This window comes from Zingiber officinale, chromosome 1B, assembly GCF_018446385.1.
Source record: "Zingiber officinale cultivar Zhangliang chromosome 1B, Zo_v1.1, whole genome shotgun sequence".
Lineage (NCBI taxonomy): Eukaryota > Viridiplantae > Streptophyta > Magnoliopsida > Zingiberales > Zingiberaceae > Zingiber > Zingiber officinale.
In genome coordinates this window covers 170,198,687-170,330,581 of record NC_055986.1, presented here as the reverse complement: position 1 = coordinate 170,330,581, position 131,895 = coordinate 170,198,687, and the positions used below count along the sequence as shown (strand labels likewise).

The 131,895-nt window shown below is 37.5% G+C and overlaps 13 protein-coding genes across 14 annotated transcripts; 5 read left to right on the top strand and 8 right to left on the bottom strand.

Moving 5' to 3' along the window:
• Nucleotides 1-19,488: 19,488 nt before the first annotated feature.
• Nucleotides 19,489-29,077, top strand: LOC121991857 (nicotinate phosphoribosyltransferase 2-like). Its single transcript, XM_042545918.1, has 15 exons — nt 19,489-19,749; nt 20,835-20,979; nt 21,878-21,997; nt 22,162-22,296; nt 22,379-22,440; nt 23,679-23,754; nt 24,020-24,121; nt 24,804-24,920; nt 26,146-26,204; nt 27,136-27,310; nt 27,522-27,656; nt 27,721-27,819; nt 28,039-28,147; nt 28,488-28,600; nt 28,722-29,077. The coding sequence occupies exons 1-15, from the start codon at nt 19,595-19,597 to the stop codon at nt 28,797-28,799; spliced, it is 1,680 nt and encodes a 559-aa protein (XP_042401852.1). The 5' UTR covers nt 19,489-19,594; the 3' UTR covers nt 28,800-29,077.
• Nucleotides 29,078-29,666: 589 nt separating this feature from the next.
• LOC121991849 lies at nt 29,667-31,549 on the top strand. The gene is made up of 3 exons (XM_042545911.1): nt 29,667-30,529; nt 30,785-30,970; nt 31,080-31,549. The coding sequence occupies exons 1-3, from the start codon at nt 30,014-30,016 to the stop codon at nt 31,368-31,370; spliced, it is 993 nt and encodes a 330-aa protein (XP_042401845.1). The 5' UTR covers nt 29,667-30,013; the 3' UTR covers nt 31,371-31,549.
• A 511-nt stretch (nt 31,550-32,060) lies between these two features.
• Nucleotides 32,061-34,891, top strand: LOC121991837 (pathogenesis-related thaumatin-like protein 3.5). 2 transcript variants are annotated; one of them, XR_006114743.1, is made up of 4 exons: nt 32,061-32,411; nt 32,814-33,480; nt 34,502-34,709; nt 34,794-34,891. XR_006114743.1 is itself a non-coding variant. In XM_042545897.1 (3 exons), exons 1-3 carry the CDS (start codon nt 32,354-32,356, stop codon nt 34,647-34,649), a joined length of 873 nt encoding a protein of 290 aa, XP_042401831.1. In that variant the 5' UTR covers nt 32,061-32,353; the 3' UTR covers nt 34,650-34,891. The 2 variants fall into 2 exon arrangements, 1 of the variants encoding a protein (XP_042401831.1); XM_042545897.1 differs by having other exon boundaries at nt 34,502-34,891.
• On the top strand, nt 34,796-41,958 carry LOC121991827. The gene is made up of 11 exons (XM_042545886.1): nt 34,796-34,933; nt 35,340-35,765; nt 35,862-35,982; nt 36,916-37,001; nt 37,992-38,403; nt 38,478-38,578; nt 38,925-38,991; nt 39,513-39,740; nt 40,273-40,722; nt 41,215-41,287; nt 41,571-41,958. The coding sequence occupies exons 2-11, from the start codon at nt 35,371-35,373 to the stop codon at nt 41,792-41,794; spliced, it is 2,157 nt and encodes a 718-aa protein (XP_042401820.1). The 5' UTR covers nt 34,796-34,933; nt 35,340-35,370; the 3' UTR covers nt 41,795-41,958.
• A 288-nt stretch (nt 41,959-42,246) lies between these two features.
• Nucleotides 42,247-44,090, bottom strand: LOC121991821 (V-type proton ATPase 16 kDa proteolipid subunit). Its single transcript, XM_042545872.1, has 3 exons — nt 43,928-44,090; nt 43,547-43,832; nt 42,247-42,543 (listed from the first exon to the last, which is right to left on the bottom strand). The coding sequence occupies exons 1-3, from the start codon at nt 44,001-44,003 to the stop codon at nt 42,411-42,413; spliced, it is 495 nt and encodes a 164-aa protein (XP_042401806.1). The 5' UTR covers nt 44,004-44,090; the 3' UTR covers nt 42,247-42,410.
• Nucleotides 44,091-44,796: 706 nt separating this feature from the next.
• Nucleotides 44,797-50,011, bottom strand: LOC121991815 (filament-like plant protein). Its single transcript, XM_042545860.1, has 4 exons — nt 49,729-50,011; nt 48,754-48,946; nt 45,444-47,242; nt 44,797-45,271 (listed from the first exon to the last, which is right to left on the bottom strand). The coding sequence occupies exons 1-3, from the start codon at nt 49,789-49,791 to the stop codon at nt 45,462-45,464; spliced, it is 2,037 nt and encodes a 678-aa protein (XP_042401794.1). The 5' UTR covers nt 49,792-50,011; the 3' UTR covers nt 44,797-45,271; nt 45,444-45,461.
• Nucleotides 50,012-50,688: 677 nt separating this feature from the next.
• Nucleotides 50,689-56,352, bottom strand: LOC122045137 (DDB1- and CUL4-associated factor homolog 1-like). The gene is made up of 11 exons (XM_042605220.1): nt 55,966-56,352; nt 55,093-55,174; nt 54,879-54,995; nt 54,609-54,784; nt 53,605-54,520; nt 53,441-53,538; nt 52,897-53,314; nt 52,194-52,787; nt 51,925-52,104; nt 51,755-51,781; nt 50,689-51,557 (listed from the first exon to the last, which is right to left on the bottom strand). Exons 1-11 carry the CDS (start codon nt 56,175-56,177, stop codon nt 50,865-50,867), a joined length of 3,513 nt encoding a protein of 1,170 aa, XP_042461154.1. The 5' UTR covers nt 56,178-56,352; the 3' UTR covers nt 50,689-50,864.
• A 6,006-nt stretch (nt 56,353-62,358) lies between these two features.
• LOC121991806 (beta-galactosidase 3-like) lies at nt 62,359-69,233 on the bottom strand. The gene is made up of 19 exons (XM_042545848.1): nt 68,883-69,233; nt 68,696-68,791; nt 68,491-68,603; nt 68,327-68,393; nt 68,160-68,252; nt 67,843-67,986; nt 67,293-67,381; nt 66,753-66,858; nt 66,586-66,673; nt 66,368-66,486; nt 65,682-65,846; nt 65,065-65,264; nt 64,721-64,830; nt 64,299-64,408; nt 64,036-64,143; nt 63,700-63,807; nt 63,234-63,445; nt 62,727-63,063; nt 62,359-62,636 (listed from the first exon to the last, which is right to left on the bottom strand). Exons 1-19 carry the CDS (start codon nt 69,045-69,047, stop codon nt 62,523-62,525), a joined length of 2,544 nt encoding a protein of 847 aa, XP_042401782.1. The 5' UTR covers nt 69,048-69,233; the 3' UTR covers nt 62,359-62,522.
• Nucleotides 69,234-69,535: 302 nt separating this feature from the next.
• On the bottom strand, nt 69,536-74,635 carry LOC121991796 (beta-galactosidase 3-like). Its single transcript, XM_042545836.1, has 19 exons — nt 74,457-74,635; nt 74,281-74,376; nt 74,074-74,186; nt 73,904-73,970; nt 73,737-73,829; nt 73,429-73,572; nt 73,105-73,193; nt 72,925-73,030; nt 72,747-72,834; nt 72,537-72,655; nt 72,112-72,276; nt 71,578-71,777; nt 71,300-71,409; nt 71,035-71,144; nt 70,775-70,882; nt 70,583-70,693; nt 70,251-70,462; nt 69,853-70,186; nt 69,536-69,774 (listed from the first exon to the last, which is right to left on the bottom strand). The coding sequence occupies exons 1-19, from the start codon at nt 74,619-74,621 to the stop codon at nt 69,664-69,666; spliced, it is 2,541 nt and encodes an 846-aa protein (XP_042401770.1). The 5' UTR covers nt 74,622-74,635; the 3' UTR covers nt 69,536-69,663.
• A 31,503-nt stretch (nt 74,636-106,138) lies between these two features.
• LOC121991787 (alpha-humulene 10-hydroxylase-like) lies at nt 106,139-108,047 on the top strand. Its single transcript, XM_042545826.1, has 2 exons — nt 106,139-107,122; nt 107,235-108,047. The coding sequence occupies exons 1-2, from the start codon at nt 106,229-106,231 to the stop codon at nt 107,847-107,849; spliced, it is 1,509 nt and encodes a 502-aa protein (XP_042401760.1). The 5' UTR covers nt 106,139-106,228; the 3' UTR covers nt 107,850-108,047.
• Nucleotides 108,048-116,906: 8,859 nt separating this feature from the next.
• Nucleotides 116,907-118,818, bottom strand: LOC122021096 (putative clathrin assembly protein At1g03050). The gene is made up of 2 exons (XM_042579216.1): nt 118,141-118,818; nt 116,907-118,043 (listed from the first exon to the last, which is right to left on the bottom strand). The coding sequence occupies exons 1-2, from the start codon at nt 118,802-118,804 to the stop codon at nt 116,926-116,928; spliced, it is 1,782 nt and encodes a 593-aa protein (XP_042435150.1). The 5' UTR covers nt 118,805-118,818; the 3' UTR covers nt 116,907-116,925.
• Nucleotides 118,819-119,340: 522 nt separating this feature from the next.
• Nucleotides 119,341-119,859, bottom strand: LOC122045129 (dirigent protein 22-like). The gene has a single exon (XM_042605207.1). The coding sequence runs from the start codon at nt 119,857-119,859 to the stop codon at nt 119,341-119,343; it is 519 nt and encodes a 172-aa protein (XP_042461141.1).
• Nucleotides 119,860-123,193: 3,334 nt separating this feature from the next.
• On the bottom strand, nt 123,194-123,724 carry LOC122045120 (dirigent protein 22-like). Its single transcript, XM_042605195.1, has one exon. The coding sequence runs from the start codon at nt 123,722-123,724 to the stop codon at nt 123,194-123,196; it is 531 nt and encodes a 176-aa protein (XP_042461129.1).
• Between the last annotated feature and the right edge of the window lie 8,171 nt (nt 123,725-131,895).

Below are 131,895 nucleotides of genomic sequence, written 5' to 3'. Positions count from 1 at the left end.
ACGAAGTAAGTCCCATTTCACGAGTTTCTCCTCCGAGGTTCCTTCGTGAAGTTCCAATAATTTTTCCCAGAGCTCCTTAGCAGACCTGTAAGCTCCGATCCGGTTGACTTCTTGTGGCGGGAGGACACTCAGCAAATGAAACTCTACTTTATCGTTTGCCACGAAGTCTGCTTGTTCTTTCTTTATCCATTGATACTTTTGCTTGCCTTCGAGCGCTTCAAAACCGAATTCCATTATTAATAATAAATCAAAGTCTATTTTGAAAAATACCTCATTCTCTTTTTCCAGCTCGCGAACTCCCCCTCAAACTTTGGTGGGTAAATGTTTGGTCCGGCCATCTCGTATGATTCGTTCGGTGGTTAGTCCTCCTGAAGTGAACCTTGCTCTGATACCACTTGTTAAGACCATTGGCAGCCGACTAGAAGGGAGGGTTTAAATAGCCGCTGCACAAAATCAAACAAAAGAAACTTTCTCAACTTATAACTTAAAATAAAATACTTGCATATAAAAATGATAAGGAAACTAAAAAGACAGAGGCACGAAAGTTTTTACTTGATTACAACCGGGGAGGTTGATAATCCAATAAAGTGGAGCACACTAATATCTCCTTCAGGCGAAAAAGCCTCTTTACAGCAATGATTGCACAAAAACAGAAAGCTAAATGGAAAACTAGAAGTGTACAAGTGTTGTTGCAAGAATGTTTGTTGTATCTAGCTTCTTGGACCAAGGTTGTATTTATAGTCTTGGTTAAGCTGCCTGAAAGGGTTCTAAGCACCTGGAGGGGGATAAAACTTTATTTCTTTCGCAACGGATCGCGGTTAAACACGATTCAGATAGAATTCAACTCCGGGTGCCTGGACTCAGTCGGGGCGCTTGGACCATGAAAGTCAACCTTGTTGACTTTTTCCAGTCCGGGCCTTCCACTTCAGCTCCGCTAGCTTAGGTGATTTCAATCATCCAGAATATGGCTCACCCAAACCCAACTTCCAGCTTTCTCCTCAAGCAAGCTTCCGTTCCTGCTTCTCGTCCCCCGGAAACGCCGCGTGCCTCCTTCTCGTCTGCCCACGTACTCTTCCGCAGCACCTTGTCCCCCAGACGCACCGAGCCCGTCGGCTCTCTCCCGTGTCGTCCTTCTCGCTAGCTGCATCTTTTGCTCGACTTTCTATGCTCCTAAGTTCCTGCACACTTAGACACAGGGTTAAATATAACAGGACCTAGCTTAACTTGTTTGATCACATCAAAATAACTTTGGGGTACCAATAAGCCCAAGTTCTAACCTATTACATCATGGGGTCTCAGAGATTGTAAATCAAAGAGCTGATTCAGTTTTCTAGAGAGGAGGAGCTTGAGCCAATGAAAAAAAATTCATCAAGATTATCAAAGATAAATGCACATCAATATATGGAGATTATAGGTGCAATTGTCCGTTATGGGAAGATTGGTCAAGGTTTGACCAATTTGATGTGAAGAAGAGTCAAGTAGGTCAAGGTTGACTGGATACTTGATTGGGAAGTCCTAATTGGAAGTTAGGCAAAGTCAAGTCTAACGAAAAGGTTGGTAGAAGATGAAAATCTAAGTGGATCAATGTTGACCAGACACTTAGTGTAGAAAGTCCTGGTGAGTGAAGCCAGGTGAAAAGTCCTAGTGAGTGAAATTAGACAGATGAAAAGCCCTACTGAGTAAAGCTAAGCAGATGAGTAGTCCTTGCGAGTAAAGTCAGGTAGTTGGAAAATCCTAGTGGGTGATTGGGTGAAGCCAGGTGAAAAGTCTTAGTAAGTGAAGCTAGGCAGAAGGAAAATCCTGTCGAGTGAAGCCAAGTGAAAGTCCTAGTGAGTAAAGCTAAGCAGTGAGAAAGTTCTAGTGAGTAAAGTCAGACATGTAAAAATGCAGGTGGATCAATGGTTGATCAAACACCTTGTGATTAGTAAATCCAAGTGGGTTAAGACTGATCGTACTCTTGGCATAATACGGTAAGTCCAATTAAGTCAAGGTTGACTGGACACTTGGTAATTAGAAGTCCAGATAAGTTAAAAGATTGATTGGATACTTGGCACGAAGAAAAAAGTCCAAGTGAATCAAAGGACTAACCGACCACTTGGTGACGAAATTCTAGTAGGTCAGGTTGACCAAATGCTAGGCATTGAGGAGTTTCAATAGGTCATCGTTGACCGGATATTGGACGTGAAACCTAGACTTGGATGGAAAAAGTTAGGGTTGGTAATCGATTACCAAGACTCCAATCGATTAAAGTGATAGCTTAAGAGCCATTTAACACAACGAACCAGAAGCTAGTTGAATCACTTAACCTAAGGGATTCATCATAGCTTAATCACTTAGGCTAAGAAATTAAGGTTTTCTGCGAGGAAACAGTAACTACGGTAGGCGATTAAGTAGGGAAGCTTAATTGCCTACGACTGATTCTCGCTCAAACAGAAAGGTTCTTAATCGACTCGACTAATCAATTAAGAACACTTAAGTGATTACTCTAATCACTTAAGGTTGAAAATATAGCCGTTGTGTGCCCGTTAAAAGGGTTTCTGTGACACTGTTCAACACAACTCTCCTGATTCCTCTCAAGTTGACTACATGCAATTCTTGAAGGCTCTTGGAGCAAAAGTATTGTTGTATTTTCCAAGTATCAAGAGATGTCTCCAAATAAGAAGAGAGCAAGCTAGGGTTTCATTATTGTAAATCTTGTAAAATTTTATTTGTATTTGCTTCTCTTTTCTTATTAAGTTATTATTGTATTGAGAGCTTGTACGAGACTTTTCCGCCTTCGGATTGTTTCCAAGAAGGAGTGTTTACATACTGGAGAGCATGCTCAAGTATGAATTTTTGGATTAGTCACCTCTTCTTGAGGTGGATACTAAGTAATTCCTATTGTTAGCATTGGAGGAGCTTACTTTGAGTTTATTCCGCTACACATCATCATCGAAGCAAAGCGACGAGCTATTCACCCCTCCTCCTCTAGCTCCGAAGTGTCCCAACACACCAGATAGAAGACTGGGCGAGTTGTGGATCATACGTCCAGTAGAAAAGTCCTAAAGTCTCGGAAGTTGAGCAAAAGTCCAGACGATTTAGAGGACCGGTCTGACAAAAGGTAAATTCTCCAGAGAGAAGTAGTTGAGGATGTGTTCCCCGTTGAGGGAACAGTAGACATCAGTTCGATCTAGGATTTCCCAGAAATCTAAAAGTCAGAATCAGTTAGTCTGGAGATTGTCAAACACTTCTATTATTCATAGTTTATTGTGTTAACTTTGTTTTGTAGGGTATACTTTGTATGTGAACTAATATATCTTGCAAAAAGTGAGATGCATAAAGAAAAGTAGGATAAACAGTGTCTGAGACGACTACAGGGTTGTTGAAGGTGCCTTGGCTGCTTTGGTCGAAGTCTTGCATAGAGAGGAGCCAAGGCGCCTTAGAGCAAGGATGGAAGGCGCCTTCCATGTGCTTGAAGGTGCCTTTGAAGGGATAACTTTCACAGATTATGGAATTTATCATCTCCGACGATGCGGGGATAAGCTGCACCACTTGAGGCACCTTCAAGGGGGTTGAAGGCGCCTTCAATAGCTTATAAAATGCTAGTTCAAGAAGAAAGTTGAAGTCAACTCATTCTCGCAATCCTTCACTTGTGCACTACTTCAAGGATGATCCTACAACTCTGGGACACAACTCCGACGACCAAAAGTGCGACTTTCCAGATCCTTAGTTATCGGTATATTTTATTTAATGTAAAGTTGTAATTCAATATGTTGTAATATTTAAACTAATAGTGGATTACCTAATAAAAGCGATTGACGATCGCGGGCCTTGGAGTAGGAGTTGTCAAAGACTCCGAACCAAGTAAATCAAAAGTGTCAACATTTGTTTGCTTTTTTCCTTTATTTCATTTCCCCTATGTTATTCTTTGTTTTTCGAAAAGTGTAAAAAAACAGCGAGCACTATTCACCCCTCCCTCCTCTAGCGCATCTCGATCAAACAAACACAAGTCTAGGCGAGAAATACCAAAATTACAGTGATCAAGTTAAGGAATCCATTTTAGTCAAACATTAACTGGATACATTTACTTAACTTGATTAATTAAGTGAACATTATTATCTTCTAATAGTTAGTTAGTAACTAACGGTTAGACATTTAAGGATAATTTCTAGATGAATATTTTTAAAAATAATATCAAGTTCAGGAGAGGATATTTGAAGAATAATTTCAAAAATATATTTTTGAATTTGAAAATTATGTTTGAAAAATGTTTTGAAACTTGTTTCAATTTTTTTTTTACTTTGAAATTTCTTTTACTCAAAATAACTTAAGAATATTTTTATTTGAAGTATTTTGAAAATATTTCTAAGAGTTTTTACTTAAGAATATTTTTATTTGAAGTATTTTGAAAATATTTCTAAGTTAAAAACTCTTGTTTAAAGTATTTTAAAAATATTTCTAAGTTAAAAACTCTTGTTTAAAATATTTTAAAAATATTTCTAAATTATTGGTTAAAATATTTTTTTAAAATCTTTCAAATTCTTAGGTTTTTTTAAAATATTTTTTGAAATTGTTGAAAAAACTTATTTTAAAAATTATTTTGAAAAGTACTTTGCAAACCAATCTTAAAATATTTTAAAAAGTTAGTCTATTTGAAAACTACTTTGAAAATATCTCGAGGCTACTTTAAAACTTTAAACCACTATAAATTTTGCAAAAGTTAAAACCTGTTATATTTTTTTTCCAAAATTTAGTGACATTTTTTAAACTCTAAACTCCTCCCTGCAATAAATCTGCAAGTTTTTATGCTTATTTTGAAAAATTAATATTCGCTCGTGTGTTTCAATACTTTGATATACTTACTTGCATTTTTTTACGAATGTCAAAAGAGGAGGGTAAGGGTTAAGTAATAAAAAATAAAACAAAACTAAAAATTTAAAAACCTTAACCCTAAAATGCTCAAGAGAATAGAACAGAACTTGCTTAATTTTTATTACTTTTTCTTCTACATTATTTTTCTAACTTTCACCCAGGTTGTCATTGTATCAAAAAGGAGGAGATTGTCGGTTAACCTAAGTTTTGATGAATGACAAATAGGTTAAAGTTAGATGTGTTACGATCTAACCCTGTTGCCGAGTGCGTAGGGTTGACTAATCCTAATCAGGATGTTCGATTCTTGATTAGTTGAAGACTAGATGTGATTCCGACAAGTTGGGATATTCGATTCCTAATAGGTTGAAGTCTGTATGTGGGATTCTGACAAGGGTTGGGATGTGCGATTCCCGATTGGAGAAGATCAGATGTACGATTCTGGTAGGCTAGGATGTGCAATTCTTGATTGGAAAAGACCGAATGTACGATTCCGGTAGGTCAGGATGTTTGATTCCTAAAGTTTGGATGTGTGATTCCGAAGGTAACTCTACACCTGGTAAGTAGAGGCAAGTCACTGAAGGAGAGTGACTAAGCGAGATATGTCCCCGTTCGAAGGGACAATAACGTTGGTCCAATTTAGGTTTATTTCAGAAACCTAAATTGAGACTCTGACTAGATCTTAGTCTCGAGGAGATAGGGTCTAATTGCTACTTATTATTACTATACTAACATTGTCTTGTAGGTTATTAGACTAACACTTTTTGTAAGATAAATGCAACACAAAAGACCTCAGGTGAACAGTGCCCGAGACGCCTTTCATACTATGGAAGACGTCTTCCGCACTGTTCATAAAAGGTGCCTTCAGTGTCATAGAAGGTGTCTTCTGCAAAATAAAATTCAGACTTCATCACAGATAAGGAGCAATGAGTTTGGGATTAAACTTTACAGGTTGGAGGCGCCTTCCACACCCTTTATAAGGGTGTCTCGACCAAGCTTCAAGAACCAATTGATATACAAACTTCTACGCATTAGATTGACATTCTAATTGCTCCGACTTCCTACATTTTATTAAAAAAGTCTATCTGCTACCGAGTTGCTCTTCCGAGTCATTCAATCATCTCCGGCAGATTGATAACAACACACCAAGTTCTCTATCTTGTTGGTAACATTTTATTAGTGTTGTATTCTTTATACTACTGCTCTAAAAGGAAAATGTAGGTTGTTACACTGTCCTTATTTTTTGTACTGGATTACCTCTTTCGACGATTCTGGAAGAGTCATTTAGTGGATTACCCATCGATAGGTCCGGGAGACCTAGGTCTTATAGTAGGAGTCGTCGAAGACTCCGAACCAAGTAAAACTGACCGTGTCTATTTCTATTTTTCGTGTTTAATTTTTCGCTGCACACTTTGTTTTTCAAAACTAAAAGTCAAAAAAATTTAAACTATGTGATTCACCACCCTCTCACGTGCATCTCGATCCAACACGAAGGACGAGATGTTGTGGAAGACTATGCTGGGGAACGAGAAAGAAACACATAGTATCTCTGAGGGACGAGAAGCCGGAGTGAAAGATTGCTCGAGGAGAAGGCCAGAAGATGAGCTCGGGTGAGCTCAATTCCAGATGGCCAAGATCACCTAAGCAACCGGAGAAGGCACCTGACTGTCAATAAAAAGCTAACTGATTTAGGGGCTCAGACCAGTTGGTTTGAGCGCTCAGACAAGATGGTTCAGGTGCTCAGATCATTTTGGTATCGAAAGGGCGCCTCGATGCAGTGGATCAACTTTGGGTCCACGTCAGTGTTAGGTCACTTCGGAGCTAGAGGAGGGGGTGAATAGCTTCTTGCGCTTTGATGATGATGATTTGCAGCAGATAAAACTCAGCGCAAAAACTCCTAATGCTAACAAGTAGATTACTTGGTATCTACCTCAATAAGAAGTGACTAATCCAAGGATTCACGCCACACACACACATTCCACTATAAAATACCCCTTCTCAATAATTACCAGAGGTGGAGGAACCTCATACAAGTTCTCTAAATACAACAAAAAGACAATATAAGTTAGACAAAAGAAATCTTACAAGATTTATACCATGAAACCCTAGCTTTCTTCTTTTTCTTATGTGTAATGCCTCTTGATCTTGGAAGTGCAACAACACTTTGCTCCAAAAGGCTTCAAGAGCTGGCTAGATCACCTAAGAGAATCGTGAGAAAGGAAGAGGAGAGGTGTGTATGGAATAACACACACGATACCTTTTTATCGCATGCACAACGACTAGTTTTCCCGGCTTAATCGACTAGCCTAATTGATTAAGCCTTCCTAATCTATTAGCCCAATCGATTAGGAAGCTCTCTGTTCACACCATCATAGCCTGTAAGCGATTAAGCTTCGGTAATCGATTAACCCAATCGATTATGGACCTCTCTGTGCACTCGCGAACATTGCTTAATCGATTACTTTAATCAATCAAGATATGGTAATCGACTAACCTAGTCGATTACCAAACTCTAACTTTCCAACTAAAGTCTAGGGTTCCCTTACTCAACACCCAGTTAACCTTGACTTGTTGGGACTCCTCATTGCCTAGCACCTAGTCAGTCTTGACCTGTTGAGACTTCTTCACCAAGTGTTCGGTCAATCCTTTGACCCATTTGGACTTTCTCCTCTTGCCAAGTGTCTGGTCAACCTTGACCCACTTGGACTTACCAATCACTAGGTGTCCGATCACCCTGGATCCATCTGGATTTCTACATGCATGACTTCACTCAACATGACTTTTCTTTTGCCTAGCTTCACTAACTAGGGTTTTCACTTGCCTTCGCTCACCAGGATTTTTCATCTGCCTAGCTTTACTCATTAGGACTTACATCATCAAATGTCTGGTCAACACTGGCCCACTTAGATTTTCCAACACAAGTGTCTGACCAACCTTGACCCACCTAGATCTCCACATGTCTGGCTTCACTCACCAGGATTTCCGACTGCCTGGCTCCACTCACCAGGACTTCCGACTGCTCGGCTTTACTCACCAGGACTTTCGACTGCCCGACTTCACTCACCAGGACTTTCACCTGATTTCACTCAGCAAAATTTTCCTTCTTCTTCCAACCTTCTCGTTGTACTTTCTAGTCAAGTATTCGATTAATCTTGACCTACTTGACTCTCCTTTACATTAAACTGGTCAAACCTTGATTAAAAGGGAATTGCACCAAAATCTCCCTAGATGGACGATTGCACTTGCAATCTCTATACATTGCTAAACATCAAACCTAAACCATCAAGACTTAAGCTTGAGCCAACTCAAGCTTAGTCAAACTGGTCAACCTTGACATAGGAAAATTGTACTAACAATCTTTCCCTTTTTGATGTTTGATAATATATTTAAGTTAGGTTAATCACATAGCCTAAACTTCTTCTTCATGCCAAAACATGAATGGGGGTTTTCCTTCCTTCTCTCCCTTTCCTAGATGGCAACCTTTCCCTTTGGGTAATGAAGGCATAACTTAAACCCTACATTCTCCCCTTTTGACACACATAAAAAACTATCCCCCATAAAGAGTTATTCATACGTTGTTCATAACCTCACTTATTGTTCACAACACTATAATGAAGGTCTCATATTTTTTATTGCGCACAAATGCTCATCCTAGAGCATGCATAAACACGAAGGTTTAAAAACCTTCCATTTGGTTGTAGAGAAAAATCATATCTTTAAGGAGTAACTCCCCCTCAAAACATGCTTCAAACTTCTGTCATTGCACCAACAATGACTTGGAGTTTCTAAACCTTTAGAAAACACAAAATATGAGGTTATGAGATTTAAAATTCAACATTGAAGGTAAACCTCAACCTTAACTCCAATTTAGTCTTTTTTAACCAAACCTTTATTGGTTCAACAAGAAAACTATCCATGAATGCTTATCTAAGTATTTTCTAGGGGTTAGGAATGGTTAACCCGACTAAATACTGCTTATTCAACTTAAATAAATTTATTTAAGCTAAACTCAAGGTCTTTAAGTGCTTAAGAAAAGCCCTTAATCACTTAAGACCAACCGTAATCGACTAAAGTTGGGATTCAATCGATTCCCGACTATTAATCGATTGTTGTAATCGATTAAGATTTTTAATCGATCACAATGATCTATTCAGTGAGCCTCTGTGCTCGCGGAATTGCACCCTAATTGATTGTGATAATCGACTAAGATAGGTAATCAACTAACCTAGTTGACTACCATTTCTGATTTTTGAAATTGGTTTTAACCGAATTTTAGAAATGCCCCAAAAATTCTATAAAATTCTAAAAATCATGAAAATTCTTGTAGTCATTATTTAAGATATATACTATCATAGAAAATTAGTTTTCTAATAAAATACATCTTAGTTTCAAAGATTGATACAAACTCAAAAATTCTTGAAAACTTCAATGTTTTGCTCTAGTTTGTGTTTAACTATCCAATGGTGATTACTATCAAAAGATAGTCTTCACCAAGTTTTTCCAAAAGCATTTTGAAATCATTTTTAAAACCAATTTCCAACCATGTTCCTTGGGCTAAGTGCACATGACTTGTACATTAACTTTCCCAATGATTGGATAACACATAATTATGTGTTTTGATGAAACCAAAACTCAAAAGATGCACTAAATCAACATATTGAGTTTTGTTCATCATTCTAATATCTCACTTGTACCTAATGTGTATTAAAATACATACAAGTCAGCTTATAGTCTTTGTGAGATGTAGATATCAGTTTTACCATAAACTAAGAATCATCTATCTAGACATACTAAATTGATCATCCACATATGATGTAAGCTTGTTTATAAATTTCTTTACCATTTCTTGTTAGTAAATGTTATTGTCCTTAATTACAAGGAATTTAAAATAATGCATGAGATTTATGACATATATCAAAAATGAATATTTTTCAAAAGAAAAATACTTTTATCTACATGTTGTATGTATAACATGACATGGTATTTTTGTGCATTTTCATAATAAAAATGAATACAAAATATGATGTTATTGGCATATGAAGGTCAAACAATCATGACAATTTAGCATAAATAAATATATCTAGATTATCTATCTAAGTATCCCTAATTATTTGTTAAATTAAAAATTACTCCTAGTTTGCCCTTATCTTCTTAAGAAAATGTCAAAATCCTAACTTGACATTTCTTTAGTTTTTCTTATTTGTGCCAATTCAAATAAATTCAATTATTTAAATTTTGACACATTTTACTCTTTCAAAGAGTAAGCATTTAAACTTTCTCATTTTTAAGGAGTACAAGTACCTTGGAAATTCCCTTCAAATGTTAACTTCACCAAGGTTGGGTTAACTGCCCTTCCAATTGGAGTTGACACTCTTTAAACTCATCTAAAATGCAGAGAACACACTCCTAGAAACTCAAAACTGATTGGTGCTCCTTGGATATTCTAGGTATTCATTAGGGATGACTTGCTTAGATAACTTTCTAACGACCTTTCTAAGCTTCTTAGAAACCTTGGTCACAGTTGACTCACTTAGGTCAACTCCAAGGATAACTTCCCTTGTGACTTTCTTGGTGACTTTCTTTAACTTTTTAAAAGTCTTAGTCACATTGATCTTCTCAAGGTTAATTCTAGGGATAACCTCCCTTGTAATCTTGGTTTGACCCCTAGACCTAAAGTTAGTTCTATAAATATATGGAACCCTATAATAAGAAGGGGCATCCTTCTTGACTTTGGGTTTGTACCCCAAACCTTTATGGTCATTCGATGTCTCTCGCATTCCTAAACCTAGGTTTTTGTTCTTGAACCTTCGTTCTTCATGTGCGATTTTTCTAAGGGTCATTTCTAATTTATCAAGTCTTGACCTCAAGACTTGATTTTTCTTCCATAACTCCTCAACCTTAGATTTTTTATTAAAACCTTGATTTTTCTTTCTATTAGGCATGCACCTAAAATTCTTAGAGTTATTGCCTAAGTTGTTATCTACCTTCCTAACCTTAGGTTGAGTTGTCTTAGCATGATATGCTACATATTTCTCCTTAATCCTATCATGTTTTCTATTCTCGTGATAAATAACATTGAAATGATATAAATTATTTTTAGCAAGCTTTTTACCGTGACTTAAAGGATTGGCTCAATAAATGATACATTGAGTTTGCTATTGAGAGCTCCCCCTTGACTTGTGCTTTCTCCTTTAAGCTTGGTCGATTTTTTCCTTTTAAACATTGACTCTTATAATGTTCTCTTTGATTGCAAAAGAAACACATAATGTGCTCCTTGCCTTTTTTTCCCATGGGATTGACCTCCTTGTACTTCTCCTTGCTCTTTGGTGCCACTTAGCCCTTCTTCTTGGTCAATTTAGGGCATTTGCTCTTATAATGCCCACTTTCCCTACACTCAAAGCAAATAATGTGACTTTTATTTTTATAAATTAAAATAGTTATACCTTCTTTACTTGTAGGGGTGACACATGATCCTTCATTTGATTTTTCTTAATTTTTAGAGGTGACACCATCTTCTTCTTCATTTAACCTAGATGTGGAAGCTTCTTCTTGCTCCGATGTCAATGAATGATGCTCTCCCTCAATCCTAGAGGTGGAGGCCTCTTCATCTTCATCCTCTTGCACATGAAACAAAGAGTATGCTCCCTCTTTGCCTTTTCGTTGCACTACATTGAGGATGAGGCTCCTTGATCTTCTTCTTTCGACGTTGAGCATCTCTCAACTTCGGACTCCTCTTCTTCTTGATCCAATGAGTTGTCCTCTTTGGATTTGTCTTGATTTGATGTAGTGGAGGGTTCTTCATGAACCTTTATTAATTTGCTATAAAGCTCCTTGACATCCTTGTATTCTCCAATTTTGCACATAATAGTGCTAGTCAATAAGCTCACCAATAATTTGGTTATTTTATCATTTGCCTCACACCTTTGGATTAACTCTTGACTCTATTTGCTTCTCTTGATGCTTTTGCCTTTGCTATTTTTTGAAGCTTCAAAGCCTTTTCATGAGAGCAAACCATTACTCTATCTCTATCATAAGAAAATTTTTTATCCTTGATTTCCAATAATCGAATCTCGTTGATGTGAATGGTAGAGACATCCTTGTGTCATATCCGAGTCCATCTCGGAAATCCATTTGAAGTTGAGCTTTTGAAATCTTTGACTCGTTGACTTTAGTGCTTTAACTTCTTCAACCTCTAGTTCATTGCCCTTCCGGTGATGAGTCCGGTGAAGAGCGACCTCGCTCTGATACCACTTGTTGGGTCACTTCGGAGCTAGAGGGGGGGGGGAGTGAATAGCTTCTTGTGCTTCGATGATGATAATTTGCAACGGATAAAACTCGACGCAAAAACTCCCAATGCTAACAAGTAGATTTACTTGGTATCCACTTCAAGAAGAGGTGACTAACCTAAGGATCCACGCCACACACATACACACTCCGCTATAAAATACTCATTTTCGATAACTACCGAAGGTGGAGAAACCTCGTACAAGTTCTCTTAATACAATACAAAGACAACACAAGCTAGACAAAAGAAATCTTACAAGATTTACACCATGAAACCCTAACTTTCTTTTTCTTCTTATGTGTAACGTCTCTTAACCTTGGAAGTGCAATAACACCTTGCTCCAAGAAGCTTCAAGAGTCGGCGAGATCACATGAGAGAATCGTGAGAAAGGAAGAGATGAGGTGTGTATGGAATAGTGCACGCGATACCTTTTTATCGCATGTACAATGGCTAATTTTCTAGGCTTAATCTGTTGGTTGCTACTCGGAAAACCTAATGGTTCCACTGTACAAAATTTTTGTACAAAGGTCTGAACCTTTTCTTAGCTACCATGTATTCTTTTAAATTAAACTTGGATCGCTTGCGGAACTTAACACGTTTGATCCAAAGTTTAATCTATTTGTTCTTTTAGGTTTAGACTTGGATCTCCTGCGGAACTTAACACGTTCGATCCAAATCACCTAGGTTATTAATTCCATTAAATATTAATTTCTAAAATTGGCTTCCAAGACTGCATGGCGAGACACATGACCTTCTTGGATATGAGAACAACCACCACCGCCTAGACAAAGCCTTTTAAGGAAAGCTAATATTTAATTTCCTTAAATAACTTTAGGTCAACCGAAAAGAACAATCAAATCACAAGGAAAAGAAAAACAAAAGAACACAACATCAAAAACAAATTCGAAATACTAGAATCGCATGTCTCTTATATTTGATTTTTTTACAAAGAAATAAAACTAGTATGATGCAAAAATTAAATACTAGTATACCTTTTCTTTTGCAAGCAAAAACCTCTAGGTCTTCTACCGTATTCCTCTTCTAACCTCGGACGTTGTGTGGGCAACGATCTTCCGAGATGAGAAACCACCCAAGCACCTTCTTCTCCTTTCTTCAAGTTTCAGCCAAGCACAATGCTTCCAAAAGATGAAGATCTTTTTCCACCAACCAAGCTCCAAGGGATGTAAGCTTTCTCTCCTTCTTCTCCAAGCTAAAATCTGACCACCACTTGATCTCCAAGGAGGAAGAGAGGTTCGGCCACAAGGATGGAGAGAAGAGAAAGGGAAGAGGCCGGCCACACCAAGGAAGAAAAGAGGGAGAAAATAATAGAGGTTGTTCAGTTTGAAGGCTCCCAAAACCCCCTCTTTTATAATCCTTAGCTTTGACAAATAAGGAAATTTAATTACAATAAAATTTCCTTAACTTTTATTAACATGAATTAATTAAGAAAAATTAAATAAAATTTCCTAATCAACCATGTTATGGCCGACCACCTCATGGAGAGCAAACAATTCAATTTTCAATCAACAATTAAAATTCCTTATTTGTCTTCGAAAATTTAAAAAAATAAAATTTCCCTTTAAAATCCCTTCATGGTAGATAAAAATAAATTTCTATAATTTTAATTTTTCAACATGTGAATAATTTACAAAGAAGAAAAATAAAATATCCTTCCAATCTACAAATAAGGAAAGAGATTTAATCTCTTTCTTTAATCTTTTGTAGAACCTTATAAAAGAGATATTTAAATTTTTAATCTCTCTAATAAATTATATCTTTCACATAAGAAAATTTTAAAATTAAAATTCTTTTTTAATTAAATAGGGCCGGCCACCTAAGCTTGGGTTCAAGCTAGGGCCGGCCACCCATGAACCAATGGTTTGACCGACCCTAACTTGATCCACAAGCTAGCTTGGTCGGCCCCTACACCATGGGTATGAAGGTGGGTATAGGTGAGTATAGTACTCTATAAATAAGAGGCTACGATAGGAACCGAGAGGAGAAATTGGTTTTGGTCTCCCGATAAAATTATGTTAGTTAGAGCCCTAGAGCCAATCATTTGATGATTGTATGGACTCATGTATATCATATTCTTGTATATATATTAAGGCATTTGGTTTTTTGGTTATTATGCTTATTTGTATTAGTGCCAGATAAAATAAGTATAGTAACGTCCTTGAGTAGAAGGTTCTTACCTATATCAATCGATTGGTTTAATCGATAGTGAGATGATATAGGGAACACTACTCTAAATCATTCCTAGTCGAGTATTAACATTCAGGGACAATGTTAATACAATAAGACTAACATGTAGGTCAGCTCGATGACTTGATCTCACAAGTCATGGATATAGAGATATCAAGCTGACACATGGGTATGCATTAGAGAATGTATACTGAATGACCCGCCATGAGAAAGTATCATGGATCGTTATATGAGTGTCATATACTTTCTCATGTGGCTATTAGTATGACTATTAGTCCTTTGACCTGAAGTCACCATGGATCCCTACATAAGGAGTTATGTACTTTGGTTTCGTCAAACGTCACCCGTAACAGGGTGGACTATAAAGGCGATTACTGGGTATGTAACAAATTATGTAGAGGGATGTGAGTGATGTAGATGAGATCTATCCCTCCCATATGACGGGAGCGACATCAATATTCTTGATAGAGTTAGACCACGAAGTGCATGGCCATGCCCAAGTGAGTCAACATGAGATGTTGAGCTCATTTGATTGAGTGAGTCTACTTGGAGTTCAAGATTTAGATTGATTAGAGGATGACACGGTCTATGCCTCACATTGATCAATCTAGATGTCTAGGATAGAAGGACAATGTCACATATTGTGAGGAGTCACAATTAGTAGTCACAAGGTGATGTTGGATCTCAACATTCTTGTAACTTGGGTAGTAATGATGTGTTGCTAGATACCGCTCATTACTTATGCTCCTAAATGAGTTTAGGGGCATTGCCAACGTTACAAGAACCTATAGGGTCACACACTAAGGACAATTAGATGGAGATTTGGTTCATACGATGAACCAAGAGGATTAGATTCATTTGATGAATCAAATTGGATTAAGAGTAATCTAAATTGGGCTAATTGAGTTAGACTCAAGTTGATTCATGTATTTAATGAGTCTAATTTAGATTATGACTCATTAGATCAATTTAATTTAATGAATTAGTTTCATTAAGTTAGCTTGAATCAAATGGTTAGATTAGATCAACCATGAGAGAGATTGAGTCAAGTTTGACTTGACTAGAGAGGAAGAGGAAGAGTCAAGTTTGCCTTGACTCTTTACCACATCATGAGTGAGGTGGCAAGATGTGGACCAATGGTGTTGTTCCACATCATCTTGCTTTGCCACCTCATGGAGGTTACAAGCCTCCATTGCATTTAATGTGGGTTGGCCACATTAAATGAGTGGAGGTTACTCATTTGCCACATCATTGTGAGGTGGCAAGATGTGGACCAATGGTAATGGTCCACATCTTCATGATGTGCCACATCATAGGAGTTACACAACACCTCTTAATGGCTTCACATTAATTGTGATTAATGTGGAATGGGAGTTACACTCCATGGAGTGGCCGGCCACACAAAAGTGGTGAATGAAATTTGATTTTCATTCAAGGCATTACTTCTTCTTCTTCTTCCTCAAGAGAGCTCTCTCCCTCTCCTCCTCTTGCCGTGACCACACAAGGTGCTAGCACACCTTTGTGTGAGGTCTTCTCCACCTACGTGTCCATGTGGATACTTCTAGAGGACTGACGCTTGACGGTCTAGAGATCCGGCAACTCCTTGGATGAGCGGGAACGCGAAAGGGCACGCAACAAGGGTAAAGCTCTCAACACATAGATCTAGGAGTAGATCTAAAGGTTTTTTTTTTTTTGAAACTCGTACTTGTATTTCGTTCGGTTTTCCTTGCACAGATCTACGACTTTGGGTGATTCGGGGTTTCCGCGACGCGAAAAGCGGTTTTCGCGGCCCGAAAAACCCAACAAATTAAACATCCCGTGTTCGCCCCGAACACACAACTTAATTTTATCAATAATAATTCATTCCACTAGAAAACTATTATTGAACTACCGCACCAATCCCAGATTAAATTTTTGGGCTCCTTCTTATTATGAGTGTGTTAGTCTCCCTGTGTTTAAGATGTCAAATGTCCACTAATTAAGTGAGTTACTGACAACTCATTTAATTAATATCTTAGTCCAAGAATAGTACCACTCAACTTTATCGTCATGTCAGACTAAATCCACCTGCAGGGTTTAACATGACAATCCTTATGAGCTCTTCTTGGGGACATTATCAACCTAGATCACTAGGACACAGTTTCCTTCTATAATCAACAACACACACTATAAGTGATATCATTTCCCAACTTATCGGGCTTATTGATTCATCAAACTAAATCTCACCTATTGATAAATTAAAGAAATAAATATCAAATATATGTGCTTGTTATTATATTAGGATTAAGAGCACACACTTCCATAATAACTGAGGTCTTTGTTCCTTTATAAAGTCAGTATAAAAGAAACGACCTCTGATGGTTCTACTCAATACACTCTAAGTGTACTAGTGTAATTATATAGTTAAGATAAACTAATACCTAATTACACTACGACCTTCCAATTGTTTGTTCCTTTCCATTTTGGTCGTGAGCTACTGTTTATAATTTATAAGGTACTGATAACATTATCTTCTGTATGTGACACCACATATTATGTTATCTACAATATAAATTAATTGAACAACTACAAACAAATGTAGATAATTTGACCAAATGTGATTCTTTATTCAAAATAAATGTTTACAAAAGCTTAGGCTTTCAGTATACACTTTAACATAATTGACTAGCCTAATCGATTGGTCCAATCGATTAGGAAGCTCTTTGTTCGCATGAGCATATCCTATAAGTAATTAAGTTTCCCTGCTTAATCGTTTACCGAACTCTATGTGCATTCGTGATATCCGAGCTTAATTGATTGCCGTAATCGATTAAGCTTGGTAATTGATTATCGCCCTCTCTGGGCACTCGCGAATGTTGCTTAATCAATTACTTTAATCGATCAAGATATAGTAATTGACTAACCTAGTCTATTACCAAACTCTAACTTTCCAACCAAAGTCTAGGGTTCCTTTACCCAATATCCGGCCAACCTTGACCCGTTGGGACTCCTCATTGCTTAGCATATAGTCAGTCTTGACCTGCTAGAACTTCTTCACCAAGTGTCCAGTCAATCCTTTGACCCACTTGGACTTTTTACTCTTGTCCAGTATTTAATCAACCTTGACCCACTTGAACTTACCAATCACCAGGTGTCCGGTCACTCTGGACCCACCTGAATTTCTACGCGTCTGGCTTCACTCACCAGAACTTTCCTTTTGCTTAGTTTCACACACTAGGACTTTCACCTGACTTCATTCACCAGGATTTTCCATTTGCCTAACTTTTCTCACTAGGACTTTCATCACCAAGTGTCCAGTCAACACTGACTTACTTAGATTTTTTAACACAGGTGTCCAGTCAACCTTGATCCACCTAGATCTCCACATGTATGACTTCACTCACCAGGACTTCCGACTGTCCGACTCCACTCACCAGGACTTTCACCTAGCTTCACTCACCATAATTTTCCTTCTTCTTCCAACCTTCCCGTTGTACATCCCAGTCAAATATCCGGTCACCTTGACCTACTTGGCTCTCTTTCATATCAAACTGGTCAAACCTTGACTGAAAGGGAATTGCACCAACAGTCATAGTGGTCCGGGCACCTGGAGAGGGTCTGGACGCCCGGGAGTGGATAAAAAGTTATTTTCGCACCATTGCAAAGGTCGTTGTGTGGAGATATACTTTGCCATGCTAAGGGTGCTTGGATCGTGCCACGTTAGTAAATGGTCAGATTCAACCAGCTGGATATAAATAAAACCTTGATCTCAAAAGTTTAGAACAACACATTTCTGTACTTTAAATGTCATTCTGCTTTTCATTTATAAGTTTGTTTTCATGTATGAGGTTTCTTCGCCTTCAATATTTTGTTTGAGAAGGAGATCTTCATAGTAAGCCTACTTTTCTTGGAGTAACAATCTTCTGATTATAAACCAAATAAATTTGTTTGTCTCGTACTCTTCTTATTTCTATTATTTTTTATTAAGTATATAATTGTTTAAGCCCAATAGTTTGAGAAAGGTGTGAGTTTTTTTTTGTAAAACAATTCGCCCCCTCTTGTTGGCCGTATGAGACCTACAACTATATGTTGAGGCTGCCTTTGAAGGATGAGTTGTCTGGTGTACTTGACTGACACATTAAGATTGACCGGGTTTATCCTGTATATCTTAAGCAATGAGCTGAATGACAAATCTCTTAAATTCAACCATTGTTTGTGCCGTCAGACCATATACTGATACTTATGTTTGACAAATGGAAAGCTGGGCCCCTTGAATCTGATTGGCCTTAAGGACAACTGACTTTAAACATTGTAAGGCTAATTATACATTGAGTTTCGTATCTTTGCAAGTCCGCTCAGCATTTACATTAAGCAACTATTCATAAATGGAACATCAGATCCTTCCATAAGTGGAACACTAGATCTTTTAAATTTATGCAGACTTGGGGTGACCACTTTCATACCGAAGACCTTGGCGCTAAGTGAGGAGCTAATCCTTTATGAGGGTGATGCTCTAATTATCATTTCATTTTGATTTTGACTTCTATATTATTTCTAGGTCCGCTGGTAATATTCTATATCAAAAAATATATATATATATATATATATATATAAAAAGAAAATAGATTTGTTTAGAGAAGAAATGAGTGAAGCTTAACATGTTGACAGATAAGTACCTAGTATTTGAATCTATGGGTCCAATTCGTCCTAAACAGCTCAACTTTATCGATAAATTGAAAAGCACGAATGATTCTTACCGTAAGTCAATTAAGATTTGAATATGTAGCCTTTTTTTAAGCTATGAATATATTAAGTCAGTTAAATTTTATAATGTTAAAATTTATTAATAAAATAATTGAAGTGAGCATAAATAAATTAAACTGTGAAAATGATTCTTTAGATATTATTAAGTTGTCAATTTAAATTTATTTAATTATTTATTATTTTTATATTTTAAAATTATTTAATTAGTTATTGAGTTTGATAATATAAATTTATGTATTTATTTATCTAATGAGTTGATAAAAATTTTATTAATAATTTAATTCATGAATATTATTTATAAATATTATCATGAGCATTATCTATTTTCTGATTCTATTATTATTATTTTTATTTATTTTATTTTCACAACTTTCTGTGTATGCACAATGCGTTTATACCAAGGCAACCGCCGATATTCTCCACTTCACTCAGCCACAAAATCACGGGTGCCTTCTCTCATTCCTCGGCAAATCCCATCCCCAATCCCCTTCCTTCCGAGCCAGAGAAGAGGCGATGATAAACGCGAACGGATCCAACGCCGGCGAAGCGGAGCGATCGTTGCCTCCGCGACCGACAAATCCGATGGTCACTCCTCTCCTCACCGACCTCTACCAGTTCACCATGGCCTACGCCTATTGGAAGGCCGGCAAGCATCGAGATCAGGCCGTGTAAGATTTGTGTACTCGCCCCATCTCACACGAGGTTATCGTAGTTGAATTTCATTCTTCACACCTATCGATTTCAAGATGATGTGCCTGGCTAGCAAGCAGTAGGAACGGTATAATGGTCCTGAAAAGGTAGGGTTGGCTAGTCTTTTGCAAGCTCTAGTAATGTGAAGGGACTATGTTAGGAAAGGATGGATCTTTCTTCACATCGATAACCTCGTGTTTGGAAAGTAAATATTTATTATGCAAAGAAAATATATGATTTTCTGGTCTTGTTTGTTCTACGATCAACCAAATCAAGCATGAACGTAAACCTTACTGTACCTCTCAACCCGTGGTCAAAAAATCAAACCAAACTGAATTTCGATTTGGTTCAGTTTGAACTAAATAATAGTGTGTTTGTCTGCTGGTTTGAACTATTAGTTCGTCTGGTCAGATGAGGATTTGAAGAGACATGAAACAAAGCATGAGCCTTAATCCTGAAATTTTAAATGGGTTTTCCATTTGACAATTGTCGAACAAGGGAAAGTTCACACTATGGTTAGCCATTTGGGAGGCACAAGGGGAACACCCCTTCACATAAGCACTGAAATTGGCAATCACTTATAATGGACCCTACACTATCCAATTTTGCAGGACTATGGGCACGGAGCACCCATTCTTCAACTAAAAGCTACAGTTTTCATCATTTTATAGTACATGAAAGCTAGCAGTGGATTTTGGAATGTGAAATAAAGCTGTGGCAATGCTAAGAATCCTATAAGTTGATTATGGGATTACTCCCCCTTCCATGCTATCAATGACTTATAAATAGGGGGCATTATTGTATCATACTATAGTGTGATTTATAAATACGAGTCGCTGTCATATCATACTATCGAGTGATTATTTTGAAGAGAAATAGTGAATCTGTTTACATTGATAAGCCCCTTTAATTTCTCCCAAATGTTCAAGTTGATGATACTTTCATTGATCAATTCATTTTCCAGTCAATTTGTTCTGTCATGGACAAGGGAAATCATAGTCTGTTTTTATTATGTCTTTTGTTTTCCATTGAATTCTACCTTCCTGTTCTGTACACTTTACAGGTTTGATCTTTACTTCCGCAAAAACCCTTTTGGTGGTGAATACACAGTTTTTGCTGGTCTTGAAGAGTGCATAAGGTTGCTTGCTAACTTCAAATTAGAGGATTATGAAATTGCTTTTCTACGCTCTGCGATGCCTACATGCGAGGTGATCTCATATGCATGCCAAGTTCCTCATAAACTATACAACTGGTTCCTTTGCAATAATCATTTTTCAGTTTCACAAGTTCTCTCCATAGACATTCTATACTTCATTTCTTCAAAAGATACATAAAATCAAGATAAATTTATGACTCTTTAGTGGGTTAAAAATGCATGCTAGTTAGTAGGAAGCATATTGGAAGTAGTTTTATTTTACTAGTCCATGTGATTGCCTAGTTAAAGTTAGTTGTTTTGTGTGTTTGTGTATATTAGTATTTTGTAGTTGTTCTTGTTCTGTGCTTTCCTATCTTTTATTTTGCAATCTAGTTAATTCTTTCCTGAAAGAAATTTGTATGGTAATAAGTTGGAAATATAGCCAATGTAAAGGTCATCATGTTGAAATTAAGTGGGGGTATTTTGTCTCAGTTTCTATTATAACATTTTGAATTAAATTGAATCCGTTGGCTAACTTACTTTTTTGGAATTTGTTTGTTCATGGCCAAAATCTATTATTCTAGCTTGACTTCTTAACCTATTGATCTCATGCAGCTTAAAACAGCTGCATTTTACGTGCTGAACAGACTTCCATACTTGGTAGGTACAAGTTGTCTAGAATTATAGAAAGAAACGGTATAGTGAGTAAATTCTCTATTCCTTTTGTGAGGTTCATTTGATTGAACATTTTTTTAGTCTTCGAACCACTCCTTTTGGATTCTTATCCTCTCCCCAAAGAAGTGTATTTGGCTATGTAAAATGTGTTTATAACTTCACTTTGTTTCCTCTGGTTGCTATGGTGGAAGCATGGAAAAAACGTTTTTATGTTTAACTGGCTCTAAATTACAAAGCTTTTTATTCCTTTTAATATTTTTTTTGCACTAGCGTTCAATTTACACTTTTCTTTTCAGGATGGGTTCTTTGATTATCTAAAGGAAATTGACTGTGCAGAAGTAGAGGTTTATGCAATCCCGGAAGGTTCTGTTGTTTTTCCTAAGATTCCCTTGATGAGGATTGAGGGACCAGTTGCAGTAAGTAAAATTTAAATAATTACACATCACACTTTTTCATTGGCAATGACTTGCTTAATGAGTTGCCTATCCAATCTAACTAAACTTCTTTATGCTGTCCCAATTGTGACTTTTGAAATGCTCATCTCACAGTTTCATATTATATCTATTATTCTATTTCACAGGTGGTTCAGCTTCTTGAAACTCCATTTATGAATCTTGTTAATTATTCCTCTTTAGTTGCCACCAACGCTGCAAGACATAGATTTGTTTCCGGGAAGTCAAAAACATTACTTGAATTTGGACTTCGACGAGCACAAGTAATTGTTGTTGCCTTGTTAAGGTTCTTCCCTACTATGGAACTTTCATCTTTGTATTTTTTGCTATTGACGTGATTGTTAGGGACCCGATGGAGGAATAAGTGCTTCAAGATACTGCTATATGGGAGGATTTGATGCAACAAGGTTTATTTCTTAATCTTTGATAGTGTTTGACATATGGTGAAATAATGTCATTTGGACTTTGAACTTTGAAGCTCTATGCAAGTACCATAGCTCTCTTTGTATGATATAAATTTTTTTCCATGTTAGCTTAGATCAATGCCCTTTGTTGCATCATTATATCAATGTCCTTTGTTGCATCATAATATTGCAGAGTGAGCTCGAAGATACAAGTATGCCGCAATTTGACAATGGAACTTCATAAAGCTTAATTCTTATATGATGTACTCTTGACATGATGAAAAATGCTTACTAAAGATCAATAATATTATATGTAAGAAGTTTGTGATATATGAGATTAATCTAAACTTTGAGATTTAAGTATAATCTTATATCTTACTCTTCTTTTCTCATCCTATAATGCTAAAATGACCTTCCCTGTCAACTATGATTGTCTTAGGCCCATGTTCTAGTTTGCTGTTAGGTACAAGGTTTGAAAAACTTGGTTAGTGTTGATCTGCACAAGTGAAACATATCTTTCCACCCACCTACTGACAGACAAAATCTCCATTCTGTGAGCAACGACTACCTCCGTGAGCAATTACAAACACGAGGATTAGGGTGTCGTCAATGAGGTATGTTGATTCCTTCCTCTTCCTCCCTTTATCCCTCTAGGTCTCCTCTCTCTTCTGTTGCTCCTCCTTCCCAATTCCTTCCTTTGCTTGGTGCCTTTGGCACCAGTTGTTTGCACACTAATGTGACTTTGACACTGTATCGTTTCAATTAGGGATTAAAACCTTGACATGGAACAATATTTTAAACCATAGTTTGGTATAAAGAAATTGGTGTTAGGAAATTGGATATGGAATTTTCAGAACTTTTTTGTTTAAAAAATCTCAGAATCTTCTTATCATGATGTTAGGTTCTAAAATGTGGCACAATTGTATCTAGATGAAGCTGTTTTTGCTTGATGGACTAGCTTTTGTTTTACCTCTACTTGCCTGTTTATTTCTTGATCCCTATGGGTTCACGGACTATTTCTCCTATTGGTTTTCAGAAAATTGCCTTGCTTCCTCTTGTTTCACATTTTAAGTTGGATACATGTAAGTAGCATTCACTTTGTACAGATGCCATTGAAACTTTATGATCAATTTGGAATTTTACCTGCATTAAAATAAATTCAGATATGCCAAGTCACTTTTAAGAATAATCTTATATTTATTTTATGATGTTTATGTTGAAGTTAATTTAGCTCATTACAGCAATGTTGAGGCTGGAAGGCTGTTTGGCATACCGCTTCGTGGGACTCATTCACATGCCTTTGTTAGCTCGTACATTGTTAGTGAGTTCATTCAGTTTCTACATTATTCCTTTGCAAGAAAAGGCTTTGCCATATAATTTTCACTTCTTCATTTCATTGATAACTTATAGCGGTGCCACCTTCACTGATAGTTTAAGTTGAACGACTATCATGACTGATTTGTCGAATTCAGTATCTTAATCATTTTTTAGTAATTGTTAAGACATACATCCGTGTCATGTTCAGTTCTTTTGAAACAATATGTTTGTTGTGGCATCAATTACACTATTGATGGTCTTTCAGGGCCTTGATGAAATCATTGACAAGTCACTCGTCACTCATGATGGTTCGAGAACCTGTCATGACTTTGTTTCATTGGTTAGGAGCTGGCTTAGCAAAATTCAGGTGGTTCATATTTATTATGTTTTTATTTCTATGATAGATTTCTTCAAAATATGTTAACCAGAATAATATTCTTTGCTGAACTTTGGCATGTTAATTAGGTTAACTTAGTTGACACATGGTTTTTAGGCTGAGATTAACTAGTGTTAAAAGTTGTGCATGAAACATGATTTATCGTACCATGTTGGTACTTTAGTTCTATAAAGCTCAGCTGAATGGAGCATTCTTAATATTTTATTTTAGTATCATCTCTATTTGGTAATCATCCCTTCCATAGGAGATGAATTCCATAGAAGCTTGTAACATTTTAATGGCTGATGTTCAAATAGGTGCTCATAATCAGACAATGGATTTGCAAACTTGAAGAACCAGTATCTTACAGAAATTGGTCAAGGCTGATATAATGATGTTAACCTGAGTTACAAGTTCCGAGAAATGATTACTCTTTCAAATCATTTAATTTGAAAAGTAGAAATAAAATATGCCATAATCTCTCTATTATACATTTAACTGTTTTGTTTGTAATAATATTCACTACAACTCAGTTTAGTTTGCAAGAAATTCATAGGATTATTTCCCATCAGTCCGTCATGGTTCTGATATTCACTAAGAATAATGTATGATAGATAAATCTCTTGTATAATTATACAATTGTTGCTAATATATCCAACTTAATTTTTTTTAGCTGGCAAATTCACTGCATGGTGCTTTTGGTGAAACGAATCAAAGTGAGCTGGCAGCTTTCACATCATACGCTTTGGCTTTTCCAAATAGTTTCCTTGCCCTAGTAGACACATATGATGTAAGCAGTATTTTTTAGTCCATGCATTGCTATCCGTCTGTCAATGCACAAGATAGGTAGCAATGTTTACATGATATATCATTATAACAATTGTTTACTTAACAAAAGGAATTAGGAAGCATTTTGTTAAGCATCGATATTGAAGCATTATCACAATCGTGTTGAACTTCTATATGAACATTTCTGACATTATTTTTGTGTATGTAGCTGGACTCATTTAAGAATTTTTTTTATTTTACTTTTGGAGATGGTTAATGTATCATCACTCAGTTGTAGCTAGGATACAAATTAAATGTTAAAGAAATCCACATGAAGTTAAGAGTTTAACTATAGTAGCATTGTTAAGAATCATTTGGTCGATTATAAAAGTCAGCAACCATGAAGGTCCTTGTTTTATGATTTTGAATTTCCAGTTGCATATTGTGGCATTTAATTTGATCCGTTTGATTTCTTTTGACACACCTTTACCAATTCATGACTTGACTGCTAACTGAGGTTAAGAATGAAGGAATGGGTAAACCTAACAAAAAGTCACATAGTTTTTGATGCCATAAACACATACTGTGGACAGAAGCAATGAAGGTTAATTTTAAGTCGTTGATATAGTAAGTGCACTTAAAAATTATGGCTTCAAGGACGTCCAGAATAAGTAGGTATTATTAAAGAGTTCACCAATTGTCATAGGATGCTGTAATTAGATATCTAAATAAATAACACTTAACCTTTGTGACTTATTGTCTAATACAAAATTTTGTTATTTTAAAAAACTCATTTAGATTTATTTGGGGTGATTGTAAGTGTTTTTTTTGGGGATGGGTAAGTCATATTTTTACAATGAACCACCACTCTCATTGTTGGTATACCAATGGTTAGGAACCCTTATATTCAATTATCTCTGGTGCATTGAGTTATTGTCATTGCTATATCACTTTGTTTCTACTTTGTGGTTCACTGGGTAACATAAATTGGCAATAAGACTTTAAAATCAAATACCCTGTAGCAACAATTTTTGTATACTAGGTAGTTGTATACTTGATTATGATCAGAATAAATCTTCACTTTAAATTTGTTGTTGAATAACTCAAGATTCCATATTAAAATTGTGCACAAGCTATATTTAATGATGTAAAAGAACTGAACATGCTACCTGTGAAAGGTTAATTAAATTTGCTGAGTTTATATAACTATGATCATCCAATGGAATATCTGCATGTTTTATCATCAGGTTATGAAGAGTGGACTGCCAAACTTCTGTGCAGTAGCTTTAGCACTTGGGGATCTTGGGTAAGTCTCGGGAGTTGGGACATTTTGAAAATTGATAACTTTGTTTAATCATTCATATTTATCCATGTATCCTTGTATGGTGTGTTATCAGAAATACTTCTCATAGTATATTTAAAGCTTGTTGGCAATTGGGTCGTGTCTTCATCAATTGTTTCTAGAAAATGGATTGTGCAAATTAGGAAAGAAATTGAAGAATCACTTAAGATTGACATATGTATATAAAAAATTAATTTTGATTTTATTGTTTGGTAAATTAGAGTCAATTAGCATTTTTGGTAATAATTAGAGAATAATTATAATCTCAATCAGAGTCTATTGTAAATATGTATTTCAATGTTTATTTTGAGTGGAGTTTGCAAAAGTTGTTCTGAATAAAATTTTCAGCTTGTCTTTCTTTATGTGAATATTTATTCTCTTTTTGTGGGATCTTTATCCCTTCCCTCCATCAATTTCATCTAGTTTAGTGATTTTATGGTTAGATTTGGGTGCTGTGACAGATTGTTAAAGCAGAAAAAAATTGGTCGTATAGATGCAAAATATTTCTTAATTGTTATTTAGTTGGATTTAACAAAATTTACTTTGACCACTTAAAATCAGATGCAATCTTGGATAACAGGGTAAGGAAGTGGACAGCAACCTTTTTCTTAAGCAGAATTTTGTTTTTTTGTTTGTTTATTTAACTACTGGTGTTTTCCAAACAAGTCATATTCTTTTGTTGACCATTCTTTTCATGGTTAATTCAACGATGTTCACAAAAAGTTGCTACAAATCTCTTTGGAATTTTAATCGAGTTGTTCAGTACAATAAATATTTAAAATATTGGTCTGCTATGTATTTGTTTTAATTAAGTTGTTAAGTACAATCACAATTACCTTTATTGCAATTAATACTATAATCATCTGTCCTGACAGTACTTTAGCCTATGATTTAGGTACAAAGCAATTGGAATTAGGTTGGACTCTGGAGACCTTGCATATTTGTCAATTGAAGCTCGGAAACTTTTTTGTGCAATAGAGATGGAATTTGGTCTGCCTGGCTTTGGGAAAATGAATATCGCTGCTAGCAATGATCTGAATGAGGAAACTATTGATGCCTTGAACAAGCAGGTGTTATTCAGTAATACTACTTTTCTGTTAAATCAGAGAATCAGAGGCCTTCTTTAAGCCAACTTACTTTAACTTGATTTAAAGACTCAAGTTTCCTTATTTTTTCTCATAGTGGACATAACATGGTTGTATTTCTTTACTTTTTAAATTTAGTTTCCATACCAACTAGTGTGCCGTCATTAGTGAAGAGATATTGCCATTTCGTTTACAGGGTCATGAGATAGATGCATTTGGAATTGGCACATATCTTGTCACATGTTATGCTCAAGCTGCTCTTGGTTGTGTATTCAAGCTAGTTGAGATAAATAATCAGCCTCGCATCAAACTCTCCGAAGATGTAACAAAGGTATGCCTATGCAAAAAATCTAGGCACTGTAATTATATTTTACTGAAACATATTCTGGTTACAGGTTTCGATACCATGTAAAAAACGATGTTACAGGCTCTATGGAAGAGAAGGTTACCCTTTGGTTGATATAATGACTAGAGATGATGAACCACCTCCAAAGGTAGTTTCTCTTCACTGACCCAAGTGATGAGCCTTGAGAATTTATTTTATTTAGAGTAAATGATGTTCTCAGGTTGAAATAGAGAATCTGATTGCAAACTGTAGTTACTTTTGTTTTTCAAAGAAATAATAGCAATAATATTTCCCAGAGAGATTGTGAAACTATCTATAGATACCTCCTAATGATAAAAAAGCTGTGTTGTTTTCTCCTACATGCTAGGTTGGGGAGAGGATATTGTGCCGCCATCCGTTCAATGAATCTAAGAGGGCATATGTTGTGCCGCAGTGTGTCGAGGAGCTATTGAAGTGCTATTGGCCCGGAAATTCAGGTTAACCCTTATTTGTCCAGACTCATCATGCACTAGCCTTTCCATTTTGCTTTTTGAAGACCATGCTGGCTAATGTGTTCATTTATTCCTTTCATGTGTATGGCTTCTTAACATTGAAAAAGACCTGGAAAACTAATAACGTAACTAGATAACGTTGGGCGAAACTAATCCTATCTCGATAAAATCTAGTGATATAAAAAATCAACTATTACTGCAGTCGAGATGTCCTTGCCAGAGTTTGCATGTTTTTAAAAATAGGTTTCACTCTAACCTTGAACTCAATGCATACTCAAACATCAAACATGATCAAAGAATTGATTTGGGTTTTCTTCTCTTGAAGTTAAACCAAGAGCAGAGTTGCTTTCTTTGGAGCAAAACCGAGAACGCTGCTTGCTACATTTGGAGCAGATGCGGCCGGATCATATGAGACGGCTGAACCCAACACCCTACAAGGTTATTTCCCTTCTACATTTAAACCATCTGTAGTATAGTTTTTCCAGTTGAACTGGTCAATCTGGTTTTGTTGTTGCTGTTGTCTGGACACTTAATACCGTTTCTACTTCATGACGAGCAGGTAAGTGTGAGTGCAAATTTGTACGATTTCATTCATTTCCTGTGGCTGAACGAAGCACCTGTCGGTGAGCTCCAATGAAGGAAAGAAACTTGAGAGCTTGCCGGTGAGAATTCTGGATTATCTTCCGAATGCATCTTTATATGTTCTTGGCCTGACTTTTGGATTATCTTCCAAATGCATCTTTATATGTTCTTGGCCTGACTTTTGCTTCGATTGCTATAATGAAGTGACGATATAAACTGACCACTAAATATGGGAAAGAATCCATTTTTCTCTTCAAAAACTAAGCGGCGTGTATTTATTTATTAAATCTCATCATAATGTACCAATTATAATTTTAATCCCTTTTCCACTAATCATTTATTTTCAAATTGTGATTTTTTTTATTTCCTTATCAAGCAAAACTATATTACTACTAATAATCATATGAATAAATATTTTTTATTATCTTAGTTGGAGTTTTTATTTGTCTTTTAATTGTTTTTAGCTATAGTTTTTACAATTCTTACAACCATCATCTTACATGGCCAATTTTTAATGTGCTCAAGTCAGTTTTACTTTTTTTTATGTTCTCCTAATTTATTAAAATTACAGCTAATTGCTCTTCATTATATATATAAACTATTAAACTACTCTTTGCATGTGTTAACTATCAGCGTCATAACTCATTAATTTATAATTTTAAATTAAAATCTCAAATTATATTTTAAGAACCTATTAGAAAGTCAATTATTCTAGAGGATTCCGATAATTTCTTAACACACTCGGAACTCTTTGGATGATCTTTGAGTCAAGAAATCGTGAACATTCATAATTCATTTAATAGAATAATGACATCTGGACATAAATTACTAAAAATTAAAATTTTTTAGAAGATCATCATTGACCTCGTAATTGATTTTTTTTTTCATCTTTCATAGCAAACTAAACATCCGTGAATGATGCCAACTCTATCTGAATCTGGCTAGGTAAAGGTAAAGGGCTTTTCATGGAAGAACATAGGAAAGGGCCACCGTTCAAATCCATAGTTTAGTTTAGTTTAGTTGGTGGAGACTGGAGAGGCTCCTCCTTTCTGATCTCGACTAATTTCACGGAAGCATCGCCATCCCAAATTAACGCAGCAAACGGCGTGATTGACCTGTCACATCACAGCGAATCGCTTCAGTCTTCACATGGCCACCGCGCTGTACTCAACATGCATTTCATAAACAATTCCATCCGCCCACAATTCACTGCTTCCGCTTCCATAAGACTTCTCCGATTCAGATCCCAGCGAGCATTCTATCGCCGAGATGCACGCCAAGACGGACTCCGAGGTCACGAGCAGCCTCGCCCTTTCGTCGCCGCCGCGCTCGCCGCGGAGGCCGGTATACTACGTGCAGAGCCCCTCGCGGGACTCCCACGACGGCGAGAAGACCGCCACCTCCTTCCACTCCACCCCGGCGCTCAGCCCCACCGCCTCGCCGCCTCGGCACTCTCACTCCTCCATCGGCCCCCACTCGCGCGACTCCTCCTCCAGCCGCTTCTCCGGATCCATCAAGCCCGGCGCCCGCGGGCGGAAGATCGCCGCGGCGGGCTCGGACGTAGCGGACGAGAAGGGGGCGACGCGCGGGGGCCGGATCGGCAAGCGCAAGGAGTGCGCGACCATCGAGGAGGAGGGGCTGCTGGAGGATGAGGAGGAGCAGCGGGGGCTGCCGCGGAGGTGCTACTACTTGGCCTTCGTCCTCGGATTCGCGGTGCTCTTCTCCTTCTTCGCTCTCATTCTTTGGGGCGCCAGCAGATCGCAGAAGCCTCGAGTCACCATGAAGGTTCGCTTTCCCTTTCTATCGTTCATCGGAGTCAATTTTTTGTTTTTGTTTTTGTTTTTGTTTTTTAAAACACTATCATATAAATATATAATTTACTTTTCTAGCAAAATTTGAATTGGTAGTCACGAATTACGATATCGATTTACAATTGTTGTAGATAATTAGTTGTTTTCTCGCTAATGATCTAAATCAAAACGCCATTGGGTTGTATTGTGATTACAGCTAATTAATTAATGGTTTGCATCAATGTCGCAGAGCATCACGTTTCACAATTTCATAATCCAAGCCGGTACAGACGCGTCGCTGGTCCCCACCGACATGTCCACCCTCAACTCCACCGTCAGCTTCTCCTTCCGCAACACCGGCTCCTTCTTCGGCGTCCACGTCAGCTCCACTTCCCTCCAGCTAGACTACACCCAGCTCACCCTCGCCACCGGAGACGTAAATCTTCCCGATTCCATTTCCCTCTGTTTTTTTTTTTTTTTGCAAAATTAGAAAACACCTTTAATACATTATAAATCCTCAAACAAAAAAAAAAAAACCATTACAGATGAAGAACTTTTACCAGTCGAGGAAGAGCCAGAGAAACGTGGTGGCGGTGGTGGAAGGGAGAAAGGTGCCTTTGTACGGTGGCGGGCCGATTCTCACCGGCACATCAGGACGGCCCAACGGGCCTAACCCAATCCCTTTGAGCCTCAGCTTCGTGATCAAAGCCAGGGCTTACGTGCTAGGCCAGCTGGTAAAGCCCAGGTTCCACGTGGGCGTTTACTGCCAGGTCACGATGGACCCCGCAAAGCTCGGCTCCCCTATTTCCTTAAAGAACTCTTGCCAGTACGACTGATAATGAAGAAGCTATACATATATATAATTTTTTTCCCCTTAAATTAGTAGCAACTTGATTTTGATAATTTCTCTGTTTTATATTTCTTTTTCTAAGCCAAAACAAGTCGAACGCTCTGAATGTTGGAGTATAATAATTTTTGCTTTGATTTATAAAAGTTTTTCTATTTTTGACTTTCACTTTTAATAAATGCATTCCTTCTTGCATTTTAGAAGGATTATTACTTAAAAAGTAAATACACACATTTATTAACCTATATTTGTGCATATGGACAATTATTTAATGATCAATAAATAAATATTATCGTAAATCTAAGTGTTGATGTCAGAACTTAAAGTTTTTTTAAAATTTTCTGTCATTTTTCTCTCACTAGCCGTCTGAGTCGATTTCAATTTTTAATGGGTAGCGTAGGTGAGTAGAAATAGTTGTCCAATAGATATATTCATCACGAAATGTCACTTAAAAGAATACGTACACGAATTCAAATCCACAAACTTTTTTTCTGAATAATTTCGTATTTTAAATTCCGTAAAAAATTGAAATGATTTTAAAAATGAATTTATTTTTTAAAATTACTAATCCAATATATGAACAAAATCGACACAAGTTTTTAACCAAAAATGGAATTTCCTCATTTTGATTAAACGAAAAAAACCAAAAAAAAAAAGAGAAATCGGAGAAACAAACAGAAGGGAAAGTCAAAGCTTGCGAAGCAAAAACACACAGCGAGACGAGAAGTTTAACTTGCTCCGCTCCACTCCACTCTTCGATCGAGCGAGCGAGAGAGCGAGCCCTGCGTCTCTCTGCCTCGTCACTGTGATTCGCTCCGAAGCTTTGCGTTCCTTCCCTTTCTCCCTTCTCTTCTCCTCACTATAATCATCCGTCACCATAATCGATCCTTTTGTTTTGCTGCGATTTCTACTTCCTTGTAGTTAATCACGGCCATCGGAGGAGGAGAAGAAGAAGAAGAAGAAGACGGCGACATGGATCACAACCATGTCAAGCTCCTCCTCAAGCTTCTTACCCTCCTCTTCTTATCAGGTTTCGGATTCGATCGATATAGATTAGGGATTACTTTTTCCAACCTTTTTGTGATCTATTTTCATTCTTGACAGGCATTATTTATGCTCTCTAATGATGTTTTCAGATTGATTTCGATAACCTAATATATCCACCAAGTTTTAAAGTTCTTCCCCTAAGATGTATTGCGAGGAACTACCTTCTCCAGGCAATAAAATTTTCAAAAACCGGTTTTGTATACTTTCTTTGTTCAAAAGGGAAAAAAGATTCTGTGTCCACCATCCTTCTTATCTAGTATTCTTCTTGGTTTCTGTAATGATCTAGGAGGGATTCAGTCGCTTCAATCAATAGATTGGAATTTGAAGCTAATTTTGCTTTTTTTAATAAGAATATGGGGACGATTATTTTGTGTTTGGGGCACAGGGGTAAGGAGAACAGAAGAGGCGCGAGTTTTCACCATCGTTAACTACTGCAAGACCACGATTTGGCCGGGAATCACTCCGGGAGAAGACTTCGACGGCGGCGGGTTCGTCCTCAATCCCGGCCAGTCGGTGGTGTTCACCGCCTCCGTCGGGTGGAACGGCCGCATCTGGGGCAGGACCGGCTGCAACTTCGACAGCGGCGGCACCGGTTCGTGCCAGACCGGCTCCTGCGGCAACACCTTAAAGTGCGGCGCCTCCGGCGAGACTCCGGCTACGCTCGCCGAGTTCAACCTCGCCTCCCCCGACTTCTACGACGTCAGCCTCGTCGACGGCTTCAACCTGCCCATGACGGTGACGCCGCTGAACGCGCAGGGTGGAGGCAACTGTGTTTCCGTCGGATGCGATGGCGACCTCCGTGACAGCTGCCCGGCGGAGCTTGCGGTGAAGGCCGATGGTCAAACGATAGCCTGCCGGAGCGCGTGCGACGTGTTTAATACCGATCAGTACTGCTGCCGAGGCACCTTCGGATCGGCTACGTGCCTACCCACTAACTACTCCAAACCCTTCAAGAAGGAGTGCCCCTCCGCCTACAGCTACGCATACGACGACAGGACGAGCCTCTTTACATGCAACGACGCCGATTACATTGTCTCCTTCTGCTCCCAAAGGTACTCTTGAATCAATGAATCAATCTTTCACTTGCAATTTGACGTTCATCTTCCGACAGATTAGAGAAAAAGAAGTTCCTAAGTCCATCGTAGAAAATAATTTAGAAGAATCACCCACTTTTTGTTTGTTAAAGTGAGAATTCAAACTCCATTTCATTTTTTTTTTAAATTATAGGGGTTGTATAATCGATTTTTGTTTAGGGGCCTATTGTCCATGGTTGTTCAAGGGGTGTATAATTAATGGTTGTTTGGAAAAAATATTTGTCCTTTTGTGATTTTGGGATCACAATATCAACCCATTTGGTCATCATTCCAAATCCCTATTTTTTCTCGGATGATAAAATTTCAAACATAGAGATGTAGTAAAACTATATGGTTAGAACTCCAAGTCAATAGAATCCTTGTCAGCCACTTGTAAGGCTCGTTATACTATCGGCCTACAGACACATGGATCTTTGCTGAGTTGATGTTCAATTATCTCATAACTCTTATTTACACAATTGCTACATTGAAGTTTCATAAAAGATTTGTACAGCTATAGATTGAACCGTTAACTTATAACTCAAGTTTTGATGTCATGTATTGGTTTCATACAGATAGACATCTCATAGCTTTCAATTGGTTCTTCCATCTCATACCGACATGGTATATTAAACCATGAATTAAGTACTTAGTCGAGTGATTATTTCTGTAAGATGTATTGGTTTCAGATATCTTGCGTCATTATATGCCACTTACAAGTATGATCTAATCTTCTCTTAGTTTGCTTTCATAGAAGAGTATTTCATGGATTTTAAACTTTAGCATGTGTCATATTTCTCCAAGTTTGATACTTGATCTTATGGTTTCTGAGATAACTATGCTTCTTATTGGCATTGAAATTGCAAGATTCATGTTTTAGTCCAGTTGCATAGCTGAACAAATGGTCGTGATAAATCCACACCTTGTTTGCTATTGTTTCGTTTGATTGTAAAGAAAAGGTTTTCTCTGGAATATTTATCTCATGACTTGCTTATCGCAGAATCCAGAAGAAGAGCCAGAGGGTATGCACCTACCACATCAACAAGCTAATTTGCAGTGGATCGCCCAGAAGAGCATCATCAGGGAAATGGCCGTTTTTATTGCTCTTATTCTTTGCGGGCTTGTTGTGGCCATCATTGAAGCTGTGACAACCGATTCTTTTCTTTGTATCTGGTTTGGAAAATAAAGCTGCTGAGGATGCCTCGAAGGTACAGGATCCTCTACTCAAAGTTGAGAACTAGTAGTTAATTGGGAAGGACATGATGGAATGATAATGTATCTTCTTTTCACAGCTCAAGAATCATGCTTTTACTTGTGGGAATGTGACATGCCTTCTTTTTTGCTTTGCAAAGAGCACTATGAAATGATGTTAAGAGCAACAGACTTGAATGTCCATAAGTGTATTTCTATGAACATCTCCTCCTTCCAAATGGTTGGTAGTCCCTTTCATCAAAGTTTTATTTTTTCAAGATGATTAGTTACCATTGATCTTAAATTTCTTCCCAGACACAAATTAGAAGTGGTGAATTCAAGTGGATTATATATATATTTTGGAGAAAATTTTCTATGAATATGATATAGTTATGAATGTGTTATAGTTAGTTATCGAACTGTACTGTGGGTGTCAGGGAAATTGAGCTTGGTTAATGGTTCACAAAGCGCCACGTATACGATGCTTCTAGCGTAACGAGTGGCTCTAAAGGCCTTATTCCCAGCCCAATCCATCTCAGCCACACAAAATATTAGGAACATGAATAAAAACAAAAAAATATATTAAATTAAAAGAGATTAAAAAAATAGGAAAATATTATTTTAAAAAACTTTATTTCACTCCGCAGTCCGCACCGGCGCAGAGATCACTCCCATGAGATGAGACCCTCCGCGTCACTGCACCGACACACCGCCTTCTGCGGCCTCCCCTCCCCCTCGCTTTCCTCCAGGATAAGCCCAGGCATTGTCTTCGTTCATCCTCCGGCCTCCCTCCCCGATCGCAGGGCCTTCTTCTCCCGATCGCTCGCCGGAGCCGATCCCAGCCCCCAAAACCACCCACACAGGGGGAAGAAAACAGAGCCAGGAGCTCAAAAAGGGGAGAGATCCGGCGGAGTGGGAGGCACCGAGGAAGTGAACTGTGAAGTCGACGTCGTCTCTTGGCGGGAGAGGCGTGTTAGGGCGTGGATCCTCGTCAATGCAGACGTCGAGTCTGTGTGGAGCGTCCTCACGGATTACGAGCGGCTCGCTGATTTCATCCCTAATCTCATCTATAGGTAATTGTTTTTGTTTTCTCTTTAGATGGTTCAAAAAATAAATCTTTGCTTGCTATTTTGTTGCTTTGTTTGTATTCTAATATATATGTGGTATAGTGAGAGAATCCCTTGTCCGCATAAGGGGCGAATATGGTTGGAGCAGAGAGGGTTGCAGCGTGCGCTATACTGGAACATCGAGGCTCGCGTGGTCTTGGACCTTCAGGAATTTCCGAACTCTGTATGTTCCTTTATCTATAAAAGTAACAACTTTAAAGCCGGTTCTTTCTCCCTATTTTGAGTTTAAATTGGACAGTGCCCCCATGATGTAATAACATAAGCTAAGACTACACGAAATTGTTTACAACTTGCAAGTGATGAGTGATGACCGAGTTTGTTTCACAGTTTGAAAACAAAGAGAAGAAGATAGATTAGTACAGGAAGTTCCAGCATAATACAATGATTTGCCGAAGAGTAATTTTACTTAATTATATTAATCGATAAGTGAAGATACTACTCAAAGTTGTATATTACTAGTTTAGCCAGCACCTGATGGTTGTGTAAGTTGAGAAGAGTTTCCTTGCTGAGTAATTTCAAGGTTTGTTAGGTACCTTACTGAACACAAGTTTTTTGTTTGGCCAAACAGCCAAAAAAGAAGGTATGTTTGATGCAGCTCCATGCTCAAGGATTCATAATATTGATGTGTAGACATTGCTTGTAAGTTCAATATTAACAGTCATAACAAATTAATTTTTGCACATAAGAGTTGGCAATAACCTTTTGTTTGAGCAAAAAAAAAGTTATCGGGAACTTAATAAAGATATCAACACTGGACTGTATATCCAGAAAGTTATTTATTTCTTTTCAATGAGTGTTTGATGCATTCTGCATCATTAAAAAGATAAACGAATAATAAAAATGTGTTATGTAATCTTGAAGTATCCCTTTCTTGCACATTATCCATTTTATTCAAAAAATGTAAGACTCATCAATTTACAAATATTTATGGTGTTTCCTGGCCTATGGCTATTGCGTCACACATTTTGCAATGCAAGTAGAAATATTCTTTTTGCATCATGGCATGTTTCCTCCTCTTGTCTACTAAGGATTTATTAATTTGGCTTGTCATTTTGATAGCTGATCCCCCAACATACGTACCTGGATTTTTGCATAGGCTAATGGGAGTGAGCTTCACTTCTCAATGGTTGATGGAGATTTTGATAAGTTTGAAGGGAAATGGAATGTGAAAGCAGGCCCAAGGTATGCTTGACTAGAAGTCTAGCACCAATTTTCTTGTAAGTTGATGCTACTAATGCACAATGATTAATCATTTTGTTTCCCCTTCTCACTATTTATGAATTGTTTATCTATGAACTTGCTGATGAAAGTTGCAACCATTTTTGAATTTGTAATGAATTCACTATGATTATAAGTTTTAAACAATTAAATGTAGTTCATTGAACCGTCGACACTCACATTCAATAGTATGACTTTGCTTGGTTTGGAATTGCTTCTTAGGTTCTTTTGTTCAATGGCAATTAATTATGCTCTAATATTAACTTTGGATATTCTTATAGACTCATGAATTTTCAGGTTAATTTGGTAGCAACTTCCTGTCTCTGTTAGTAGCACTTGTGAACCATCAGCTATACATTTGATTTTTCAGCTGTAACTGATTGTTGAGTCAAATATCTTGGAGCGAGCCCTTTCCTCTGCTGAAAGTTAGCCTTGCTTGGATCTTGGCAACATTCCACAAGATTTAGAATTGTTAATTAAATCATCAAACTATCCCATAGTTAAGTCATGTTGCAGTTCATGTCATGCCTCCCATGTGTCATTTTTTTTCTTTGCTTAAGTCCATCTGGTTGGTACCTGCCACTGATCATTTACAAGTTGATCTCAAAGCCTGTATGAAGGGCTTAAACAAGGGACATGAAACACAAGGTTTGAAGATAATATTTGAAGCTAGGTTGATTGATTGAATACAAAATGTTTTTATCAATGGGGATAGATGAACTATTGCTATGACGTCGTTTGCTTTGTGAATTTTTTGACAAATGTTCTTTTGATATTATATATTTCAATATTCATATAATTTTTTAAAAAAGATTAGCAATGTTCCTTTCCTCTTCTACTTTATTTAAGTGTTTATGTATTTTTTTTTTAAAACTTGCTATGTTTCTTTCTTTTGCTGCTAAAATACATTGTTAAAATAATTTATATCCTATCATCTAATTCATTGGCTTGCAGGTCTTCAATGGCAACTTTATCATATGAAGTGACTGTTGTGCCTAGATTTAACTTCCCAACAATTTTTCTTGAGAGAATTATCAGATCTGATCTTCCAGTAAATCTAAGAGCAATTGCTTGGAGAGCTGAGAGAATATTTGAAGAAATTCAAAAGGAAATTATGTCTATAAATGGAATGGGTACAACTTTAAGAGCCTTATATTTATCATCCTTGGGTAGGTTTGGTTCTACATCCAGTACTGAGACACTTTCCAATACCTTAAAGGAAGATCCCGTGGAGCCTTTAGGTTTTGTTCTTTCTTCACCATCAACTGAGAGGAGTGCAAAATGGGGTGTTTATGGAAATGCATGCAGACTTGATAGGCGTTGCATGGTCGATGAAATTCATCTTCGTAGGATTGATGGCCTGTTGGTAATCATTTTTCTTAATAGGTTTGATTTTATTATGTATTGATATCTTAATTTGTTTAATGATTATGGATGAAGGAAAATGGAGGGACTCATCGGTGTGTTATGGCTAGTGTTACAATCAAGGCACCAGTTCGAGAAGTTTGGAATGTCTTAACTGCATATGAGACACTACCTGAGTAAGGGTTTTTATCTGTACTTGCATGGGCATCTAAAGTAAACTATCCAAGATGAAATGTTCTCCATAGTGTTTTCCCCTTAAAAGTAGCAAAATTCGTTTGTATTTTCCTTTTTTCAATTTGCATTCCGAAATGTTAGATCAGAATTTCTATGCTACCATGATTTTTATCAATGTCAAGTGACAAATTTAAGTTCCACTGTGATGCTTGATTTATTTATTTTTGAGCTATGATCATCCACTGTATTTTTCTCTTCTTTCCACCAACCTCTATTGACACAGTCTCTTATTAGTTCATTCCTTCTGCTTTTGTTTCTTTATCCTCTAATCAAACATTTTTATTACAGGATTGTTCCAAATTTAGCAATTAGCAAAATTCTCTATAGGGAAAAGAACAAGGTTCGCATTCTACAGGTAGGAACAAACCTTTAACTCTTGCTTCATTTGGTTGCTAATATCATTATTAAGGTAAAATCTTATTTATTGCAATCTTACATGTCGACTTTCTTAGTTACACTGATGATGACTTTCTTAGATACAGTGATGATGCTAAATCTAATTACTTGTTCATTGGCCTTCCTAGTAGTTGACACTAGAACCTTTCAGAGGAAGGTTATGAATGCCAATTATCTCTTTTGCATTTCTTTATGGTGTTTGAGCTGGAGGGAAGTTGCAAGAGATTATATGAACTGACTATGGTGTTGTAGCTTCTTTGTTGACAATCTATTTTTAAAAGTTAAATGTATTGTTAATAAGACATGACCAGGATAATCAGAGTATTCTGATGTATGATCTGCTATAGTTATTCTTTGATTGCTAATCAGAGTATTCTGGTTAAACTGTCATCTTTTGTCTTCATGGAATAAATTTTCTTGAGATATGTTTGTAGCTTTATGGCCTTTAGAATCTTAAATTTCAGTAAATTATGTTTGCAGGAGGGCTGCAAAGGCCTGTTGTATATGGTGTTTCATGCACGCGTGGTGTTAGATTTGTGTGAAGACTTTGAGCACAGAATCAAATTTGAGCAAGTTGAAGGGGACTTTGACTCCTTTCAGGGGAATTGGATTCTGGAGCAGCTGGGAGATCAGCACACTTTGTTAAAGTATATTGTAGAATCAAGAATGCACAAAGATAGCTTCCTCTCAGAAGCTATCTTGGAAGAGGTATCTGCATTTTTGATACTTTCACTGCCCTATCCACAAAATCATGGATGGAAGATGATGTCTAAACACTCCATTTAGATATCTCAGGGCTATATCATTTCTCTTCAAGAAATGGCAACACATTTGATACTCATAGTGATAGTGCAGGTTTGAGGGCCAGTTTAAATAGTTTCAGATTAGACTATATTTGAAGTTTAAATTTCATTTCCTCTTCTAATTTCTTACTAAACTCGTGTGATTATGAGCTTTGATGATGCTATATTTATTCCTTCATGATCATAATCCTAGATAGCTAAACTCTGTTCTTTTCTTCCACTAAGGAGGTCTATTTATGAGCAGAATAACAATATCATTCATATTAGACAATTTAAGTGTTACTAGATTTCAAATACTTGAAGTACTCACTGTCAAATGGCTGTATATATTATGACCTGGAAATCTGGTCTCACAAATTGCAGTAATTTAGCTGGTCTTCCGTGTGTGTTTATTTTGTTCTCTCAGAGTGACAAATAATAAAATTCTCTATTTTCAGGTTATTTATGAAGATCTACCATCAAATTTATGTTCGATCCGTGATTTTATTGAAAACAAAGTATCTGTGAATAGTGACCAAGAGAATCATTCCAACGACCATATCAGTCCTGATGGTAGTTCTTTAAATGACACTAAGGATGAATTGGATCAGCCTGCCCTTGATGGTAACTCTTTGCATAGTCTTCGGCAAAGACCAAAAGTTCCCGGTTTACAAAGAGATATTGAAGTTCTTAAAACGGAGCTCACATCATTTATTTCAAAATACGGCCAAGATGGGTTTATGCCAATGAGAAAGCAGCTTCGCTTGCACGGAAGAGTGGATATCGAGAAGGCAATAACTCGCATGGGTGGATTTAGGAGGATTGCAAACTTGATGAACTTGTCCCTTGCCTACAAACATCGAAAGCCCAGAGGTTACTGGGATAACCTAGAAAATCTACAGGAGGAGGTAAAATAGTAGTATCACTGTCAATATTTTCACCTTGTGTATAAGTTATCTGAATCATCGTCAAGGAATCTGGCCGAGTCTTTCTGCTAGAATTTATCGTATTTTGTGTTTATTCATCTTTAGCAAATCATGTTAGGGCATCCGCAGTCGTAAACCTCTTAAAGAGATTTATGCTCTGCCACATCATTATCACATCAAAAGTTAAAAACCTTACTTCTTTTAAAAACCACTCTCTATTATCATAAAACCTCTCCCTTTTAAAAACTCCACTTCTTTTAAAATTTTCTCTCTATCCTCTCTTCATTATTTTTTTTTATAAACCTGGTCTCAAGATTTTGATATAGGTTTATAAAAAAAATTATAAACCCCACCTATGTAATGGGGGAGGGGTTTATATTGAGAGATTTATAGCATAAATTGCATGTTATAAACCTCCAATTACAGATGCCTTATACTGATTAATTTGTGAAACTATTTGCTTCCACTATTCAGATTAGTCAGTTTCAGAAAAACTGGGGAATGGATCCTGCATACATGCCCACTAGGAAGTCTTTGGAACGTGCAGGTTAGTGACAGACAAAATTCTTACTTTTTCATGGATGCTAATGTTACTTGCCTGAGTATGTAAATGTGGTCAGACTTTCACTTTGATTCGTCTAGAAGCAAACGAACATAAACAAGTTCATAATCAATGTTTTTTAACGAATATTCTATTCATGTACATCCCAACAGCAACTCATTGGAGGTGCTATTGGGGTGGCAAAGGAGTTAAATTTCCATCATCCATGGGATCACTCACCTCTTTTGGATTGGTTGCATCTCATTTTTCTACATCTGCTCATTGCTAGGACGCTATGACATAGCTCGAGCTCTGGAAAAATGGGGAGGGCTTCAGGAGGTGTCCCGCCTCCTATCGCTTGAACTGAGATACCCTAGGAAAAGATCAGCCATCCAACAAGATGAGCAGAGCGATGTTGCAGCAACAAAGAGGCCAAGCAAGCCAATGATTGCTCAAGACACACAGAAATGGGTTTTGAAACTGAAGGACCTGGACATTAACTGGGTGGAGTAGCACTATCAGACGTGCTGTTGCCTTCAGCATCTCGCAGATTCCACACGATACATTTGTACATTGTCCTGTACAGTAGAGAAATTGTATTTCTTGGGTTTACAACATAAACAGAGTCACTTTGTTCCTCTTGTTGAGAAGGCAAAAGTAAAAGTGGAATTTTCAAATCTGAGTTTATCAGTTTTTTGAAAATGTTAACGAAATGTTTTTAAAATTTTAATTATAATGTTACTTAATAAAATTATAATAAGGAAAAAAGCTGATATCATTTGACTATAATGAAAAAATTTACTGCATATTATTAGTTCCAATACTATCAAGCAAATTCCCACAAACTATATATATATATATATATATATATAGGAGCAACTAATTATTCAACATCAATCAACTTTGCACGTTTGCAGCAAAGGCATTCATAATCAACAAAAAGCGACACAGGAAAAATACCAAGATTAAAAAGTTCACAACACCAGATTAATTATTATAGAGCAAAGTGATGCGAGTCCACAGAAACGCGCGACTCTTATCCGTAAAGTAGCAACACAGTCTCGACAGAATAAATTTACATACGATAAGTGTGATTGAAATAATGCTGACGGTCATAAATGTGGCGGTGTTAGTCTGCTCGAGATTGGCCAGCCCGAGAAGAAAGGATGATGCCGACAATGAGGCCGTAAAGGGCGAGAGCTTCTGCGAAGATGAGTATGAGAATCATACCTACGAACAACTTCGGCTGCTGGGCGTTGGCTCTGCAGTTAAACGCAACAATATGATCAGTAGATTGTACCCCATGTGCCGTCCCTTTGCAACAAGAACTAAAGGAAGAAATGTTAGATTCATGAGGGGCAGTCCTAGAAGGGCCCTCAAAGTGAGGGTTATCACCTTTTGCTGCAATATTATCCTAACTTCGCCCCTACGGGTGTGTAGTGATAAAACACTCAGAGGATAAATAAGAGGAGAAGAGTTTGAATTGTAGTGGGGATGATTATGAAAGTCAACCTCTAAGTGTGCATAAATTGTGCTTTGGATTTATCCAGTAGACGAATCAGAGGAAAAACTATCTACCTCCAAGATTAGTCAAGCAAAGCCCAGACAGCTAGATTACCCAAAAAAAAAAATTATCCTAACTTCAATCACTATAACCTACTGAATGTAAAGGTATGAAATTTGTACATTTGTTGGCTTTATGAGAGGGCAAGTGTAACGTTGGGTTAAATTATTACAGAACTATTATTTGTTTCAACTACGTAAACATAACCCTAACCAGTTTCACGAGACAACAATGACCCTCTATTCTCTTGAGTTTGAAATCCCTAAATGCATTCCCTTTTTGGTCTATATGCTATTTGAACTCCTTGCACTCCTACTTTCTAATTATACACGGTCACTTTGTTCGTGAATCGTGATGAGCACACCTAGTAGAATTTTGTACACTTTACCTCTCTTTTTCAATATCAGAGAAGAACTTCAAGGTCTTTGTAATTTAACTATAACAATTAATGATGTGAAAAATACACCCTTGATCACGTTGACTGCAACAACATATAAGATAGAAAGCAATTGACCAATTCTACACACATGACCTAGAAAAATAAATTGCTCTTTTATGAAAGGACTATCAGAGGATAAATGGACAAATATGTGATAACAGAAGACAAGGTTAGAGAGCTCGTAGTCAATAATTAGACCAAAAAAAAAAAAGAGGAATAGAGAGCACTATCGAATCTAGAAAGGATCTCAAACAACAACTACCTGACTCCAGCATCTCCCACGATGCCAATGGCCATACCAGCTGAAAGTCCTGCAAGACCACAAGCCAAGCCAGAAGAGAGATGGGCATACCCATCAAAAAGGTAGTACGACTTGGCCTTGGGGTTGATCCCGGTGCTTATGATCACCGCAATGATGAGACCGTAAATCCCCAGAACTCCGGCCATGACAACGGGAACTATCGACTTCATCACGAGCTCCGGCCGCATCACACCCATGGACGCCACCCCGACGCCGCTCTTCGCCGTGCCGTACGCCGCCCCCATGCCTGCAGAAGAATGAAAAACATTTCAAGAAACGAACCTTTTGATTCGAACGGAATAGGAGTCCGAGATAAAGGTCGCAGAAATTGGGGAAAATTACAGGAGAAGACGAGGGCTGCGGCCGCGCCGAGGAATCCGAAGAAAGGGGCAGTTTCGTCGCCGCTGAAGCTAGACATCGTGGCGGAGGAGTCTCGACGAAACCCTAGTTCCTGCGGAGGAGGAAGAAGAGGCAGGCGTGCAAAGGTCAGATCCGAAGAAAAAATGTGATCGAGATTTATTCCGTTGCCACAAACAAAGATAATAGTCCTAAAATATCCCCCATTTCTGTTATATATAACGGATGTACCACAGAAATAGCTCGACTTTGTGATGGGCTGTTACGTCATTTAATATAATTTCTTCTTATTTAATAATGAAATCCGAACAACTGTTGTCGCTGTGTTTACGTGGGCACACAAATTAGATAGAAATGAAAAAGAATTTTAGAATTATTTTAATGCATTTAAACATAGATATAGAGAAGAGAAAAGCGACACAAATAGAATTATCATTTTTTATTATTTTGAAAAATATATGGTTAAATAAAAAGAAACGGAATACGATAGAAAAAATAATGAAATAGAATGATGTTTTTTTTTTTGTATTTAGAAATATATAGAAGAGTAAGAACTTTACTGTTTAAAAAAATGAAAAATATTATCTCATGCTAACAATTCATTCCTAATTATAAGAACCAGATGGACCTAATTAGCACAAGGAATTAAATAGGAGATGAGAAAAGAATCTCATTGATCACCTCTAGCATATGTAATCTAAAAATTATTAATAATTTTAAAAATATATCAGCTTCATCTATATATTTAAGTCATATTGCATTTTCAGATGTTTGTTAAGTAGTATTTAATATTGTCAACTCTACTAACAAAATCTTAGCTTGCGGAAGTCACAGGATCAACAAGCAAAACAGTATGACAACTCAAAATTTTAAACCATGTAATTAATTCAATTATGCATGTTAAATATACAATGCAAGAGCTCAGCTTCTAATATTATTTCCTCAGTAAGGTCAATTAAGCTGGATTTTGCATTGGGTAACTAACACCTGTTGACATCTGTTAAACAAACTACAAAAGCTACTTAAAAAATTGTTTCATGTTTCCATCTCTCACCTTGGAATATACAGAAGTTGCTTTTCTGTGAGATTATCTAACTGTGTGCTACTGCAAAGAACGGAGGGGTCATCTATTTTTTCCAGGGAACTGGTAAAATCCAATATGTTGGGCTCCCCTTCAAGTTGTCCCATTACCTCTCCACTTGATTCTGGTGTCTTTGCTTCAGACAAGAAGTCCCCCAAAGTAGCTAATGATTTGAGCTGCAAGTTAAGTGCAGCCATGGTCTTCTGGCACTCCGCAAGGCTTCCAGATGCCGGAACAATCTTATTTTCCTGTAGAGCCATTAAGTAGTTAATAAGATCGCATTTGAAATATTAGGAATCTTTTGAAGAAACTGAAAAATTATATCAAGAAGATATTGAGATATGATGGCTCTAAGAAAGAGCCAGAATTTTAAGCGCAACTATCAGGCATGAAATGCATGATAAAACAAATGTACATTACTTGTCTGCTCTTCAGTGGTTAATTTGAGTTTGCAAACAGCTGCAAATCATCTTGCCTTTTCCTAGATAATTCATCTTCCAGTGTATAACACCTTGATTCAAATTCACCAGCCAATTCCTTCTCACCCTCCATTTGTTTATCCAGAATATGCACCTTCTCTTGCAGGGTCTGTACTTCCATCTGTTCTAACTCCAGTTGCACAACTAGTTCTATTTTCTTAGCCTCTGGAAGATCTGCATCAAACTCACAATCTCCAGACAATGAGGTATCCTCTCTAACTTCTCCATATGGTAAATCTGCCATTGCATTAATGACTTTGGTAATTGGATGATTTGCTGCAAGCTGTGCACCAAACACCTCAGATTTCCTTTCAGTTGGATCAAACCTCTCATGTAGTTTTGAAGGTTCAAAGGTTTTTGATTCAACCTGCCAATTCAATTCCTTTTTCTTTGAGTCAAAGGTATCCATGTTCAGATATATACATGCACTCCCATTAGGTATTCTCTTCTCTTCATCTTCTTCTAACAAATTAATCTTCTCTGACTTGGTACTTTCCCAGTATGCATATTTATTCTCAAGTTCATTTTCCTTCTGTTCCAAGTCCACTGGTTCAGCATTCTGACATCTGCTGGCGAGTTTTGCAATTAATGGCTCTTCTACCTCAACTTCTCCTTCTAATAATTCTACTCTATGTTTTAAATTCATGATTTCCTTGTATGCAGCTTCATGCTCAAGTTCCATCCTCTTTCGATTCGCCTCTAATATTTCTAGTTTTATCTCTAGAGTGTTCTTCTCACCACTAACTAAACTGAGTTGCCCGTGTAATTCAGCCAATTCATTCTCGACTACTACACACTGATTGCAAGAAATTTCTAGCTGGCTGTTGGCTTCAGCTAAAGTCGTCTTTAGTACTTCTTTTTCATCTGTCATTTTCTCAATCTTCTCTTCCAGCATGGCTATCTTACTAGAAGATATCTGTCTTAGATTCCCAAGATCTATATCAGCTTCATGCTCCAAACTAGAACTTCCATAGTCAGCTTCAGTTAATGCAGCAAACCTCTCCATCTCAAGGAAGTCATCCATCAGGTCAATTTCCACTGGGCTATTAATATTTTTGATAGTTTGATTTTCATTTCTGAACTGATCGAGCTCAGAAATTAAAGCGGACGCCCATGAATCTGGAATGCTTAGCTCATTGTCCAGACTAAACAATTTTTCAGCACTATCAGACTGGCTATCTGTAAGAGACTCTCCATACAAGGAATTACAGATGAGCCTGGAATCATTAAGCAATGATGATTTAGGTGTCCTAGCACGCAAGCTTCTGCATTCAGCTTCAAGCTTTCTCACCTTTTTAATGCTCTCCAAATGCTGTTTACTAGACGTTTCTGCAGCTCTGATACTGAGTTCCATATCTAGTGTTCGGGTATCGAAATCCTCATTTAAAGAAACCAATTCACATTTCAATGAAGCATTTTCTTTCTCAAGAATCTCAATTTTTAAGCAAAGCTCATGAATGAGCAGGGAGTCAGTCTTTGTTTTAGCTTCCAGCTGAGATTGGAGCTCAGTTAGACAGGTTTCAAGTCGAGATTTCTGTGACTTCCATTCAGAGGCTTTCTTGATGATGGCCTCCTGGATTCTTTCCTCTTGTTCTTCCCTTGATTGCCGAAGTTGCCTGACACATTCTTTGAGGGCATCATCAACATGGCCAAGTCTTTCCTCAAGGGAAGTGTTCATCTGTATTGCATCTTTGAGCTGCTGCTTTATAGATATTACTTCCTTTTTGGACGTCTCCCACCCTAGCAAGGTAATTGAAATTTCATAAATGTTTTGATTAGCTCATGCACTGGTAAACATTACTAGTCATCTTACTATATATAGCTTGAACAACAACATGAATGGAACTTCTGGTCTTAAATATTTACCTGTTATTTTCCTGAAAAACAAGTTCCATCTATTTAACTGAGGTTTTATTTAACAGTCTACTAATTATTGCATCAATATCAAAGATTGTTGAAATTGTTAAGAAATGACTAAAAAGCAAAAGAACTATTACAACACAGAAATTTATCACACAATTGTCAAGTACATGCCAATTGCATACTATATGTCAAGCACACATCAAAGACATGACTTGAAATTGACACATTTGAACACCAACCTCAATTAGTTTCCTTTGTGCCAAACACAATGGTATTATTCTCTTTCTATATTAAATGTGCTAAAAGTTAATTGACTAACCATTTATCCTTGAAACATCAAGATATTAGGTAATAAATCAATTTTTATATTTATATGCTTAATATTGTCCCTTCGAATACTTCATTTGACAGGCCAAAAACCCAACACATGCATTGATGAGATAATATTTTTTGAAGGGTGATTATTTAAAATACCCTAAACCTCCAAAAAAAAATTTCAAAACTATCCAAAAGTTTCACTGATTTCTAATCAATATCTAAACATTTTAAGTTGTTTCAAGCCATCCAATTATTCATATAACATTTTTAATTTTAATAGTTATTTTCCGTTCATTTGAACAACAATTCCAATTTTTTTTCTATACAAATAAGCATATCATCATTAGATGGCAATTTATTTTTTGAATGAAGAAACTATTTCAAGTAAAAATAAATAAATAATATTTTCCAATTATAAATATTATTTTAATGAGAAAAGAGGTTTAACAAATAAAAAATTTACAAGATTGCCGCATAAATTTAAAATTGTTTAAGAAGTTGGGGCATTGACTGAACGCAACTGAAACGCTTTGAAGGTTTGAAAAACAAAGATTAAAAGTTTAGGATATGAATATTAATCAACCATTTTTTAATGAATGAAGTTTGGAATATTTATATTAATTAACCATTTTTCATACAAGCAGGATTTGAGCACTGTTAAGAAAGATATCAACCTATTGTACAAAAGGCTTATATTCCGTAGGAAATAAATGCAACTACATAGGAGTATCAGAAACCTATAGTCTGTAGCTTCATCTTATATGTGGGAATATAAGAAATTAGGCAAAGCTACAACATACAACCTGCAGTAGTAAAAAGGAATTTATATAAAGATCATCTTTTAGTGGATTGAACAACTTTCACACAACATTGCCTACCATGATTTTTTTCCATGTTAAGAAGCATGAGCACTATATTTGGGCTGGGCAGTCAGTAGTGGTGCAAGGAGTGAGGTGAGATGATTATTCACACTAGTTCCTGATTATCCATCTAAAAAGAGTTCACTAGTTTCAGCTGAAATGCTTCAAATGATTGCACATTAAGGTACTTGGATAAGGAGGGAAAATTACCTAAAAGGGCTTCTTCAGCAACTTTTGCATGCTGCTTGACCAATTCCTCTTTAGCACATATACTTTCAAGAGAAGCAGATAGTTTCTCGGCGAGGTGCTTTGCAATTCCATCTACTTGTAAATTATTGTTTGGATCATTTGACAATTGGGCAAGGTTTGTTGAAGAACCAACTAGAGATTCCCTTGCTACCTCCTGCAATTCGTTTTCCAGATATTTATTCAACTTCCATATAATTTGAATAATTAAAGTGTCTACACATCCTGAGATGTAAGGATCAGGATCATAAGACACTGCTTGAATGCAGATAAGACTATAGCAACAATTGAGTACATTTAGACATAACTCGCACCACCAAGACAATATCTGCTTTATGACATGGGTGATGAGCTAGACACAAAATAAACTTTCTAATTGTAAGCGAGAAGCCACATATCCCTCGATGTGGTAATGCACTAGGCACCTCTTCACATTTAGTTACCAAGTCCCAAGTATGCAAAGATTAGCCACAAAGACTCATTAAAAGCTGTATAGTAATTTCCCCTTTCTCTATTTGCTCAGGAATAGTTACAGAGAGATCCATTTTATGAAATAATTCGCTAACTTGTGACCCATCTTAGCAAACCAAAGCATCATTTACATCGACTTTCAAACACTCCATAATTGCATTCTACAGAAGCCAAAACAAAAAAAACAAAGGAAACAATCCTTAACCACATGCTCCACTGAACTTGACAAGTGAGCCATATGCATGAAGAAGACACGCGAAAAAAGGTCATTTCTTGTCTGCATACCGCAGGAGTGAGAGACGAAAGTTTGAGCAGAGAATTAGGAAATGGTAAAAACGGCACCAAAGATGGGCCATAATGAATGAATGCCATTTACTATGAGCATATAAATACAATTCTAAAATTGTTGTAGTGCTTCAAGAAGAATACTCGAACGAAAAAAAAAAAAAAAAAAAAAAACAATTTGACCTGTTTATCCAAGTACTCAGTGGAAAACAACGATCCGGAGCTCTCCGTCTCGCCAGGGTTCATCTTCAACACTATTTCAGTGAGTCCTCACATAAACTCGAAGCCGGAACAACGTGCCCCCAAACCCATCAAATCTCGCCTCCCACACTTCGCCGAGAATGCAATCTCTCATCGACAGAGAGCGGGAGTCTAAAGAGAAAAAATAAGGAAAAAGAGGAGGAAAGCAACTCAAGTTGCGAAGCCTCGATAAGGTTTTAGAAGGCGAAAGCGAGGAAGGAGGAAGGAGACAACGAAGGGAGGACATAGCAGCGGAGATGCTGGGCGAGGGCGATCCGCTCCTTGATACAGAGACATCATACAGCGAAATCAGGTCACAGCCCTATGGGATTCTCCCACGTGGAAGTAAAGTAACGAAACAGACGACTGGTTTTTCCTGTGATCTGATTGAGTTTGACAGCGGATGCAGCAGACTAAGGGAGTCGAAGTTAATTTTGAATTCGAGTTGGGCTTTCCTTTTTTAACCAAAAGGCTGTTGCTGTGTGGTAACGGACCACGGTTCACCGAGCAGTGATGGTTCGATTGTCTGCAAGTTGAATTTCAGAAGAAAATATAAAATTCGATCTCACCCTGCCGTCCGAGAAGCTTGCTTGCTTAAACAATAGAGCAGGCTAGTTCTTTAATAAAGTGCTGATTCGCCGATTCCAATAAGCAATATTGAAGTTTAGCATGCGGATGCTCAAAAAAGATGATATCCACTCTATAATTCGATATTTACCATTCGATAAGCCTGGTAGAACGGTACCGAAAAAATAATGAAATTTTCTTTTTTAAAAATGATGATGATAATAAGGCATTCGAAAAGGTTACTTGTGGCAACAATAAGTCCTCTAAATTCCTAATCGAAGCTGAATCAACTTCAAGGTAACGAATGAAACAAAAAAGATAAAACATATAAAAGAATTGAATAAAGTTTTTTTTTTTCCTTACCAAGGAGTCAAGATGTTAGTTCCCCATTGAACTCACTCTCCCACTAATCTATTTTACTTACAATTATGAGTTCCTCATAGATTCTACTTCCAGAAATATTGTGGTAATTACATTGATGAAACCACTATTGTTCAATGGCCCATATGGATCTAGAAAGCAAAATCTCCTTCATCTCCACTGCTTAAAGATCCACCTGCCTCACCATAATCTTCATCGCCATCCTCGTCGCCCTCGGCAATCAACTCCAACAGCCCCTGTTCCTCTTCATTCTCAAGATTGAAATCTGCATCTTCATCTAGTTCATCTGCACTGTCAACATCCTCATCTTCCTCGTCGTTGCTCGTGCCTTCTGAGTCACTATCTTCACCTGCATCGAACTCGGCTTCTAATATAGCGTCCACGTCTGCATCAGATTCATCATTTTCTTCATCCTCATCATCAGTTTCACCTCCATCGTCAGGGTCAGAATCATCATCAGTTGGTTTCCTCCTCCCAATTTCAAAGAGCCTTGCAGAGGAGACCACCTCATCATGATCATCCATTGCGACAACCCCAACAAAGGTGTCAGTGTTGTCAGTGGCAAAGTCGAGTATGCAACGGTCAACTTGGACAGTTGCAATGTCAGTATAGTTCATTGCGTCAATGGTGCGGAAGGCTGGAAACAGTGGGTGTCGGACACGACGAGTATTAATAGCTGATGTAACATCTTCAAGGTTGCGCCTAAGAGTTGCATATATGACATCTCCACCACCATTGAATGTAATTACCGTCTGGTCCAGAGAGGGCACTGTTCTCAAAAGCTTGAATTTCCGAAGATCCCACACCTCAGAATTTATAATAATCTACATATCATCAGAGCATATGTCAATAAAAAAGGAAGTGTGAAGAAATACATGTGCATAAATTCTACAATGCGCAATAACTAATTGTTTGATACTTTGATCCACATTCATAAAGTATAGAAGGTCATATCAATCTCAAATTTTTTTCTTTTCGCCAATGCTATTTTCAATCTACATATCGCAAGGACGCAATTTACCAAGACATTCAATGCTGGATGGATTACCTAACACAAAAGTACAGAAAAATAACACGGAAAATAAGAAAGTTATTTATACATATACTGAAATTTGTGTGTGAACAATTGTGTGTGCAAGGTAAAAGTAATGTTTGATTGCAATCATAATCTCAACAAATTGCAAATTATACCTCAGGATTAACATAACCGGCACCATTAGCTGAGTCTAAAATAACTGCCATACCAAAACGGTTGTTGCTCAAAGTAGCAGAAATAATTGATTTCCGGCTATAGGGTATGAAAGTGACAATATGAAGAACACCTAATGCATACTGGGCCAAATCATGCAGATAGCGCTCAACAGGTGGCGCCTGCATATAGAAAAGAAGCCATAATCAGATAAATACAACCAAGGAAATAAAATTTCACTGACCAGACAAAGGAAAGGAGCTGCTTGGACCTGACACAACTCCAACATGGTTATATGACCATTATTTGCCAAAAATTTATCAACTGGAGGCCAACGAACTTTTACAAAAGCATGTCCTAGCTTCCTATCACGTTGTATCTGAAGAAACACTGCATCCATAGACTCATTGCTGATGTCAAGTGGTTTATATGCAGCCCTTGCACTTGGAGCATTTCGTGCCATAGTTTTATTACTTTTATTTGGACGAAGAGAATCTACAAGCAAGAGAAGATGGGCTCTAAAATATTGCCGTAATGCAACACAGGTATGATAAGCAATCTGCTTTTCCAATGCACTAAGTACTTCTGCTCGATCATTTCTGAGAACTGTGTCAGATATCACTGGCGTGCTAGAATTCCCACCCATTCGAACTGTGGCAGCACTGTGCAAGAGATTTAACATTTTCTGCAAGCCATCCTGTGCGCCAAAGGCATCCAGAACTGCTCTGAACACAAAAGCAGCAGCAAAAAAGATAGCTGCATTTTTTCTAGCTTGGTCTTGGGGACATAACAGAAGCTGAAGAGCTAACTCAACCACCTTACCCACCACATCAGATGGAAGCGCACAGACACGTTCCATAATACCCTGCAAAAATATATCATTAAATGACTTGATAAAGCAAACATGGATGGTGCACTTAGTAAGAATTGAAAAAGGAGAGAATTGTTCTCCACTTAATGTGCTTCACTAGTACCTGGAGAGAACCAATGGTAAATAAGCATGATGAAAGACCAAAGTAAGTCTGCAAAACTCTAGGGACAGAAAGAAGTTTTTGCATTCCACCACGATCAACAAATAATGCAGCAAATTTGCGATGGGCAGCTAAGGCACATATAAGTTTGAGCACTTCTGGCAGTAAAGCTAAACGACTCGGTTTTTCTTCGAAGCTCTTTTGCAACAAGGCAAGGCAGACATCAACACCCTTTTCATGTAGAATAGGACCAAAAGCTTCAACATATTCTCCCAGAGTTTCAAGGCACTGAATGCAATATTTTTGTCTAAGTCTTGCCAGAATCACTTTATCCAAGATGATTATATCTAAGGGCTGTTCATCCTCTTCCACTTCTGTAGCCTTGGATGCCATTAAATTATCATCAATTTGACATTCACTCCTAAACCAGAAAAAAATTGTAATTAGCCAACAAAAAAAAGAATTACATGTGCACAGCAAACCAAAAAATAATAATAAAAAATAAGTGTTTAGATGTGCTGAATAGATTAAGAGGCTACTTAATTACCTTGAGACCTCTGTAGCAATAGCAGCATCAACCACAGTAGATGCAGCTGCAGTAGCAGCTGAAATGGCAGCTTCTTCATCGTTTGTATTTTCCCATGACTAGATAACAAATGAGTAACATTAGTGTATGAAAATGATAAAGCAAGATGATCATGTGAAAGTTACCTCTACTGCAGCAGTCTTCACAAGTTCAGCTGCAGCATCTCCTGCTGCTTTTATTGCTTCTGGAGGAGCATTAGCAGCTCTTGCTTCAGCTTCAGCAGCTCCAATTGCTTTCTTTACTATTTCAGATATATCTTTTGAGCCAATATTACAGTCCATCAAACGGTCATCTTCCTCCTCTCCAGAAACCAAACCTTCGCAGTCAAGCCTACTTGGCATGTTCTTAAGATCAACAGATTTTTTGGCCTCTTCATGGATTAGGAAATTTCTGTCCCTGCCAATTCTACCACTCCCACCAACTCGTAGTCCAGAATCAGGTGATGCCAATATCCTGTCAGTATCTGAATTACCTTCAGTAACCTTTGTTTTTGTTCTACTCCTTTGTAGACCCTTGATGATCCTTCGCTTGGACAAGTCATCCCTCATACTTTCAGGATCATCATCTCTAACTGATCTTGCAGCAATAAGCCTTTCAGCATATTTTGACCTCCCATCAAGCAAGTTCTTATCCTGCCATTCGGTGAGATCATCATTTTCCTCAGCCACCTCATATGCACCACCAACCATTGTTGATGAATCAGTTAGCTCAGAATTCAGTGAATCTCCACTCCAGTATTTGCCTGAATCCACTTGCCTGGTTCCTCTTTCACAATCCTGATTAACATATAAATCATCTGACATCCCTTGATCTGAAACTCTTGGTACTTCCAAACAAGGATCTGAGCACTCCCGTGATCTGAGTCTATTTTCTTCTCGACCTCTAACATGGGTAGAAACTGAACCATGCCTAGTAGATTCAGCTGGATATGTGACATTTTTTTGACCAGGATAGGCATCTCCAAGTACCTGTGTACGTAAATAGCGCATGAACTTTGCTGACAAACCTGATGTTAAGATGTCTTCAACAATTGGACCACCACTGTTACAATCAGCACTCTCATAAAACAGTGCACAACAAAGTAAAACATAGAAGATGAATCAAACAAGATAAAATAATTTCGCTATACCTGACCAATGCTATAGCGAGAAGTCCTGTAGCATAAGTTGTCAACAATTCTGATTCTGTTGGCGTATCATCTCCAAATCCACCCTTTTGTCTACATCCGTCACTTGAGACCAAATTGTCATCCGTCAACCAGGTTTTAATGTTATCCAAGACAACATCATCAAAAACATGTGGGTACTTCAAATGGTTTTATTGGTGCAGCATAACAAAAAAAGTGGTGTCAGCAGAAAAAACACACTTATTAACAAGTATAATATATATGTTAGCTTACGATCCAACTTGAAGATAAACTAAGAATCAGCCTTGCAGCAGCTGCACGAACAGCAACAGAGTATCTGTTTTCTGATAAAAATTTGGATGATATGGCATCATAAAAATCTTCATTGTCCTGAAAATGGCATGGCATGGCATGGCATTAGTGGAATGGCCTCCAGATAATAAGATTCATGTTCAACTAACTTGAAAGTGCATCTGTTCTGGAATACCTGCACTAAGTTAACCAACCTCGCAATAGTGTGAGAAGAGCGGCCATTGCTCAAGGATGAAGTTGTAGATTCCTCAAGGTATCTGTAAAATATAGCAAAAAAGGAAAACAACCAAACTGAGGGGAAGATGATAGGCTAAAATATGCATGTCAGAGACCATAGGAAAAGAGTGGGAAAAAAAATCAACTTATCATACTACATGCAGCAACTTAAATATTCTGGAAAAAAAAACTACTAATCGTGATAACCAGTAAACCAAAGGGAAATGGCAGAACAGGCAGATGAAATACTGGATTAAACCAAAGGGAAATGGTAGAACAGGCAGATGAAATACTGGATTAAACCAAAGGGAAATGGTAGAACAGGCAGATGAAATACTGGATTTACCCTAACGCTAGTTAATTCCTGGTGCGCAATACAAGGTATCCAACAAAGGAAAGAAACACAAAAAGAGTCTTCGTCATTACCAATAAATATATTCCATTGTTCCCAAATTGTTTTTCCGTAGGTTCAGTTCATGTCATTGACACTCCATAAACTTAAGAAGCGTAGTTTATTTACTTCGATAATGTCAAATGGTTGGAATTACATTTAACAAACTCAATAATGAAAAAATCTCAGAAATTTGTTGGTTGACGTCAACGTGTGGAGAGAAAGAAATCAAATTTCTCTTACACAGCAAAATACGGTTATTCAATTAAAGAACGTAAAAAGGTCATAAAAATCACGGAACTTTCACGACAACAATCCCTTTTTAATCCCCCAAACCAGCCCAGTCCCATTACCGGCGCATTCCAAACAAGGACTCGCTTTCATTCCATGATCTATTAGAATCCTCGGTTACGAGAAAGCAGGGAACGAGAGACAGCAAACCTCGATTCTTGAGCCTCCAGCATCGAAGCGAGGGCATAGAGTAGCTTAGGGTTAGGATTCTCAAGAGTGTCGAGGAGCTTATCCATCAGCTTCTGCGCCCTGGCGACCAGCGCCTCCTCGTCCTCTTCGCTTTCCACCTTCCTCTCCTCCGATTCCGCCGGCGCGTCCGCCATCGCCATGTCCTCCGCTGACGCCGATCGCGCCGCCTCCATCAGGGGCACCTAACTCCTCTTTAGGCGGCCCACCTTCCCTAGTCGATGACGTCGTCAATCGTACTGCGATCGGGATCGCCAGAGGCGAGGCCGGCGAACGAAATGGAGGATCGCAATTATTGATCTCGGAGAAAGAGAGAGAGAAACGGAGAGGGCGAAGGAAACACAATGGCTCTGTGAATGTTTGTATCTTAAACCTACCGGCCAGAGTTGTGGTAATCCGTCGGAACCGATTAAGCGCCATCGACGATGCTGCGGTAGCTTTTTGCCTATGCGATGGCCCAGTAAGACATCGACGCGAGTGTAATCAATGACCAGAACACTGCCTCGTGATTGATCCAAAATGTAGACCCCACTGCGGGTCCCACACAAAACCATGCCCGTGGCGCATAGGTCAGCGCCATAGCCGTCTGGTAAAGGATGTACAACTCTGAACCCCGAATTTGAAGGAGACGCGACCCTGAAGCATCTAAAGAATTGGACCAAGTGAGCCTAAAGTTAGGGCCCAAACCCGGCCAACCTTCACGCAACGTCATTATTATTATTTAAAAAATTAAAATTAAAAAAAAAATCGCGAGCAATTGAAATTTGTCGTAGCACAAGTGATCTGCCATTCTACATGATCATTTCCTTTGGATTCTAATCATGATAAGTAAGCCCTTTGTAATAGTGATTATGTTACGGGACTAAAGAAATAGGATTTGATTAAAAAATAGACAAACTTAGAGAAACAATCCAAAATAAAAAAATAGAAATTTTATTTAATAACAAAAGATAGTCTTTAACATCAATTAAACAGAGTTTCATATTGATCCAAAATCATAATTTGTAAAAGATAAAAATTATATAAAACAACCTAAATAGAAAAAAAAAAATAAAAAAATAATTAAAAATAATAATTTACTAAAAATATTAAAAAAGATTCAATAAATTATCTTATATAATTTGCTTCGGATTGAAAAAAAAACTAGTCCTCGAGTTAAAATAGTTTCATGTATTAGTTCAGAAAGAAAACCATTTTGCATTAACTTTGTAAAATTTTGTGGTAGCTGATCCTGGGAAAGGCTAACCCCACTAAATAAAGTTTCATATCGGTCATCAAAATAAATTGAGATTTCACATCTGCTATAATTCTTGATAAGGATATTCTTCACCCCCGGGGCTACGGTGCACCCACCAAGTCTTCCTGCCCCTCGGTCCACCCGTCCTATTAGGATTTCCTTACCTAGGTCTTCTGGTAGTCCGAACTTTGATACCAATTGTAGGATCGAAAAGAATTTAGATATCTCCACAATGATATAATATTGTCCACTTTAAGCCTAAACCCTCATGATTTTATTAATGCTGTCCGCTGCGAGCGCTTCCCAATTTAGTCTGGTGGCCAGTGGGAAACTTCCGTGGGGTTGGGCCAGTTACCCCAGGCTCAACGTTACCCAGTCTGGTTAATCAATTTTTTTTTATAAGGATGTTCTCCTCCTTCAAATGGGCATGCAACCAAGGGATGTTAGATGTTTGGGCTACTCGGCGCAAGTACTTTCTGATTTATCCTGGTAGCCGATGGAAAACTTCTATGGGACCAGTTCGATCACTTCAAGCTTAATGTTACACCGTCTGATTTTTTTTTTTTTTTTATAAGGATGTTCTTCAACTTCATAGCACAATGAATTATCCTCATGTGGTGGAAGAATTCTAATGCCTCTAGACCTTGTCGAGCTATAACCTATATTCTGGGTAGTGGGTAGTATTCCACGCAACTAGATTTGTGATTGTACTTTTGAAATTCATACAAGTTGGATAAGGTGGACTGACTAGAGGAGGGTGAATAATCTGTAATTTGAAATTCAATTTCTCTTGCTACTTATTTAGCAAGGACACACTTAATTAATTAGAAACAAATAATAAAAATATAAAATAAGAGGTAGAGGATTATTTGATTATAACTTAAGTGGTTGTTAATCCAGATAAGTAGAAGTACTAAGAAACTCCTTCAATAGTGTTGGGGGAGGAGAAGTTTCTTACAACAGTTAAAAGCTCATAAATGAAGTACAGAAATAAGTACAAGATGTATTGTCGAACTCTTATGTAACGCCCAAAACCAATAATCATATTTTATAATGTGAATATTAACTAAAATTATTATATTAGTTACTTGATTAATATTTTAAAATAGAAGTACACCATATTCAATTAATATAATTAATTAGTGATAAATATTATTAGCAATAATATTTCTAATATATTTCGATGATCATAAAAGAAAAGAAAATTGATATATGATATAATTACATAAATATGTATAAAAATTATATAATCTATGTATATAAATTTTATATAAAATTTATATGACTTAGTAAATAACAGCCCATGCTAATAATATATAAAAATTTATATGACTCATGCGAATAGATTTTTATATAAAGTTATAAGATTTAGTATGTAGATAAAAATTTATATAACATATGAAAATAAATTTTTATGACTTAGTATAATAAAATTTATAAATATTTAGTGTATAAATTTTTATCGGTTATTCATCTAATTAATGTAGAAATAAAATATAAGATTAATATAGTTTATATATACATAACGTAACATGTATATCATAACTAGGAAACTATAAATGTGAATTATATATTATTTTGTGTATGTGATGGAAATATATAGGAAATTTGATGCATATAAATAATATAAATAATATTGGAAATATAAAGTATATACATAAATAATGAAAATAGGAAAATTATAAGATATATAGGAGATTTTAATATGTGACCTCGAAGATATGAATGTATCTTCAAACGTGAAATTATATATGATATACATGGATATATATAGAAGATTTGATTCAATATCAAATTAATGACTAATATAAATAATATATTATATAAAAATAAATTTAATGGAACGTGCATGTTTAGAAAACTATAATATGTTAATTATTATGTATACATGATATATATATGGAAATATATAATTTGATTATATATATATATATATATATATATATATATATATATAAAATTAGTATATGGATATAAATGTATATGAAATTAATGTAATTAATAACTTAATATATAAAAAGAAAAACAATGTCTAAGCTCCCTCTTCTATTTAAGTAATTAAGTCTTATCCTCAAAACCTTACTTTGGATGTTGCCGTCAGTCCTAAGAAAGTTCCCCATCCCTTTTTATTTCTCCACCGGTACTAGAGCTTCAAGGAAAAATAAGGAGTTAGGAGTTAAATACTTAAGGCATGTTTCCTAACTCGTAATGCTTTAGTTAGTTTCTATGGTTTGTAACTTCGGATACTATGGGTTGAGATATGATACTCTAGTTTAAGTTCTTTCTTAAGTTTTTAAAGGTTTACGTAAATAGAGTACTTCAGATTTCTTGAGGAGGATAGTTCTCTTACTAAATTGTAATGGTGGCTGGCCTATCATATTCACACTTTAGGAAGGTTGTGCATGTTTTTCTCATCTTATGAATTTATTGATTCTTATAAACTATGGATATTAGATTTCCTTGGTAGAAGTGTTAAGCTCAGGTTGGTTAGTTAGAATAATATTTCTCCTCCTTCCTTATCATGATAATATTAGATTAAAAAAAAAAAAAATCTAAAAATATTAGATTAAACGTACTAAGCTTCCGTTTAAGATGCTATGATCATAACCATGTTTAGCATACACGTGTATGCTAGATTCGGTTCTTAGTTTAGGATGTGTGAATTAAAAAAAAAATGTCTAGATAACTTCATGATTTATATAGGATACGGTTTATAGGGTTTAAAATGCTACGGGATCAATTATGTTTGACACACCAAGTATACGGACAACGATGCTTATAACCATGCATGTTATGGATTTAAAAACAGATACCATGATTTCCTCTTGCTAGAAAATGTTAACACGAATCAAAAAAAAAGGTTTGCAGAAATAGGACAATCTTGAAGGTGTGAGGTATAATTATAGCCTCTAAAACATCGATTATAAGAATATGGACAATCTTGATTAATAGCCATGTATGTTATGAAATTTGTATGAAACCATTGCATGCACGTAGAAATAGGATGTAAATATCAAACTCCAACACAGTGATTATATGAATATGGATAATCATGCTTTAATGATTATACATGTTATGAATTTTATAATATTTAATGATTATATATATTGTGGATTTCATGATAATTAATGATTATCTATGTTATGGATTTTATGATAATATAGTATTTATGTTTTCTACTTGTTTTCCAATCAAAATAATCTTATATGCCTTAAAAGCAATTCAGATTCTAGTTTTGGTTTAGTTTTCACGATGTTACATTACACGTTGTTTCATGTTTTACTAATTGTTTACCCTTACATGTTAGAGAAATTTACATGTTCAATTTATAAAGTAGAACTTCCAAGTTTCAGATTCTTATAGGCTTGGTTAAAATTCTGTTTTAGAGAGGTTTAGTTGTCATGATGATGCACTACAAGTCACTTCATATTTTATTATTGGTTTACTCTTAGAAACTAGAGAACTATGCATGCCTCAAATTATGTTATTGGCCTTGCAAGTTTCGGACATGATAAGAATAGTTTTGTGGGGGCCACATTCATCATAATGTTACTCTACTATTTCTTCATGTCTTTCTCATATCATGTTTTAATTAAGTTCCTCATGTTCAAGCATGTTTAAGTATCCTAAATGAGTTTTGGTTTTGGTTGTATGTATGCATTGAGGAAATGATACCATGTTAGTTTTTTTAGATTTGTAAGGTTCGGATTTTATAGATTCCTATGCTCTTTTGTTATTTGGAAGTCAATACCATGCTAGCTCCTAGAACTTGTAACCTTCAGAATTTAGTATGAATGTTTGAGTTACTCTTGCTCCTCACATCATGGTAATTTAGTGGACTTTAATGACTACATTTAGATTTCGGATCTCTAGGTTAGGTAAGTTCATGTTGTTATTCTTTGCTTCTTATTTTGATGACCTTGAATGCTCATGAAATGAACCTACTTACGATGATGCACTTGTTAACAATTGTATTTCATGCTTATATAGTAATCATGCTTATATATGCGTGTTTGATCACATGTCTATGTAAGGGTTATGTTTAGGTTGATGTACATGTTTATATTCATGTCTATATAGTGATCGTGATTATGATTGTGCTTATGCTCTTATATATGTTTATGGAATGAAGTAGATGGTTGTAACTGGGGACCTAAGCCCAGGAATCGTACCAAATCTTATTATGGGTTAAGTTATGAATCGGGGACCTAAGCTTGGGGAGTTTGCCAAATCTTATTATGGGTTAAGTTATGAACAAGGGATCTAAGCCTGGGGAGTTTGTCAAATCTTATTATGAGTTAAGTTATGAACCGGGAACTTGAGCCCGGGGAGCTTGCCAAAAAACCCTCATGAATTGGGACGGCGGGATGAACCGGAGACCTAACTTTGGGGAGCGCGCTAAAATCATGCATAGGTAGGGAATTCGTTCTAAGAAGCGGTCCCCACCAACTTAGCTAGGGTAGTTGTCTGATACTCGACCCTTGAGTAGAATGACAATTAATTTCACCTTCATTTGATTTGAAACTTCCTTATATTCAAAAATCCGCTCTATTTTGTTGATTTAATTAACAAATCCATTTACTTGTAACGTACTATAAAATTTGAATCCATCTGCTTGTAATCTACTATAAAATTTGACCAGATCAACCCAAAAATCAAGGTCTTTATAATGCTCCTCTCAACTATGACATTCCCGATATGTAATCCGATGATGATATGAGTTCTCGAAAATAAACTCAGATTCACAATTTGAGATCTCACGGTCTTTGAAATTTCACATGACTAGACACTGGGTTAAATATGTGACTTGCTTTTATAAATCCTTAATCATTATCACATCTTGAATGCTACAACCATGATGCTCAACTTTCTTAATCGTAATCTGCATGTTGTTCCGACCGCAACCACTAAGAACTTCCATTGAAGAGAAAGTCAATTTGTGGAGAAAACAAGACAAGAAATCTACAAACGAAGAGAAAACATCGTCTCTAAATTTTACCGAAAATAGAAGTTTTAATTAATAATAAAAAATAATCCCTAATATCAATTAAACAACCCTTATATAGACCCAAAAATCTTAATTTGTAAAAGATAAAAATTACCAAAAAAAACCCTAAACGTCAAAAAAAAACCAAAAAATTATTAAAAAAATAATAAAACAGATTCAATCCTCCTGCATCAAAAACAAACCACATCTTCCCTAACAATCTTATTCCAGTCCACAAGAAGGAAGAAGCAGAGCTCCTCTTCATCATCCAGAGTGTTTACTTAACACATTATCTACCTAGCTACATGCAGCTTCAACAGCCAGAGCTTTGGTTATGCCAGGGCACAAGTCCTCCTCAGTGAAGCTCTCATTCACAAATGAGATAGAACAATCATTTCTGTGAAGACACGCCTGCAGACATTCGAGCACAAGAGTTACCTAACCAAGCAGAACATGTGAGAGGTCCTTATTCATCAATGAGCTTCAGAGTCTGAAATTCACCTTTTCAATGACAGAAATGGAGTTCGAGTAGTGGCAGCTGCCTTGGCTATAGGAGCTACATGTTCCACTTGGGTTACCGAAACTTGCAAAGATTATGGAGGAGATGGAGGTTCCCTCAGGACACTTCAAGTTCATCAAAGCACTACCCACTGCGTTATCTTTGCCGTTCGCGTCCCAGTTCTCCAAATCTAGTTGAGGATGGTCCTCAGATATGAAACTACAGATCATGGTCTCATGCCTCTTTGCGAAAGTGATCTTCGTCGGATCGCCACCTCTCTCTTCGAAAATGATGAGGGTGTTCCCTGATGACTTAAAAAAGGATCTTGGAATATGGTACCTGTGTTCGGAGATAAAAGCATGAGGAAGTGAATGCTTAAAGGAAAGTACTCCCGGAGAGTAGATCTACACTTGCAACATCAGCAAATTGGATTCCTTTACGAGGTAGGACCAACGAATGAGCTAATTTAAGAGAACATATCGAATGAAATTTAAAGAGAGATTACTTACCATCTTTGAGTGGGTTCTCCACATCTTGTCAAACATTTGTCTGGTTTAAATTTGCCTGTGTAATTACAATGTGGAGTGCATTTGGCATATATAGAACTTGTTACCAGCCAGTATCTTCCGATAGACTTTCCATTCACCCAAACATGGCCTTTCCCCATCGATAGCATATCGAGTGCAACAGGTTCATTCCCTTCGGGAGGATCCACTGCCACCTGAAGTGTGAGATAGTGCCAACATCACTCTGAAAATGTGTTTCAACATAAAGCAATGGAAATTGAGCTAGCATATGCAGTTTAGATGTTGAACTAAATGAAGAGTTAAAGATAGAATGAAGAACAATGATTCAAGAATAAATGGCATTTGAGCGCAGTTCATATTAATATATCATAGAAGATCAATGCGCATGAGCATATATGGATGCTGCTATAATCCTATTCTGTGGGAAAAATATGTTGAAAAAGTATACCTTGTACCAAATGAGGGCTTGATTTTTCGGTGGTTCTGATACTGGTATCCACTTGATATCAGTGATGTCTGTGTTGAAGATATTGTAGCGCTCTCCTTGCAACCCAATCTGCAAAAGTACATCAATTAGTAATGCAAATCTTGTATGAATACTTCTCAACTATTCATGCATATAAATGCAAGTGAATGTTAGATTTAGATCGCATAAGCCACAGTAGACGCAAGAAGAGACCATCAAAGTCGGTAACAATTTTTCATTGACTTTTTTTTAATAAAGTTTGAGCCAGACAACATCAGTTAAATAATCGATGATAGAATGCAAGGGATGATATGTTACCTTGTACTTCCACAAATTTGTCGACAAATCTAAACTTCCAATTCTGTTGCCAGATATTTTGACACTGGTTAATCCTGCACCTTGCCATTCATATAGCGGGCCTGCGTTCTTCAAACAGAGGAACAATATTTGGTTGGATTAGAAAGATAAAATCAATGTACATTTTCTCAGAAAAACTCATGCCTTGTTCCTGTATTTTGGAAAATAAGATACACGATCCAAGACTCCAATTAGAGCTCAGAGAAGCCAAAATAACTACTTACATACATTCCAATTGTCATACTAAGGATAGCAATTTCATTTTGCCCTGTCTTTAAGATTACAGGAGCCTGAAACCTCAAATGTAAATTTCCAGAGTTACCATAAGAACTACCTGCAAAATAGAAGAAATAGACCTTATTTAAAAGTTCATTTGAATGAAGCAATCTAAAGTGATTCATAACTACCAACAATAACTAGAATACACATGGTATAAAGAGATGAGGTATAAAGTGTATGACAAGTAAAAGAATCTGAAATTTGTATTGCCTACGTAATCACTGTACTTAATAAGTCATAATAACAAAAAGACAATATGGTCAAGGTGACCCTATTGTCAGGTTAAGTTTCACATAGAAGAAAAAGGATCATGCATTCACAAATATTTTATACTTAATCAAGTTAATATGATGAGAAAGAACAGCACCTTGAAGTTCACCGTTTATAAAAACAAGAAAAGCATGGCCCTTGGATTCAACTGAGAGAATAGGACTACTCCCATTGCCAATAATTTCTTCACTTTCACCAACATAAAAACTGCACGCCAATTATTTGTAAAGGTTAGCATTTGAAACTGCAGTTATGCACCAACAATCATGACACATAGGAGGTACTTCTGTAATTTACTGGCTATTTATATAGATGCCAAAGACTACATTGGAACAACTAGAATATTCTTCGATCATGCAAAGTGGACTACCTTGTGCAAACTTAGTTGCACTTATCCAAAATAGAAGGACAGTAGAATAAGAAATTGAAAGTAATGCTGACCTTGTTGTATACCAAAGATAGTCAGTTGTATCTTTTGTCACATTAAGATGATCTTTAAGTCCAAACTGTGCAAAGTCAGGTTTGTCCCATAACCCAACTTTCTCAGTGTAGATTTGCCAAGCCCCTAAACCAAGTGATGAAGTACTTGACGCCTGCAAGTTTTCTGGAACCATTTCGACTACAGAGGCTTGGGATCGCACCTAGAAACATAATGCCATTTCAGTAGATAGCAAACAGAATAACATGGTTCTAATGTGCTATAATTTTCATGGATGTATGAGTAAGAACCAATCTTGAAGCGAAGGTATGTCTCAAACCTCTCACCTGAATTGTAAGTCCTAATTTAGTTTCACATGGTGAGTTGTTGGTGTTATTATGATTTAAGCATTGTAAGTTGATGGTCGAGTCTCACAAGTTAAGCGACCTAACAATTGTTATCATTCTTAGCAGGATCTGTAGACTTTCCATTTTTTTCATTGACAATGGGATTACAGTTTCTGGTTCATGAACAATTACAGGATATATGATACACTTTTGCCTTACTTATAGAGAATAATTATATAGTGAATGGAAAGTATCATTTTCAAAAAAAAAAAAAAAGGAAATGGAAAATGTACCTTTGCGGTGTTAAACACAACATTCTTGCAATCTGGAAGGATGCTAACTGACCAGGGAGGAACACTATACCTAACATTCCTAAATGTGATAAATTTATATTCCTGCTCATCAATATTAGCAAGGAAGGCAACACACCCGCCGAATTTGTCTTTATAGACATTTACCTGTTTAAGAAAAAAAAGAATAAAGGTACTAACAAGTTATGGACTTTTAGCAATAGGATCATGTAAAAAAGAGTCAAACCTTGTAAATAGTATCCATCAGGGAAGTTCAAGTAGGAAGAGATAAACAATATACAACTATTACATTACCATCACAGATTAAGAGCACTAAATGGAACTTATGTAAAAAGTACTAATAGTTGGAGATTTCTTACATCACTAGATTGTTAGCATTTAAATGATAAAATATTATATGCCGAAGATAGTATAAGTACAAAAAAAAAAATAGATTTTTTCACACGGGCATTCGCCAAAAGGTCACAATTTCTAGGCTATTAGGTTTTTTTTTAAAAAAATTTACAATTATCAGAAATGATGTTCAGGAATGTACTATTGCATATTTCTGCACTTTGTAATTATTACTGCATACATTTCAATCTCTACCTAAGCAGTAGAAGTATTTTTGGATTGAAATCTAACACAAAGAAAACATGACATTGTGAAAAACTGAAAATTACTGTTACCTCTTGGAGAGGGCCAACTGAAAAAAACTCTGACTCCCCATACAGTAAAGTATGTTCGCATAACTTTATAGATCCATGTAGCTCCCTTAGATGTCCCCATTTTGGAAGTCTCGGTAATCCTGAATTTAAGTTTATAGTCATTAGACAGTAGAAAAAGAAAAGAAGAAACATTCAAGTTTTCATTCTCAGCTAACTACAAAACAGCATCAGCAGCATACCATACTCATCTATTGGAGCATTATAATCGTAGCTTGTAGTGATGAATGGTCCACCTGTAGTGCGACCATAATGCGTCCCTCCGTGATACTAAGTCAAAGAAGAATTTTTTTTTATCAATTTTTATAGTAGTTTGCTAAAAATACATATTAATATATGTTGAGCATGCCATGTAATAGTTTTGCAGACTACCGCCCTTCTGAAAAAAGCGAGCAACAGCAAATGCAATGTCCTCAGGTGGTCTGTGAGGATCTGGCTCCCCAAATGTGTGGAACCTAGAAAATGATAGGAGAAATGAGAATCAACAGCACAAAAGTTCATCTTGAAAGCAATATAATATATGGTGCCTTGGGCTTGCATGGACATTGATATTGAAGTAATTAGTGTTATATATAAATGAAACATTTTGACATGTGAGAAGCAAGTTAAAGTTACTAGTTTTGAGTAATTACTACGTAGTCACCAATTCAATCATAGATTTTATCTGCCAAGCAGTATAACCTCAAAACCTGGACCAATCCATGTCTCTTCATATTCAAAAGAAGATGAAAATAACAGACCAGTTTAGTCTTAACAAACTTCTCATTGAACAAGATGACTGTATCAAACTAAAGTTAAAGTAATTATTTCAATGCCAAGTCAGTTCTATGAGCAGATCTTCATGTTGGGTGTTTAAACTTGGAAGTGCTAATTCAATTATAGAAATTACCATCCAGGCCAATTTTCTGTCCAAAACTTCGGTTTGCTTGGAGAATTTGGCGTGAATTGATCACAATAAAATGAGTTGCAAGAATTGATCTGCAAATTTGCAGAAAGACAACCAAAAATTAGACTTTACTTGATGGTGAGCTTAAACTTGGAAATGTAAGAAATTGACCATACAAAGTAGACAAGCACAATCAAAACTCAGAGTGAGTGTGCACATTAGGAACCACATTTTCATTTTTTTAACAAAAATGTTTAAAATAATAAACACCAATATTAAGAAAGTTAAAACAAGAACAGAAACTCATATGATTTTGCTTCATATGAACTATACAACCATTCTTGGAAAGTCACTGTTAGAAGCCATGATTAGATGGCATTCTTACTAACATAGAGTTCAAAAATGCCACTGACTATTGCTAACAACTACAATAGTTTTCTGGGAGCATCCAGTTGTTATCGATAAGAAATTGTATGCAATCGATAATGATGCTATCCAATGATTAATTTGATTCCTTGAAGTATTCAAGATATAATCTAGAATTGAGTCTTACAACAGGATCAGGGGCATCATCTTGCTGACACATAACCCAAGGTACACCGGTTCTTTGATTGAGTGCCATATGGGCAGCCCACATCGCATATTGTTTCCCTGCATCTCCATAGTAGCCTTCGTAAAAGCCATATTCATTTTCAACCTGCCAACAAAAGATTAAGAAAAAGAATAAACATCCAACAAATAGGAGTCCAATTCTAACTGCTAGATCTGTCTTTCTGCAAGTGGTAGCTATAAAACTTATCAATGTTAGCCCTAGAAGCCGAACAAAGAAAACATAATTGGAGAAGCAAATGGATGATAACGAGAACTTGCCTGGGCCAAAATGATGTGGCCTCCTTGTGATGCAAACAATTGTTCTCGCTTCATCAGATTCACTATATAAGTGATGAAGTTCTCCATGTGTCTCTGCAAAGCAAGAATCAAACAACCATCTCCATTCCAGAACACAATAAAGATTGGATTTTTATTCTTGGGCACACCTTGAATGGCTCATTGTTTGTGCGGAAAACAGTCCCCGGAACATAGTGCAACCAAACCGGGATTCCCCTGTATTCCCAAAGAACAAAAGCCCCATCAAGGTTCAATGTTTTAGAAGACAACACGGTAAAGGTGCAATCTTTGAGCAGAAATAGCGAAGGCGAACCCGTAAGTCCACTCTGCTCCTACAAACGGGCCGATACGGAGGATCATGTACAAGCCGGCGTCTCGGACGATCTTCGCAAATTTTACCAAATCAAAACGCTCCTGGAAATAATACTGGAAGAAGAAGACAAGAAGGGAATGCGTCAATCAAGCCGAAGTATGAATGAATCGAAAAGGCGAGGGCTTTAGGATTCCAGTGAGCCTACATTGCCAGGGGAGGGCTCGTGGCCGTTCCAGAAGACGTAGGTCTCGATGGTGTTCAAGCCGCCCTCCTTCGCCGCCGCGACGAGGCCAGGCCACATCTGAGACGACGCATAACCAGTACCGAAATGTAACCTTTGAGCTCAAGTGAGACACAAAATAGAAACATGAGCGGAGAAAGAGTAGTAGTACAGAAGGGACGCTGCGAGGGTAGTGAATGGAGCCGGAGATGATGAGCTTGCGCTCGCCGTCGATGACGAGGGATCGGGCGTCGTAACTGACACTGTGCACCGCTATAGCAACAGGTGCGAAGAGGAAGAAGAAGAGAAGAAAGAAAAGGCGAGAACCTCTAGCCATGGCTAGCTACGGAAGCAGGAGAAGACAAGGAAAAGGGCCAGATATTGAGAGCTTGTGCCGTGAGCAACAGCTGCGAACAGCTATTCCTCGCCACTCCACTACAGTCGACTCGAAATCGCGAATGCCGGATGCCCACAAGAATTATTACTTGATAATTGCTGCTGGATTGCTGATTCCAGTTCACGAAACAGGGAAATCAGCAATTCTGATTCAAATATCTTTTCATCGTGCGTGAACCAAATGGGACAGGGGATCCTGCCGAATCCAGGACAGGAATTCCTGTCGCATTGAACTGGTGTCGGCGTCCTGGTCTCCAATAAAATCCTAAATTGCTTACTGTCTGCAGTCACTAAATCATTTAAAAATCAGGGAAAACTTTTACAAATCTAAATGAATTTGAAATAAATAAGGTGGTCCAAAGTGCAGTAGTTATCGTCGCGTACGTGCAGTTTTAATAATGGAGATGATAAAGTTATCATTATAAATTATTATCCAATGAACAAATTCGGTGGGATTCATTTTAAAAGGACAATTCACTTTACACGTCCAAAGTTTTGTTATTTTTATTTTTGCTTCTCTTGGTCACCTCAGAAGTCTGAACCAACAACTAATCTACTCAGTTGCATGCAGCTTCAACAGCCATGGCTTTGGCTGTGCCAGGGCACAAGTCTTCAGTGAAGCTCTCGCCCTTGAATGCGATAGAACACTTATCTTTGTGAAGGCATGCCTGCATGCGAAGATTAGAGCAAAGAGTCGTCACTAGGAGAAGCAGAACAAGTGAGCTTTTCACGGTCTAAAAATTAACCTTTTCAGTGACAGAAACAGAGTTGGGGTAATGGCAGCTCCCTCGGCGGTACGAGCTGCATGTTCCAGTAGGGTTACCGAAACTCGCAAACGTTATGGAGGATACAGAGCTTCCCTCAGGGCACTTCAAATGCATCGCAGCTCCTGCTGCATTCCGTTTGCTGTGAACTTCCCAGTTTTCCAAGTCTACTTGGGGATGGTCATCCGACACAAACCCACAGATCTTGGTCTCTTGCCTTCTCGCAAAAGTGATCCTCGTAGGATCCCCACCTTTCTCTTCAAAAATGACCAACGTGTTACCTGATGGCTTAAAGAACGATCTCGGGATATGGTACCTGCATGCGCGCGCAATGAAAGCACGAGGAATTGAAAAGCTAAATCCATTTGATTTGATGATACCATCTTTGAGTGGGCTGTCCACATCCTGTCAGGCATCTGTCAGGTTCAAATGTGCCTGTGTAATTGCAATGAGGAGTGCAATTGTCAGATATAGAACTTGCAACGAGCCAGTATCGTCCGATAGATTTTCCATTCACCCAAACGTGGCCTTTTCCCATGGATACCATATCGAGCGCGACGGGTTCCTTCCCTTCAGGCGGATCCACGGCCACCTGAAGTATAGAATGATCAAAATCTCTCCGAATACATGTTTGGATACGAAGCAATATGGAAAATGGAGATGAATGAATGGAAGAATCATAGACAACATCAAGAAAAATGGTTCAGAATACCTTGTACCAAATCAGAGATTGATTTGTCGGTGGTTCTGATTTCGGTATCCACTTGATATCAGTGTTGCTGTTCGTGTTAAAGATACTATAGTGTTCTCCTTCCAACCCGATCTGCCAGAATACACAAAAACACATGTCGATTGCTTCTTTATTATTATTTGATAAAATTGAGCTGATAACTTGATCTGGTACCTTGTACTCCCATGAATATGGCGACAAGTTTAAGCTTCCATTGCCGGTTCCAGAAATATTGACACTGGTTAATCCTGCACCTTCCCATTCGTAAAGAGGTCCTGCGTTCTTCAAGTAGAGAACAATATTTAAAATGATATCAAATGCCTTCTTCTCGTATTTCAAAAAATAATTAATGTTATTTAAGTTAGAAACAGTATTCCTTACTCCCTGCATGATGTTAAGTTTAATGAAAAGAGAGAGCGGAGCGAACTACTTACATACATTCCAATAGTCATACTGAGAATAGCAATTTCATTTTTCCCTGGCTTTATGGTAACAGGAGCCTCAAAGTTCAATGGTAGATATCCGTATTTACCATAAGAGCTACCTGCAAAACAGAAGAAATAGCTTTTTTTTTTTAAAAAAAAAAAAGTTAATTTGAATAGAAATATCCGTATTTACTATAAGAGCATCATCTTATCTACACAATCACAGCAAAATTTCATGTGGTGGGCAGTTAGATACGATGAGAAAGAACAGCACCTTGAAGTTCACCATTTATGAAAACAATAAAAGCATGACCCAGAGATGCGACTGAGAGAATTGGACTACTCCCATCTCCAAGGTTATCTTCACTTTTATCAACATAAAAACTGCAGACCAGTGACTTGAAAAGATAAGCATTGATGCAAAGCGAACTTCCTTGTGCAAAGTTAGCTACATGATCACAAATTTTTCTTCTAATTATAACTTTAACGTCTAAAAGAAGAATTGACAATAAAAGAAGAATGAAGAATATGACGATCGCAAGAAATTTTGACCTTGTTGTATACCAAAGATAATCAGTTGTATCTTTTGTTATGTTAATATGATCTTCAAGTCCAAACAGCACAAAGTCAGGTTTGTCCCAAAGCCCAACTTTCTCCATGTAAACTTGCCAAGCCCCTGAACCAAATGATGAATTGCTATACACTTTCAAGTTTTCCGGGACCATTTCCACTACAGAGGTTTGGGACTTGACCTACAAAAAAAAGTGACAGCTAGGTTATAATAGCAAACAGAATAAAATGGTTTTAATATGTTAGTGCATTTTTTAAGGACGTAAGAACCAATCTTGAAGCCAATGCATTTCAAACCTCTTAACCTTGTATATGATACATCTTAAAGTTTAGCATGATTCTGTTAAATATTTAACAGCATTCTTAACAACATGTTTAGCAATGATATCATAAGCTTTTGTCTCTAAAGTTAGACAAACCTTCAAAACTCCCAAATTGGAACTCAACTACACTCGAGTTTGTGAATCTTTAACAATTATGTATACAACATAAAGGACAACAAGATGGAAAACATACCATGGCAGTGTTAAACACAACATTCTTGCAATCTGGAAGGATGCTAACTGACCAGGGTGGAACACTATATGTAACGTTCCTAAATGTGATCGATTTATCTTCTTGTTCATCCACGTTAGCAAGGAAGGCAACGCACCCGCCCGATTGGTCTTCATAGACATCAATCTGCAAAAACAAACAAACAAAAATGGAGATATTTACAAGATCTGGACTATTTAGCAATGAGATCATGTAAAAAGAGTAGAATTTTTATGCAAATAGTTTCAATAAGTAGTATTAATTTCTTCACTTTGTAGTTTCTTAACGCACAATTTCATGTCGAGGAACCTACCTAACCGCAATCCCTCTCAAAGTAGTAGACACAAATAAGTTTGGGATTGAAATATAATGCAAAGAAAACATAACACCATGACAAGTATTGTCACCTCTTGAAGAGGCCCGGCTGAAATAAATGTTGACTTGCCATAAAGTAAAGTATGTTCACATAATTTTACAGATTTGTGGAGCTCCCTTAGATGACCCCATTTTGGAAGCCTTGGTAACCCTGAGTTTCAATTTATCATCAGTAGATATAAAAAAATGAAAATTTCAAATTTCCATTCTCAGCTAATCATAAAACATTTGAAATAGCATACCATACTCGTCTATTGGAGCATTATAATCATAGCTTGTAGTGATGAATGGTCCGCCCGTAGTGCGACCATAATGTGTTCCTCCATGATACTAATTCAAAGACGAAAATTTTCATCAGTCTTTGGTAGCATCAATCTTTATAGTAGCTTGCTAAAATATTTGTTAACATATTGAACATACCACGTAATAGTTTTGCAGGCAACCACCCTTCTCGAAGAAGCGAGCAACAGCAAATGCAATATCCTCAGGTGGTCTATGAGGATCTGGATCCCCAAATGAATGGAACCTAGAAAAGTTGGGAGTTAACAGCACAAAAAGTCAGTGCATAGTAGGCAATGCTAATTCCATTATAGAAGTTACCATCCTGGCCAATTTTCGGTCCACAATTTTGGCTTGCTAGGAGAATTTGGTGTGAATTGATCACAATAAAATGAGTTGCAAGTATTGATCTGCAAGTTTGTATGAAGACAAATAAGATACGATATTAAGATAGTTAAAACAAGAACACAAACTCGTTGGTTTTGCTCTCTTTTGAGGGTAGCTAAAAGCATTCGGTTCGATTTCAGTACTTATGATCGATTACAATAGTTATCTGCTACAACCAGTCGCTATCAAATATGGAATTATATGCAGTCGATGATTATTTGATTATATGCAGTCAATGAATATCAAATTGAATCTTACCACCGGATCAGGGGCATCATCTTGCTGACCCATAACCCAAGGCACACCAGTTCCTTGATTGAGTGCCATATGGGCAGCCCACATCGCATATAGCTTCCCCTCGTCTCCAAAGTAGCTTTCAGAATAGCCATATTCATTTTCAATCTACTGTCAAAAAAACAGGGAAAAGAATAAACACCCAATAAATAGCAGTTCACTTTTTTTTTTCTATTGGAAGGAATAAAACGTATCGATATTAAGCCCAACTTTCAAAAGCTGATCAAAGAAGACATAATTGGAGAGACAAATGGGTAATAGAAAGAACTTGCTTGGGCCAAAATGATGTGGCCTCCTTGTGATGCAAACAGTCGCTCTCGCTTCATCAGATTGACTATATAAGTGACGAACCTCTCCATATACCACTGCAAAACAAGAATCAAACAACCATCTCCATCCAAGAACACAAGAAAGATTGGATTTTTATTCTTGCGCGCACCTTGAAAGGCTCATTGTTTGTGCGGAAAACAGTCCCCGGAACATAGTGCAACCAAACAGGAATTCCCCTGTATAGTATTTCAAAAAGAACAAATCCCCCATCAAGATTGAATCGTTCAGAAGACCAACAAGTAAAGGTGCAAACTTTGAGCAGAAATGGAGAAGGCGAACCCGTAAGTCCACTCTGCTGCTACAAAAGGCCCGATACGGAGGATCATATACAAGCCAGCGTCTCGGACGATCTTCGCAAACTTTACCAAATCAAAACGATCCTCGAAATAATACTGAAAGAAGAAGACAGAAAGGGAGCGCGTTAATTAAGCCGCAAGTACGAGGGCATCGAAGAAGGTGAGGGTTTTAAGATTCTAGAGAACCAACATTGCCGGGGGAGGGCTCGTGACCGTTCCAGAAGACGTAGGTATCGATGGCATTCAAGCCGCCCTCTTTTGCCTCCGCTACGAGACCGGGCCACATCTGAGAAAACACAGAAGGACCAAGGAAATGTGACGCTGGAGCTCAAATGGGACCCCAAAGCGAAAGAGGAGGAAAAGTACGGAAGGGACGCTGCGAGGGTAGTGAATGGAGCCGGAGATGATGAGCCTGCGCTCGCCGTCGATGATGAGGGAGCGGGCGTCGTAGGTGACATTTTGCGCCGCTGTGACAACAGTGGCAAAGAGGAAGAGGAATAGGAAGAGGAAAAGGCGAGGACTCGTCGCCATTGCCAGCGACTGAAGCAGGCAGGAGAAGAGAAACGAAGAGCGCGATATATCTATAACCATCCGTTGCGAACGAGCACCTGTATCTTCCGATTCACGATACAGGCTGACTAAACCATCCGTTGATCAAAAAGGTCGAAAAAGTAGAGGGAGGGGCCCAAATCCGAATACATTTCGATCAATTTAGCGGGTTTCTCTTCGGTGCGTGAATTGAGTGGAACAGGCGATCCTGACGTGCTCCGCCCGGTCGAAGACAAACTCACCTGTCGCATTGAACTCGAATCGGCACCGAATCATGGAACAGAATCTGTTGATTCATTTGATTTAATTTTTATAATTATCGTAATAATGCTGAAATTTTCAACCAGCAATTCACTAGGGTTGAGCAGTCAACCTACCGATCAATCTATTTATATCAATTCGAATAGAATCGAAAAAAATTTTTGTCTGATATAGGGCCGGATATAGGATCCTGATATTATATTATCCGATTTAGTAGGGCTAGATAGTTTTTATCCCAATAACTGAACCAACTCGATCCGTGATCACCCATACTTGTAGCAACTACGGTCGATAAGTTACTATATGTTGTAGTAGTTACCACCGATAAGCTACTACACATTGTAGCAACTACTGATAATGGATAATGTCTATTATTATTTTAAAATATTTTTTTTATTATTTCATATTTCATTCGATATAGGATCAAATGTCCAAATAACTGACAATCTATCGGATATCTGATACATAATAATTACCGGATATAAGATATGATATAGATCTTGATATTATATTATTTGATCTAGTAGGATGGAATAATTTTTTATCCTAAATAATCAATCCATTTCGATCCATGATCACCTATACAATTCACACCGCGCATAGATCGAATTGATTAGTTACAGATAATAACGATGAAATTGTTTAACGATTAATGGCCCCTGTCTCATCCAATGTAAGGGAGCCGTTCTGGACGTGACGGATAATCCATAAGTCCACTCTGTTGCCACATATGGCCTGATGCGCAGGATCATGCGCAAGCCGGCGTCTCCGACGATCTTCGCAAACTCGACCAGATCCAAGCGTTCCTCCAAATAATGCTGCAAGGAGAAGACAGAAAGGGTATGAGGGTGGTGAATGGAGCCGGAGACGATGAGCTTGCCATGGCCCTCGCCATCGGCGATGAGGAATCGAGCGTCGCAGGTGACATTTTGCGCCTCTGTGACAGCAGCGGCGAGGAGGAAGAAGAAGAGGAGGAGGAGGAGGAGGAAAAGGCGAGGACTTGTAGCCATTAGCTAGCGTATGGAGCAGGAGCAGGAGCAGAGGAAGGTCAATATATGTAGAGTGTAGATCAGTTGGTTGAATGAGCGGTAGCGACGACCAAGTTAGTCCTGCAACTCCAATATTCCACACGTAAAATTAATGGTATTGGAAAATATCCTGCCGTGAACCATGGGGTCATACGAAAGTCAACCGTGTTCTGTTTGAGCTAGCTGTTCAAGACTTGCTCTAAAGATAGAGAATTTGCAGTCGTCGCACTAGATGGATGATCCAAGAAACTGACAATTTTGTGCCTCATTATGTGTATCTTTGATCCGTTATTGGAAAAATTGGCACAGCTTGAATGGATTCTCGATCTGCTCATCTAGTTTACTTATACTTTTAGCTATAAAAACAAAATGATGAGAAAAGCTAGACTCCGTCAAAGAATTAATTAATACCCACAGATAGGGCATGCATTTCGTAGAAATGAGAAATGAGAAAGGGCGCCAAGCGACTGTGCGTGTAAGAAACTCTAATGATTAGAATAAATCCATCCTTTATTAATCTGTTGACCGAGTTTTATTAATTTGCCAAGGTTCAATACCAGTGGTATGTGGTTCTTGCATCAGACTTTCGTCGACGGATCAATGGAGGAATAACAGCTTAAATATTTTATTTTCTCAAAAGAGTGCCTGATCAATGCCCACAGTTTTAATTTGCTTGGCTTTTATCACCGCTGCAATTCGCATGCAGCTGATCATTCTGAACAACAAAAGAAAAATGATTAAGCAGCTGAGTAACGTCTGAATATTGGATGATCGATCCAGCTCCATAAAAATTTTTATTGATTATTAGAGTAAATCGGGAAATGCTCACAGTGGACAGTCTAGGAACCTAACATCCGTTACTTGCATGCCCTATTTGAAGAAAAAATTCATACAAATTCATTATAGTTGGGGTCTGAATCATAAGTATCTGGGTGACAACCTAAATATCCTGTCGTTACACCATAAGTATTTTGAACAACAAAAGAGAAGAGAGAGAGGTTATTGTAAAAGGAGATTAGCAAATTATACGAAATTGTAGGATTTTAAAAATGGAAGGATATAAATAGATAATAATAAAATAATAACAAAAAGATTAGTATACCTTTTTATAATAATAATAATAATAATAATAAGTTATACTAGTATCCCCTCAGACTCAAGATGCATTAGCAGACAACATCAAGAGTTTGGTAATTAAAAATTGAAAACGTGTGATGGAATGCACATTAATAAGTAAGTCTTCAATTTGCATAAAAAAATGAGACAAATCATAAGGTGATGGTGTCATTCTGATAATGATATCGAGTGAGATGATAGTGTCACGATATGCTTGGCGCACTCGTAAAAGATAGAATTGTGAGTAATTTGAATTTCATTGAAGTTGTTACAATGCATAAGAGTAGGATCCGAGAGAAAAACATTCATATCAGCAAGTACAATGCAACCAAACAATATCAGTAGTAGTAGAGGTCATAGCACGATATTATGCTTCGGTAGAAAAACGAGAGAGAACAGTTTACGTTTTATTCTTCTAAGAGATAAGAGAGTCACCCAAGAAAATATAAAATTCAGTGGTAAACTTATGATCCGTGGAATCACCACTCTAATCTGCATCCGAGCAGGCGTCTAACTCTAAGGTAGAAGTGGAAGGATAAATAAAATTGCAAAACTAAATACCTCAAAAATATCGAAGGATGAAAAACACAGCTCCCTAATGTACTAAAGTGGAAGAAACAATAAATTGGTTGACAATGTGGACAATATAAGTAATGTCAGGTCTAGTGATGGTGAAATACACTAGACTGCTAACTAGAGTGCAATATAAAGAAGGATCTTGCAAGAGAACACTATCAGTAGAAGAATACCAAATATTAACCTCAAGCGAAGTATCAACAGTGCGAGTGTTAGATAATAAGCTTGTTCCATAATGTCACAAATATATTTGGATTGCGAGAGAAGATAATCACGAGGAGAATAAGCTACTTTAATTCTCAAAAAATAACGTAAATGATCCAAATATTTTATCTTAAACTCATGAGGCAAATATAGTTTCAACTCTGCTATTCCATTTATATCGTCCCTTGTGATAATCATGTTATCAACATAAAGAGAGAGTAATGTGAGACCTAATGAAGGACAATGAATAAAAAGAGCAGAGTCATGCTAGCTAGGAAGAAAGCCAAGAGATGCAATCACAATGAAGAACTTGTCAAACCAAGCTTGAGGAGTTTGTTTAAGGCCATAAAGAACCTTCTCCAATCTGCAAACTTCACCAGGGTTGTGAGTGACACCTAGTGGAGGCACCATGTAAATTTCTTCTAAAGCATTTTAAACATCCATCTTGAAAATAGACCACTGACAAACTGATGCAACTGCAATGAAAGCATGGATAGTAATAAGCTTGGAAATCAGAGCAAAAGTTTTCTCATAATTTGTCATATTGTTGGAAAAATCCTTTAACAACCAAACGAGTTTTATGCCGCTCAACTAACCCATCAGATTTAATTTTGATCTTATACATCCATCGAAAACTGATCACACGCTTCCCCAAAGAAAGAGGAACAAGATCCTAAGTACCTGCTTGATACAAAGTAGAAAGTTCTTCTGTCATAGCCTGCTACCAAAGAGGATCAAGAGCAACCTCTTTATAAGAGGAAGGCTCAGATAATCAGTGAATAGAAATCCAAAAAATAAGAGAAAGAACCAAAATAAGCAGAATACACAAAATTAGGTAATTGAGTGAAATTACGAGATTGTTGAGGGTAACAAAGAGGATCCGCTAGAGCAGGAGCATCATAGGGTTCAGTAAGAGTAGGGATTATCGGTAAGCTGATGGCTAAAATCTATATGAGTGGCAATTCTATAAGTAGCATTATTAGAAGAAGAGGAGCTAGGTGTTAGAAAAAGACAAATGCAAATAAGCATTAAACATGTAATGCAAAATTAAGTTTAAATTTGAATAAAGTGAGTTAATTTTTCTAACCTAATCTACTATCCCCCCCTTTGAAATACATTAAAATAATGTAATGCATTAGACACACATAAAGCATTAAATATGTAAATAAGTCACACCAAAAGGACAAGTGAAACTAAGTAGTAAGTATAATATTCTACAGGTTTATGTTTAGGGAGAGTAAAAATTTTCAAAGTAAAGTTTTAAGTACTTTTTAAAAGGTTACTGAGCGGAAAAAAAAACTTGCAAAGTAAATTTTCAAGTATTTTTCTAAAAGTTTACAAATCGATTTTCCAAGTAAGTCAAAGATTTTCAAAGAACTATCAAGGAAAGAAATTCAACTACTTTTTAAGACATTTTGAAATATTTTCAAGGAAATTTTCAAAAAGTATTTGTCTTGGAAAAACATGTTTGAATGCATAATTTTTAAAACAATAAAGGTTTTCAAAGGATTATTTAAAGCACTTTCAAAATTTAAAGAATTTTCCAAAAACACTTTCTAAGTTATCCATTTACAAAGTAATTTTGTAAACATTTTCAAAAGTTTAATATATAGGATCGAGATGCACTAGAGGGGAAGGGGGATGAATAGCGCTTGTTATAAAACTAAACTCGGAGACAGGCGGCAAAATAATGACACAACAAAATAATCGCAAACACCAGGAGTTATTTGGTTTGGAGCCTGTGGCAACTCCTACTCCAAGGCCTGCACGTGAGAGTGCTTTCAATGGGCAATTACTAATCACTCGAAAGAAGTATAAGTACAATGATTGATTACAAGTAATTATAAGACTTAAGGAATACCAACGACTCAGAAATAAAGACCTTCAGCACGTTGGTCGTCGGGATAGCTTTTGAGCATCAAGGAAGCATTTTCATAGCAGCACGAAGAAGGGAAAGTTGTTGTTGGATCGTGAAAGTCGATAGAGGAGGGGTGAATATCGATCCAAAAATTCGTAGCGAGTACGCAGCATAAAAGAAAGAGAACAATGCTAACAAGAACCGATTTACTTGGTTCAGAGCCTTGTTTGACTCCTACTCCAAGGCCCACACTCATCGAGTGTTTTCGTTGGACAATCACTAATAGTTCACAAAAATATTACAAATGAAAGTACAAGAACTTTTAAAGAGGAAATACCGACAACAATAAAGGAAAGAAAAATCAGCACGTTGTCGGAGAAGTTTTGCAGTGTCGCAGGGGCATAGTGCAGTAGAGCAAGCGTTGGAAGACGTTATTGTCAATTGTTGTTCTTTGCTTCAGGACTCACCCTCCTTATAAGAGGCTCCAGCCGCTCGGATCCCTTCTGAGCGCCTAGACTGTGACGTAGTCCAGCCAACCAGCGAGCTCCACATTGCGACGACTTGCGGGAATAAAATTTGCCTTCCGAGTGCTCGGACCAGTTCCAGGCGCTCGAACCAATTCCGGGCGACTTGATCCCTTCTGAGCGCTCGAACCACCTTTCTCCAGAAAGTCCTTCTCCTGAAAGAAAGAGTTAGTCCGAGACAAAATAATAGCTAAACTACCCTGCAAAACAGAAGTTAGCACAATTATAGTAGAATAGAGTAGTAATTAGATTATGTCTCTCCGAGACCAGAATCTAGTCACAATCTCAACTTAGATTTCTAAAATAGATCTAAGTTGGATTGACGCCTAAGTTCCCTACCTGGGAACGCGTCCTCACAGTCACTCTCCTCCAGTGACTTACCTTAGCTTACCTGCCAGACGTCCGGTCAGCCCGTCGACCCGTCTGGACTTCGTGCCAGCTATCATGTCATCCCGTCGACCTAGCTAGACTTCGTGCCAGACATCCGGTCAGTCCGTCGACCAGTTTGGGCTTCGTGTCAGCTATCAGGTCAACCCGTTGACTTAGCTGGACTTCGTGCCAAATATCCGGTCAGCCCGTCAACCATTCTGAGCTTCTCCTGCACACTTAGTTAAAGTGTTAGATCACAATGAAACTAACTTAACCTACTTTGTCATTCATCAAAACCTGAGTTAGACCGTTAGTGCTAACCGCACCAATAATCTCCCCCTTTTTGATACAATGACAACCTAGGTTAAATTAGTGAAAATATATAAAAAGTAAGCAATCAATTAAGATAGTTTTTAGGTTAGGGTTTAGGGTTGTATTTTGTTTGTTAACTAACTTAAACCACTTAACCCTCCTCTTTTGACATTCAGAGTCGTAACTTTCATGAGGCCAGAAAGGCAACCGTCTCAGGGCCCAGCCCAATGAAGGGCCCATTTTTTTTTAAATTATACTAGAAAAAAATGAGAGACATGAATCCTAAATGGCCGTTAAACCTATTCTCACGGCTCCGAGGCACACAACGACGCATGACTCTTCTTTGCACGCAATTTCTTCTTCGGTGTTGTTCTTCTTTTCATGCGATTTCTTCTCTAGCGTTCTTTCTACCAAGGCACAGATCCACAGAATAAGAGGTAATCATATTCTTCATCTTCTTGCAAAACGTGGTACTAATTGTAACCTAATCGTGCAACAAGAATCGTTTGTGCGACCTAATTGCGTCGATTCTCGCAATGGCTATCTCACTCAACGCGGGCTAGCGGTTGGCCTTTGCTTGCGTGACCTAATTGCGTAGCATAGGGCTGTTGCACGCTACCTCAGTCGCTTGTGCGAACTGCGACCTAATTGCATGATGGTTACTACTTGATGTCTTGCTACTGTCTGCGACCACCGCATTGGTCTCAGTCTTACAGAATATACTAAATGTGCTATCAATGTTATCGATTGAGAAAGAAAGAGTTCGACGAGTAGTATTTATATAATTATTTTAAATATTTATTAACTTTTTATTGATATAATATATTTATTTTTAGTTTATTTATATTTTTATTATATATGCTATTTGTAAATTGAGCTTTATTATTATTTATCGTAGCAAAAGAGTTATTTTTTAGTATGCGCTTCAGGCCCTGTTGAACGCAGGTAGCCAGGTACGACTCTGTTGACATTCATCAAAAAAGAATATAGAATATATAAAAATAAATGGTTAAAAAGAAAAAAAAATCGCAATTGAGAATCCGAACTAAAGTCTAATTAACTTGGAGGACTTTAAAGTAGAAAACATAGAAAATTTACTTTAAACTTTATCTTTTAGCTTTTTCAAAAATAGCTAAGTTTGAAAAAAATAGCTAACATAAGTTTGTAAAATTTAAACTTAATCTACTAGCTTTTTGAAAAAGAAATTAAAAATAATTTTCAAACTTAAGTTTTATAAAGGCTAATTTTTTTTAAATATGCCTACTTTACAAAAGTAAGATTAACAAAGCCAAGTTTATAAAATCCAAGTTTCAAATCTAATTTTCAAAACTAGGTTTGTATATAAGTTTTATAAAAGTCAACTTTTTAAGAAAATATAAGATTATAAAATCTAATTTTCAAGGACTTAGTTTTATAAAAACTAGTTTTCAAAAATAGATTTATCAAATTAGATTTACAAAAATAAGTTTATAAGATCAGATTTTCAAAAATAGAATATTTTTAAGGAAATATTTTTTAAAAATATTTTCAAAGCGGAGAAAATAATTTTGGTACTAAGTATGAAAATAAGTTGAATTAATCCTCCCCCTGAACCTGACATCAAAAAATAACTGTCTAACCGATTAGTTACTTGCTAACTGTCAGAGGATAACAACTTTCAATTGGTTAGTCAGATTAAGTTAATTGTAATCAGTTAGTGTTTGATTAAGCTGAATAACTTAACATGATTGATGTGTGATTTGTATTTAACGCTCAGACTTATGCCGATGCACTGAAATAAGCATCTTAAGTCTAGGCAATCTGCCATACATCTCACCCCTTTCTAAGTTCAGAAATACACAACCAAGTTAGCCCTAATATGTCGGTGAGATGCTCAAATCTTAGATCTATAGGAACATGTTTTCTAAGGGATTGATCTATTCTAAGTCTAAAGCTGATTTTCGAAATTCTAAAAATGGAAAATTTTAAAAACATGAAAGTTTTATCCTAGAATTTAAAAACATTTTTGAAAACAATTTCTGTAATTTAAAAATCCTAGTCTATTAATCAGAATAAGACAAGTCAATATCTGAGATGAAATATAAATGAGTCAAAATATAATAGTCAAGATAAAGTACACATAGACAGTAGCGATCTAGTCTATCGGGATGATGAGGAGGGTGGTTCGGACCCCAAGGAGAGTAACATCTCTATCAGCTCAATATGACAGGTCCGGTCATCCTCTCGAGAGTTGGATAGGTCACGTCGACGGTCGGAGATCTCCTGTCGCACATCCTGACGCAAGTCAGAGACCTCCTGCCGCATCTCCCATCGTAAGTCGGAGACCTCCTGCCGCATACCTCGGTAAAAATCAGAGACCTCTTGACGGAGACTCGTCATAGACAGCTTAAGTCCGACAACTCGGTCACCTAGAGTGCAAGGAGCGGGACGTGGTGCTTGGGTTGGGGGCTGTGCCGGGGTCGGAGTGGCCTCGCCGAATAGTGCGATCATAAACTCATCCCGCTCTGCCTCCTCCCCGTAGGCATCTGGCTCTATATCTAGATCAGGTTGGTGGTGTGCCCCCCTCCGCTAGGATATGACACCCTCATCATCGGTATGGATATCTCCTAAAGAGAAGTTCCTAGATCCTACAACGTCAAACTCAGTCAGGACTTGGACATCACCTCTAGTGATGTCAATACGTAGGGAGGCAATATATGTCGTCAAAATGTGATAGTACGACATATGAACTCGTGCGCTGGTGGTGACTCCGACTGAGTAGATAATGGCCTGAAAGATATGAACTCATCGCGATGTCGCGAGTGGTCAACGACAAATTATAGGAGACTAACACCCTATAGAGGACATAGTCCTAAACTCGAAGGGACACTGACCTAAACATAGTAACAGTAGGTACTCGCTCTCCCCTAAAAAAGTACGAATAAATCGTATCAAGGGTAATATGCGAGTAAGGATCACCAAATGGCAGATCCCTAGGAGGGTAGCACTGAAAAGTGCCTGTAGATGGTCGTAAACCTAAAAAGGTCTGGATGATGGTAGGGGATAGCGTGATATCAATACCAACTATCCTAGTAGTATATGTAAGGTCATCTACCCTGACTAAGTTGTTGTACAGTTCAGCACATAAACCAATATTTACTGAACTGGTACAGTAAACAAGGGTCTACAAGCTGTAGTAGTCAATGACCTTTACAACTGTAATGCAAGAGCGCAAGAAAAATTATCTATCTAAACATCTAGTCCAGATAGACATATAAATGGTAGAGTCAAACCTAATCCTAAGTTCTTCAACAGGAAACCTAGGGTCAGTACTAGTGGTTGAGGGCCCAACACCAGTATTAGGATGTTTCCTACTTTATTAAAGAAAAACTAGACTAAGCAATAAATTATAGGAAATATTAAAAAAAAATAGAAGAAGAATGAAAGTTTACCGACGTATCGTGAATAAAAATACTAGAGATGACAACCTCGATTGACTCGTAACAACGTAATAACCGAAGAAGGAAGTAAGATTTTAATTTTAATCCCTCTCGCGTTAAAGCTTGGTGAGAGCTTTGGCAAGAGTGGAAAGGTGAGGTGCAAGAAGAGGGGCTGCCCCTGCCGCCCCTTATATAGGGCGGTCCGGGAGCTCGGACTAGGTCCAGGCGCCCAGAATAGAAGCCGAGACGAGGCGCCCAGAGTGTCTTCCGAGCGCCCCGGAAGGCAATACCAGGGGCGCCCACCCCTGGTTTTTGACCATTTTTTTTTAAAGTTAATTTTTAGGTTAGTTTAAAATAATTTTTAAAATAATTTTTAAGTTAAAATTTAAAAATAATTTTTAAGTTAAATTTCAAATAATTTAAAAAAATTTTTAAGTTCAATTAATTTTAAGATAATTTTTAAGTTAAATTTTAAAATGTTTTTTAAGTTAACTTTAAAATAATAATTTTTAAATTAAATAAATTTTAAAATAATTTTCAAAAGAATTTTTAAGTTAAATTTTAAAATGATTTTAAAGTTAATTTTAAAATAATAAATTTTAAAAGAATTTTTAAGTTAAATTTTAAAATGATTTTTAAGTTAATTTTAAAATAATAATTTTTAAGTTAAATTATTTTTAAAAGAATTTTTAAGTTAAAATTTAAAATAATTTTTAAGTTAATTTTAAAATAATAGTTTTTAAGTTAAAATAATTTTAAAAAGAATTTTTAAGTTAAATTTTAAAATGATTTTTAGGTTAATTTTAAAATAATTAAAATAATTTTTAAGTTAAATTAATTTTAAAATAATTTTTAAGTTAAAATAATTTTTATGTTAAAATAAAATAATTTTTAATATTAAAATAATTCTTATGTTAAATTAATTTTTAAAGTTAAAATAATTTTAAAGTTAAAATAATTTTTAAAGTTAAAATAATTCTTAACTTAAATTAATTTTTAAAGTTAAAATATTTTTTAAATTAATTTTTATGTCAAATTAATTTTTAAAATAATTTTTAAATCAAATTAATTGTTAAAGTTAAAATAATTCTTATGTTAAATTAATTTTAAAAGTTAAAATAATTCTTATGTTAAATTAATTTTAAAAGTTAAAATAATTTTTAAAATAATTTTAAAGTTAAATTAATTTTAAAAGTTAAAATAATTTTTAAGTTAAAATAATTTTTATGTTAAAATAATTTTTAGGTCAAATTATTTTTTAAAGTTAAAATAATTCTTATGTTAAATTAATTTTTAAAGTTAAAATAATTTTTAAAACAATTAATTTTTAAAATAATTAATTTTTAAAGTTAAAATGATTCTTAAGTTATATTAATTTTTAAATTTAAAATAATTTTTAAGTTAAAATAGTTTTTAAAATAATTTTTATGTTAAAATAATTTTTAAGTCAAATTAATTTTTAAAGTTAAAATAATAATTTTTAAAATAATTTTTATGTTAAAATAATTTTAAATCAAATTAATATTTAAAGTTAAAATAATTCTTAAGTTTAATTAATTTTTAAAGTTAAAATAATTTTTAAAATAATTTTAAAGTTAAATTAATTTTTAAAGTTTAAATAATTCTTAAGTTAAATTAATTTTTAAAGTTAAATTAATTTTTAAAGTTAAAATAATTTTTAAGTTAAAATAATTTTTATATTAAAATAATTTTTAAAATAAATTTTAAATCAAATTAATTTTTAAAGTTAAAATTATTATTTTTTAAAAAATAATTTTTATGTTAAATTTTTTTTGCTTAAAGTATTTTTTTAAGTTAAAATATTTTTTTAAAAAAATAATTTGAAATTGAAATTTAATTTTAATTTGATTTAGTTTAATTTAATTTAAGTTTAATTTAATTTGGTTTGATTCATTTCGATTCGATTCGGTTCGATTTGATTTGATTCGATTCGATTCGATTTGAAGTCCTTAGTTATCTCACCCGATCTAAGTTTTCAATCAGGGATACCTATTGATCCGGTGATAACCCAAGAGGGCCCACCTCCAAGGAGGGCCCACCTCCAAGAAAGTTCAACGCTTGGGTGGTCGTCAAAGTCAAGAGGTGGTCAGCTAAGAGACTAGCCGAGCCGAAATCCCCACAAGCCGATCGGCCAGAAGAGTTCGGAGAAGGTGGGCTAAGCCTACAACCCGATCGGCTGGAAGAGTTCAAAGAGGGTTGGCTGAGCCTACAACGCCCCGAGACCAAGGGCACTTACGCCGATCGGTCTAGATATACTCGTAGGAGGTCAAAGAGTTGGTCGGCCGGATCGATCAAGGGAAGTCCAATCAGACTAACAACCGACAAATAAGATGGGGGATATGTGCCAACATCCTTTTGGGAGTCAATGTCGCCGGCTGACGGCGCGGATGGACAGAAAATCGTACGGAAGAAGATTCCACCGCCTTCGCAGAGATGCGTTCACCCCGTTATAGTAAGATGTCAGGGATCCTTTCTCGATGTTAACTTTTGGGGAAAGTTTGGGGATATGCATCCGCCCGGGAAGCGTGTAGCCAGCCCGTCGAAGCTCTATATAAGGAGGGAAGCAGCCATCCGCGGAGGTACGCGCATGCGTCTTTTGGCACCACCATTCACTTCTTTGCTTCCTCTATTTTCTCCACTTGCCGATGTGTGACTTGAGCGTCGGAGGGCCGTCACCGGGAACCCCATCCCGGCTTGGCACTAACGACTTGTGATTGCAGGAGCGAAGCACCTTCACCGTAGACGAAGACCCACATCAGCGTTATTTCCCGGTGGCCATCTATTCAGCTTCAGGGCAGGATCACCTATAATTTGTGTGAGATGAGTTATATTCAGTTTCAGGGTTTGGTTTAACTTTGTGTTAGATTCAGGTTTAGTTTTGGGCTCAACAAATATGCATTCTCTGGATAAACTTCTGAGCCATGGTGAGTCACTTGGACATCATTAGAGTAATCATGCCTTCGAGGTTTTTCAAATAGTCATATCCATTGAACTTAGTATAAAATCTTGGTCTAACTATATAGGATCTGTAAGGGATAGCTTCGGTTAATTCCACTATGCCAAATGCACCAGGTCGAAGTTATATCTGTTGGTGCGGTTAGCACTAACTATTTAACCCAGGTTTTGATGAATGACAAATCAGGTTAAGTTAGTCTATTGTTGATCTAACACTCTGATTGAGTGTGCAGGAGAGTCCAGACAGGTCGACGGGCTGACCGGATGTCTGGCACGAAGTCCAGCTAGGTCGACGGGCTGACCGGATAGCTGGCGAGAAGTCCAAGCGGGTCGACGGGCTGACCGGACGCTTGGCAAGAAGTCCAGCTAGGTCGACGGGCTGACCGGATAGCTGGCGAGAAGTCCAAGCGGGTCGACGGGCTGACCGGACGCTTGGCGAGAAGTCCAGCTAGGTCGACGGGTCGAAGGGCTGACCGGACGTCTGGCAGGTAAGTCACTGGAGGGGAGTGACTGCGAGGACGCGCTCCCGGGAAGGGAACATTAGGCGTCGATCCGGCTTAGATCCATTTCGGATGTCTAAGTCGAGATCGTGACTAGATTCCGGTCTCAGAAAGATGGAATCTAAGTCATACTATTTGTGCTAATTCATACTATGATAAAATGTGCTAACAATCTATGTTGCAGGTTATATATTGCCTCGGACTAACTTGGTTTTGCAGGAAAAGGGAGTTTTTTGGAACAAGGTGGTCCGGGCGCCCGGAAGGGATCCGGGCGCCCAGAAGGCAAATTATATCCAGCCAAGTCGTCGTCACGTGGAGCATCACGGTTTGAGCAGCTACGTCACATTCCAGGCGCCCAGAAGGAATCCAGGCGCCCGGAACAACATATAAAAGAAGCCCCAGGCAGGAGCTTCAGACAATCAATTATCAATCTGAGAACTCTTCTACTGCTGGTCCTGCTGCTCTGCTGCGACGCCAACAAAGCTCCGACAAAGTGCTCCTTCGGTTTTTAGTTAATTTCCTTGTCGGTATTACTTTGTTTCATTAGCATTTCCTGTATTCATCTTGTAATTATATTCGAATTGCTAGTGATTTCCCAACGAAAGTGGTCAAGGACCACGGGCCTTCGAGTAGGAGTCGTCACAGGCTCCGAACGAAGTAAAAACAACTGTGTTCATTTACTTTTCCGCTGCGTATTTTTACGCCTTTCGTTTTTTCCCTCCAAAACTGTTTTTGAAAAACACATCATCATCTTTTCACCGTTGCTTAGTATTGATAAAATATTACATTTTCAAAATTTTGGAATAATATTTTTTATTAATATTTTAATAATATTTTATTATTTTTTTCAAAAATAGTGAAATATTATTTTTTCAGCACTACTAATCCAAGACCAAGTCTTGGGATTTTTTTTCTGTTTCTCTGTGTGCAAGAATAATGACTCTTCAAGAAGGACGGAACCCCCACGAACCACCACCATACGATCAAGATTTCAACTATTGGAAGCGATTAATGGAATGCTTCTTAGGAAGCATAAACTTTGATTATTGGCTGATATTGAGAAAACCTTCTCAGAACTCAGAACTAAATACAAATGTAAGTAAAATCATTTGTAATGTTTTACCTAACAATGTTTTATGCAGAGTAAAAAAGTACAAAGATGCACATGAGCTTTGGACCCAATTGATCAAACTTCACGAGGAGCCGATTGAGCTTGAGGATCAAGTAAAAATCGAATCTGAACTCGGGTTAGATCCAATCGAAAAGCCTACTGAATTAGGGGTTGCGCTCAAGGTTAGTGATATTTACCAAAATACCCCTGCTAATAGTAGTTTAGAAAATATGAGCATTGATCTGGTTATTTCTGAAAATATATGTGAAAACAATGTAGTTGACAATAATTACAAAAATACCCCTAAGATATTATCTGATAAAACAAATCCAATTAATTTAAAAAATTCAAACTTGAACCTAAACAAATCTGAAAACTCAAATGATAAAGAGGACAAGGTGAATATTGATCTAGATAAAATTAATAAATTATTTAATAATCTAGACAATATTAATCTAGAAAATCATATCCAAACCCAAGATAATTTAATTAATAAAAAATTAAATTTTAACGATAAGAATAATCTAATAAATTCTACTAATTATATCAACTTAAAAAATAAAGAAAATATAAGAATAAAATCAAACACTTTGATAAAATCAAAACTAAATTTAACAAAATTAAAATTAAATGTTAAGAATAACATATTAAATAAAGATAATCTGAAAAATTCAAAATTAACAATTAATAAAAGGTTAAAAGATAAACCTTTAAGGAAATATAATTCAAACAATTTAATTAATTCAAATTTAAAAATGAATAAAAATTTAAACTTTAAAAATAAGCTATTAAAGAAAAATAATTCAATTAACCTAATAAAAGTGAAAATGAAAGAAAATTTTAAATACATTCTCTTAAAGAAAGATAATTTGACTAATTTAATTAATTCAAAATTAAAAACTTGAATCTAAATTACAAATTAAACATTAAATTTTAACCAAAACTTAACTATAATAAACCCAGAACTAAAAACTAAATTTATGGCCAATAATTCAGGGGGAGGCTCCAGAATAGCTGGCACCTCCAAAACTAACCTACCCGACAGGGTAACCCTAACCAACCTACCCGAAAAGGGTAACCCCAACCAACCTACCCGACAGGGTAATTAGGACTAGTTAAAGAGGGTTCAAGTTTAACTTGAATAATGGTACTGGTGAAGTTTTTTGATGATAGTACGTTGGGGAAGTTTGGGCATCGCATGTCTAGAAAGATATGACTTCAATCTGGTGCATTTGGCCAAGTGGAACCGACCGAAGCTACCTTTAAATGGATCCTAACTAGTTAGACCAAAGTTTAGTACTATGCTCCGTGGATAGGACTATTCGGAAAACCTCGAAAGGTTGGTTACTTCTAATGACGTCCAAGTGACTCACCAATCTTAGAAGTTTATCCGAAGAATGCCTATTTGTTGAGACCAAAGCTAAACCTGAATCTAACACAAATTAAACCAAACTCTGTAATAAAATCTAATTCATCTCACAAAATTATAGTATTCCCTGATTGATAATCTAGATCGGGTGAGATGAATAAGGATTAAATTAATTTTCAAACTAAATTAAAATTAATTAAAATTAGAATTCGAATTTCAAATTACTTAAAATTAAATTTTGAATTTCAAATTAAAATTAAATTTCAAATTTCAAATTAAATTAAAATTAATTAAAATTAAAATTTGAATTTCAAATTAAAATTAAATTTCAAATTTCAAATTAAATTTCGAATTTAAAATTAAATTAAAATTAATTTAAATTAAATTAAATTAAATTAAAATTAAATTTTTTTTACTTAAAAATTTATTTTAAAAATTAAACTTAATTTTTTTTAATTTAAAAATTATTTGAAAAATTCTTTAAAAACTATTTTAAAAATTCTTTAAAAACTATTTTAAAAATTATTTAAAAACTATTTTTTAAAATTCTTTAAAAACTATTTTAAAAAATTCTTAAAAAACTATTTTTAAAATTCTTTAAAAATTATTTGAAAAATTCTTTAAAAACTATTTTAAAAATTCTTTAAAAACTATTTTTTAAAATTCTTTAAAAACTATTTTTAAAATTCTTTAAAGACTATTTTAAAAATTCTTTAAAGACTATTTTAAAAATTCTTTAAAAATTATTTGAAAAATTCTTTAAAAACTATTTTAAAAATTCTTTAAAAACTATTTTTTAAAATTCTTTAAATACTATTTTAAAAATTCTTTAAAAACTATTTTAAAAATTCTTTAAAAACTATTTTAAAAATTCTTTAAAAACTATTTTTTAAAATTCTTTAAATACTATTTTAAAAATTCTTTAAAAACTATTTTAAAAATTCTTTAAAAACTATTTTAAAAATTCTTTAAAAACTATTTTTCAAATTCTTTAAAAATTATTTGAAAAATTCTTTAAAAACTATTTTAAAAATTCTTTAAAAACTATTTTTTAAAATTCTTTAAAAACTATTTTTAAAATTCTTTAAAGATTATTTTAAAAATTCTTTAAAAACTATTTTAAAAATTCTTTAAAAACTATTTTTAAAATTCTTTAAAAATTATTTGAAAAATTCTTTAAAAACTATTTTAAAAATTCTTTAAAAACTATTTTTCAAAATTCTTTAAAAACTATTTTTAAAATTCTTTAAAGATTATTTTAAAAATTCTTTAAAAACTATTTTAAAAATTATTTAAAAACTATTTTTTAAAATTCTTTAAAAACTATTTTAAAAAATTCTTTAAAAACTATTTTTAATATTCTTTAAAAAGTATTTGAAAAATTCTTTAAAAACTATTTTTAAAATTATGTATCATTTTGAAAAATTCTTCTTATTTTTTTCAGTATAATGAAATTTTGTTAACATAAAAATTGTAATAATAAATTATTTCTATAGATTATTTTCACTTTAAAAATTATTATTTTGACTTTAAACTCATTTTTAATCTTAAACATCATTTTAACCTTAAAATTAATTTTAATTTAACTTAACTAAAAATTAAATCTTAAATTAAAACTTAATATTGAAATTACAATTAAAATTTAAAATTTTAACTTAAACTTAAAATTAAACTTAAACTTAAATTAACCACTAATATTAATTTAAATCTAAAATCAAAACTGAATCAAACATATGTTAATTGACATAAAACATATTATAAAAATCATTCTAAATTCCTTTTAAATGCTGTTTTAGAAATCCCTTTAAAAAAAATTAAATAAATAAATAAAAATAAAAATAATAATTATAACTAACACTTTCATTGACCAACTCAATCAAGTAATATGAAATTTAAATTATTTCACTAAGTATTAAATTATTAAATCAAGTAAAAAACTAATCAATAAATTATTGATAATGCTTAACTGTTATTTAATTAATAAAATCTTATCTTATTTAACCTTAAACTAAAGTTAAGCACCTGAATCTAAAATTAATTAATAATTAATTAATCAAATTCAAATAAACAGTTATACCAAGGATACAGAGATAATAATATATGTATTACTAAATTAGACAAATGTGTTAGGGCTTTGAAATTTAACACAACCAAACCTTAGTATTAAAGGGGAGATATTAAATTAAGGGGAGTAACCAATTCAGGGGGAGGGTTATTTTTTAATTATCTCCTTAAGCGTTATTTTTTTAATCTTCTCTTTAAAATCTCTCTAGAAAATTCTACCTCATTTAAAAAAAAAATTTACTTTGAATATTTTTAGCAAATATTTTCAAAATTTTATGTTAGGTTCAGGGGGAGAAATTAATTAAAATTTTGTGTGTGTTTGAAAAATGCTTTTTAAAACTAACTTATGTTTGAACATTAGTTTACAAAAAGTTAAATTTAACTAAGTGTTTGAAAAACTTGGAAGTTTAATCCCACCTAATTTTCAAACCTGATTTAAAAAGTTGACTATTGAAAATTAAACTTTCCAAATTTAGCTTTTATCAAATTAGCCTTAAAAATTTATTTTGGCAAATTTAATCTTACTTAATTTTTGCTTTGTTTTGAAAAATTGAAGTTGAAAATTTACCTTTTGAAAAGTAAATGTTACTTAAACCTGAAAAGAAAATTTACCTTTTGAAAAGTTGAAAAACCTGATTTAAAAATTTTACACACTTGAAAAGTTAAAACTTGATTAACTTTAAATTTATACTTTTCAAAATTCAACTTGTCTCCCCCAAGTCAACTTGATTTTTTTTTGATTTAAAAATTGTACTTTTTTCTTTGAATTTTGAACCAAACTCAGATATTTTTCAAGGTTAGCTGTTATTATTTTACAGTAACTCTACACTATGATTGTTTACCCTTGTTTTTTTGATGAATGCCAAAGGGGGAGGGTTAGGCGGTTAAGTTAACTAAACCAGAATTGAAAATACAAACTAACTTTAAAACCCTTTAAATGCTTGTTTTTTCTTGCATATGTTTTCACTAACTTAACCAGGTTGTCATTCCATCAAAAAGGGGGAGATTGTTGGTGCGGTTAGCACTAACTATTTAACCCAGATTTTGATGAATGACAAATCAGGTTAAGTTGGTCTATTGTTGATCTAACACTCTGATTGAGTGTGCAGGAGAGTCCAGACAGGTCGACGAGCTGACCGGATGTCTGGCACGAAGTCCAGCTAGGTCGACGGGCTGACCGGATAGCTGGCGAGAAGTCCAAGCGGGTCGACAGGCTGACCGGACGCTTGGCAAGAAGTCCAGCTAGGTCGACGGGCTGACCGGACGTTGGTAGGTGAGTAAAGGTCAGTCACTGGAGAGAAGTCCAGCTAGGTCGACGGGCTGACCGGATAGCTGGCAAGAAGTCCAGACGGGTCGAAGGGCTGACCGGACGTCTGGCAGGTAAGTCACTGGAGGGGAGTGACTGCGAGGACGCGTTCCCGGGAAGGGAACATTAGGCGTCGATCCGGCTTAGATCCATTTCGGATGTCTAAGTCGAGATCGTGACTAGATTCCGGTCTCAGAAAGACGGAATCTAAGTCATACTATTTGTGCTAATTCATACTATGATAAAATGTGCTAACAATCTATGTTGCAGGTTATATATTGCCTCGGACTAACTTGGTTTTGCAGGAAAAGGGAGTTTTCTGGAACAAGGTGGTCCGGGCGCTCGGAGGTCCGGGCGCCCGGAAGGGATCCGGGCGCTCCGAGGTCCGGGCGCCCGGAAGGGATCCGGGCGCCCGGAAGGCAAATTATATCCAGCCAAGTCGTCGTCACGTGGAGCATCACGGTTTGAGCAGCTACGTCACATTCCAAGCGCCCAGAAGGAATCCAAGCGCCCGGAACAACATATAAAAGAAGCCCCAGGCAGGAGCTTCAGACAATCAATTATCAATCTGAGAACTCTTCTACTGCTGGTCCTGCTGCTCTGCTGCGACGCCAACAAAGCTCCGACAAAGTGCTCCTTCGGTTTTTAGTTAATTTCCTTGTCGGTATTACTTTGTTTCATTAGCATTTCCTGTATCCATCTTGTAATTATATTCGAATTGCTAGTGATTGCCCAACGAAAGTGGTCAAGGACCACGGGCCTTCGAGTAGGAGTCGTCACAGGCTCCGAACGAAGTAAAAACAACTGTGTTCATTTACTTTTCCGCTGCGTATTTTTACTCGACTTTTCGAATCGATATTCACCCCCCCTCTATCGAATCTAACGGTCCTACAATATCTTCCTAGACATACATAGACAGAGTTTCCCTAACGTACTATCATCCAAAACTTCACCAATATCATTGGCCAAGTTAAACTGTTGTGCCTTTTTAAACTAGTCCTAATTACCCAGCCGGGTATGTTAGTTTTTGGTTACCCTGTCGGGTATGTTAGTTTTGGAGGTGTCAGCTATTCTAGAGTCTCCCCCTGAATTATTGATCCGATTTAGGTTTTAGTTTTGGGTTTATGTCGATTACTTTTATAATTATATTTAACTTGATGATAGTCTGATTTTTGGTAGGTTCTAAAATAGTTTGTTTTTGGCTTGGTTGGTCTATGTTTGTATTTTGGCTTTCGATTTGGTTTATTTGATTTTACATAATATATTTTATCTTTGGGTATATAATATTGGTTAATTCCTACTTGCGTGGTTAAGCACGCTTTCGGAACCCAAACTTTAGTTTGTTGTTTATGTTGAGTTATTAGTGATATAAACGTTTTATTTAAACTTGACTTGTAGCCAAGTCCGGATTTATTGTAAACGACTTTTTGACTATTTAAAATAAGATCTAAATTTTTAGATCTTGTTGTAAATTTTTCTAAAAGCCCTTTTAATTTATTAATTTTTATTTTTAGTGTTGAATTTTCCTCCTCAAGTGTTAAATCTTGAGTTGGATTAGAATTTGTGATTTGTTCCTTGAGGTTTTGGTTTTCCTCAAGGAGCAATTTATTTTTATTTTCAATTACAGTTAATTTTTTTATCTAAACATGAAATAACTTTAAAAAATTTCTTATTTAAGCTATGGTATACCTCTTTAGGACCTTCGAAAACGAGTACGGACTCATGGCTCAATTCGGGTTCGGACCCATCTTCCGATTCTTCCTCTGATTTTGACTCGCGGGCCATCAACTCGAGGTGGATTTGGTGCTTCTGCTCCTCGGCTTCCAATTCTTCTGAAGACGAGTCGTCCCATGTTGCTTTGAGAGTCTTCTTCTTCTTGGTTGTCTTCGACTTGTCGCTCTTCAACTTCAGGCACTTGTTCTTGTAGTGACCTTTCTTGTTGCACCTGAAGCAAGTTACGTTCCTTGGTTTAATTGGGGAGCTGATCTTTTGCAGGTCTTTTATGTTGAAGTTCTTCTTCCTCCTGGTGAACATCTTCCTTACTAGGTTCACTAGGTACTCTTCGTCTTCTGAATCTTGGTCAGACTCAACTTCAGGTTCAGGCTTGGTCTTTGTCTTTTCTTTGGAGGAACCTACAAACAAAGCGATACCTTTCTCGGTTCTGGCGTTAGTCTGCTCGTGTAACTCAAGTTTGCAAAACAACTTGTCTAATTTTAACTTAGAGAGATTCTTCGAAATCTTATAGGCATCCACGATGAATGCCCACAATGTATTTTGAGGAAATGCGTTTAGAGCGTACCTGATTAAGTCGTGATTCTCCATTTGGTAGCCTATCGCGTTAAGTCCATTGAGGATGTCTTTGATCCTCGCTTGGAGCTGACTTGCCGTTTCTTCTTCCTGCATTTTAATATTAAAGAGTTTATTTAAAAGAAGGTCACGTTTAGTTACCTTGGCGTCGCTTGTTCCTTTGTGTAGTTCGACCAGCTTGTCCCATAATTCCTTCGTATTTTGGTGTGGGCCCACTCAGTTCAGCTCTTCCCTCGTCAGTTCGTATTGCAGCGTGTTGAGGGCTTTGAAATCCGTTGAAGCTTTCTTTTTCATGTCCGGAGTCCACTGTTCTGATCCAGTGGATTTCCGAAGTTGTCGACTGGCGCCTTGTATCCTCTGGTGACGCTGAACCACTGGTCAAAATCGGTCTTCAGATAGACCTCCATTCGCTTCTTCTAGTAAGGGAAATCATCACCGTTGAATAGAGGGGGACGGACTGTGCTGAAGCCTTCGATTTGAGACATTTTACCTTGCACACAAACAAATAAGGAAACAAGAAATCCCAAGACTTGGTCTAGGATTAGTAGTGCGAGATTAAATTAAAAAGAAACTAAAACTGAATTGGTGTTGCACTAGTTCAGCTTAATTGCTAAAAAAAAACTTCTAAAAAGGTAATGATACCAGTTTGGATTATAACATAAAACTTAAAGCCGAAAAAAAAATTGAAAAAAAAATAATTTCACCCCTTATCTGATTGGTGGTTGCATCAAACCAGAGCGGTACTTGCTTTGATACCACTTGTTAGATCATGAAAGTCGATAGAGGGGGGGTGAATATCAATCGAAAAATTCATAGCGAGTACGCAGCGGAAAAGAAAGAGAACAATGCTAACAAGAATCAATTTAGTTGATTCGGAGCCTTGGTCGACTCTTACTCCAAGGCCCGCACTCGTCGAGTATTTTTGTTGGGCAATCACTAATAGTTCGCAAAAATATTACAAATGAAAGTACAAGAACTTTTAAAGAAGAAATACCGACAACAATAAAGGAAAGAAAAATCAGCACGTTGTCGAAGAAGCTTCGCAGCGTCGTAGGGGCACAGCGCAGTAAAGCAAGCGTTGGAAGACGTTATTGTTAGTTGTTGTTCTTTGCTTTAGGATTCACCTTTCTTATATAGGAGGCTCCGGGCGCCCAAATCCCTTCCAGGCGCCCAAATCCCTTCCAGGCGCCTAGACTGTGACGTAGTCCAGTCAACCAGCGAGCTCCACGTTGCGATGACTTACGGGGATAAAATTTACCTTCCAGGCACTCGGAACTGGAGGATGCCCGGACCAACTCCGGGCGCTCGGACCACCTTTCTCCAGAAAGTCCTTCTCCTATAAGAAAGAGTTAGTCCGAGGTAAATAATAGCTAAAGTACCCCGCAAAATAGAAGTTATAACAATTATAGTAGAATAAAGTAGTAATTAGATTCTGTCTCCCCGAGACCAGAATCTAGTCACGATTTCAACTTAGATTTCTGAAATAGATCTAAGTTGGATCGACGTCTAAGTTTCCTACTCGGGAACGTGTCCTCACAGTCATTCTCCTCCAGTGACTTACCTTAATTTACCCGCTAGACGTCCGGTCAGCTCTTTGACCCATCTGGACTTCCTGCCAGCTATTAGGTCAGTCCGTTGACCTAGTTGAACTTCGTGTCAGACATCTGGTTAGCCCGTTGACCAGTCTAGGCTTCATGCCAGCTATCAGGTCGACCCATTGACCTAGCTGGACTTCGTACCAGACATCCGGTCAGCCCGTCGACTAGTCTTGACTTCTCCTACACACTTAGTTAAAGCGTTAGATCACAATGAAACTAACTTAACCTACTTTGTCATTCATCAAAACGTAAGTTAGATCGTTAGTACTAACTGTACCAACAGTTACTTGGAATGTTGTTCTTGTGCATCTGGTCGAGACAACCTTATATAGCCTGCTGAAGGCGCTTTCAACCTCCATGGAAGGCGCCTCTAGCAGGGATACTTATCCCTTCCTCATCGGAGTCGATAGCTTCCGTGGCCTGCGCTGTTTATCCATCCGAAGGCGCCTTTAAGCTCCATGGAAGACGCTTTCCATCTAGCATCCAAGGCGCCTTCAAGCTCCTTGAAGGCACCTTTGCACCTTGTTGTGCGGAGCCTTCACCTAAAGCACCCGAGGCGCCTCCAACAACCCCGGAGGCGCCTCAGACACTGTTCATCCGAGTCTTTTAAGTCATTTTCGCTCCCTACAAAATACGTTAGTCCAAAATACCAAATATACCCTACAAAATAGAGTTAGAATAATAAAATATGAAATAATAAATTATTTTGACAGTTTCCGGACTATCCGATTCTGACTTTGAATTTCGCTGAAACTCTAGGTCGAACCGACGCCTACTGTTTCCTCGTTGGGGAACGCATCCTCACCTACTCCTCTCAGGAGAGTTTACCTTTTACTAGACTGATTGGACTTTTACTCAGCGTCCGAGTCTTCAGGACTTTTCCGCTGGACGTCCGATCCTCGACCCGTCCAGTCTTCCACTTGGTTCGCGACCACCAGGATTTTCACCTAGAGTCCTCAACTCTAGGGTTTCACCCAAAGTGCTCGACCCGTCAAGACTTTCCACCTAGTATTACCACCCCCTAGGGTTTTCACCTGCCTAATCGTAGCAAAACTTTTGCCTAAGAAAACTTAGAATTTTCCTGTAAGCTCATTCAAACTTGTTAAACAACAAGTAACCTTAACTTTGAACTCTTTGTCATTATCAAAACATATGTTCGATCGTCTGATGCTTCCCGCATCAACAATCTCCCCCTTTTTGATTATGACAACACAATTCAAAGTTAAGTAAAACATATAGCAATGAGAGAAAATGCAACAATTAAGACATGCAGGATATAGAACAAGTAAAGAACAATTAATTTGATTTTAATTTGATTTGTTAACTCCACCTTAAGTTTCTTCTTAATTTGCTCTTAGCTCCCCCTTAATTTTTTTTTTTTAAAAAACTTTAGCTTCTCTCCCCCTTTGACATATATCAAAAATAATTTCAGGAGAGTTGAAAATACTTTTAAACAAACTAAGGTTTTGATGATTTGGAAAGACACTGAGTTTTGAAGAATAAAACACTTAGTCTATATGAGTTTTAAAGAAAACACTTAGTCTATATTAAGCTTTATAACACTTAGCTTAAAAAAGATTTTGAGTACTTAGCTTTAAAAAATTGAGAACTTTTCAAAGAAAAGAGAAATAATTTTAAAATTTAAAAAGGAGTTTAACTTAGAAAAAAACTTTTCAAAAAGGAGTTTAACTTAGAAAAAAACTTTTCTTCTTTTTTTTTTTAAAAAAAACATTAAACTTTGAAAAAAAAACTTTAACTTTTCAAAGAAAAGAGTTTAACTTTTGAAAATTTAAAAAACTTTAATTTTTCAAAGAAAAGATTTGAACTTTAAAAATAACTTTAATTTTGAAAAATCATTTTAAATTTTTACTCCCCCTGTATTAATGCCAAAAAAATATTTTAGTGTCCTAAAGTCCAAGCATGAGTGTTTAAAGAAAAACAACTTCAACATAAACATCTTCCTTTCTTAACAAAATATCTAACCTTTAGCGACTAGCTGTTTATCATGAGGTAGTAGCTTTCACTTGGTTAGTCAAGTTAAGTAGGTGTTCTAGTTAGTTTGACTAAGCATGGATAACTTAACTTGATTAATTTGATTTTGGTGCTTATTGCCTAGACTTATGTCGATGCACAGACATAAGCATTCTGAAGTCCAGGCAGTACCCTGTGCATCTCACACCATTCTAATTATTTTTCATACACAAGCAAGGTAATCCTAGTATGCTTGTGAGATGCTCTGGCTGAAACCTGGGGGTAAATGTTTTCTAGGGGGAAAGTCCTAAACTATTTCCAAACTTTGAAAATACTAGTAAAACTGGGAGTTTTGAAAATAATTTTCCTAGAACATAAGGCCGAACGAACTTACGATCGATTGAGTGAAGGCCAAACGAACATAAGGTTTCCTGTGTGCGCTCGACCGGGCAAAGCTCGATTGAGCTTAAAGGTACTTACCCTTATTAGAATCTTAATATACGACCGGCTTAACGAACATCAGAAATATATTCAACAGAAGATATTCTCAATATACGACCGGCTTAACGACTAGCCGAGATATATTCAAGAGAAGGTATTCTCAAATATATGACCGACTTAACGACCCGCCAAGATATATTCAACAGAAGATATTCCCAATATATAACTAGCTTAATGACTAGTCGAGATATATTCAACAGAAGATATTTCCAATATATGACCGGATTAATGACCAGCCGGGCTATATTCGACAAAAGATATTTTCAATATACGACTGACTTAATGATCGACCGAGATATATTCAAAAGAAGGTATTCTCAAATATATGACTGGCTTAACGACCGACTGGGATACATTCAACAGAAGTTATGCTCAATAGATGACCGACTTAATAACCGGCTGGGATATATTTAACAGAAGGTATTCTCAATATACAATCAACTTAATGACTGATCGAAATATATTTAGCAAACAAGTAGTCGACAACTTTATTACAACCTAGCGAACTTGGCGGGAAATATTCTCTCAAAGCTTCTTCATTAATTAATTAGTTACAGCGATACATTCCTTTAAATATTTCATCAAGGGTCGAAGTTATAAACAACAAAGGAGGTATATCTGGGGTAGAAAAAGATTTCTTGGAAAATTATTGCACGACGTCTAAGTTGTCCTTCTCCCATCTTCTAACAAATTCTAACAAACCAGAGACCACCTCACGATCGCGGAGGTTATGTAAGGTGGTATAAAAAGGAGAATCCTCTCCACTGGCAAGGGGCGCAACGCAACACAAGGTATCTGAAACCCTACTTTCCTGCATTTTTTCGTTAGTGTCCTTCTTCCACCTTCGAGCGAAGAAACTAACTTGAGCGTCGGAGAGCCTAGCTAGGGATTCCCACCTTGGACTTAGGTCACTAACGTTTTGTTGGCTTGTCTGACTATGCGCATGATCGTTGAGAAGTTTTCTTCATATCTCGAGAAGCTTGTTGTATGTCGAGCAACCACCTATAGAAGCCAGACACCATCTCATCGCCTTCAGATAGGATCACGACCTATATGCTGTAGCATAATCTACTTGAGTGGGGTGTATGATAGGTGTTGCTTGTACCTGATGTATTATGTAGTAGACATCTGTTAGATCTATCTATACCTATAGACATAGGTGGTAGATAGATCATGTACTGGATATACTTATATTGATTGAGATGTTGCATTGATGATGATTGTATTTGTATCATGATTATTTATATCATGTTCATTATTGCACTATATGTATGCTGACAACCATGGTCTCCCTTGTGGTGTGAGAGAGTCATCAGTCATTTTTCACTACCCGTTCAGCCACTTAGGGGTAGTGGTAGCTTAAAATTGGGTACAACTTGTCCTGTTATGCCCACTCAGCCACATTGATGTAGTGGTAGCTTGAGTCATGCAGACAATGACCCCCCTCTTGTATGTAGCTAGATAACTACTCTACATCTTGCTCGTCTCATCCACATTGATGTAGTGGTAGCTTGGAGACGTGAATAGTTGTCACAGTCCTGACCACTCGGCCACATTGATATAGTGGTAGCTTAGAATGGAGTCTAGGAGTGACACATACATGTTCATATGCATATGATGCGGAGTGTATCTTTTAGAGATATATTTGTATATACTTGTGATATGTTGCATTTGATTGAGTTATGATTGTTGCATATGGTTGTCATAATTCATACATATTTATTTATCATACATGTATATGATGTCATTTATATTGCTCAAGTGTTATGAGCAGATTTGTTACTGATCCTTAGTGAGTTTACTGATCACTATACCGTGTGTGTTAAATCTAGATTGGGTATGTGTATTGTATTATGTCATATATGATCATGTTTTTATTTCTCTACTGAGACTATATGCTTTGATCTCCATGTTTTATATTGATCATGCATTATCATGTCTATTACTCGTTGAGTCACCCAGATTCATCACCCTATTTGTACTTTTATGTTTCTCAGGTAACATGTAGATGTTGTAGAGTCGCTTGGAGTATCCTGTCTGTTGGTTCCACGTCATATTTGAGGACAACTTGTATTGTGTCTTTTTTTACTTTTCTTGCATTTCCTTGGATTTCTTTAAGGATTTGGTATTGTAATAATTTTGATTTGGACTTGGTGTTTAGCCTTGTTGTTATTTTTGTCATTTCTGAAGGTTGTTGTGTAAAGTATAGTTAGCTAGCAGTCTGCCGTTTTTGGTTTATGTGGGTTGTCCTTATGTCTTCCGCTATGTTTTTCTTCTAGTCGTATTGGCTGCTATTTATCCTGCGTGGTTGTGTATGGTTCCAGCTGTGCAGCTTGTAGTTATTATACTTATACAGTCATGTGGCAATGTATATCCAGATTTCATATGTTGTCATAAGGGGGAGATGTTGTCTGTTTGTAAGGTAGGGACTCCTCTGAGGTATGCCATTTAATGGAAGAAGAGAGCCAGAAGAGGATCATTGGACTAGTCATCTCAAGGAGGCGGATACCAAGTAAAATCATCCGAGTTAGCATTGTACTTGTGCCACTTCAAGGTTTCCGATGGCCAATCTCAACGACTAAGTGATTTGAGTTATTCAACCCCCCTTTTAGCTCGCAAGGTTCTAAATATTCAATCAACCTTTACTTGTTATGTTTTCCTCACTCATGCCAAGTTTTTGGTCCTTTGTGATCCTTTTGGACATTTTTCTTGTCAATTTCCTGTTGGATGTCTAATCACCAAGTGTCCGGTTAACCTTGATCCGCTTAAACTTTTCTCATGCCAACTTTTCATTTGACTTCCGATCACTAAGTATTTGGTCAACTTTAACCCACTTGGACTTTCCTTTTACTAGCATTCCCTTGAACTTCCGATCACTGAGTGTTCGATCATTCTTGACCCATTTTGGATTTTGCTCTATCATCAAATATCTAGTCAACCTTAACCTACTTGACGTTAAATTTATATATATATATATATATATATATATATATATATATATATATATCCCCAATCATAACTTAACTTTACATGCAATCCCCAATCACAAAAAAATTTATTTCCACTCCCTGCATGTAAAGTTTTATTTACTTTAACTCCCTCATGCAAATATTGTTACCTAATTGCCCCTCATATTTTTTAGGTACAAAAAGTTTAAAAATGAGTATAATTCCTGTTAAATTTAGTACTTTATACTATAATTGAGTATATTTTCTATTAAATTGAGCACGATTTTTTCCCTACTTAATATAATTCCTCTTAACTTCAGCATCATTTAAAGAAAATCTAGTATATTTTCCATCCAATTGAGTATCATTTACAGAAAATCTAGTATATTTTCTATCCAATTGAGGTGGAAAAAGAATCGTGCTCAATTTGATAGAAAATATATTATATAAATATAATTTCTCTTAAAGTTAGCACTTTATACTAGAATCGAGTATATTTTCTATCAAAATTATCCCTCATATTTTTATATACAAATAGTCTAAAAACGAGTATAATTCCTATTAAATTCATCACTTTAAACTAGAATATAGTATATTTTCTATTAAATTGAGTATGCTTTTTTCTTGCTTGATATAATTCCTCCTTAATTCAGTATCATTTAAAGAAAATATAATATATTTTCCATCTAATTGAGTACCATTTAAAGAAAATCTAGTATATTTTCCATCCAATTGAAGTGGAAAAAGAATCGTGCTCAATTTAATAGAAAATATACTAAATTCTAATTTAATGTAATGAATGTAAGAGAAATTATACTCATTTTTAGACTTTTTATACCTAAAAATATTAGGGGTAATTAGGTAAATATGTTTGACTAGAGAGTGAAAACAAAGTTTTTTATCAATGGGAACTTCATGCAAAATTTTATTTGCCTATGGGGGTTGTATACAAATTTTCCCTATATATATAGACTTGATTGGAACTCGTAAGCAGTCCACGTGTTAATTCCTACCGTTGATTTTTTTCTTCTAAATTTATAATTTTTAAATATTTTTTTTAAAAAATAATAATTGAGCCGTCGCGAACCATTAACCTAATCATCTTGGACGATTAAATTTAAGTCCTCTCGAGGTAGAGTGATGGTTAAGGTATGAGATGCTCTTACATCATGTCATGAAATCGAAACTAGACTTATCTAAGCCTATCTTCTTCCATACTTTAGATACTATATTAATGATTAGTAATCATCATTAATTTACTTTTTCTGTATTAATCATAAAAATTCTAAGCGTCGAACGCACGGTATCAAAATCATGGTCACACCTATCAAGAAACCACGCAGGGTTACTCACGGCTTTCCCTGGGACTAAATTTATTCATTAGAAAATTAAAACTTTGAATATCTGCGTGAGAATATATAATTTTTTCCCTAAGAAAAAATTGCTTAAATTCCTTTCTTTGAACGCAATGAATATAGAATAGTCGGGAGAAAACAACAATAACAGAAGCATGATGGGTAGAAAAATATAAGAATATAAAAAACGTCACATATATACCTATATGTAAAAAAAATTAAAAACGAAAATTCTAGCCTTTTGTCTTCAAATTTACTCTAGATAGACTGCAGAAAAATAATTTTATTCCTTGCAAAATGGCTTTAAATAATGGATCAATAATAGAAGAAGGGCAATGTATATATATATATATATATATATATAAACAAAAACATCGCTTATAGCTTCATTATGAGCTCAGCCCGTTCGTCGTATATATGATATATCATTGCATGCATGGAGATTAATTTGGTCGAGTATTCTACGACTGGTAAAATATATATGATATTATTAAAGGTTTAAACTTTTTCAATTTTCTAACTCGTAACCTACATTTCTTTCTCTCGGTCAAGAAATAATCATGTCTATTTTTATATTGATATTGTTATAAATAGATTTTTATATATCATTTAAATTAATAGAAAAGTTATATACATATAGATCATATATATTTTTTAGAAGATAATTTATAGGACTGTAAATGAATCAAACGTTCGTGAATAAATTTGATGTTCGGTTTGGTAAGAACTTGTTTATGTTCGTTCAATATAAATAAGCTTAATTAAACAAACAAGCTTGAACAACTCGTTAAGCTAAACAAACAAGCTTGAACACATATGTGTTCAGCTCGTTAACGTTCGTGAACAACGTTTGTGAACAACGTTCGTGAACAACGTTCATGAACTATATTTATTAATAAAACTCTTTTCAATATGCTAAATAAATAAATAAATTTAAATTATCAAGCTCAATAACTAATCAAACAATTAAAAGTTTCAAACAATCAAACAAGCTTGAATTGAGAGTTTGATAACATCTAAACAAATCAAGCTCGAACCAAGCTCAAGTCAAGCTCGAACCAAGCTCAAGCCAAGCTTGAATTGAGAGCTTGATATATAACATCTAAACAAACCAAGCTCAAGCCAAGTTTCAAACAAGCTCAAGCTCATAAAAAATAAATCAAGTCAAGCTTGAACACTCATTTCAAAAGCTTGGTTCATTTTAAGCTCGGCTCGGCTTGACTTAGTTATGTGATCAAACAAACTTGAACATCTCAAAACTCGACTCGGCTCAATTTGTTTACAACCCTAATAATTTGCATGCGTAAAAGTTGCACGAACACAGCCGTATAACGTGACTCACAATTATCAAACTGATTTGGATCATAGTTTTAAGCAGCACCACGCTTATACATATATTTAATTAGTTCGTAAGAAACATATAGTTTTTTTTTTCTTTATCACATATAACAAGGTTTGCAATTATATATACATATAAAATATAATTTGTGAATAAATCACGAGGAGTTAGCTCGAAAGGTGTTCTCAGCTCCAGTAAATTGGAAAAAGGAAATTAATGGTACAACGCCGTGATTTAATAACATATGGTTTTTTCGAAGTAAACGACATACAAATAATAATATTATTAAGAATTCTGTCGATACATATCGTGGAAGAAAGTTATCATGTAAATATTCTCGATCGGAAATTTGTCCTTTCTTCTTCCCGCGGCATGACGCAGCTCCAAGCTTCAACTGACGTGAAGTGTAAGCCAGAATCATTAATTAATGGTGGAGAAAAAAAAACAATATTATGATCGAATTGAAAGAAAAGTACTTGTATAAATATGGAAGTACACTATGAGGATGGATCATAGCTAGCTAGCTCGGAACACTAGGAAGAGGTCACTTGCTGATCAAGGAGGCAGCTAGCTAGCCATGGAAGAAGTTGCCTTCTCCTCCGTTAGTCTCCTCCTCTCTTTCTTGGTTGCCATCTTCTTCTTCTTCATCTTCCGCTTGAGGAGGAAGGGAGTCGACGATGATGCCCCTCTCCCGACGGGGCCGCGTGCGTATCCCCTGATCGGAAACTTGCACCTCGTCGCCAGGGGCGTGCCGCACCAAACTCTGGCTGAGTTGGTGCGTGAGCACGCGAAGGGGCCGCTCATGCGCCTGCGGCTCGGGCAGGTGGACTGTTTCGTGGCGGCCAACCGAGAGGCTGCGCAGGAGATCGCTAAGCACCAGGACTTGAACTTCGCCTACCGACCCAAGATGACCTTCGGCCAGTTCTTCGCCTACGGCAACCGCAATGTCGCCCTCTCCCCCTACGGCGACTACTGGAAACAGATGAGGAAGATCTACGCCATGGAGATGATGAGCCCCTCCCGCGTGAAGTCCTTCTTCTCCATTAGGGAGGTGGAGTACCGCACCCTGGTGAGGGACATTTCTGTCGCCGGGGCGTCGGGCCAGGCTCCCGTCAACGTCAGTTCTATGTTGATATCCACAGGCAGCACCATCGTCGTCAAGTGCGCGTTCGGGAACAAGGGCGAGAAACTCCAGCGCCAGTTCTTGAGCTTGGTGAAGGAGACGCTGAGCTTGATCACCAGCTTTGCGGTGGCCGACATGTTCCCTTCGATAAGATTCATGGATTCTCTCACCGGTTTGACGTATAGGTTGGGTCGGGTTCACCAAAAGCTCGACCGGATGTTTAATGAAATAATTGCATTGCATGAGGCGGACGTGGAAGACGAGAAGAAGGACCTCATCGATGTGCTCCTCCAGCTCAGAGACCAAGGAGAGGACATCACACTCGAAAGCATCAAGGCTGTAATCTTGGTAGTTAATTTAATTAATTTTGTTTGTTTTTTTTCAATTAATTATATATGGTATATACTAATCAATTCAAGCTGCATGCATGTATCATGTAAGGTGTTTTTATCTTTTTCAGGAAGTATTCCTCGCAGGGAGCGAGACAACATCGACAACCATCGAATGGGCGATGTCAGAAATGATTAGGAAACCCGAGACGTTAGAGAAAGCTCAGGAGGAAGTGAGGCGAGTTATCAGCGGAAGGACAAAGATCACCGAGAGAGATCTGGAGAAGCTCACGTACTTGAAGATGGTGATCAAAGAGACGCTGAGGCTACACCCACCGGCACCCTTATTGCTTCGCGAGTGTAAGGAAACTTGCCTGGTGCTTGGATACAAAGTGCCTGCCGGAACTCGAGTGCTCATCAACGGATATGGGTTGGGCCGCGACGAGCGGTACTGGGTCGACGCCGTGGATTTCAGGCCGGAGAGGTTCGCCGACGGCTCTTTGGACTACAAGGGCAATAACTTTGAATATTTGCCATTTGGCTCAGGCCGAAGGATCTGCCCTGGCATGAACTTCGGGAACGCATCTATCGAGGTAGCTCTCACTCATCTCCTCAACTACTTCGATTGGAAGCTTCCTAAAGGAATGAAGGCGGAAGATGTGGACATGAGAGAGATTGCCGGCATTGCTACTCTAAGGCACTCACCTCTCTTCATGCTTGCTACCCCTGCAGTTCCTCTTCCTTAAGCTTCACCTAGCCCACCTAGATATATATATATATCCTCCACATATAAAGCACTTGAGTTATTATATGTGTGATTCAGTTATGTTGAATGATTTAAGTACTTGTCAAACCGAATGGGTTGTTGTATATGAGACCCATTTATTTTATGTTATATGCGATATACGGATGAATAAGAGAAATCATATCCTAATGTGTTTATGAAAAAACCTCTGAACCAAGTAAAATCAAAATATGTCAACTGTTCTTTTCTTTTACTCTTTCTTTCAATTGTGTTTGCTATGAGTTTTTATGAAAATATGAAAAAATCATGAGCACCATTCATCTCCCTCCCCCTCTCTCTAGCGCTTTCGATCGAACATCCCTAACTTAATTTAATTATCAAACATCACAATTAGTACAGTAAATGTGTGTGTGTATGAGAAATGATATGGGCAGCGAATTTGCATAGCGAATTTCCTCCACAACTAATGTGGCAGCGTGCGTGGTCAAGTCCATGTCAGCAAAAAAAAATTGGCTTCCTCTTTAGCTTTTTCCTCCCCTGTCATATCTCTCCTTCTCCTTCTCCTTTGCGTTCTCCTTCTCCTCCTTCATCTTCCTCACTGATGTGGGCGCTTGTGGCTGGAAAAATATGGGGTATGATTCAGCAAAAATAATAAACAACTTTAGAATTGAGGCTTAAAAAAATGGAGCACAAATTGCTCTCACATGGTAGGGGTGAGAAATTAGGGCAAAGAAATTCCAGGCTTCGATTCCTTGGAAGGAAGAGGGAAGAAGAAGAAGAAGGAGGCGTGGCTAAGTTAGGGTTGGGTTGGCCCTAAATGGAGGGCTTCGATTCCTTCACTGGGTTAGCTCCCTGACGGAAGGAGTGCTCGCTAACGGGAGGAGCGTCGAGAGAGGGATGAAGAACATGAAGAAGATGGAGAAGGAGAAGGAGAAGGAGAGATAGGACAGGGGAGGAGAAGAGCGAAAGAAGAAGTTAACGACGGGAGGAGAGATGGGAGAGGAATGAAGAACGCGAAGGAGAAGTAGAAATACGACAAAGGAGGAAAAAGAGAAAGAGGAAGCCAACTAGCTAGTGAGATCTTCTTTCTTTTTTTGCTGACGTGGACTTGACCACGCACACTGCCACATCAGTCGCGGAGGGAAATTCACTGCCTATATATATATATATAATTCTACATAAATTGTTCAAAATTTTGAAAAATTCATGGTTTACAAAAGCCTATTAAGAATTATGTAGAAATACAACTCAGCATTGTTGGTGTAATCTTCCTCGGATTAAGGTTGACTAATTTTACTATGCTCAAATGGATTCGAGCTTGAGTTTCGATGTTTGATAATATGTGAGATAGAAGTCAAGTAGATCATAGATAACCGGATACTTAATTAGGAAAGTTCTAACTTATGGTTAGGTAAGGTAAAGTCCTAACTCAAGGGTTAGGTAAGAGAAAGTTCAACAGAAAGGTTGGTAAGAGAAAAATCTAAGTAGATCAAGAAGAACTGAATACTTGGTATAAAAGTCCTAATTTGAGGATTAGGGAAGGAAAGTCCAAGTGGATCAAAGAGGATCTTACATTCATAAAGAAAAGTCCTAACTATGGTTAAGCAAGGGAAAGCTTAACTAAGGTTAGGTAAGGTGGAAGTTTACTGAGTGACTATTCCTAACTAGAGGTTAGGCAAGAGAAAAATCTAAGTGGGTCAAGGAGGACCGCACTTGATGATTGAAAGTCCAACTAAAAGTTGGCACGAGATGAAAATTCAAAGTGGGTCAAGGGTTAACCGAACACTTGGTGAGGAAGCCTTGACAGGTTAAGGTTGATTGGATGTTAGGCAACAAGAAATCCCAACAGGTCAAGGTTGACAGGATTTTAGGCAAGGGAACCCTAGACTCCGATAAGGGAGTTAGGGTTGAGAAATCAATTAGGGTAATCGACCAATCGATTGGGTTGATTGCCCAATTGATTGGAAGTCATTCGTGCAAACACAGAATGATGTTGAATCAACTTCATCCCTTTCCAATCGATTGGGGCAATTAATTGGAGTGTGATTTTCATGAAGTATAGTAATTTTCTGTGTTGAATCGATTGGAAAGGTGCCCAATCAATTGAGGATTGTTTGCGAAGAGGATAAATTGATTGGGAGCTTGCCCAATCTATTGGTCAAAGTTCACGAGAGAATAGTAGGATTCTGAATCGATTGGTCAATTGATTAGAAGCTTCCGAATCAATTGGTATGACTCACCAATTGATTCGATATTTGAAAAAGAGTCATTCTGCAAGTTTGAACAGGCAGATCCTACGTGGAAACAATTTGGAATAAACCCAATCGATTGGGAGACATCGAAGAACCCTAGAAAAGAGTTTTCATGGACATTTGAAGGACATCAGTTCATGCCAATTCTTGAGCCTTGGGCAACAAGTGTTGTTGCACTTTTCAAATATCAAGAGACTAACCAAAGCAAGAAAAGAGTGAGTAAAGCAAAGTTCATTGTTGTAATCATTTTCGATTTCTTGTGTAAACTAGTTTGTGATTTCTTATTGTATTCTTGTATTTGAGCTTGTGTGGGGGTTCTCTGTCTCCGAATTGTTTTTAAGAAGGAGTGTGTTCATAGTAAAACAGTATGCACTATTGAAACTAATAGATAAAGAAAAGAAATAGAATAGAGAATTAATTCTTTGATCTGTTATTTACTAAAGTCAATAAGCTTATTTATACAAGTTATCCAAACAATAATAGAATGATTAAATATGTCATATAATTATAAACATAGTAATGAATATAATAGATTTGGAAGTATTATTTTTGCTATTTGATTCATGTCGGTTTGATTTTGATTGTAATGTCAAATATAATAAATCTTAATTGATTAAAATCAATTTGAGATTATTTTTCATTATTGTCATTACCTCCCGACAAACTCAATGGAAATACCTGAACATTGAGTTTGAATGCTAACTTAATGAAATGTTGTCTGAATAATGGCTTGATAAATGTATCAGCAATTTGATTTTCAGTAAAGATGTAAGAAACTAAAAGTTGTTAAGTCATCACACACTCACGAACAAAATGAAAATCAATCTCTACATGCTTGGTACGATCATGAAAAATAAGATTTGTCGCAAGATAAGTTGTTCTAATATTATCACACCAGATTTTGAGCATAGAAGTTGGGGAAAAGTGCAATTCCAAAAGAAAAGATTGTAGCCAAATAATTTCTGGCATCGTGTTAGCTATAGCTTTATATTCAACTTCAGTACTTAAGCGAGAGACTGTAGGTTGCTTCTTTGAAAGCCAGGAAATAAGATTTCACCCAAGAAATATGGCATATCCATTAATAGAACGTCTATGTTTGGGAGATACAGCCCAATCTGTATTACTATAGGCAATCAACTCTCATGAGGACTGACGGTATAAAAGAAAACCATGTACACTAGTGCCTTTGAGATATCGAAGAATTCTCTTAACACCTTCCTAATGGTGTTAAGTAGGAGCATGTATAGATTGACAGACACGATTCACAACAAAGTAATATCGATTCACAACATATCATGAAGAGTTTCAAGTGACACTTGATCCACGTGAGTCGTCACACTAGGAACAAAGTTATCATATTGAGAACCCAAACCTACAAGAACATGCATTAATAGCTCTAGATTAGAGACCGAATATCCAATTGCAGCTAGGTTGTTGACAATAGTCTTGACTGATTCCATATAGTCATTGATAGAGGCATCTCCTCGTTGCATAGATTGTAATTATAGATGAAGTTGGAGAACCTGACGAGAGATGTAAAAGAATGATCAAGAGCTTTCCAAAACTGACGAGAGGTGTTGAGACCAATGAGTATAGAATGTATATGCTCAGTAATTGATGAGATATACCAAGTCAAGACTAATTGATCATTCTTAAATCAAATAGCATAGGTTGAATCATCTTTTCGAGGTGGGGATGAATTACCATCAACATGACCAAGTAAGTCATGAACACAAAGAAACGGAAGAAATTACAATTTTCATAGTAAATAGTTATCACGATCAAATTTAACGAAAAAAGAAGAAACCATGATATGAAAAGGGAAAGAGGTATTTTGTGACAACGTAGGGATCTCAGTATAATCTAAAGAAGACATTTTCTCCTTTTTTTTCCTTGCTTTTTTCAAATTTTTTTCTTGCTTTTTTTTCTTTTTTTTTTAAATTTTTTCATAGAACGAGAAACTAAAATGAATAGGAGACCAAAACGAATAAACAATAACCCTGCCTTTCTATAATTGACATTGACGAAGTTGCTGCCGTTGACGAAAAGAGTTGTTAATGAAAGGAGAAGAAAAGTTGTTGTTGCCAAAGCTGTTGTTGTCGTCGTCAAAGTTGTCGAGTTTGCGGCACTATAGAAGATGATATTAAACCAGTATGTAGAAACTCCTGTAGCTGCTGTAAGAAAAATTAGGAGGAAGAGAAGATGACTCTAATACCATGTTGAAACTAATAGATAAAAAAAAGAAATAGAATAGAGAATTAATTCTTTGATCTGTTATTTATTAGAGTCAATAGACTTATTTATACAAGTTGTCCAAATAATAATAAAAAGATTAAATATGACATACAATTATAAACATAGTAATGAATATAATAGATTTGGATGTATTATTTTTTTCATTAGTTCATGTCAATTTTGATTTTGTTGGTGATGCCAAATATAATAAATCTTAATTGATTAAAATTAATTCAAGATTATTTTTCATTATTGATATTATGCACCATGTGGATCCTTAGATTAGTCATCTCAAGGAGGTGGAGACTAAGTAAATCAGAGGTCTTAGCATTGTGGAGTCTTCGCTTCGAATATCTGCTGTACACTTCGAATATCCGCTATAAATCATCATCGAAAATGTGAACGAAATTATTCACCCTCCCCCCCCTCCCCCCGCGGCCCCCTCGCTCTCTATATGTCCTAACAAACATGGTTTAAAGTGTAGATTATTATGTGCGAGTTGTTTACCTCGCGTCGAAGAGAAGATTGCTCATGCCATAATGTTAGACTTGAACTACAAAGAGGAGGCCGACGACAAGGACGCTGGAGAGGATCAACAATTGGCAACAAGGAGTAGTTGGCTGTTGGCAAAGAAGACCAGCATAGTCAAAGGTTGCCGAAGAGGATTCTGCTAGAGACGAGCATGCTAGAGAGGATTCAACCAAAGATGAGTACCACGAACACGAGCACTTTTTTGTTGGATTCGACCGAAGCCTAAGCAAGCTAGGGAGAGTTTTGAGAAGGCCGAAGAAGTGGCTAAGGCTACAGGACACGAGGCTAAGGAGGGAACCGTCGAGGACACACGAAGGGACTTGCCAGAGAACTCATGGAGGATAGGCCGGAGAGGACCATTGGAGACTAGTACACCGAAGATGCCACGGATGGTCGTCGGACAAGATTGTCACACACACAGAGAGAGAGAGAGAGAGAGAGAGAGAGAGAGAGAGAGAGAGAGAGGAGATCGCATGGAAAGAAGGACTGAGCAAGAAGCTCTAATTTTGCCTGGAATTAGTGACAAGATTATATTTTATCGCTATTTCTGCCACTAAATAGAGAAAAAAATATAATTCTATCGGTAAAACAGGGGGAAAAAATATATTAATTACGTTGCATAACTTAGCAATGAAATATTATTTCCATTATTATTAGAGATGAAATAATATTTTAATCATTAATTAGTGACTAAATTATATTTCTATCGCTAAAATAGGGAAAAAGTAAAAAAAAAATGCTAATTACTATTGGTGCAGTTTCAACTAACGGTCTAACTCAGATTTTGATAAATGACAAGTGAGTTAAGTTAGATATTTTTGTGATCTAATTGTTTTATCAAGTGTGCAGGAGATGTGGGTCTTGAGGACCTGACACCAGGCTGAAATTTAACTAGGTCCGTGGGACTTGATAGTTGGTGCGAAACCCAAATAAGTCAAAGGGCCAACCTGATATCTGACAGGAAGTCCCATTAAATCTGTGGGGTCTGACAGCTGGAGAAGTCCAGTTGGGTCTGCAGACCTGACAACTGGCATGAAAACTTGATGGCCCAAAAGGTTAGTTGATAGACTGCAAATTGGTAAGTGAAGATAAGTCATTGGAGGAGAGTAACTAAGTGAGGGTGCGCCCAAGTTGAGGGGACAATAGGCGTTGGTCCAGCTTAGGTCTATTTGGGAAACCTAAGTTGCAACCTTAACTAGATCCTGGTTTCAAAGAGATAGAATTTAATTACTACTCATGTTTATTGTGCTAACTTTGTTTTACAGGTTATTATCTATTTTGAACTAACTGTTAGTATCCTGTGGTTGTTCTGATGTGGTCAACTAAGTTCAGTGAGGTCCTGTTGTCTAAGTGTGCAGGAGCTTAGGAACCCAAGAAGGTGAGCGAAAGACGCAACTAGTGAGAAGGATGTCACAGGAAAGGAGTTGACGGGCTTGGTGCATATATCCAAAGGACAAAATATTGCGAAAGAGTACACCGGCAGACGAGAAGGGCGCGCGCGGCGGTTCAAGGGACGAGAAGCCGGCAAGGAAAGCAGCTCAAGGAGAAGGTTGGAGTTGGGTTCGGGTGAACTTAACTCCGGTTAGTCAGAGAATCACCTATGCGAAGCAATCGACTATTAAGCTAAGTTGCCCTGTGGAAGGTGCCTTCCATGGATTGGAAGACGCCTTCAATGAACAGTACGAAGACACCTTCCATCCTTTGAAGGCGCCTTCAGATAGTCGTTAGCTGCGGATAGAGTTTTATCCACAACGAATAAAACTTATCCAATGAAGGCATTTTGGACCTCTTGGAGGCGCATTTAAACTACGGATAGAGTTTTCCCGGGATTATAAAAAGACCCCTATATCTAGGAAATAATCATCAACTTCTGTATTAATTTCCTAGTCACTTTCTAAGCATTCAACGAGTGTAAGATGCTTCTCAATTTTCAACGAAGGAGATTTTTTTTGTGTTTTTATTTGCCTTGGATTAACAACCACCTAGGTTTTAACCAAGTAACTCTTTTTGCCTCTTTCCTTTAAGTTGTTAATTCATTTTGTAGTTGTTTAATTAACGTGTTATAATTGTGTGATTGCTACTAATCTGAGTTGAGAGATCGGGAAAGGTTTATTTTTATTATATAAGCAATTCACCCCCCTCTTACTGGGCCCACTGCACTAACACTAACATGGACTTACACGATCGATTGGCACAATTCACCTCAGAAAAATAGTTCTAAAGGCACCTCAGACCAGCCTAAAGGTGCCCTCGCGCGTGGGCTGAAGGTGCCTTGGATCCGATGGAAGGCACCCTCTAGTGTGGCCCGAAGGTGCCTTAGAGCTGATGAAAGGCACCCTAAAGAGGATTAGAATGTTGCTTCATCATGGATGAGAAGTGATCTTCTAGGGATAAAGCTTCAAGGTTAAAGGTGCCTCCATGTGCATTGGAGGCATCCAATAACCTTTAAGAGGGATGTTCGAGCAGCATTCCAGAGACAACTTGATGTCGAGCTTCTATGATTCTTTTGCTGCCTCGATTATGATCCGCTGCTACTGCGCTGCTACTTAATGATATCCGACCGTTGCTAGCATACCAACATCAACACACGAGCTTATTCAGATTCCTATCTACTAAAGTGCTGGTAACAAACTTAATTTACTGTTTACCTTTCATATCGGCAAAAAGGAAGTGTAGGTTGTTACACTGTCCTATTTTCTACTTGTACCTGCTCCCCTCTTCTAATAGTTCTAGAATAGGTATTTAGTGGATTATCTATCGATAGATCTGCGGGACTTGAATTTGGAGTAGGAGTGGTCGAATGCTCCGAACCAAATAAAACTGACTAAGTTTTCTTTATATGTTATTTTTTATTTAATCGTTCTGCTGCATAACTCTATTTATGAACGTGATTCCTCCCTCCCCCCATCCGACACATTCACGATCCAATTACTTTACATAACTTAGCGACGGAATATTATTTTCATCATTAATTAATAACGGAATTATATTTCAATTATTAATTAGTGATAGAAATATAATTCTATTACTAATTAACGATAAAAATAATACTCCATCGTCAAAGCAGTTACAAATCAAGGGATTATTTGTAGTGTGAGGTGTCAATATTTTACTGGGACAATTGATTGAGTCCTAATGTTGGGGAGAGGAGGCATCATATTCAATGAATGTGATACGCGAGAACTTATGATTGGCACATTGTGTTGCTACATTAATGGTTGGCGTGAGGTATTCGCCTCAAGCTATGGGAGCACCTTACCATATTAACTAAAAAGGCATGTGACGATGTTGTTGTTGACGCAACCTTCGATCCGACGACGATGACACACTGGCATCTATCTAGTCTATGTATCTGATGGCTACGTTTGAATTATCACGAAGATTGATTCATCAGTCCATAACTTACCACTATTGCACTTTTAATGTGGAGAGAGCATGTCGTGATCGCGACTACTTCGGCTGGGAAATTTGATGGTGAGGTGAGATCTCATTCCTTCTTTTTTACCATCCCATGGCTCAATGGGCTAACGTGACAGTTTCACTGTGCCACCAACAAGGTCTATTAGGCCATCTGAAAGCAACTTCGCCTTTATTTGTCTCTGATGGCCCTGATGCCTTCGTTTTCATTACCATCTTCTTCTCCTCTGCTTCCAACAACGCAATAAGTTCACCACCCCTTATGTCTTAGTTTTCAATCCTTTCGCTTCTCTCTGTGTTCTTCCTATCAATCCTATGGCTGTCGTCAACCCTCGAATGATCGGTATCCCACCAGATTGTATACACATGCAAGAGGCGCAACAGATGGGAGTAAAAGTAACTTAAATTTCTATTTTAATGATATTTAAAAACGAGACCTTTACATTGAAATATTTTTTTATTAAAAAAAAAACTAAATCCTTCATAATAATAATAATAATAATAATAATAATAATTTCTTGCACTAATTTTGAATCATTGAAGCTTTTGCTATTTTACACGAATTTGTCATGTTCTTGATCGAGCAGTTGAATTTACACCATGCATGGTTACGGATGGATGTTCGATGCATGCGCGTTTCTCTCAAGCCATTCGGCCGTATCCGCCATTAAACTGGTACTGGTTTTGCTGGTATTGATATGAACCAGCTGGAGCATGATAAGCAACGAACTGTCTGGACCACGCAGCCTGCCCCTGCATCCCCTCGCTCGCGTACCGCTGCCACACTCGCTGCTCCTCAGTCAGCCACCGCTGTTTCACCTCCATTTCCCTCATCTGCACGTACGCCGGCGGCGGCACCGCCAACGACGCCGCGAACGGGTCCGCTGGTGCGGCTTCAGAAGCCGGAGGGGCCGGCAGCGCCGGCATTGGTGCTCGCGTAGTCGCCACGCTGCTCGCGCTCTTGCTACTGTGATTAATCGCCGCCGCGTAGTGTCCCTGCCCCGTGGCGTAGAGGCCGTCGAGCAACATCATGTCGAGTCCGCCGCCCAGCGACGACCTCTGCCCGGACAGGTTGTTGGTCGCCGTCGTCACCAGCGCCGACTCCCAGTCGGCGTCCTCGCCGATCGAGAACGCTTCCCATTTAGGCGCCGCCGCCGCCGCAGGGCTCCCGTCGAACAGCGCCAACGCGAGCCTGTCCCCATGCTCTTCGACGGTCATCGCGTGGTCGTCGTTCAAGTTCAACAGATCCGCTTCCTTTTCTTCTAATGTAAATGTCGTTACATTCTCGACGACGGCCATCGCATCTGTCGCAGGTTCTTCTTCGGAGAAGTCTTCCGGCGCGGGCAAAGCCTTGATTTGGTTCATGTCTTCGTTCTCGGCCGATTTCGGTTCCTCCGCCTGCGGGGACGCGGCGCGTTCGGCCGCGGCCTCATGGAGGCGCTGACGGAGGGCGGATTTATCGCTGATGAACTCGTTCATCACTTCCAGCTTCTTCGCCGTGATGTGCTCGATATCGGGGTACTCTGACGAGCGGCAGATGCCGACGGACTTGGCCCACCCGTAGAAGCAGTCGAGCTCGTCGAACTGCCTCGCGAGCCGGGAAAAGAGGTCGTGGACGTGCACACAAGTGGGGACCTCCAGGTCCATGAAACGGTCGACGAAGATGTTGACGATGTCGGCGAGGTCGCAGTAGATTTGGAAGCTATCCTTCACCAGCGGGAATAGCGCCGCCACCACCAGCCGGTGGCGCTTCGCTGCACCTGCGTAAAAAGATTGGTCCTTGTTTAAATTTCAATTCGATGCGATTGATGGATGGATGGATTGATTGATTGGTGGATTGATGGAATATATAAATACCGGTAGGGCGGCAAGCGAGGAATCGCTCCAAGAGCTGCTGCAGATGCTGCGTCCGCACAAAGAGTTTCTCGGTCTTCATCTCCCGGGCCGGTGTGGTCTTGGAGGAGTCCGCCGCAGCCGCCGCCTCCACGGCCTCCTCCTCCTCGACCTCCTCCAAGTCGAAGCTGGTCCTGCTTCCGCGGCGCTTGCGTAGGCCCTGCACCCGGTAATCAAGCCGCTCGTCGAGGTAGAGCGCGTAGGTGCGGACGAAGGCGGAGAAGTCCCACGACTCGGACTTGGAGGTGTCCCGGAAGTCCGACACGTTGAGCATGCGGGTGCCGCGGTGGGTGGCCAAAAAGATCTCCCTCTCGTAGGCGGGGTCGCCCTCGGCGAGGAGGCGGTGGACGAGGACCAGAGTCTTGAGCGCGACCGCCCAGCTCTTCGTCCGGCCGAGCCGCCGCGACAGCGAGGCGACGCAGGCGCCGACGTAGGCCCGTGAGTAGCACGTGAGGTTCAGGATCTCCCGCAGGTACTTGTCGGCGGCGGGATGCTCATCGTGCCGCGTCGCCTTCACAATGGCCACGTCCAAATCCGACAGCTTCGCGCTGTGGCTCACCCGCGCCAGCCCGATGCTCGTGCGATCCTTCACAGCTCCCAGCGCCTTTTTGATCGTGCTCGGCGCCATGGCCTGATCTAGTGATCTGTTCGCACAAGTCGATACAAAATTAAGGTAGGAAATGACGAAATTCGATAATTAGTAAGGGAGATCTAGAGATTGAAGACAAGGAGAAGAGAGAGATGATGCCGTCTCTCTTCTCTGCTCGATAGGTGTGTTGTGAAGGGAGGAATTAATTTGCAGGAGAAGTTTGCGGCGTAGAAGAGGAAGGGCGGAAGAGGAGGAGAAGAGTTTGCTATTTGAAGGAAAACGTACAGCTGGATTATTGCATAATGCTCTTTTTATTCTTTTTTTTAAGGATGCTGCCAATCTGTAAAATCTAACCGAATATTATATATACATATATCCTTTTAAAAAAAAATCCATATAAATGGAAAATTCGGGTGTCTAGCAAATGCTGATTTATTTCTATTTCCTGTCTACAACGAACTCCACAATATTAATTAATTGTTGTGAGAAATGAATTTATCGTATTACATATAATTAAAGAATGATCAAACATTAATGTTGAGCTTCTAATTAATTGCATGCACGGTACTCATTAATTAGCGAAAGGCAATATAAGCGTCGAGTTGTCCGGTGAGGGTTGTGTTGGTGGCATGAACTTCCGTAGTCAACAAGTAGCCTCTGGCCAGCCGGAACTTTCCGGTGCCGCCGGTGATTGCCCGTTCGAACACCGTCCCCAGCGGGGCCACAGGGAACAACCCCTGCAGGGAGAGGGAGCTGCCGTTGTACTTGCCGGCTGTGAACACCAGCTGGAAGTTAGTGAGGCCGGAGTTCTCTGCCAAGCTCGACCCGACTCCCATTCCCTGATTCCGACCGATAATAGGCGAGTCGGGCTCGACCCCGGCTCGGAGAAGGTTGTCGTAGACGATGACGTTGCCGAATCCGGCGCCGGAGGTGGAGCTGGTGCGCTCCACTGCGTAAACGACGGTGGCGTCGGGGCCTGAGCCGAGGATCCTCTCGTGGTTGTAGAAGCGCAGGTGCATGTAGCCGTTGGGATTGGAGGAGGCAGCAGCGGCAGCGAATTGGAGGAAGAAGAAGAAGAAAGTGGAGGATGCCATTAAATAGTTATATGGATGCAGATGTGCAGCAACTAATTGAATTGCAAATTAAGCTTGTGAAAGAGGACGAAATTAGTTGTCGATGATGAAGTAGATTGCAATGCAGGGCTGTTTATATAGAGGAGAGTTTGACCTAGCCCCAATTTGTTAGTGAAAGATATCAGGTCAACGCCGTCTCTGATTAATCGGTCTGACATCGACCGACGCGTTGTGTAGATATAGAGTTGACTCCAATCGGTCTTCGGTTATGGATGTATATTGTCAAATGTTGGCGGTTATTAAACCACTGACACGCGGAAACGGGTCGAATACGCTGCTGATGGGCTCAACTCCATTGAAAGAGCCTGTGACTTCAAATAAATTTCCGAAAATTATGAAGTAAAGTTTGTTGCCATTAAATTCATGAAATATGCATCCATTTGGTGGGAGCATCATAAAAAAAACAACTAAGTTGTGATGGTAAGTAAAAGATTTAAACATGGGGCAAAATAAAAAAGGAATTGTGCAAGAAATTTTCATCGAATAATTATTATCAAGATACTTTTCTCAAATATCATAATCTCATGCAAAAAGATTTATCTGTCGAAGAGCACATTGTTGAATTTGAGAATCTCATGACGATGAGTGATATGGTAGAGTCGGAGGAACAATCTATTGCTCAATTTCTTGAACTTCGATGTGAGAATAGAAATATTGTCCAGCTATATTAGATTTATAATGATGTATATAAGTTGGCTCTCAATAGGGAAAAACAACAAAAAGAGTTAAGACGGTTTGATGGTCGTTTCTCTTCAAGTGGTAGTACTTCTAACTGAGGGAGTGCATCTATTTTAAAGAACACAACATCATCAAAAGAAGCAAATCAAAAAGATGTTGCAAGTTTTGTTAAACCAAATGGTCCTAACAATCAGAAGGTATGTTTCAAATCCAAAGGTTTGGGACACTTTGTTGCAAATTGTCCAAATTGTAGGATTATCACTCTTGTCGAGAAAGAAGCTGATGAGGAACCTTATAAGACAATATCTATCTACAATGAATCCGATAAAGAAGAAAATATTAGTTATAAAGATCATAGAGAATCTTTGGTAGTATGGCGTAACCTCGATCAATACTAATTATGTTGAAGATCTGCCATGGTTTCGCAATAATATCTTTCACGCTAAATGCATTTCTTATGATAAGTGTGCAATATCATCATTAATAGAGGAAGTTATGAGAATGTTGTGGCTACGACAATGGTGAGAAGTTGAAAATAAAAACCAAAGATCATCTTCAACTTTACAAGCTATATCATGACTTCAAAAGGGTAATGAGTTGAAGGAAACTCAAAGATGTCTTGTTCAATTTTCTATTAGTAATAATTATAAATATGAAGTTTGGTGTGATGTTATTGCTATGATGCGTGGTATTTGCTTCTTGGTAGACCTTGGTAATTTGATTAAAAAAAACTCATCATGACAACTTTAAGAATACTTATACTTTTATTAAAGATTATGAGAAGATTATTTTGGAGTCAATTATGGTGGAAAATATTCCTAAACCTTATGGAAATACTTTATTCTCCAAGTCTCAAGTGGAAAAAAAATAATTTGTGAATCTGTTGAGGCATTTGCGTTGGTAGTGTTAGAAGAAAACGAAGAAGGTCATGCTATCCCTTCACAAGTTCAGCCACTTTCTTCAAGAATTTCAAAATGTGGGTGCCTGGAGAAATTCTCCGAGGACTCCTTCCAATGAGAAATATTCAACATCACATTGATTTAGTCCCAACGCTTCAATTCCAAACAAGACATCCTATCGAATGAGTTTTAAGACACATGAAGAGTTACGAAGACATGTCCAAGAAAGTAAGAACCCTTGTGCTATCCTGACCCCTTCTTGTACCAAAGAATGATGGTTCATAATATATGTGTATTGATAGTAGAACAATGAACAAAATCACTATCAAATTTTGCTTTCCTATTCTCCGCCTAGATGATCTTTTCAACCAACTTCATGGGTTTAAGATCAGTTCCAAAATTAACCTTCGCAATGCATGGTAATCATCAAATTCATATGAGATCGGGAGATGAATGAAAATTTACCTTCAAAACAAGGGATGGTCCTATGAATGGTTGGTTATGTCATTCAATATTTCTAATGCTCCTTTTACTTTTATGCGGCTTATGAATGATATTTTTAAACCATTCATTGGGAAGTCGTTGTTATCTACATTGATAACATTCTTGTGTATAGTACTAGCCCGGGACAACATTTGGAAGATCTTCTATAGATTTTTGAATTACTATGAAACAAAAGTTGTATGCTAACTTTGAAGAAATATCATTTTTTCACATATAGCTTGATTTCTTGGGCTATGTTATTTCCTCGGATGACATAGATGGATGAGGATAAATTAAAGTTATTTCAAGTTGGCAAACTCTTAAATCTATTCGTGATATCATGGCTTAGCTTCATTCTGTGAGCGGAGGAGGCACAACAAAGTTTTGATATTCTTAAAATGAAAGGTTACAAAAACTCCAATATTACAACTATCAAATTTTGATAAAGTATTTAAAGTAGATTGTGGTTTTTCAAATATGAGAATTGACGGTGTTCTTGGCTAAGAATATAAGCATATTACTTTCTTTAGTGAATGTTGAATTATTCTCAATGTAATTATTCTACATATGACAAAGAGTTCTTTGTCATTATCCAAGTATTGGATTATTGACAATATTATCTCTCCGACATAAGGATTCTCAGACAATGAACCTTTGAAGTATTTAAATACTTAACAAAAATTGAACCCTCGTCATGTCAAAGGGGTTGAGTTTGTACAAGCTTTTAACTTTGTTATCAAGCATACATCTGGTGTTCTAAATCATGCAGCGGAGGCTCTTAGCGACACACTTTATTCTCTATTTTGCAATTAAAGATAATTAGATTTGAGGTGATCAAAGATTTCGACATGAATATAATAAAGCATATTTTAATAAAAATTGGGAAGAATGTGTTAAAACTCCATTCAAAGTCTTCTTGATTCACAACGGGTTTCTCTTCAAATACAAATTATGTTTATGGACAATTAGCTCACTGTCTTGCTGGACATATATAAATTGCCAATTAGCAATTGGCATGGTACGTACGTATTCAAATCAATTGCAGAGTTATTGGAAATTCAATATAATTGCTTTGGGTTTGTAAAACAATACATAAAATAAAGATAAAGCAGAACAATACATCAGTGGTACAATTTAGAGAGTGACTTAAGAAGAACAATTTATTTTAATATATATAAATAATGAAATACATATATAAATTTTAATATTTAAGCATGCAATGGCTTCCACTGATGTCAACGGAAGGTGACGTAAGCGTCGAGTTGTCCGGTGAGGGTTGTGTTCGTCGAATGAACTTCAGTGGTCAGGAGGTAGCCTCTGGCCAACCGGAATTTTCCGGTGCCGCCGGTGATGGCCCGTTCGAACAAGGTCCCCAACGGGGCCACCGGGAACAACCCCTGCAGGGCGAGAGAGCTGCCGTTGTACTCGCCGGCGGTGAAAACCAGCTGGAAGTTGGTGAGGCCGGAGTTCTCTGCCATGCTCGACCCGACTCCCATGCCCTGATTCCGACCGATAATAGGCGAGTCGGTCTCGACCCCGGCTCGGAGAAGGTTGTCGTAGACGTAGACGTTGCCGAATCCGGAGACGGAGGAGGAGGTGGTGCGCTGGACTGAGTAGACGACGGTGGCGTTGGGTCCGGAGCCGAGGATCCTCTCGTGGTTGTAGAAGCGCAGGTGCATGTAGCCGTTGGGATTGGAAGAGGAAGCAGCAATGACGGTGGCAAAGAGAGCAAAGGGAAGGAAGAAGAAGAAAGAGGAGGATGCCATTAATTAGTTATCGATGCAGATGGAGTGACCGATTGAATTGCAAATTAAGGTTGTGAAAAAAGGAAATTAGTTATCGAAGTTGAAATTTGAATATTTGTATGCAGTAGATTGCATTGCAGGGCTGTTTATATAGAGGAGAGGAGAGGAGAGCATATGCTGCATGGGTTGACCGTCTCCCAATTTGATACGGTAAGTAGAAGGTCAACGCCGTGTCTGAGTAATCGGTCTGACATTGAAATAATGATTAAATAATGATTGACCGACGCGTTGTGGATATATAGATTTTACTCGACCCGGTCAAATGATGCATCGATGGTTATGCCAAATAGACAAACTTCTTCTTTTGAATGACCAATTAATTTGGAATTTTGTTTTTGATACGCGGAAACGGGCTGAATTCGATCGTTTTTTCTAAATTGTTAATTTTTTTTCTCACAATAGGAATGAGATAGCCTCCTTTTCCCATGTAGATAATAGTGAATATCTTTCTATTTTTCACGTTTCCTTCTTTCTTATGTTTCAGCCAATTATCAATCTGTTTGCATGGTGGCAGAGCCGGACCTGAGCATAGTCTTGAGAGACATCTGTCTCAGGGCCCATTATCTTAGGGGGCTCCAAAAAACATGATCTATTATATATACATATATTTTGAGCTTTTGTATTAAGTAGACTAGGAAAAAAGTATTCAGCCCTTCTATATATTTTCTTAGTCAGCCCACATATGTAATATTCTGTCAATGTAATTAACAAATTAAAATATGAAATTCTTTTCAGCTAGTCTTAAATTAAATGTTTCGACTTTCAACCATCTCGTCTCTTGTCTCTCAGTCTCCGAATATTGGAAATTTACAATCAGTGAATGCGATTATGTTTTGCAAATTATGGATGACCGTCGGACTCAGACAGCGAAGGACAAAACTCAAAAGTGTTGGGATCTTAGATGGCTAGAGGGGGGGTGAATAGCCTCTTAAAAAAAACTTAGACAGAGATTTCTACACAAAAACTAGTTAGCACAGCGGAAGGAAAACTAAAACGAAGGAAGAAAAACACATACACAGCAGACACAAAGATATACGAGGTTCGGGGATAACTTGCCCCTACTCCTCGGCGTGTCCGTAAGGTGGACGACTCCTTGATCTTCGGTAGATCGCACCCCGGATAACTTCCGGCTAAAGATGTCTCCTTCTCGGTGGAGCAACCTCTCAACAGAGTCTCAAGAAAGATCTAAATTAAAGCACGAGACTTACAGAAACTCGGTGGCAAAGGAGAATAGGAGTGCTTACAACCACGCGAGGATCAGTAGCAGAAAAGCAGAGATCGCAGTTCACCCGAGAGCTCAAGAACTTCGCACAACAGCACACACTTTTCTTTCAAGCTTTCTTTCGTGTTCTGTTCTTGTTCCCCTCTCGCTGTTTTTACTGCTTCTCAAAACCTGATCTCTGCTGTCACAAATCTGGTCCAAACTGCGCAAATCAGCGCTGCAGCCAATCTCTTTTCCTCCTTCTCTGATTCTCTGAACTCACACCAATGATCTCATAGTCAACACTGGCGTCTTCTGAGCTCGAACCAATCCCCAGGAGTCAAGCAGATCGCAGCCAGATCACAGCAGTATCCGTTGATGCCTGAAATGCACCATGCGCCGCTGAAACCAACAGAAAGACCATTTGTCGCATTCCTCTTACGAACTTAATTTGAAATTAGGCTTGGAATGATACCTGTTAACCTGCAAACTCAAAAGCTAACAGCACAGAGGATTACATCACATAAATGAAAGAGATATATCAAAAGCAGTGAAGGAATCATTGATACAACGAACAAATCAGAGTGTGTGGATCGGTCACCAGACCGATCACACTGCCTTGGACCGATCAGGCAACATCCTGATCGGTCTGAGACCATTCTGATCGGTCGTAGTGACCGATCAGATTGAGTGTGGATCGGTCCACAGACCGATCCACCTCTTTTCTTTCTTTGCAGTCTCTTCTCCTGATCGGTCTCTCTGACCGATCAGATTGCACTCAGTGTGCTACTGAGTGTTTTCTGATCGGTCTGCAGACCGATCAGATTTCACTCAGTGTGCTACTGAGTGTCATCTGATCGGTCATCAGACCGATCCGTGGAACTTAGTTTCACTGGATCGGTCTGCCGACCGATCCACTGATTCTTGTGTCTGGATCGGTCCAACGACCGATCCAATGTGCCATTGAGAGTCCTCTTTCTGACTTAATCCGGAGAACGAGCTACCGAGCCCTCTCCGACTTCATCCGGTCCAGAGAACGAGCTACCGAGCCCTCTCTGACCTAGTTCGGAGAACGAGCTACCGAGCCCTCTCCGACTTCGTCCGGTCCAGAGAACGAGCTACCGAGCCCTCTCTGACCTAGTCCGGAGAACGAGCTACCGAGCCCTCTCCGACTTCGTCCGGTCCAGAGAACGAGCTACCGAGCCCTCTCTGACCATTCCGTGCCAAGTCACCATACTTGGACTTTTCCCGTGCCAAGCTCCCTGCTTGGACTTTTCACCAGATGTCTTGACCCATCTGGATTTCCCTTGCCTGGCTTCACTCACCAGGACTTTCCCTCCCAACTGATCAACCTCGATCAGTAGTCATTCTGAGTTTAAACACTATCTGATACAAACTTAAATCAGTGTCAACATCAAAACAACAGCCAGGTCAGACTGTATCAACAATCTCCCCCTTTTTGTTGTTTGACAACACGATTTAAGTTTAGATCAGAATTGTTCAAGTTTTCATAATTTTAGGGGAATCAAGATCCTCCCCCTAAGACGGATACAACACTATGTGAGGGTCTTCATATTTGCATTCATCTAAACTTAGTTATCTTCTCCCCCTTTGTCAAACACCGAAAAGGTGCGAATAAGGTAAGATAACTTAAAGAACTCCCCCTTAACCCTTACTGTCTGGTTCTTAACTCACTGAGAATTCCCTCTAAGTGTATTGTAAGACAGTAATAAGGAAATAAAAGACAAACAAGACATGCAAGTGAACAGCATATTAATAACGGATAGAAAATGAAATATAATAAAGAGCAAGCAAATATAAAACTGAGTACCATAAATACATGAGTAGCATCAGAAGTGCAAACATCCAGGTCAGTCATAAAGACTAACAAAAAACATCCAAAATATCAACAAACAAACTGTATCAATCAACATCCTCACACTGAGGAACATCACCATCATCGGCAGGAGGGGTGAAATCCTGAGGCGGCACGCTGGAGGATGGATAGCCTGGGTAAGACTGCGGAGGCGGGTAGCGTGCCATCCATCCGAGTAGCAACTGCTGTGTCACCACCTGATGACTGCGCATATCATCGAAACGCTGGTCAATATGCCCGCGCAGGTCATCATAGCGCTGGTCTATCCGAATACGCAAGCCATCCAGCTCAGCAGATATCATCTCATCATGCCGATCAAAACGGCTCTCCAGCTCGGCGATCTGCCAGCGCAGATCAGGATCGTCCTCTCCATCGTCAGCAGCAGCAGGAGCAGCAGCAACAGGAGCAACCTGTCGTGGAGGTCCCCGTGGTAACTCACCCAAAACTCTCCCATCCTTCCACTGAACACCCCCATTTTGTCCAATGATGCCAGACTTGGAAAATGCCCGTTTCCCAAGTCGGCAATCCTGCCTGACCATTTTGACTACCCTACCCTTAGACACATCAACCTGAAGGGTCTCGAGCCAATCAGTAATTATATGCCCATAAGGCATATAAACAGTGGAGCCGCTGGGCCGAGAATATGAAATGATCGAAGAGTAGATGCTGGACATAATGTCAAAGTCGAGACGCCGACGTAACCCATAAAGCATCAAACAATGATAGGGTCGGATCTCAGCAAGAGGTTTGGATGTAATTGGAAGAATACAGTTTGTGACTATCTTAAAAAGAATATAGTCAGGGGCAGATAGTCGTAGGGCAGCAAAAGTGGGAAAGTCAACATCCAACTCATCTAGGTCATCTGGTCTAGGATGACCGAAGAAGTACTCATAGATGGAGTCAGGTGAGACATCAAGTGGAGGACGTAATGATTCTGGTAAATCAGGATAAATTGAGAAAAGATCCCCCGTACACATCCGGCAGCCTAGATACCCAAAAAATTCTCTGATGGAGAAATCGATAGATCTTTTAGCGACTCGGGTTTTATAAACACCATCACTGTTCTGATGAAGATTGTTATAGAACTCAGAAACTAGGTCAAGGTTGATGTCCCTCTCTAAGTAGACTACCGAGTCAAGTTTAAAATAGGCTAGGGTTTCGGACACAGAAGGACAAAATTCATCCATATACTTGCGATCCACAGATCGACATGGAAGCAGCTTGAATGTCCTCTGTTGAAATGCTTGCTCAAAATGGCGGTTTGGGAATCTACTAGAACCAGCTGGTTGGGGTCGAGAGGGAGCAGGAGACTTGGTTTTCTCAGCTGGGGACTTAGAAGAACTCTCACCGGCTGCTTTCTTCCTAAATAGATAAAGATTTGGACATGGTCGGGGCAAATGGGAGTCCACGGGAGCCACACAGAGAGAACCGAGACAACACACATAGAGAAAATGTGAAAAGAAGCTAAAACGCTAAGAATGAACAAATCTCGGGAGGAAGAAGAGTTACCTGGGCGCCATTGTAACCTTCGGCTTTTAGAAGAAGATGAGTCGAGAAGACGGGAGGAAAAGAGGGGCGTCGGCTAGGTTATGAGTCGGTTGGCTAGGGTTTTGAAAAAGGAAGAAGATCGGGAAGAGAGTGGGTCGGGAGGTGTTAATGAGGGGATAGAGCACAGTGGGATCTGATCGGACGGTTGTCCGATCAGTATCGATTTTAACGCCCAAAGAGGTCTGATCGGTCCTGGGGACCGATCAGGAACCCCTCTGATCGGTCGTGGAGACCGATCAGGTAGCCTTCCTGCGAACATAGAGAGCTGATCGGTCCTTGGACCGATCAGTTAGTGAACAGAGAGTTATGGATTCGTTCTGGATCGGTCGACAGACCGACCCAGTATCTCCTGATCGGTCCCCGGACCGATCAGAGGTGGATGCGTGCCAGAGTCTCCTGATCGGTCGTGGAGACCGATCAGGGAACCTCCTGATCGGTCCCCGGACCGATCAGAGGTCGATCAGTAGCTAGCGATACGTTTCAGAACCCCTGATCGGTCTGCAGACCGATCAGATATCGAATGAACTCTACTGATCGGTCGTAGAGACCGATCAGATATCGGCCTGATCGGTCCCTGGACCGATCAGTGTCTGATAATCCTGAAATTCTGATTTCAGTAACTGAAATTTTTGAGCCGTTGTTGATCGAGAATTCTGAGAAGTTCAACAACCAAGAATTCAGAACCTCTCAAATTCATAACCTAGAACCTAAGGATCAACACCCACAATTGTGTTCAAAAAATGAACTCTTATGGCCTGAGCTTGTTTAGAGCCCGAAAGTTTCTGACTTCAAAACCCAAAAACCCAGACATTTGTAATCTTAGAGTTCCAATCTTAGAGAACCTTATAAAACTATTACCTATAGTGAACCAAGGTATTAGTTAAGACCTAGGATTGCTATGATCAGTTTCAAGTTTGTCAAAATATAAACAACTTGTCCTAATTTTCAATCAAGGCATGTTAAGTATCAATAAAAAATATCAATCAACAAATCAACCATCAACTATAATTGGATAATTTCTAGGCAAAAGTCCAACCAAGATTCCTTGATTGGAATATATGAGTAAGATCAAGGAACCAATTACACATGAATTATGTAATGGTGTTCCCCATACACAATTAATGTCTCTTCAACCTAATTATTCAAGGGATGCATGATACATTTTGAATAATTTGGTTGTTCCTAGCATCTCACCCCATTTCTAGCAAACAAAAATATTTTGTTAAACCTTATAGTTTGTGTGAGATGTTCCCAAGTTGCCCAAAATCATTCCCAATTTCTCTTGTCATTTTTAATTTTTCCTTATTGATCATGATGAGGTCCTAAGGACCTAAGGAGCCAAACACATTCCCAACTCCCTCCTTAAATGACTAAATTCATTCTCCGGAAGGGGTTTGGTGAAAATATCAGCTATATTTGACTTTGACTCAACATATGTGAGTGCAATGTCTCCCCTAGCTACGTGATCTCTTATGAAGTGATGACGCACTTCAATGTGTTTGGTCCTCGAATGATGGACTGGATTTTTAGTTAGGTTGATCGTGCTAATGTTGTCACATAGCACTTGTACATCCTTATAAGAAAGTCCATAATCCTCTAGGGTGTGTATCATCCACAACAACTGTGATACACTCTCTCCCATGGCAATATATTCGGCCTCGGTCGTGGAGAGAGCAACACAATCTTGCTTCCGACTCGACCAACTAACTAAAGATGAACCTAAAAATTGGCAGCCCCCACTAGTACTTTTCCGATCCAATTTGCACCCAGCATAATCGGAGTCGGTATAACCTATCAAGTCAAAAGACTCAGTACGTGGGTACCAAAGACCTACTCTAATTGTGCCTTTAAGGTATCTCAGAATTCTCTTAACTGCAATTAAGTGAGATTCCTTGGCACAGACTTGATACCTAGCGCACATGCCCACAGCAAAGAGTATGTCCGGTCGACTAGCTGTGAGATATAGAAGACTACCAATCATGCTTCTATATTGCGTTAGATCAATTGGTTTTCCACTCTCATCATTGTCAAGGCGAGTGTTTGTCGCCATTGGAGTGGACACTTCCTTAGAGTCACTCATATTGAATTTTCTAAGCATCTCTTGAGTGTATTTTGTCTGATGGACATAAATTCCATCTCGAGTTTGTTTGATTTCAAGTCCGAGGAAGAATGTCAACTCTCCTACTAGACTCATCTCAAACTCACTTTCCATGTGAGAAATGAATTCATTCAAATAGCCCTTGTTATTTGAGCCACAAATTATGTCATCGACATATACTTGGGCTACAAAAATGTTTTCACCATCTCTTCGTAGAAATAGTGTTGGGTCTATTTGGCCTCTCACAAAGCCCTTTTCTAATAGGTAAGTTGACAACCTCTCGTACCAAGCTCGTGGTGCTTGTTTAAGCCCATAAAGTGCTTTCTTGAGCTTGTATACGTGGTTTGGAGCTTCGGTACTCACAAACCCCGGTGGTTGCTCAACATAGACCTCTTCTTTAATAAAACCATTTAAGAAGGTAGATTTAACATCCATTTGATAGAGTTTGAAACCTCTATGTGCAGCAAAAGCTAGCATCAAACGAATGGACTCTAATCGTGCCACGGGAGCATAAGTCTCATCATAATCGAGACCTTCGACTTGACTATAGCCCTTGGCTACAAGTCTTACCTTGTTTCTTACAACTTCTCCCTTTTGATTTAACTTATTTTTGAAGACCCATTTAGTTCCAATAATGGTGGTCTTCTTAGGTCTAGGAACTAAGTCCCACACTTGGCTCCTTTCAAATTGACCTAACTCATCTTGCATAGCTAAGATCCAATCAGGATCGTGCAATGCCTCATCAACTATTTTTGGTTCAATCTCTGAAATCAATGCGACTTCATTAGACTCATTTCTAAAGAATGATCTAGTCCTAACCCCTTGTTGGATGTCTCCCACAATTTGGTCTTGGGGATGACTAGTGGCTATCCTAGATTGTCTTGGTGTTGGTGGTGCCTCATGAATGGTCTCACTCGGCACAGGCGAGGACTCAATATCAGGCAAAGGATCAAATTGAGTTCTTTGTTGCCTTTGCTCATCAACATCAGAGTCAACTTCGACTCGTTCTTCATTTTGATCATTCAAACTTAGATTTCTAAGTCCAAATTGAATTTTTCCTACATCCCTTGGTTGATCATTTAAGTTAGGGATTTCTTCAAAGGCTACATCAGAGGACTCTTCAATCAATTTGGTCCTATTGTTGTAGACTCGATAGGCTTTGCTGGTAAGAGAATACCCGACCAGTATCCCTTGATCAGCCTTAGCCGTGAACTTCCCAAGATGGTCCTTGGTGTTCAAAATAAACACCTTACAACCAAACACCCTAAGATGTTTAATTGTAGGTGGTTTCCCAAACCAAAGTTCATGGGGAGTCTTTCCTAAAAACCTATGTATTAAAACTCGATTTTGCACATAGCAAGCTGTATTCACAGCTTCAGCCCATAAGTAGGTACTCATTGAGCATGCTT

What these genes read in the sequence shown, in the direction of transcription:
- LOC121991787 (XM_042545826.1), top strand. Translation starts at nt 106,229, where the DNA reads ATGGAAGAAGTTGCCTTCTCCTCCGTTAGTCTCCTCCTCTCTTTCTTG. An exon ending in GCATCAAGGCTGTAATCTTG is followed by an intron (nt 107,123 to 107,234) that starts GTAGTTAATTTA and finishes TATCTTTTTCAG; the next exon opens with GAAGTATTCCTCGCAGGGAG.
- LOC121991815 (XM_042545860.1), bottom strand. Translation starts at nt 49,791, where the DNA reads ATGAACCCTGGCGAGACGGAGAGCTCCGGATCGTTGTTTTCCACTGAG. An exon ending in CTGAGTACTTGGATAAACAG is followed by an intron (nt 48,947 to 49,728) that starts GTCAAATTGTTT and finishes AACGAATTGCAG; the next exon opens with GAGGTAGCAAGGGAATCTCT. An exon ending in TGCTGAAGAAGCCCTTTTAG is followed by an intron (nt 47,243 to 48,753) that starts GTAATTTTCCCT and finishes TTACCTTGCTAG; the next exon opens with GGTGGGAGACGTCCAAAAAG.
- LOC122045129 (XM_042605207.1), bottom strand. Translation starts at nt 119,859, where the DNA reads ATGGCATCCTCCACTTTCTTCTTCTTCTTCCTCCAATTCGCTGCCGCT.
- LOC121991821 (XM_042545872.1), bottom strand. Translation starts at nt 44,003, where the DNA reads ATGTCTAGCTTCAGCGGCGACGAAACTGCCCCTTTCTTCGGATTCCTC. An exon ending in CGCAGCCCTCGTCTTCTCCT is followed by an intron (nt 43,833 to 43,927) that starts GTAATTTTCCCC and finishes ATTCTTCTGCAG; the next exon opens with GCATGGGGGCGGCGTACGGC. An exon ending in GTGGGAGATGCTGGAGTCAG is followed by an intron (nt 42,544 to 43,546) that starts GTAGTTGTTGTT and finishes GTTTAACTGCAG; the next exon opens with AGCCAACGCCCAGCAGCCGA.
- LOC122045120 (XM_042605195.1), bottom strand. Translation starts at nt 123,724, where the DNA reads ATGGCATCCTCCTCTTTCTTCTTCTTCCTTCCCTTTGCTCTCTTTGCC.
- LOC121991849 (XM_042545911.1), top strand. Translation starts at nt 30,014, where the DNA reads ATGCACGCCAAGACGGACTCCGAGGTCACGAGCAGCCTCGCCCTTTCG. An exon ending in AGCCTCGAGTCACCATGAAG is followed by an intron (nt 30,530 to 30,784) that starts GTTCGCTTTCCC and finishes TCAATGTCGCAG; the next exon opens with AGCATCACGTTTCACAATTT. An exon ending in TCACCCTCGCCACCGGAGAC is followed by an intron (nt 30,971 to 31,079) that starts GTAAATCTTCCC and finishes AAACCATTACAG; the next exon opens with ATGAAGAACTTTTACCAGTC.
- LOC121991857 (XM_042545918.1), top strand. Translation starts at nt 19,595, where the DNA reads ATGATAAACGCGAACGGATCCAACGCCGGCGAAGCGGAGCGATCGTTG. An exon ending in AAGCATCGAGATCAGGCCGT is followed by an intron (nt 19,750 to 20,834) that starts GTAAGATTTGTG and finishes TACACTTTACAG; the next exon opens with GTTTGATCTTTACTTCCGCA. An exon ending in TCTCCGAAGATGTAACAAAG is followed by an intron (nt 27,657 to 27,720) that starts GTATGCCTATGC and finishes TTCTGGTTACAG; the next exon opens with GTTTCGATACCATGTAAAAA.
- LOC122021096 (XM_042579216.1), bottom strand. Translation starts at nt 118,804, where the DNA reads ATGGCGCCGAGCACGATCAAAAAGGCGCTGGGAGCTGTGAAGGATCGC. An exon ending in CCTCGCTTGCCGCCCTACCG is followed by an intron (nt 118,044 to 118,140) that starts GTATTTATATAT and finishes CTTTTTACGCAG; the next exon opens with GTGCAGCGAAGCGCCACCGG.
- LOC121991796 (XM_042545836.1), bottom strand. Translation starts at nt 74,621, where the DNA reads ATGGCGACGAGTCCTCGCCTTTTCCTCTTCCTATTCCTCTTCCTCTTT. An exon ending in CATAAATGGTGAACTTCAAG is followed by an intron (nt 71,145 to 71,299) that starts GTGCTGTTCTTT and finishes TCTGTTTTGCAG; the next exon opens with GTAGCTCTTATGGTAAATAC. An exon ending in GGACAGCCCACTCAAAGATG is followed by an intron (nt 70,187 to 70,250) that starts GTATCATCAAAT and finishes GCGCGCATGCAG; the next exon opens with GTACCATATCCCGAGATCGT.
- LOC122045137 (XM_042605220.1), bottom strand. Translation starts at nt 56,177, where the DNA reads ATGGAGGCGGCGCGATCGGCGTCAGCGGAGGACATGGCGATGGCGGAC. An exon ending in CTCGCTATAGCATTGGTCAG is followed by an intron (nt 54,521 to 54,608) that starts GTATAGCGAAAT and finishes TGATTGTAACAG; the next exon opens with TGGTGGTCCAATTGTTGAAG. An exon ending in TTACCATTGGTTCTCTCCAG is followed by an intron (nt 52,788 to 52,896) that starts GTACTAGTGAAG and finishes ATATTTTTGCAG; the next exon opens with GGTATTATGGAACGTGTCTG.
- LOC121991806 (XM_042545848.1), bottom strand. Translation starts at nt 69,047, where the DNA reads ATGGCTAGAGGTTCTCGCCTTTTCTTTCTTCTCTTCTTCTTCCTCTTC. An exon ending in GGAGCAGAGTGGACTTACGG is followed by an intron (nt 68,394 to 68,490) that starts GTTCGCCTTCGC and finishes TTGGGAATACAG; the next exon opens with GGGAATCCCGGTTTGGTTGC. An exon ending in GTCTGCAAAACTATTACATG is followed by an intron (nt 66,674 to 66,752) that starts GCATGCTCAACA and finishes TCTTTGACTTAG; the next exon opens with TATCACGGAGGGACGCATTA.
- LOC121991837 (XM_042545897.1), top strand. Translation starts at nt 32,354, where the DNA reads ATGGATCACAACCATGTCAAGCTCCTCCTCAAGCTTCTTACCCTCCTC. An exon ending in TACCCTCCTCTTCTTATCAG is followed by an intron (nt 32,412 to 32,813) that starts GTTTCGGATTCG and finishes TTTGGGGCACAG; the next exon opens with GGGTAAGGAGAACAGAAGAG. An exon ending in GTCTCCTTCTGCTCCCAAAG is followed by an intron (nt 33,481 to 34,501) that starts GTACTCTTGAAT and finishes TGCTTATCGCAG; the next exon opens with AATCCAGAAGAAGAGCCAGA.
- LOC121991827 (XM_042545886.1), top strand. Translation starts at nt 35,371, where the DNA reads ATGAGACCCTCCGCGTCACTGCACCGACACACCGCCTTCTGCGGCCTC. An exon ending in CAGAAGCTATCTTGGAAGAG is followed by an intron (nt 39,741 to 40,272) that starts GTATCTGCATTT and finishes CTCTATTTTCAG; the next exon opens with GTTATTTATGAAGATCTACC. An exon ending in GAAGTCTTTGGAACGTGCAG is followed by an intron (nt 41,288 to 41,570) that starts GTTAGTGACAGA and finishes GCTCATTGCTAG; the next exon opens with GACGCTATGACATAGCTCGA.